Source organism: Neoarius graeffei, chromosome 17 (assembly GCF_027579695.1).
Source record: "Neoarius graeffei isolate fNeoGra1 chromosome 17, fNeoGra1.pri, whole genome shotgun sequence".
NCBI classification, from domain to species: domain Eukaryota; kingdom Metazoa; phylum Chordata; class Actinopteri; order Siluriformes; family Ariidae; genus Neoarius; species Neoarius graeffei.
Window position 1 is genome coordinate 1,453,022 of NC_083585.1, and position 142,958 is coordinate 1,595,979.

General features: G+C 43.6%; 4 protein-coding genes, 11 non-coding genes and 1 pseudogene across 15 annotated transcripts; 7 read left to right on the forward strand and 9 right to left on the reverse strand.

Moving 5' to 3' along the window:
- Positions 1-220: 220 nt before the first annotated feature.
- Positions 221-9,240, forward strand: LOC132864548 (uncharacterized). The gene is made up of 6 exons (XM_060897990.1): positions 221-373; positions 2,472-2,552; positions 7,030-7,257; positions 7,533-7,720; positions 7,827-7,871; positions 8,523-9,240. Exons 1-6 carry the CDS (start codon positions 221-223, stop codon positions 9,172-9,174), a joined length of 1,347 nt encoding a protein of 448 aa, XP_060753973.1. The 3' UTR covers positions 9,175-9,240.
- A 120-nt stretch (positions 9,241-9,360) lies between these two features.
- On the reverse strand, positions 9,361-12,534 carry LOC132864549 (peroxynitrite isomerase THAP4-like). The gene is made up of 3 exons (XM_060897991.1): positions 12,303-12,534; positions 11,225-11,496; positions 9,361-9,372 (listed from the first exon to the last, which is right to left on the reverse strand). The coding sequence occupies exons 1-3, from the start codon at positions 12,478-12,480 to the stop codon at positions 9,361-9,363; spliced, it is 462 nt and encodes a 153-aa protein (XP_060753974.1). The 5' UTR covers positions 12,481-12,534.
- A 4,057-nt stretch (positions 12,535-16,591) lies between these two features.
- On the reverse strand, positions 16,592-32,089 carry LOC132901301 (polyadenylate-binding protein 1-like 2). Its single transcript, XM_060943609.1, has 3 exons — positions 32,020-32,089; positions 21,778-21,966; positions 16,592-16,640 (listed from the first exon to the last, which is right to left on the reverse strand). The coding sequence occupies exons 1-3, from the start codon at positions 32,066-32,068 to the stop codon at positions 16,609-16,611; spliced, it is 270 nt and encodes an 89-aa protein (XP_060799592.1). The 5' UTR covers positions 32,069-32,089; the 3' UTR covers positions 16,592-16,608.
- Positions 32,090-41,063: 8,974 nt separating this feature from the next.
- LOC132864550 (zinc finger protein 850-like) lies at positions 41,064-55,288 on the reverse strand (annotated as a pseudogene).
- Positions 55,289-55,420: 132 nt separating this feature from the next.
- On the reverse strand, positions 55,421-56,288 carry LOC132901302 (zinc finger protein ZFP2-like; the record flags this gene model as incomplete). The annotated part of the gene is made up of 2 exons (XM_060943610.1): positions 55,421-56,077; positions 56,160-56,288. Coding segments are annotated over 2 exons (786 nt in total), but the record flags the coding sequence as incomplete, so codon positions are not given.
- An 11,377-nt stretch (positions 56,289-67,665) lies between these two features.
- Positions 67,666-67,753, forward strand: trnay-gua (transfer RNA tyrosine (anticodon GUA)). Its single transcript is given in 2 exon segments — positions 67,666-67,702; positions 67,718-67,753. It is a non-coding gene; the product is annotated as a tRNA-Tyr (tRNA).
- Positions 67,754-67,848: 95 nt separating this feature from the next.
- On the reverse strand, positions 67,849-67,920 carry trnae-cuc (transfer RNA glutamic acid (anticodon CUC)). Its single transcript has one exon. It is a non-coding gene; the product is annotated as a tRNA-Glu (tRNA).
- Positions 67,921-72,134: 4,214 nt separating this feature from the next.
- trnay-gua (transfer RNA tyrosine (anticodon GUA)) lies at positions 72,135-72,222 on the forward strand. The gene is given in 2 exon segments: positions 72,135-72,171; positions 72,187-72,222. It is a non-coding gene; the product is annotated as a tRNA-Tyr (tRNA).
- A 4,345-nt stretch (positions 72,223-76,567) lies between these two features.
- trnay-gua (transfer RNA tyrosine (anticodon GUA)) lies at positions 76,568-76,655 on the forward strand. Its single transcript is given in 2 exon segments — positions 76,568-76,604; positions 76,620-76,655. It is a non-coding gene; the product is annotated as a tRNA-Tyr (tRNA).
- A 96-nt stretch (positions 76,656-76,751) lies between these two features.
- Positions 76,752-76,823, reverse strand: trnae-cuc (transfer RNA glutamic acid (anticodon CUC)). Its single transcript has one exon. It is a non-coding gene; the product is annotated as a tRNA-Glu (tRNA).
- A 4,061-nt stretch (positions 76,824-80,884) lies between these two features.
- On the forward strand, positions 80,885-80,972 carry trnay-gua (transfer RNA tyrosine (anticodon GUA)). Its single transcript is given in 2 exon segments — positions 80,885-80,921; positions 80,937-80,972. It is a non-coding gene; the product is annotated as a tRNA-Tyr (tRNA).
- Positions 80,973-81,062: 90 nt separating this feature from the next.
- On the reverse strand, positions 81,063-81,134 carry trnae-cuc (transfer RNA glutamic acid (anticodon CUC)). The gene has a single exon. It is a non-coding gene; the product is annotated as a tRNA-Glu (tRNA).
- Positions 81,135-86,793: 5,659 nt separating this feature from the next.
- On the forward strand, positions 86,794-86,881 carry trnay-gua (transfer RNA tyrosine (anticodon GUA)). Its single transcript is given in 2 exon segments — positions 86,794-86,830; positions 86,846-86,881. It is a non-coding gene; the product is annotated as a tRNA-Tyr (tRNA).
- A 96-nt stretch (positions 86,882-86,977) lies between these two features.
- trnae-cuc (transfer RNA glutamic acid (anticodon CUC)) lies at positions 86,978-87,049 on the reverse strand. Its single transcript has one exon. It is a non-coding gene; the product is annotated as a tRNA-Glu (tRNA).
- Positions 87,050-92,260: 5,211 nt separating this feature from the next.
- trnay-gua (transfer RNA tyrosine (anticodon GUA)) lies at positions 92,261-92,348 on the forward strand. Its single transcript is given in 2 exon segments — positions 92,261-92,297; positions 92,313-92,348. It is a non-coding gene; the product is annotated as a tRNA-Tyr (tRNA).
- Positions 92,349-96,866: 4,518 nt separating this feature from the next.
- Positions 96,867-96,938, reverse strand: trnae-cuc (transfer RNA glutamic acid (anticodon CUC)). Its single transcript has one exon. It is a non-coding gene; the product is annotated as a tRNA-Glu (tRNA).
- Between the last annotated feature and the right edge of the window lie 46,020 nt (positions 96,939-142,958).

The window sequence follows — 142,958 nt, forward strand, 5'->3', positions numbered from 1 at the left end:
AGTAGAGATGCCTTTCTGGTAGCCTCCTCCTTTCGGTGGTAGCCTGTAGATCCAGTGCTCAGAAGGCAGTTTTAAGGGCATCAGAGTATATTCCTCGCACAACACATGTTGGGGTTGGGGTTGGTTTGCTGGCAGCTTTGTCCCCCCCAGTTCAAAAAACGTATCTGCGCCCCTGCATGTTAGCACCTAGCAGCTAGCACAAGGGCCTAAAATGAAAGAAATGTCGTGTTACCCATCAAGTGTCGGTGGAGTGGAAGAACATGTCTGCTTTGGCACAATCAGCTCATCAAAAGAAAAGGGCCCCACAGCCATATGGACCCATCTATCCCCAATACTTGACCTGGTCAAGGCTTCCTCTCCCAATGGGACTGTGGTACACAGTCAGTTTTTCACAGTTTACTTAGTTTCTTTGAACTGCTATTTATTTTTCTACACGAACTATGTTCAGAACACTCGTGTTTTTTTCTGCTTGTTTGGGGACTTCTGTTCGCACTCATATTGGGGCAGCTGGCGTATAGCCATGGGGCTATTGTTTACACCAGGGAACCGCTGCTAGCACTCAGTAACACCGGATGCTCTTACATGCACAAAAAAAACGCACACCAACATCTGGCTCATAGACACTCCTGCTCTGCAGCTCAGCATTTAATCCACTGTTTGTTTTGGTGTTTTTTTTGTGGCTACTGCCTCATAAAGGCGAAGCGAGGCAGTAGCCACTATGTCATCGTGCTGTAAGAATGAGTGTAACAATAGCAAAACTTCGTAACCAATCAGCACTTATCCTGATCAAGTTCGATTACCCGTTCTACTTCTTGATAAACTTAAGAACCAAACAGAACCAGAAACGGAATAAGAGAAACCTCGTTATAACTTCGTAGTGTCATAAGATAATCGGCAGATAAAAAGATAAACAAAATTCACCTCGTGGTTCACCAAGGCTACTGATTCAATATCGAGTAAGTGGTGTTCATTTTAAGAAAATTTACCTTTTTGATTAACACGGCTTTTGTTTGGTCCTTCTGAAAGGTCAAATGACAGGTTTTGTAAGTTTTTTTGAGCTTTTTGGCAGATAGCTTGAGAAGGCGATATCAAACTTCTGCTATTTGCTTTAATTTGTTAATTGTATTTTTTATTTCAGAGTCTTTACACTCCACTTGTGAAACAAAATGTGCTCAATAGTTCTAAATAATGCTTTGAAGACAATTCATGAACAAGTGCTTTCATACTATTTTGAAAATAGATCAAGTTCACAGCACTGTATTTAGAACAAAATACACTAAACAAAATTGGTAACCAAAACACTCCAAGCCCTGATGCTGCTCACAGCTTGGTGATGCTTTCAAGAGATGAGGCGAGTAGAATTGATAACATGTATTGAGGTTTTTCACCCACGTGACCAAGTCATGTGATGCAGCCATTTTGGACGGCACGCTTAAGTCCTTCAGTGCAAGGCGGTATGAGATGGTGGAGATCTTTGCACATTTTAACAAGAAAGTAAGCTGTGATTCGTGTTAAATTGGATCTGTCTTTTATCACAAACACTGTACCCCGCCTTGGTATGGAGCCAAGGTTGTTGACAGAAGTCAACAGTTTGATGAAGGATGACCCCAGCAGTTTGAAACGGTACAAGGTAGGCTATGTTCACAACACTGTCTTGTTACTCGGGGGATCCGAGATCCCCTGAAACAGACATGAGATCCCTTGAAAACATGATTTGGGAAATGTTGGGGGAGTCTCTAAAATATTGGCAAAATGATGTTTATTGACATAGCAATCGTGTGTAACGGGAAGCATTTGCATATCCGAAGTGTTGTGTTTACATGACAATGACTGCTGCTGCCAGGTTGGTTGTTGAGTAGCCTGACTGTTTTTTTTTTTTCTTGCGTGTGGTATCATTGTTGATGCGAGGTTGTTTTTTGAACATGCCAATGCGGACACGATTTCCCCTGATGAGTTATGACGTCAGACTCGATGCGTGTGTGGAGGTGTGGAGTCCGCGTGATATGTGCTTAAGATAGGCTTCTCATGAGTTTGGAGATCCGCGCTCTGAGACAAGCGCAAGCACCCCCCCCCCAAGGGAAAAAAAGGGACCCCCTGAAAATATTGGCATAGTTCGAACAGGGTAAACAGAGAAAACAGGAAAAATTAAATGATTTATTTTAGGGGGCTCATTTGTCATTAAAAAGATACAATATTTTGTTTTTCAATTTACTGGTGATTTCTGGTGCATTACTGAATTCATCTGCAGTATATTATTTACATTCTTAACAAGAAATTGTACTTGAAAAAAATTGGTACAACAGGGAGAATGCAGAGAATTTTTTTTAAAAAGTTGTTTGGACACCATGCAGTAGGTGGGTGTGGGGGTTGTTGGTTAGAGACATATAATTTCCAGTGTACTTTAATGTCTAATTAATCATAATATTTTAAGGGCACCATTTATTCTTCTGTAATGTTATTTTATGTTGTAGGAGAAGTTGAGAGAGTTGGGAATTGATGACCCCTACCTCTTTCCTCCTGGAATCTTCACTGATATGCTGAAGTGTAAACAGGTGCCTGACTTTCAGTACCATGATTTATACCACTATGTGGTTTTCAACCATATCTGTGAAGATACTCAGTCGTCCAGGTACATAGTAATCTGTGGTTGGTAGAAGAGAGCAACTGGACTTGCTTGAAAAGTCTTGAAGACGTTTCGCCTCTCGTCCGAAAGGCATCATCAGTTCTGTCTGTCTAATAGGGAGTATCAAGTATTTATCCTCTCATGGATCATAATAGAATCCAAATCAGAATGCTGATGGCTGCATTGAAGGTGGCTGATAGATGTCATAGACACACCCACCTCTGTTCAGTGATGGTCGTTCCAGGCTGACAAAATTGAACGATCCTCTCTGGCTAAGATGTCTGCCAGTTTTCTGGAAGTCCTCTCATACTCCCGCACTAGTCGAAGGGAACTCATCCCAAAGTGTGTAGAAACATATCTGTGAAGATACTCAGTCGTCCAGGTACATAGTAATCTGTGGTTGGTAGAAGAGAGCAACTGGACTTGCTTGAAAAGTCTTGAAGACGTTTCGCCTCTCGTCCGAAAGGCATCATCAGTTCTGTCTGTCTAATAGGGAGTATCAAGTATTTATCCTCTCATGGATCATAATAGAATCCAAATCAGAATGCTGATGGCTGCATTGAAGGTGGCTGATAGATGTCATAGACCCCACCTCTGTTCAGTGATGGTCGTTCCAGGCTGACAAAATTGAACGATCCTCTCTGGCTAAGATGTCTGCCAGTTTTCTGGAAGTCCTCTCATACTCCCGCACTAGTCGAAGGGAACTCATCCCAAAGTGTGTAGAAACATATCTGTGAAGATACTCAGTCGTCCAGGTACATAGTAATCTGTGGTTGGTAGAAGAGAGCAACTGGACTTGCTTGAAAAGTCTTGAAGACGTTTCGCCTCTCGTCCGAAAGGCATCATCAGTTCTGTCTGTCTAATAGGGAGTATCAAGTATTTATCCTCTCATGGATCATAATAGAATCCAAATCAGAATGCTGATGGCTGCATTGAAGGTGGCTGATAGATGTCATAGACCTCACCTCTGTTCAGTGATGGTCGTTCCAGGCTGACAAAATTGAACGATCCTCTCTGGCTAAGATGTCTGCCAGTTTTCTGGAAGTCCTCTCATACTCCCGCACTAGTCGAAGGGAACTCATCCCAAAGTGTGTAGAAACATATCTGTGAAGATACTCAGTCGTCCAGGTACATAGTAATCTGTGGTTGGTAGAAGAGAGCAACTGGACTTGCTTGAAAAGTCTTGAAGACGTTTCGCCTCTCGTCCGAAAGGCATCATCAGTTCTGTCTGTCTAATAGGGAGTATCAAGTATTTATCCTCTCATGGATCATAATAGAATCCAAATCAGAATGCTGATGGCTGCATTGAAGGTGGCTGATAGATGTCATAGACCCCACCTCTGTTCAGTGATGGTCGTTCCAGGCTGACAAAATTGAACGATCCTCTCTGGCTAAGATGTCTGCCAGTTTTCTGGAAGTCCTCTCATACTCCCGCACTAGTCGAAGGGAACTCATCCCAAAGTGTGTAGAAACATATCTGTGAAGATACTCAGTCAGAAGTGGTTTTCAACCCTTCACCATATTCAGGCCAGGCCATGAAAGCATACAGAAGCCTGGATGCCTACTTTTTGTAGCTGGCTGGGTTACAGGACTCCAGCAGTGGATTGTGCCTGGGAATGGAGTACACCTTCTTCATGCCAAAGTAATGCCGCTTTTCCACTACAAACGCGGCTGAGCCGTGCCGTGCCGAGTCGAGCTGAGTCGAGCTGAGTGGGGCTGTTGGAGTTGCATTTCGACTACAACCGCGCTGAACCGTGCTGGCTGGAAGTGGGTGGGCACATTGGGTGGAGTTAGCGAAAGTGGGTGGACGTCACGTGATGTCGTTAAGCAGCGCAAACAGTGACATCAGTGACAGTGGCGGAACAAGTCAGAGCCGGGCCGGGGGCGGGGCAAATGACCGGGCCCTTTATTAAAGCTTATCATAACATCATTTTAGGCTACAAAATGTCCGCAACTGCGGTGTTTACCAATTTCAACACTACCGGGTGCAACTATGTTATTTAGTACATCAAGTCCTTCAAACGAACATGTAACTCAGAAACAAAAAACATTAGGATACTGTATATGGCTCATAATAAAACATCAATAGCCTATACTGCGCACATTATTTGAAGGGCATACGAATGAGCGCTCAGAGGCTGCAACGGTGACAGGAAGAGTCAGAAATAAAAGGAGGGCGGTGCAAACCTCACTGAATGCACTGTGTTTACCAATTTCAACACTACGGGGTGCAACTATGTTATTTTGTACATTAAGTCCTTCAAACGAACATGTAACTCAGAAACAAAAAAACATTAGGTGACATACTGTACATGGGTCATAATCAGTGATGGGAATAACGGCGTTAGAATAAACGGCGTTACTAACGGCGTTACTTTTTTTAGTAACGAGTAATCTAACTAATTACTTTTTACATCGTTATAACGCCGTTCCCGTTACTTACAATAAAATACTATGCGTTACTTTATTAAAGCTGTTCTCATCTGGCACGCTGCTCGCTCAGCCTTTCTTTACTCTGCTTTAGTGTGGGGCGGGGAGACGCGAGACAACGGCACAGTCAGCCAATCAGAGTAGATTTGGACAACATATGTAGGTAGGCCACGCCTACTGCACTACTGCACACACTTTCAATCGGAAGAGCCAGCGATGGCGAGCGGTCAGCCCAGCACTGCGCTTTCACACTGGAAATACAGCCAGGACTTTTCATTACTTGAAATAAAAGGCAAGAGTGTTTACGTGCAATGCACATTATGTCGAGGAACAAAGCGTTTGTCCTCGTCAGTGGCCAGTAATTAGTAACATAATTTTAATAACTGCAAAAATATATTACATTTGATAGATGTCTTATCTCACATTGTCCCACAAAAATATTAATATAGTGTAGATAATGTTACTAACTGGTTCTGTTAAGTGTCCATTTCAGTCATTAAACACATTTAACATTCACTTTTATTATGATTACACTAATTGAATTTGATTTTTTTTTTTTTTTTGGGGGGGGGGACAAAATGTAACGGAATAATTACTTTCCCTGGCAATTAGTTACTTTTATGACAAAGTAACTCCGTTACTAACTCAGTTACTTTTTGGGAAAAGTAACTAGTAACTATAACTAATTACTTTTTGAAAGTAACGTGCCCAACACTGGTCATAATAAAACATCAATAGCCTACTGCGCGCATTATTTGAAGGGCATACGACGAGCCTTGCGCTCCGCGAACTCGTCCACGATGCTCTGTATGTCACTGATTCAGTGATCTTTTAAGCGGTAGTCTCACGACCCGAATAGTAAACAATAAACATGGAGGACATGGAGTCGTTAGTGTTGCTGGTCTTGGTGCTGTGGCTTGTTGTCACCGACAACGCCAACAGATACTGGCAAGAGCGTATAGATGAGGCGAGGCGCATAAGGCTTCAGAAATTCTCGTAATTCGTAATTCTTCTCCTTCGGGTTTACGGTGTTTACAGATCCCAGCGCGCTCGCGGGGCGTGTGTGGGCATGTGAGGACACTCCTCCTCACCAATCAGTGCACAGGGGAGTGTCTGCTCACGCCCCCAACCTCACTCGGCACGGCTTGGCTCGCTTCAGCCCCACTCCAAAACGGTGCGAGTTTTAGGGGCTAAGCAGGGCTGAAACGAGCTGAGTCGTGCTGGTTTTTGGTAGTCGAAACGCGAGCCGTGTCGGGCTGAAGTGAGCTGAAGTGAGCTGAAGTGAGCTGAAAAAGGGTAGTGGAAAAGGGCCATAAGTGACAAGTACTTGTATACTATATATCTCTTGTCTTGGGTTAAATGTGTAATGTTTTATTGTTTTTTATACTGTTTTAGTGGATGGATGATGGATGGATATTGAATGTGTTTGTTTTTTTCTGGAATTTTAAATTACAACACTTGCTGCTTTGCCTTATTATTCTAGATCAGGCCCTAGTTATCAATAATTGAAATATTTGAAAATAATTTCTAAAGTTTGCCATGATTCATGTGTGTCTATTTAATTAACTGATAAATTGCTATGAAATATTTTACATTTATAGGTGACTCATTCACAAAGACTATCAGAACCACCTCTTCTTCCATGGATTGCCATGCAGAATGATGGGCAGGTTATCTTTGGCTACTGCACATGTAAAGCAGGACTTGGAGAAGTTTGTTCTCATGTCGCAGCCACCCTGTTTGCATTGGAATCAGCTGTCAAACACCTGAAGAGCAGAACCTGCACTGATGGTCCCAGACAATGGGGACAATCTTCAGATGTCACAGGTGGGAGAGCGATATTCAGTTCAGGATGTAATATTGACTTCACCAGTCCTGAGAGGAAGCAGAAACAGGCCTGTATGGAGTTATGCAATTCCGGACCACCACCCCCTTCATAGTCTAAGAAGACATCTTCCATCCCACTCATGACACAGGATGAGAAGGAGATCTTTTTAAAGAGGTTGTCCAAGTCTGGTACCAAGAGTGCTAGACTGTCACTGGAGGCAGGCTTTAATGACAGTTTCATACCAAGGACACTACAGCTCAATCTTCCCAAACCCCTATCTGAGCTGTATGATCCAGTCTGTCTAGGCCTGTCATATCCTGATCTGTTGTTGGAATGTGAGGCAGCATTTCAAGTGCTGAACATAGATGAAAATCAGGTATGTTTAACATAAAATTTGTAAATATGTGTATCTGGAATTTAAAAGTCCAGTTATTATTTATAAGGTGGGAGGTATGAGATTTCCAAACTACATTGCATTGGTTAATACCTTCCCCCTCCCCTCCACATGCACACCAGCATCAAAATGGATGGATAATACCCCCACCCTTTTAAAGTTATGAATAATTATGTCCAAAATGATTTTGACAAGGGATAATAAAGTGTCAATGAATTCTATATCAAATAATATGTATAATATGATACTATTTTCAGGCATCTTCCGTTGAAGAAGAGACTAGAAAACAAGCCAAATCCAAGCTGTGGTTCCAAATGCGTGCTGGCCGAGTTACAGTTTCCAGGTTCAAGGCAGCTGCAAGAACAGATCCAGCCAACCCATCCAAGTCTCTCATCAAGCAAATCTGCTATCCACAGGCCTACAAGTTCACTTCTGCAGCAACTGAGTATGTTTCAGTATTTTCTATTTTATTTTTGTCTAATAACTTTTAATGTTTGAAATTGTTTGAAGATGCTAAATACAAGTGTATAGGGTTTTGTTCTGTTTTACAGAATAACAAATGATACTGTGATTATGAATGGGACACAGGAAAAAAGGTTGTATTGTATACTGTTTTGGTCATAGTGGATATTTCAGTTTTAAATGTTTGTATTCCCAGTATAAATATGGTTGGCGTGGGCACAGACCAGATGAATTTTTTTCCCCTCACAATCAGTATAAATGTATTTTGACCAAAATTTTTCAATATTTTGGACTCTCTTCCCTCCTGTAAAAATAGGAACTGGTTTGCACCCCCACACCATGCATATTTGTAGAAATACCTTTAGAGCTTGCAATTATTCTGTGTAGTGGCTAATTTTTGTTGTTAGTTATTCTACGGCCATGCTCAATTAATTGTATGTTTATATACAGGTATTTTTGTTCCATGTTTAATAGAGAGTAGCCTATATATCTTTTAACATTAGAATGTGCTTATGCTTTGCTTAAAAAGCCAGTCCTTTCTGTTTTCTGCTTTTGTCTATTGAATCTGAATATAGCTCATTAAACATGTAGCCTAAGAAATTGTATTAAACAAATTGTACATATAATGCAAATATATCTAAATTACTGATGTAATATGCATTCATTCATGCTCCTAGTTTTTGTGTGGAATGAATTAAACCATACCACTTTCATAACATGGCTCTTCATATTGACTGAGAGAATTATGGTGGGACTGAACTAAAATTTGATTCATATTGTTACAGATGGGGATGCCAGCATGAAAACGAGGCCAGGAATGTGTACAAAGCACATGTAGCCATGCAGCACAGAGACTTCATGGTGGAAGACTCAGGACTCATCATCAGTCCTGATTATCCTCACCTTGGTGCCTCTCCAGATGGGAAGATAAAGTGTTCCTGCTGTGGGATGGGGATTTTAGAAATAAAATGCCCTTATTGCAAATGTGGTGACACGCATGAACAAGCAGCAGAGGACAAGGATTTTTGCCTTCAAAATATGGGTGGACAGATATCTCTAAAGAGAAACCACACGTATTTTTACCAAGTTCAGGCTCAACTTAATATCAGTAGCAGTGAATATTGTGACTTTGTGGTTTTGACACAAGACAATACATTATTTATAGAAAGAATTGTGAAGGATGCTGATTTTTTCCAACAGGCTTTAGAGAATGTCACTTCTTTTTTCAAATTGGGAGTATTGCCAGAATTACTGGCAAAATGGTACACCAGGTCCACTGATCTCCCTGCCCCCACACCTGGTCCTAGCAATGCCACCAAGCATGTGTATTATTGCCAAGAACCTGAACAGGGTACAATGCTGAAGTGTCAGTCAGGATATTGTAATGTAGAAGTTTTCCACTTAAAGTGTTTGGGGTTAAAAGGCCTTCCCAAATGAAAATGGTTGTGTCCACACTGTAGAAAGGTAGCAAAAGTCAGTAAGCCCAAGGCACTGAGATAAATCAAATTCATAGGAAATGCAATGTCTGTATTATTTTCTAATTTAATATGAATAAATTGACTTGTTTATATAATATTCATGCCAATAAACATAATCTGCTATTAATCTAAACAAACATTGATTTTATTTCTGAGCCTGAAGAACATGAATTTGAGACTTGTAGTGCATACACTATTCACAGACCTTGAAACTGTCACAAGACAGCTGGTGTCTGTCTTGATCCTGTCAGCTGTGACATATGATAGCTACAACTGTGGTTTCTTATCTTTCTTGTATACATAAACTCTGACATGAAATACCAGTAGTTAAATGTGATAAGTTAACTAAGAACAGATTTATTTTAGGTCTATTAAAGCAAAGGTGTAGTATTATGATTCCTATGAACCACATTAATTATTAATATACTGTACAGTTATATACAAAACTAATGGTTATTTACATCTCAGGAATAAATTAACATTTCATTGCCAATGCAGGTTTATATACAAAACCAGTCTATTCACAACTGAAGTGTTTTACATGAATAATTATACATTTTTTTTTACAAATGCATTAAATTTTATATTAATATGTGTATATACAACAAATTTTCACTACATATAATTTAAACCATCTTTATTTGAACATTAGCCACACACCCTTATGACCAGTCTTAGTTTCTAGTGCAGGACATATATACAGTAGATATAAATTTCAGCAAACATTTGTATTTTTTACATAAGTGACCAATTACATACAGGATGTAGTCTTAAAATACTTGGTCTAGAATGTGTTCCAACCACTGACAGTGCTACATGTATCTGGAGATATAATTAATTTTCCTTTGTTGAAAGATACACATAATGGGTTGGGATATATTACACAACATTTAACATTAATTTTAAGAAATTTAATGAAATTTTTATAACAATTCTGAAAACATGGCGTGTACTGTCATAATACCACTGTAACTGTTCTTTAAATGGCACCATTACATTTTTCTGCCTAATCAAAGGGAACTACAGATTCACTGCCATTTACTATAGCACAGGCTACCCTAACTATTTTGTCCAATGTTGTTAGGTTTACCTCTGTGTCATTCTGAAGAAGTGTTATGGGAATAGTTCCCTGCAACATGGTATACTTTTATCGGGCAACACCAATAACTCTCTCTACATGAATACGAACTGCATCTAATCCCCTAGTTTTCTCAAGGTCCACAGATGCTAACTGTTTTTTACCACTGGTAAAAGCTGGAATCTCCAGTTTAGCACAATACAACCCCACCTGATCCTCAACATCAAACCCCCTGTCTGCTAGCACTAAATCTCCAGGTAACAAATTCTGTAGAAACTCACTATTGCCAGTAATATGTACATCTGATGTACGCCCACCCCAACCCTTTGATATAAATGTAATAACCCCTTATGGTGCAATAGCTATAAGATATTTCATTGTATTGTGTGACTTGTATGAGGAATATGTTTGTGCCCTTGCCTTTAAATCCCTTGGTTGTTCAATCAAAACAATCAATAATACATACACAGTGCTTCAAAGTTTGACGAAATGTCATTGGAAGGGTTTTGCGCAGTTGCTCACGTTCAGGCCATGATACCATTAATGGGACTAACCTCACATTCATAATATTAATAACATTCATGAACACACGAGATACAGTTGAGGTGCTGACACCAAACATGTAACCTAAAAACTGTACTGTTAAGTTTAACCTGAGCCACATGCATGCAAGAAGAAATTGTTGAAAACACATCATTGTAGGGATATCTTTTAAACAAACTTTGACAACATCATAAAATATCATTAGAACAGTGAAAGAAGGCAACCCTGTAAACACCCTGACTTTCTCATTATTGTTTTCAAAGGAAGACTTTTGTAGAAACTGTCTTGACTTGTCGGCCATTATGTCTCTAGTTTCATCCCTCAAGTTTTGGAGCTCAAGTTCCATAGCAGAAATATGGTCCATGGACAAGTCAGTCTGTGTGCATACACTGTTTGAGGTTTCAAATGTTCGTTCAACATCTGCCTCAGTAGTATTCTCTAATTCCAAGTCCTTTACTGGAATGTTCAGGCCTGAGGTTAGATCCAGGAGAGCTTGTGCAGCTGATCTATGGGATTCTTCCTCTCTCTTTCTGGACTTCATGGCCTGTCGATGCTGAAATGACTCCAGAGACTGCTGCCCTTTTCGCTTCACAGGTGATGAGGTGTGTTGGAAGACACTGGGAACAAAATCTGGGGAGAGGGGGTGGTTACTCCTTGCTCCTAAAATTAACAAAATAAATCTTAAACATAAGATTACCATAAAATAAAAACATATTTTTCATTCAAGATCAATGCTGGAATAATTCAAGTGAATTCCAAAATAATTATAATGTACTTAAAATGAGTAATTGTAATGATTGTTTTCTCTACAAATAATTTCTTTGCATGTAAGTAAATATACAAACAAGATAAAGCTGACATTTAAACAACATATTACTTTATATGTTTCTCCCTGAATACTTTTACTCTACTCTTGTTCAAAATTTGGAGAAATTTGCCTATTTTCATTTTTTGGGGGGAATGTTGATTTTCTTCCAGTTATGAATAAATTGACAAGTCTTACAGTTTTTTCCACCTGTGCATATTAATATTTCTTTCAACTTAATAACATGTATTTGCATTTATATGCATGCCTTATTATCAGTGAAATATATATATATTTTTAAATATAAAAAATTCAACTAAGATAAAATATTTCTTCCCTTCCTAATGATTTTATTCAACAGGTCATGTTATGAAAAACTTTTTGTAAGGCTGGCTTAATTAAAGGATTACAAGACAAACAAGTTGGGCTGCTTTTTGAATTTATCAAAACTTTCAAAAGTAAGTGATATAAGTAGTATTTATAAACTTTATTCATCAAAAGGAAAATAATACATGACAAACAGGAGAACAAAATGTCTGCTACATGCAACCCTAGACAAATTAACACTGCCTTGTTTCACTGCTCAGATGGGTTAACAAACACTGACCCATTTACTTTTTGCTATATATTTTATCAAAATTGCGTTGACTGATAAACTAACCTGAAATGAAATGATCACTGCAAAGTCTGGAGTACTCTGTTGGCTCCCAATCCTGTCTCTTCACAGCTGCAATCCATTTGGCCCTCTTGTCTGGGTCAGTAGGAAACCGGTAAAAGGAGCGTCCTGCACGCTGTCCCTGTCTGTTGTGGCAGCCCACAGCACAACAAGCAAACACCATGGTTATTTATAGAGTGCTTACTGACAAATTAATCTATTCTAGGTGTCTGTAACACATTTTTTTCCAAGCTGGTTCTCTCTCTCTGTCTGCAGCGTTAGTATGTAGCTTGACCTCCAAAATGGCGGACACCGGGGCGTCACGTGACCCTGTGACATCAGGTGAAAAACCTCAATATATGCTATATTTACTGTATGGACATTGGATCAGAAAACTATTTTATTTGTAAGCAGTAGCCACATGGACCTATAGGGTACCTATTTTTTTCTTCCCCATTACGGTTTGCAATGTGTTTCCTTGTCGAAACACATCACAATGAGTCATGTTATTGGTCGCATTTGAAGCAGGAAATTTTACATCCAATCACAATAACGATGTTAACACATAAATCAGACAGTGCACAGGAATTTTAGTGAAATCCCCAGAGTTGTGGTCTTGACCAGTCTTGAGATAACATCTCGAGTCCTCCGTGTCTGAGACCAAGACAAGATTGAGTAAAAATGTGGTCAATTCCGAGATGTGACCGAAACCTTCAAAAAGTGGTCTTGAGATCAGTCTCGAGTTCTACAACACTAGATTAAACCATAGGTTCATAAAATGTTTCTAAATCTTCGGTATTGCATTTATATTTTTGTTCACTGGAGAAACAGAAAGTTCTTTGAAACTGTTTCCATCTCTCCTGGTAATTGTAGAGCATTGTGTAACCAACAGATGGCAGCAGATGGAGTTGGGTAGAGAAAATAGATTGAATACAAGATCAAGTCCCTCTTTAAATGATTGAGAAGAGAAACATAACATGACTGCACTTTCAGTGGCCACTGGGATAGAAAACAACTGTGTGCTTGCATTAGTGCAACAACACGATTGGTTTACTATGATTCCCAGTTCGGTAAGACGATTGGTTTTTGGGGACAGGGGAAAAAATACCAGAAGATTTGTCAGGTTCTCGGTTGTTCCAAAAGTCACAGACAGAGCAGTGACAACAGCTCAATGTTTATTTACTTCTCAGTCCAAGAAATCAAGCACCGTTTCTGCCTGGTTTCAAACAGGACCCTTTCACGTGTGAGACAAATGTGATAACCACTGCACTACAGTAACTGCAGCAAGCATGCTGATTTGCTGTTGCCTGGGCCACAACACTAGAAGCAATCCCACTTAAGCACTTGTCCCCAGTGTAAGTGTTGGCTGGATTGTGATTAGTGTAGCCGCCTTCCAAGCGGGTAACCTGGGTTTGATTCCTGGCCAAAGCATGTCCTTTCATGCCAATATTTCATTGCTGCAATGAAAGGCACTGGGACAAAACACTGGGAAGGAATCAGTTGCCTGTCACTACCTTGTTTGGATGTGACTGAGGGCTGCTCCTTCTGCTTTCCACTAGCAGTGTCAGTAGCTGTTCACAGGGCTGAATGATGTCAGTTTTCACCTGGGCCAACTTGTCCTGTGAAAAAACATGAAGTCCACGAGCATGATTTTCTTTTGTTGGTGACATGCTACTTTTTCCACAAACAGGAAACTGTACAGTCACTGTTTTAGATTTAACAAGCAAAAGTGTCTACATGTTGGATGGTCTAAAGCAAAAAAAAAAGTCAGTGCCATTTTGCTGAGTTCTGATGCTGTGTGCAGCCCTGTTGACTTGACACCGCTCCATAAATGAGGAAGGACGTTGTATTTGAGAATACCACCTCCTTATGATGAATTGCAATTTCCATGCTTCCGCAGCCCGTGGAAATGTAGAGAATGCTTGTTTGTTTGTTTTTTTACAGCAGCTGTTATCTCCCTTGAAGGAAAACCAGAAAGGCAGGGAAATCATTCCAACCAGGTTTTGTCCTGATGACCGTTTGCACGGAGAACATGACAACTGCTAATCTACCAAAAGTTGTCCAGTCCTGACAAGGGTCGGTCTTTCTGGCTGTTTCGAGAGTACCCGATTTCAAGACACCTGGACATTTATGAAAGCAAAGCACGGACCTGCCAGGTTTCTCAGGCGCCTCCGTTCGCTTGTTAGGGGAAAGGGATAACCACAACAGAGCAGAAAATACCTGAAGGTTTTTCAGGTTGTTCTAAAAGTCACGGGCTGAGCGGAGATGACAGCTCGATGTTTATTCACTTCTCAGTCCAAGAAAACAAGCACTGGTTTTGCCCCAGGGACCTTTCGCATGTTCGCCAATAGTGATATCCACTACGCTACAGAAACCACAAAAGGAGTGTTTAGCTCCCGTTGCCTGGGCCTCGAGAAAAGCAAATCTCATGCTTAAACGTTTGGCACCAGGACGGGGGCATGGCCTCAGTGGTATGGCGGCAAACAGATAGTCGAGCGTAACAATGACGAGGTTCAGCATTGAAAAGCACTTGAGCAACCGTTGGAATGTCTTCACCATCTATCCTGAATCTGAAGCGGTCCTGAACTTTGTCTGTCTTTCTTTAAAACCAGGCCGCTAGACGGATGGCTTAAACTTCATCTTCAACCATGTCATCAGTCTGCCAATGTCCTCCAGCATCCATCTTCCTTCAGGAACAGACTTTGTTGTAATAGTCATGTCATCCATGAAGGCTCTGAAGTCATCCATGAAAAACATAATTCAAATTCAAGTCCTTGAATTACAAAATAATTCATTTCTTTGTGTTGAGATCAAAAAAGAAAAAAATCATTTAAATTCTAAACTGTTTATGAGGTTCAGTGTGGTGAATAGGCAGTTGTACACAAATAGGCCAGCAATGTCATGCTCAGGCCATGATTTACGACTACTGAAATAATTCCATTTACTATATTCTACAAAAATCAAACAGATGCTCAAAACATTCAGAAAAAATGGGGAAATAAAATACCCTCAAAAATAATTTTTGATGTGTCCAGCCTTATCCTTCCCGACCTGGCCACATACATTTGCATAAAGTTAGCATATTTGTACACTCCCACTTCCCAAAGTGTTTATCCAACAATACATCATTAAAATCATCTTTTCTCAGAACATATTCACTGGGATTAATTTGCACTGAATAATATGATGTGTAGTCATTTTTCATAGTCATTGAATTCTATTGCCCCTTTGTTTTATAAGTAGTGTTGAAAACAATGAAAAAGTGGTAGTAAGTTGCCTTTTATGAGTTATACAGAGACAACTGTTGGTTTGTATCCTTGAATTGTGCTGTTGAACAAAAAATAGGGGACAAATGCCCTATTGTTTATTTTGGAAGCAAAAAATATGAATAAGTTTTCAACGGCTGCAATTCCAAGACGAGATGTCTGATCCAATGCAGAGAACAAAATTTGTCATTTCAGCATTTCTTTAAACTGAATGAAATTTGATTGTTTTACTGAATTCTTCAGTCAAGAGCTTCGGTTACTTGGTGCTGATTAATTTTCTATAACAGTAGCTCTGACAACTGCAAGGCAACTCACAGGTTTCTGTACAACCCTGGTACCAAAAACTTGGAACGCTTTGTAAAATGTTCATAAAAACAGGATGCAAAATTTTGCAAATCACAGAAACAATATAATTCATTGAAAATAGTACAAAGACAACATGTCTCATCTCATTATCTCTAGCCGCTTTATCCTTCTACAGGGTCGCAGGCAAGCTGGAGCCTATCCCAGCTGACTACAGGCAAAAGGCGGGGTACACCCTGGACAAGTCGCCAGGTCATCGCAGGGCTGACACATAGACACAGACAACCATTCACACTCACATTCACACCTACGGTCAATTTAGAGTCACCAGTTAACCTAACCTGCATGTCTTTGGACTGTGGGGGAAACCGGAGCACCCGGAGGAAACCCACGCAGACAACATGCAAACTCCACACAGAAAGGCCCTCGCCGGCCACGGGGCTCGAACCCGGACCTTCTTGCTATGAGACGACAGCGCTAACCACTACACCACCGTGCCGCCCTCAAAGACAACATGTAAAATATTGAAATTGTATTATTGTATTTTTTTTTAAATCATGATCATTTTGAATGGAAAGTCAACAACGCAATTCAAAGAAAGTTGAGATTGTGTAAAAAAAGAATGGAAAAATTGTGTAATGCTGAAAAAAACTGCTGGCACATCTCACAACTAATTAGGTTAACTGGAAACAGGTGGGTATTAAAGTGGGTATTAAAAGAGCATACCAGAAAGGCCGAGTCTCTCAGAAGTAAAGATGGGGAGGGGTTCGCCAGTCTGTGAAAGACAAATAGTGCTACAATAACTTTCAATATAAAATTGCAAAGAATTTAGGGATCACATCATTTACTGGACATAATGTCATTAAAAGATTCAGAGAATCCAAAGTAATCTCTGTATGCACGGGACAAGGACAATAACTAATCATGGATGCTCCATGACCCTTGAGCCCTCAGGTGGCACTGCATTAAAAACAGACACGATTCTGTAGTGAAAATCACTACATGGGCTCAGGAACACTTCTGAAAACCACTGTCTGTGAACATAGTTCATCAATGCATCCATGAATGGAAGTTAAAACCATATACAGTGGGGCAAAAAAGTATTTAGTCAGTCACCAATTGTGCAAGTTCTCCCACTTAAAAAAAGATGAGAGAGGCCTGTAATTTTCATCATAGGTATACCTCAACTATGAGAGACAAAATGAAAAAAAAAATCCAGAAAATCACATTGTCTGATTTTTAAAGAATTTATTTGCAAATTATGGTGGAAAATAAGTATTTGGTCAATAACAAAAGTTCATCTCAATACTTTGTTATATACCCTTTGTTGGCAATGACAGAGGTCAAATGTTTTCTGTAAGTCTTCACAAGGTTTTCACACACTGTTGCTGGTATTTTGGCCCATTCCTCCATGCAGATCTCCTCTAGAGCAGTGATGTTTTGGGGCCATCACTAGGCAACACAGACTTTCAACTCCCTCCAAAGATTTTCTATGGGGTTGAGATCTGGAGACTGGCTAGGCCACTCCAGGACCTTGAAATGCTTCTTACGAAGCCACTTCTTCGTTGCCCGGGCAGTGTGTTTGGGATCATTGTCATGCTGAAAGACCCAGCCACGTTTCCTCTTCAATGCCCTTGCTGATGGAAGGAGGTTTTCACTCAAAATCTCACGATGCATGACCCCATTCATTCTTTCCTTTACACGGATCAGTCGTCCTGGTCCCTTTGCAGAAAAACAGCCCCAAAGCATGATGTTTCCACCCCCATGCTTCACAGTAGGTATGGTGTTCTTTGGATGCAACTCAGCATTCTTTCTCCTCCAAACACGACAAGTTGAGTTTTTACCAAAATGTTCTATTTTGGTTTCATCTGACCATATGACATTCTCCCAATCCTCTTCTGGATCATCCAAATGCTCTCTAGCAAACTTCAGACGGGCCTGGACATGTACTGGCTTAAGCAGGGGGACACGTCTGGCACTGCAGGATTTGAGTCCCTGGTGGCGTAGTGTGTCACTGATGGTAGCCTTTGTTACTTTGGTCCCAGCTCTCTGCAGGTCATTCACTAGGTCCCCCCGTGTGGTTCTGGGATTTTTGCTCACCGTTCTTGTGATCATTTTGACCCCACAGGGTGAGATCCTGCGTGGAGCCCCAGATCGAGGGAGATTATCAGTGGTCTTGTATGTCTTCCATTTTCTAATAATTGCTCCCACAGTTGATTTATTCACACCAAGCTGCTTACCTATTGCAGATTCAGTCTCCCCAGCCTGGTGCAGGTCTACAGTTTTGTTTCTGATGTCCTTTGACAGCTCTCTGGTCTTGGCCATAGTGGAGTTTGGAGTGTGACTGTTTGAGGTTGTGGACAGGTGTCTTTTATACTGATAACCAGTTCAAACAGGTGTCATTAATACAGGTAACGAGTGGAGGACAGAGGAGCCTCTTAAAGAAGTTGTTACAGGTCTGTGAGAGCCAGAAATCTTGCTTGTTTGACCAAATACTTATTTTACTGAGGAATTTACCAATTAATTCATTAAAAATCCTACAATGTGATTTCCTGGATTCTTTCCCCCATTCTGTCTCTCATAGTTGAAGTGTACCTATGATGAAAATTACAGACCTCTCTCATCTTTTTAAGTGGGAGAACTTGCACAATTGGTGGCTGACTAAATACTTTTTTGCCCCACTGTATAAACAATATTCAGACCCACCACCATCTTCTCTGTACCTGAGCTCATTTACAATGGACTGAGGCGAAGTGGAAAACTGTCCTGTGGTCTGATGAATCAAAATGCAAAATTATTTTTGCTGCATCCTCCAGGCTAAAGATGAGATGGACCATCTATCCAGTTTGTTAATAGCACAAAGTTCAATAGGCAGCATCTGTGATGGTGGGGGGGGGGGGGGGGCACATTCGTGCACATGGCATAGGTAGCTTGCACATCTGGGAAGGCAGCATTAACACTGAATGACATATACAGGTTTTAGGGCAACACACTACCAATGTCTTGTTCAGGGAAGGCCTTACTTATTTTAGCAAGACAATGTCAAACTGCATTCTGCACACATTACAACTATATGGCTCTGTAATAAAAGAGTCGTGGTGCTAAACTGGCCTGCCTGCAGTCCAGACCTGTCTCCCAATGAAAACAGTTGGTGCACTATGAAATGCAAAATACGATAAAGGAGACTCCAAACTCTTGAGCAACTGAAATCCTATAATCAGGCAAGAATGGGACAACATTTCTCTTTCAAAACTATAGCACTTGGTCTCCTCAGTTCTCAAACATTTACAGAGTGATTTTAAAAGTAGAGGTGATGCAGCACAGTGGTAAACATGCCCGTCCCAACTTTCTGAAATGTGTTCCTGGCATTGAATTTAAAATTAGCATATATTTTTCAAACAATAAAATTTCTCAGTTTCAACATTTGATATGTTGTCTTTGGACTGTTTTCAATGAAAGAGAGGATTTCCATGATTTAAAAACCAACACATTCTATTTTTATTTATATTTTACACAGTGTCCTCACCAGAATTATTATAGTTTTGAAATTTTCTTTTTTTTTTGTTTTTTAGTTGTTTAGTTTTTTTTTTTTAATTTCAGCTGAGTTTCTGATTCATTTTACAAGTGTATCAGTAGGTTTAGCTTCATTTTATGGAATTTTGGTTTAGTTTTTAATTAGCATTAGTTTTTCAGGTACAGTCACAGATATCCCATAATAACTAGATAAGCCACAAGCTATTTACTGTTTAGCTGCTACTTACATTGTGTTCTCGACTACATCAATGAAAATAGGAATGAAATGAAAGTAGGTGTTTTAACACTGAAATAATGCTTAGCAGTAATGAAAAATATGTGACAAAGAGAGTTTGTGATCACACTCAATATGTCAAACGGGAGTGTCGATGAGCATATATATCACTGGCGGCTCGTTAATAGGGGCGATTTGGGCGACGCACTCCCAAACAGGGAGGGAGGGTTTTTTTTTATCTACTCCTACTACCACGGCAACAGTAATGTCATTGTCCAATCAGGCTAAGGTCGCGCCTGGTGTAGCCACGCCCTTTTGGGGCGATTTCTGTCAGGTTCAGATTTGCCCCAAAATCTCCCATTGACACTAATGGTACGTACGTTTTTTTCAAAAGACATGCTCCCAATGCATTTTCTATTAGGTTTTATGTGCTCGCACAAGCAGTGTGCTTATGTCATACGCCTGTTGCGCCACGCAAATGTTGCCAGATTAGAGGCGAAGCGAGGCAGTATTGGAACAAGGAGACCAACTGACTAATAAACAAGTCTGTTCCTCTGACAAAGACAGAATTCATCATTGGACCATCAGATTAAAACACTGATGTGCTCCTGTCTGAGCTTTCCAGGCTCCACTCTTCTGTTTCTTTAAGAGTCAAAGCATGTCAGGACTTTGGACACACATTTTCAACAGGTTCCTTTGATTCAATTAATGCCCTGCTCATATCCATCCATCTTCTCCGTCGGTCAGCATCTGTCGGGATCCGATAAAATGATAAATCTTGCCTTGTGTGTTGATGGTTACTACATCCAGGTGCACAACAATATAATGGCATGATGGAAGTCTTGCTGAAAGTAAAAACTTTCTTTGATGGCTATATTCCTTTCGATGCTTCGCCGTCGTTCCTCGTTGTTGGCTGTGGTAGACTACTGGTAGTTCATGTCCAAAATGGTGGCTGCGTTTGTCGTGACGTCACGTGGGAAGGGTCTATATTCAACATCTTGAAAGAGGCTAAAAAGGAGCTCAAGAGGAGTTCATATGACTCTCTGAGCAGATCGGGTTTACTTTTCAGGTTTACTCTGGACTACATGTGCAGCAGTGCAGTTGTAGCCTGCCTTGTTTGCGATTTTAAAAATACAGTAAATCATTTGATAAGCCAAAGCAATAGAGTGGAAAGTTTCAACTTATGTTTGCCTTGGATAACTTTGCCTAAAACATGGTGGTGTATACTGATTTTTTTCCCAGAATGTTTTGTGTGTCGGTGTAACGGATGCCAGATTGTTAATGTATCTCAGTTCCATAGGCTACATGGTTAGGGGATCTTTTGTCCTCATTGCTTGGGCCAGATCAAACCATTAAACAAGCTTCAATTATTCTTACTCTTGCCACATACAGGATTTTTTTTTCAAAACTGATGATATTCAGTTCAAACACTTAAAAGTAATTTCAGGAATAGATCTCATGTGATGTGTAATTCACCCTCTCATTTAAATATGGCGGAAATGTTTAGGCGCGCGCTTTGCACATCACGGACCTCTGTGATTTTAAAATTCTGCTCCGGCCCTGATCATCTCTGCCCCTTTTTCCCTGAGCAGCAGGGTTTGAAACTCCAGCTATATGCCGCCACATAGTGCGCTTGTCAGTCGTCAGCAACTTTGTTGCTTCGTTCATTAACCGCAGGTTACCGCATCACTGATTTTACCTGAGACGTTAAAGTATGTTCTAAACAATTCTAACGTCAGAATGTTTATGCAGGTGCTCATGGGAGTTGTAGGCGCGTAATGTTACATTGCAATGCGTTTATTATATCAGATGCCTTCAGAGAAAACTACAATTAAAATATATTATCATACCACAGAATAAACCACCCGCCAAAGTGGCTAGTGAGACTAAAGTCATTACCCGCCAAAGCCCAATTTTACCCGCATTTGGCGGGTGCTAATGTAAAGCCCTGATTTTATATGTATTCTAAGAGAATTTAAAAAACTTCAAAAAAAAATTAAGCTTTTTAGAGGCACAGATTTTAACTTATCCATGTATGAAAGCAGTAACATCATGCATAAGTCACACATGGATCCTTGAGCAGGCTATAAACTGGTATTAAAAATGCAGAAATAGTGTTGGGAACAGCGTTCTCCTGTCTTTTGTATGGTTTGTACTGTCTTACCATCAGCTCGATGCAGAAAGTTGACGAAAGTGTAGCCGCGTGAGGAGAAGGTCTTCTTGTCCCTGCACATGTGGACAGAGTGAATAGGTCCTGCATGGCTCACCATCTCCACCAACATCATCTCGGTGACATCAGGGTGCAGATCACCCACATACAGTGAGGTCATTGTGGAGTTTGAGTTCATTTTACCTAGAGAGGGAGAAAAATCAGACTTTCAGTGGTGGAGAAAAGCAAGGAGACCAACTGAATGATGGACAGAACATTGTCAGCATCGACACGGTAACCACCTGTTTTAAACAGACAAAGCTGAGGATAAGTACACTAAAATGCATTTCTCGATGGAGACTGGAGGAATCGTAAAACGTAAGGACCTAAAGGCTGAAGGTGGGTTTCCCAAAAGCATCGCAGCAAAAAGATTATCGTTAAATGGTAGAGCAAGCAGCACAATGCACTCTCTCTCTCTCTCTCCTAGTGAAGAATGTCTTAGCGTTAAGAGGCTTTTGGGAAACCCAGCCCTGATCAGTATGAAGGTAAAGAAGAAGGAATGAGAATACACAGTTATGAGATTAGTGTGTGTCGTGTTAGTAAACTATTAAAACTTAAAAAATACAAATCACTCAGTTAGTACAAGGTGACTTACTACGAAGGAGAAGATTATACCGCTGATAGTTGCTGATAAATTGCTGATAATCGCTGTTACTCGCTGTGAAGGTTTGTGTCACTCTGAAGCTCTGTGTGGATGTGTGGCTCTTATATAGCTGCAGATTTTGAAACATAACTAATTAAACTGTTTTCATTTAAACTAATTAAACTGTCTGAATCATGTGAGCTGGGTTTTCTCCTAAACTTTAGGGGGAAACCCAGGTCATGTGACCAGGTGCCATCAGCTCCCTGAGAGAGAGAGAGAGAGAGAGAGAGAGAGAGAGAGAGAATCCTGATCACTCTGTGTTGTTCAGTAGCCCATTCAGTGTTCTGTGTGGGCGGCTTTGCATCTTCTCTCCCGGACCGAGAGCTCATAGGCTCGTCAGAGTGAAGCCATCTGGCCGCCATCTTACCCCTCACATCGCGTGGATTTGGTTTGTGTGTTAAACCGTCATATCCGATCAAACTGGCCCCAAGACAAGTTTCTCCTGACTTTTTTCCCACTGCTATAATTATTTTTACGGATATTATTTCAGTTTATCTTTCTCTTACAGTCAGGTCTGAACAGTATTCATTTGTCACATAATTCACTGTCACAATATTCATGCAGCTTGTGACCAATAAATGCTGTTAAGACCTGACTGTGAGAATGAAGTGAAAATGGCAAATAACATGAGAAATATTCCTGTTTCAACAACTGTCCTAAACAGAAAGGAAGGATAGCCTTTGTGTTGGTATTTAGATAGATAGATAGATAGATAGATAGATAGATAGATAGATAGATAGATAGATAGATAGACAAACTATACAAAACAGAAAAATAAGCTGAAATAATTGATTGAGTTTATTTGCAACAAAGAGATAGACAAACTAAAAATTTACAAGTGCATAAAGCATAAAAACAACAAAAATACAAATGAAACTTAATAGAATGTAATTGATATTTTAAAATATAGTTGCAGGATAAAAACGCAATTAAGAGAAAACAGTCTCTTATGGCATTTCCATTGCGGTCCTACAGTATATATTGTTAGTCACTAGATGTGATTTGTCGATGACAAAATTAAAATAATATTTAAAATCACAGAATCATCAAAATATTATAATAACTGATTAAACTGAGTATAATGAATATATAAAAGTTGCAAAAATTATAAAATGACATAACTCAATCAATATTATTTAAAAATACATTTAAGGTGTGTCAAACAGTAGAAAAAATATGAACAATCAGAATCAGAAGCACTTTATTGCCAGGTATGTTACACACACGAGGAATTTGACTCTGCTTCGACTTAGCTTTCATAGTACAGACAGAAAAAAGTACGAGAGAGCAAAGTCCCGTGGCAGCCATCTGCGGCACCATCTTGGATGGAAAACAGGAACAAACAGGAAAGTCAGAAATAAAACATTAAGAACATAAGCGTATCAACTGAATATAATTACAACTAAAAAGTAAAAAAAATGTGCATAAAAAAACAAATAAGCAAGTTAGCATAAGATTGCGCAACACAGATTAGAATATAATATCACATGTCTAGCATTGTTAAGTATAAATTAAATACAATGGACTAAAAGAGATATCACATATAAACTGACAAATATCACAAATAAAATTAAATACAAAAGTGAGTGTAAATAAACTCTTGTAAACTAGGATAAAATGAAAAAGGGTAGAAAATGAAAGGTACCAAATGCCAAGGGGAAGAGAAATTCGGGCAAGAAGACCTGGAAAAATGAAAAGATTAATAAAAAATGAAGACACTATTTTCACTATTTTCAATTTCCTGTAAAAAGTACTCCTTGACCTTAAATTTGAACAATTTTGAATCAATAATTTGGGTCAAGGAGGTAGAAAGTGCATTCCAAAGGGTTTTTGCAACATGACCAAAAGAAACTTTACCATTTGAATTTACTCTGTTTATAACAAAATTTGATGCACTTCTCCTTGTCTGGTAATGGTGATGCTGGTTTACCAGAGTAAAGCCCTTGTACATATAGCTAGCAGCATTGCCCAGAACAATTTTGTGAGTGTGTGAGAGTATAATTTGATCTACCCTTTTTTCAACTGGAAGCCAATTTATCTGTCTAAATTCTGAAGCAGCAATATGAGAACGAGGAGAGAGGCCAAGAACAAATCTTATAATTTTGCTTTGCAAAATTTGAATTTGTCTCTAGAAGTGAGACTTTTATACCACCAACAACAAGAGTAATCGAAGTGACACTGAATCAAAGCCAAGAGTTTTCTCATAGACCCAGTGAGAAATTTGCTTTGCCTGAACAAAATTTTAGTCTAGATGTACCTTTTTTGATCCAATTTGCAGCCATTAGATGACCAGTAAGACACTGGTCAATTTCAGCCCCTAGATATTTAACAGAAGATTTAGGTTGAATTTGGACCCCATTGCAAGTTACACAAAGTGCCGAATTTTGAGATTTTTTAAAATGTTTTTGTACTGTATGCCATATTGATTAAAATTAAAATAGAAAAATGCTTGAAACATTTTAGTTTATGTGTAATGAGTCTATAATATATAACATTTTCACTTTCTTACATAACTGATGGAAAATATTGAACTTTTTCACAATATTCTAATTTTTTGAGATGCACTAGTATATCCTGAGGAAACTTCGCCGGTTAAATTTTCGGCAGTCCTGAAATAAATCCACATATATAGTAGTCTGTACACAAAAAAACTGGTAATTTAAGTGTTGTTTAGTAAAAATAAATAAATAAATAAATAAATAAATAACACTTCAGGACGATTCTGAAGGAGAGTGGTTACCCACTCTCCAGAACAGGTTTATTTCTAAAACAAAGTTGTATTTCTCTGAGAAAGGTGAGTTTTGTGCGGGAAAAACTGGAGCTAGCTTGTTGGCTAATCCGTCAGAGGGTGCGCTTGCGCTTCAGCTGGGAAACAGAAACACGGCGCGTGAGGCAGAGCTTCTCTCAAAACTGCAACTTTTTTTTTCCCCTGAATAAGCGTCTATTATGTTTTCCTCAAGGAAAAAAAAAAGTTTTATACCGAAAATACTCCCATGTTCCCGCAGACGCTTCCTTCAAATGATAAACTTTCCCTCGTCCGGGTGATGATGAAAATTCGTCTTCAGATTAGCGTCTTCACCACTCATTTCCTCAGGCACTGCCACGGAACGGGACGGGACAGATCGCTCGGGCGACATGTCAGTAAAATTAATTATAGTTTTAAAAGAGCCATTCATGAGTTCAAAAAACGATCAGAGACTGAACTGGAAAAAACCCAATAACAGTGAAGAGGAGCGCTATAAAGATATGTAAGGAACAGGGTGGCTGGACAGTCCGGCTTTTGAATGCCCTGTCCGGCATCCGGCGCAGCATCAAGCTGGACGCATGTTGCCCTCCATTTTGAGGCACTCGGCTTGAAGAGCGGAGTTCTAAAATCTTTGCTGGGACACAATACAACGTAACGTATCTGGTCTAACAAATGATTGGCTAAGAGCGGTGTCAGATAAATATCTGCTATATCATTGGTTAAAAACAACAAGGCTCCATGTGCTGCTACGTCATATGTATGCCGGCTTCATTGACAGAAAGTTAGCATCATGCCAAAACGTTCAATTCATCTCATTATCTCTAGCCGCTTTATCCTGTTCTACAGGATCGCGAGCAAGCTGGAGCCTATCCCAGCTGACTACGGGCGAAAGGCGGGGTACACCCTGGACAAGTCGCCAGGTCATCGCAGGGCTGACACATAGACACAGACAACCATTCACACTCACATTCACACCTACGGTCAATTTAGAGTCACCAGTTAACCTAACCTGCATGTCTTTGGACTGTGGGGGAAACCGGAGCACCCGGAGGAAACCCACGCGGACACGGGGAGAACATGCAAACTCCGCACAGAAAGGCCCTCGCCGGCCATGGGGCTCGAACCCGTACCTTCTTGCTGTGAGGCGACAGCACTAACCACTACACCACCGTGCCGTCACATTCAATTCAGAATGGACGAAAGAGCATGAGTTTATGTCAAAAAGCAGTCAAGACTCATTCCATGGCTTCTGCAAACTTTGTCGATGTGATGATGTAAGCAGTAAGGGGAAAGCGGCCATTGAACGGCCTGCGGATACGCAGAAACATAAAAGCAATAAACGTGCAGCAGGTGCCCCCTCAATGAGGACATTTTTTCGTGAAGCTTCATCGCCCTTGGATAATAAAATAACTGCTGCTGAGCTGTGTAAGGTTTACCATGCTGTAAAGCATCACCAGTCGTACAGAAGTGTAGACTGAGGCGTGAAAGTGGACTGGGAGATTTTCAGTGACTCGCCCACAGCAAAAGGGATCACTTGTGGCCGATCAAAAGCCAAGGCATTGTGCGAGAACGTCCTCGAGCCCTATTCTGTACAGTTACATACCGACTACATAAAAGAAAACAACCTACCCTTCTCTGTGGCAACCGACCAAGGACGTGTTATCCTAATGGGCTTCCTGGGCAGCTGCCCAGGGCCTCGGAGGTAGCGAGATCGGAAAATATGAAACGATATTTTCAGAAGTTTTGATCATATTGATAACATGTTTGATGCATTTCGCCACCCGTAAGGAAGCCCACCTTGTCCCGTCGCATAAATTACCCGTCATTGTCAATATGATCACTGTCCACCATGTCTTCACATGCTACGCCAGCTTGAGTTCAATGATTTAATTAATGACTTCGCTTTCCAGAAAAGTAGGAAAGTGCCCTTGTAAGTTGACCCATGGCTGTCAAACTGAATGCGCAAAGCTGTGTGCCGCTGCTGTTTGGGACATTACGTGTGTGAAAGGATGAAATGTTTCACATAGCCTAAAATTTTGAGATTTATTTCTGAGAAGCAAGATAGTTTTCTTTGTCATCGCTCTTTGTTTTCACAAGTTAAATGTCACCTGGATTCCAAAATGAAAACAAACGGTTATATACCAAATGAATGTTCTTGTTCTGAATACTAAAGAAACTGTTGTAGGCCTAGGTTATGTTCTTGACATGTTGTTCATTGACTCACTCATTCAAAGGCTTCTTGAGGCTAAACTTTAGTTAACCAGACTTGTTAACCGTGATGTCTGATGGATTTTTTCACCATGCAATTGCCTATTTCACCATTGCTTTTTCTCGATTAAATACCGTATTTTCTGGACTATAGAGCGCACCTGTATATAAGCCGCATCCGCTCTATTTAAAAAAAAAAAAAAAAAAGATATACAAGCCGCACCGGGCTATAAGCCGCAGATATCTATGTCGATATTTACTGCATGTACAGAATGATTTTGTACTGTAAATGTACATGTATGTACCTGAACAGATTCTTTCCGAACAGTGCCTTTTAACACGGCAGCAACTTTGCTGATTAAAACGGAACAGAACCAAGAGAAAATAACCGGTATTTATTTACCTTCATTTCTCCTGTGTTTGAAACCACAAGTCACTTTAATCATCTTCGCTGGATTTGAAAATAATTACCAGTTAGTAATTTGTCGTGCGTGTTCTATCTGCTAAAGATCTGCTAATTCTTCTTTGCATTGATTTTTCGTCTATCTTATTTTTGATTCTACTTCCGGTTAGAGCGCCCCTAGCGGTGGAAGAAAAATCCACAGAATAGCCGCACCTTTGTATAAGCCGCATGGTTCAAAACCTAGGAAAAAAGTAGCGGCTTATAGTCCAGAAAATACGGTAGGTGTTGATGGATATAAAGTTTTATCATTCAATAGTATTTCTAATTGTGCCACTGTCATTATTTAAGTTTCTGTGTCTAGTTAAACAGGCACGTCTGAGGGGGTGAATTTGCTGAGCGCAGTTGACAACAGGCGGGGGTGGGGCCTCAGGGGGGTGTCTGCCCAGGGCCTCGGCAAGGGTCAACGCGGCCCTGCAACCGACGCCTCAAATAAAGGAATGACCAAGTGTTTTCCCATTGTGGTAAGGTATTTTCGCTTTGATGAAGGCATCCAACATGTCCTGTTGGATTTCTATAGTGACAGCAACGAAACGTCAGAGGCCATAACAAACCAGCTGCTGGCAAAGCTGAGATATCTGGCTTAGACGTGAAGAACATGTCTGCATATGCAGCAGACAATGCCAGTGTCAATTATGGCAAACATAACAGTGTGTATCAGAAGTTGAAACTGAGCCAAAAAGACCTGCAAACTGTTTGGCCCATATTCTGCATAACGCAACCAGATATGCAGCAACCAGATATGCAGCAAGCAGCCTTGATTTTGATGTGGAAAATGCTGTGCTGAAGGTTTACAGCCATTTCAGCATATCAGCAAGCAGAACAGCGCAATTGAAGGAATTCTGTGAGTTTGTGGAAGTGGAGGAATGCAACCTGCTGCAGCATGTTGTCACCAGGTGGTTGTCCCTGCTGCCATCCATTGACAGAATCCTGAAATATTGCAAGGCCCTGACCAGCTACTTCCAGAGTGTGGGTGAGAGGGAATGTGCCAGAATTGTGTCAAGATGTTTTGGAGAGGAAAGAAATGCATCAGAGACATATTTTCTGTTTCTCAGTCATGTTCTGAAGGTGTTCTCTGACACAATTGAAGCACTTGAGGCAAAATCCTTCAGCATTACATCTGTGTTTAAGGTAATGACTGAACTAAAACAAAAGCTAGAAATAAGGATGAAGGACAGGTTCTTTGGGTTTACTGTTAACAGCAAACTGAAGCAGCTGCCCCCTTGCCAGTCAAAAAAAATGTGAAGCACATTTTCTCTTTTTTTATGAAAGAGCAAAGAAATACATCACTGAAAGATATGACTTCTCTGACACAAGCTTTCATAGCAAAGTGGCCAAGCTTGGCCTCACAACTGCTGTGCCATTTGAAGACTACAGTGCTGCTGTCCAGGCCTGCAATCTGGACATTGATATGGATGGACTGTATGAGGAATATGCCATGGTGGAAGGTTCCTTCAGTTCACCAGAAATGGAAGGTTGCCACAGTGAGGAATGATATTTGAAACTGTTTTCCAAAGCAGATGTACCACTTGTGAATCTCAGGAAGGTCAGCGCCTATATTTTCTCCATCCCATGCAGCAATGCACACACAGAACGTGTATTTTCAATGATGACAACTGCATGGAGAAACGAGAGGAATCATCTGGATGTGGACAGTGTCAAGGCTGAGCTGCAAGTGTGTGTCAATTTCACTTATCCCTGCGCATAGGCCGTAAGGTGAACCTCGAAAAGTCCTTCCGAAAAGGGATCCCGCTCCGACCTCTCCGAACCGCACACGCTTCAGTTCATAAAAGAGTTGTGGTAAGATTACAACAAAACAGTTCGCGTCACAGAATCACGCTGATTTCTTAAAGCTCATTTAATGAAGAACTAGTATCTCCAAGGCGTATGTACATATTCGGCAGACGTAATAACACTTTGACTTGCAAGAGGTGCCACGGTTGAAACGTCATCAGACTGGACGAATCGGGTAGCTGGTAGCTACCAGCTGTGCTAGGTAAACAGAAGCAGCATGGCAGCCACCGGAGTAGCAGTGCTATCATCCAGCAGTACCAAAGAAGAAGAAAACTTGGCCGAAACTGTTGAAAAAAACTAAATCTTCGACACGTAAGACTTGTTATATGCACATATCTTCTGTGAAGCATGAAAAAAAACAGAATTTCACCAGCATACGGTGGAATACTTACCGAAACAGCCTTCGGCAGTGGCTGGAGTTGAGGATGAGTGCAGACACGTATCCAAACATTACAAACACTGTCTTGACTTGGATTTTGATAAAATTTCCGAAGACGCGGCTTTCCATCCCACATGTTACCAGAGGTTCATTGACAAGCGTGAAATTGAAAGAGCAAAAAGGCGTCTCATGCGAGAGAAAGAGCGGGGAGATGATAAACAAGACCCCCAGACCAGCAAGGCTATCCCTGCAACAGTGACTGGCACGACTCCGACAAGGAAACTTCGTTCCAGATCAAGCCTGCCCATCTCGAGCTCTGGCCCCGTCCTTCCTGCCATCTGTATAATATGCAAGAAAACCTGCAAATATGTCGTCAAGGCTGGCAGACGACAAAAAGAAGCTTTGTCAAAGACACAGACTTTAACCACAGGTAAGCTAAAAGGCATCTCACCCTCATCCCCCACTACACAGTAGGTAGTCTATGCAAATGCTTCCCATCCCCCAACGCGCGCACACACACACACACAGAGTAGTTGAATGACTATCTACACTGCTACTGACTGCACACAATCTCCTTGCATTTGTCTAATTTCTAATTTTTCACAGGGACGGGCAACAGGACATGCATCATTGACATTACCAAGGTGTCATCAGCTCTCGGAGCCAGTGTGTGTTCAGCCTTGATTGGGATACATACATTCACTGGTTGTGACTCCACAAGTGCCTTTTATGGCAAAGGCAAAAGGAAGACATTTGCTGTGGCATGTGAGAAAGATGTCTACCTGAAGGCTTTCAAAAATCTGGGGACTGACTTTAACTTGGACCACTCAACATTTGCATTACTTTGCAAATATGTATGCCATCTCTATGATCAGCCAGCTGCAGAAAATATCAATGAGGCTAGGTACAAGGCTTTCTGTATGGCATCGTCAGCCTTGCCAGAATTATCTATCCCCCCAACAAGTGATGCCCTCCACCAGCACTGCAAAAGGGCAAATTATCAGGCTGCAATCATGAGGTCATGTGTGAAACAAAACATTGGCGCTTCATCTCCCGCTGGATATGGTTGGCATCTGGAAAATGGAAATCTACAAGTGACATGGATGACAAGAAATCCAGCCCCTGACACTGTTCTGCATGTGATACACTGTGGTTGCAGAGGGAGTGCCTGTGAGACAAACAGATGCTCCTGTGTCTCTGCAGGACTCTGTTGTACAGACTTGTGCAGGTGTTCCAGCTGTTCGAACACAAAGGAAACAGAAGAGAAAGAAGACGATAACTGCCCTGACACTGACAGTGAGGAATAGCATGTCATGTGGTTTTTACCTCTATTCTATTCCATTGATATCATTATTCATTTTATTATGATGTTTATTTATATATATGTATACAAGTTTATGCCAGTCAATGTATACTTGTTATGATTGTTTTTATGTGTTGTATATAGTTGTGAGTGAATAAATGAACAAATGAATACCTGAATGTTCCTTATCATTGATAATTAGAATTATTTCCATTTATTGATCAAAATGACAAAATGAAAGGTCACTTGCATCATTGTTCTTTGTGCTATAAATAAAGCACTATTTAGAATCAATTTGGCCCACTTTAGAAGGATATTTTGGGAGATTCCTTTATGTTGGTTACATTTGACAACACCAGGTAGGCTGTCATTTTTCCAGTTTGTTGTCGTAAATCGACTACGCAATTGGTATAGCGCGGTCACGTGATAAAAACGGCAAGAAAACAAGAAAAGCATACATAAACTTCACATACTAAATCTTGCACTCAAACATAACAACACACTGCATCTTTTAGCTTCCACGGACGTTACAAGCCTTGTTCGACTAGCATCGAAATGCTAGGAAACAAACATCTTATTAATTGCCAGAAAACTGAACTAAACTATCAGATTTTGCCGTAATTTCAACTCATTATGTTCAAACACAAATACATAGGCTACTTACAGACATAAATCGTCCAGAGCTCAAGTGTGTAAAACAAACAACAATGCATGATAGCGTAGCGTTGTGAAGTCAGACTCAACAATTTAACAGGAAGTGGAACCCATACATCCGATAGTGCTGTTGCACATTAAGTCCACTAGGTGGCAGCATCCACCAGACCAACTGACCAAACTACATATAACCCAATACCCTTTACAGAAGGCAGAATACCATAGTAATTTATCGATATGCCGCATAATGTCCTCCTTTTTGGTGTTATGGAAATGGTCACCCTAGTAAGTAATGGGGGTAAAGTTGAGAAAATAAGGAGGTAATGGTGATGGGGGTCAGGAGAAACTTGTCTTGGGGCCAGTTTGATCGGATATGACGGTTTAACACACAAACCAAATCCACGCGATGTGAGGGGTAAGACGGCGGCCAGATGGCTTCACTCTGACGAGCCTATGAGCTCTCGGTCCGGGAGAGAAGATGCAAAGCCACCCACACAGAACACTGAATGGGCTACTGAACAACACAGAGTGATCAGGATGCTCTCTCTCTCTCTCTCTCTCTCAGGGAGCTGATGTCACCTGGTCACATGACCTGGGTTTTCCCCTAAAGTTTAGGAGAAAACCCAGCTCGCATGATTCAATTTAATTAGTTTAAATGAAAACAGTTTAATGAGTTATGTTTCAAAATCTGCAGCTATATAAGAGCCACACATCCACACAGACCTTCAGAGCGAGTAACAGCGAGTTTCCAGAGATTATCAGCAACTTGTCAGCAATTCATCAGCGAATCTCAGCAGTTTACTCTTCTCCTTCGTAGTAAGTCACCTTGTACTAACTGAGTGATTTGTATTTTTTAAAGTTTTAATAGTCTACTAACACAACACACACTAATCTCATAACTGTCTTTTGGGTCATTCCCTGCCAAATCAACAAGAGGTTATGCTCGACCATCTCAGATTTCAATGAAATTTGGAGGGCTCAGAGATACTATTAAAAGAAGTTAATCCACAAAACTTGAGCTTCCTATCAATAGTTTCAGAGATACAGGCATTTGAATTTTTCAATTTTTTTTGTTTTTTGCTCAAAACATACATAGTTCAAAGTGCAATATAATCTTTATTATGCAAGACAGAAACCTAAAATTTTGCACAGAGAGACTCAATGTCTTGTACTACAAGCGTCAACTTAGAATTTCAATGGTCATTGTATATTAGATGGTGATTTTAACAAGGAAATTAAAAAGACAAATTTGCATTTTTTGCATTTTTAACTCATTCTGGAAGCTTGCCTGTGGCAGTAATGCTTAAACTAAGAATGTTATTCAAATCTACACAGAAATATCTACCAATTTCAGTTTTACCAAGCCTCCAGTATTCCTAGTTTGTCTGTAATAGGGTTTTGAAATTCGCCGATTTCTAAAACATGCCATTTTCAGTAGCAAGAAATCCAATGTGGGATAGCAGTTAGGAACTTGTAAATTTTTTTCAGTAATCCCCAAGACCCATATTTTATATTTCCAAATTTTTGTTCTGTGTCTCTCGAGTATTTTTAAACTACAGGGGTTTAAAAAAATCCATTTTCACCAAATTCAAATTTTTGATATATTTTCATATAACTGACATTTGAGGGTTAATAAATGCTTCAATAAGGCTCAAGTAGGTTAGGAGACATGTTTCTTCCTCAATTTTAAATAAAATTTCAATTAATGCTTAGTATTAATTATTTGTAAATTGATTTTAATTTAAGACTGTGTAACATTAGCAATCAATGACCAGCTATTGTGTACCAGTCAACAGCCAGCCTTATCAATATCAACACAGCACAATAGGTGACCTTTGATACCAGAACAGGTGACTCGTATCTTATAGTTTTAGAGTCTGTAAACTGCATACTTGTTCAGATAACATTATATTGTTTGGATTATATTAAATACATTGTAATACAGAGCACTGAGAAAATTTACCAGTGTTATTAACTGAATGTGTTTCTTTGCAAGGATTGGATATTTTGAATAGTTGACTAGGGAATTTAATTGTAGTTGCTTTCAATTTGAGATCAGTATAAATGAGTTTGTTCTTAGACATCTAGAAATGGCTGAAATTCCTCCCTGTTCTATAGGAATTGGACTAAAGAAAGATTCTGACTGCCATAAACTAACATACAACAGAAATTGTAAGTTAAATACACTCTCAGTATAGTTTGGAGCAAATTTCATTAATTAATAAAATTTCATTTTAGAATGTAAAGTTTCTTCTACTCGTTGCAGCTTTGCTTTGCCATATGCAGCTTTCTGTTTGTGTCTATACTTGGCAATTTTCAGTGGAGAGCAACCAATTGACACAAGGCTTTTGTCAAGTGATTCAGCTACCTCACCAGTGTATGTTGGATCTACATCTACACACATGCTCTCTTGTTCTGATTCTGTAGAACCTGCTGAATCTGCTTGGCTTAAATGTTCTTTCACTCTCTGTGAACATTTAGAACACAATTTTTGTCCAGGTTTAATATTTTTATTTATCAGTTTTGAAAGTGAATCTGCTGTTTCAGGAAGAATTGAACGTAATTCTGTTTTAACTTTTTTCTTGTGCCTTTCATATGGATCACAACAACTTTTCTGTAGCGCTTCATATTTCATCAGAAACAGTTTCTCATGATGCAGACATACTGTGTCTGTGCTTGAAATGTTCAGTTCTCTGTTTAATTAATGAAATTTGCTCCAAACTATACTGAGAGAGTGTATTTAACTTACAGTTTCTGTTGTATGTTAGTTTATGGCAGTCAGAATCTTTCTTTAGTCCAATTCCTATAGAACTGGGAGGAAGTTCAGCCATTTCTAGATGTCTAAGAACAAACTAATTTATACTGATTTCAAATTGAAAGCAACTACAATTAAATTCCCTAATCAACTATTCAAAATATCCAATCCTTGCAAAGAAACACATTCAGTTAATAACATTGGTAAATTTTCCCAGTACTCTGTATTACAATGTATTTAATATAATCCAAGCAATATAATGTTATCTGAACAAGTATGCAGTTTACAGACTCTAAAACTATAAGATATGAGCCACCTGTTCTGGTATCGAAGGTCACCCATTGTGCTGTGTTGATATTGATAAGGCTGGCTGTTGACTGGTACACAATAGCTGGTCATTGATTGCTAATGTTACACAGTCTTAGATTAAAATCAATTTACAAATAGTTAATACTGAGCATTAATTGAAATTTTATTTAAAATTGAGGAAGAAGGGGCGGCATGGTGGTGTAGTGGTTAGCGCTGTCACCTAACAGCAAGAAGGTCCGGGTTCGAGCCCCGTGGCCGGCGAGGGCCTTTCTGTGTGGAGTTTGCATGTTCTGTCCGTGTGGGTTTCCTCCGGGTGCTCCGGTTTCCACCAAAGACATACAGGTTAGGTTAACTGGTGACTCTAAATTGACCGTAGGTGTGAGTGTGAATGGTTGTCTGTGTCTATGTGTTTGGTTATCCCACCGAAAAGGGGCATCAAGACGCAGTAGATCGTAATAACTCTTTGTGGTTCTTTATTCCTTTTCAATTCAAGTTTAGTTCCACGTTTTCTTTAGTGGTTTTCTCACTTTCATTAGCTGAATTCAAGTTCATTTCCACATTTCTTTAGTTGAATTCAAGGTTTAGTTCCACAATCTTTAGGTTATTAATCTATAAACACAAGAGGCCATGATGTAAGTGAAAGCCAAGTCCACGAAACATCAGAGTACACAAACATATATATAGCAATAGGCTAAAGATGAAAATATGTACCCAGAATTATAAATATTAGTTAAATGTAAATCACATTATACTACATGTCTATAATGTCAACATATTAATCAGTAAATGTACGTTTAACTGAATAAGGAAAAGGCCACAATACAACAGCCTTGCTCTTTAACTCTAGCCACACAAGTTTAGCATTGCAAATAAACCACATAGCATAGCAGAGTTAGCACAGCATAGCAGTTAGCAATGTAAATAAACAGCATAGCACAGTTAGCACAACATAGCAGTTAGCAATATAACACATAGCCATAACATTCAACATTGCATTAAACCATTTGTGTTACTAAACATCATAGCCATTAGCAGTAAGTTTAACACTATATTTACACACTACATTTACACAAGACAAGCCCACAAATACAGTAATACTTATCCGCACAACCAAGAGCACAAAGCCATAAATGCAATTATCAGTAAACTAATTCATTGTCAATGCAAACGTCGGATCAAATCAGATACCACGACTAGTGCCAAGCTTACAAACAGTGGATTTCACCCAGTGGACTAAAACAGTGGATTAAGGCCAAAAGTACAATTTAAACCGCAGCTTGAATGAATGAAGGAGAGATGACTTACCAGTGGTGTACTGCTGTCTCGATGGAACGCTATACTAAAACTTTGGATCTCGCGCTGGTTTAAAGCGCATGTGCAGCTCCAATTGGATGCCAAATCGGCAGCTTCAGATCTCATTGGCTCGCGTCACAACAGTTAAATTTGCCCTGCATACCAACCAGGGAAGACATCTCTCTCGCTCAGTTTCTTGCGTTGCGTTGTTTTCAATTTCATTTGCCGCGTGCAACCTAGTGAACGCCACCCACTATCTCGGCCACGCACCGTGAGCAAAACAAAACACTTCTCACTTGACCGAGTGATCACAGATCCAATGAGGTCACACACAAATATTACATTATACCACATATACAATTATTATTATTTTTTTTTTTGCGTTGCACCAAGTGCCCATGCACAGTTCAGTGTCCATAGTTACGTACATTCCATGGCAGGTGTGTGATTTCCCGCTTGGGTACGTGGAATGCAGCGAGTGCGTATGTTTATGTTAGTCTCTGTTCTTCGTGTTGTGCAATATAAGGGCATGGTGGCAGCATTCAGCGTACACCACCAGCCTGGCGCATGTGCAATGTACTGGGCATGGTGGCAGCATTCGGCGTACACCACCAGCCAGTTTTGACAATAACGACTTGACCCAAGGAAAGTGGATCAAGTGGTCACCAGAGGAGGATTTTTGTCTTCCGCTGGAAGAAGGACCACCAGCCTTCTTACATCCCTCCTGATGACTGCCGTGGGCAATGGAGAACTGCCCTTCTTGCGGCCACCTGCCTGGGAGGCTGGAATGCCAGCACAGGTTACAATCTCTGCATCCCGGACAATCCCTTTGTTGTCAGGGTAGACAGTCAGAATTTGGCCCAGATGAAACTGACCTCTTAAAGCATTTGGATCAGCTACCCAGACGAGGTCACCAACTTGAACATTCCTCTCCGACCGGTGCCACTTCTGTCGAATGAAGAGATTGCCTCCCACTTTGCCTCTTGCCTCCCACTTTGAGCGGCCTGGGGCTTGCGTGTAACTACCCAGCCAGGTGTCCACTGCTCTCTTCAGCCAGCCCACAGCCCCACGCAGACAAGTCAGGGAGCTGAATCTTTTGGGTTTTACCAGCTGCACGAGTGCCATGATTGTCAGGCCTGGCCACTTCTGGGACTGATCTCCAGTTGCTGTGACTGCTGAGAATGCCTTTCTTTGGAGTCCTCCGATCTCCTCGGTGACAGAGGAGATTATTTCCCTGGCAGTTTTAACAGGCCAATCTTCAAAGGGGAGTTTGAGAAATCTGGGGCCTTCCTGCCAGGCTGATCCTTCAGCAAGGTCCTCAGGGGGTGCTCCCCTTGTGATGAGGTCAGCAATGTTTTCTTTTCCTTCGACCCATCTCCAGCTGTCAACAGGTCCAGCCTTCTGTATTTCTCCTATCCGATTTGCAAGAAATGTCTGATAGCCATAGCTATCCTTCTGGATGGCCCCCAGTATTGTCTGGCTATTGACAAAATGGATCCACTTATTGACCTTGATGTGACAGTGCTTTTCAAAATAGGTCTTCAGACGGGTTGCAAACACAGCCCCACACAGCTCTGCCTTAATGACATCACCCTTTTGATCTAGTGGGGTGAGTTTGGCCTTTGATTCGACTAGCTTTACAATGACACCATCTTGCGCTGTCTTCCAGCGAAGGTAGAGAATGGCTCCGTAGGAAGTTTCGCTGCCATCGGAGAACGTTACTCCCATTGGATGGCCTATGGCTCCTTGGGGTGTAAGGCTCCTGTCAAATCTCACCTGGCCAAGTCTTACACACTGCTCAGAGTGTTATCTCAGCCTCCCGGAGATGCAGAGAGAGAGGCTCATCCCAGGTGTCTTTGGCAGGATGGTCTTTTCCAGCCTCCTGAAAGGACTCCTTCACAAGCATCACTCCTCTTTGCTTGACTGGTGAGGCCAGGCCAATAGGGTCGTAGAAGCCCGCAATCTGGCTCAGCAGCATTTGTCGGGTGAGAGGGTCAGGGATGTTTGCTCTGACCTCATTCTCTCATAGGTCCAGACCCGTCCTCATTTTCCCTCGCCGCTTTGAAAAATTCACCAATGTCAACAGGCGGAGTTTATCAGATTCTGGCTCATATCCTAGCCCAAGAGCCTTATTTTCTTTGTCCTGCATCTGATTTGGGAGTATCAGGGTCTTGGGCTCTGTTGACCTGTCATTACTGGTGCAGTCAAATTCCTCACTCCTCCCACTTTGACCGGTCAGGACCCAGGGTTTGAGCGAGAAACCTCCTGCCTTTAAGATAGTTTTGACTCCTCTGGTCATCCTAATTAAAGCGTGGAGGTCATCATGGGAGGTTAATATGTCATCAGCATAGCAGTCCTCTGTCAGAATGTGGCGTTCTGCGATCATGGATGCGAATTGGGGCAGGTTAGCAGTCTCCCTCATGGCGACCTGAGCAATGCACCTGGCAGGTTTGTCGCCAATGTTGACCCTAACAACAGCAAACTCACTGATTTCCTCCTTGGGGTCATCCCTCCAGAGGAATCGGTGGAGGTATACTTCCTTGTCCTTAAGCCACACCGAATTATACATTTTCTTGACATCGCCGAGGGCTGCATACAACCTGCTCCTGAATCTCAGGAGGACTCCTTGGATAGGGTTGAGAACATCAGGGCCTTTATAGAGCAGGTTGTTCAGACTAATCCCTTTGAACTCCTGGCTGCTGTTCCAGACTATTCTTACTGGCATGGAGCTGGAGTGAGGATTGGGTGCGACCAGGTGGCTGATATACCACACAGGCCCATTCCAATCTTCCATCTGCTTCCTGGTGAGCTTAATGGCTGCTCCTCTTGCCACCATGTCATGAATCTGCTCTCCATAAGCTGCTTTCCACAAAGTTTTTTTTGCCAGCCGCGCCTCAGTGTTCCAGAAGGTTGCTTCAACTGCTTGGCGGTTGTTTAGCAGAATTGCTGGGCTGGCCTTCCATGGATAAGCAGCATCCCAGTGTGGAGAATCACTGTGTTTGTCTGCCAGGACATATGAGAGACAGGCTTTTATTTTTTCCAAGTCCCTTTCTTCTCCAAGGGTCATCTCTTGGCCACCCGGGGGACATTTGCCACACTTGCAGCCCCCACATTTTGGGTTGCATGCTGCCCCAATACTGTCCCACTTGAACCATTCAAAAATTTCTTTATTTGTGGCACTGGTGTTACTGAGAGTTACGGTCCGTGTTGAGTCCTCATCCAGGCTTTTTATGCTTACACAGACCTCTCTGTAAAGCCTTGAGGAGGTCCTCATGGTTCGAGCAAAGTGGGTTTCAGACTGGTGTAGCGTCAGGTCAACAGACTCGAAGAGGTCAGGGTGGGTACCGCCAACCGTTTTGCCTAGCGGGCCATCCCAGAGGACGAGATCACCCTCCCTCTTGAATGGTTGTGGAACCAGATGGCCTTCTCTATGACTTATGAGGAGGTCGATGGTCTCAGGGCGGGCCAGCTCTGCCATAGCAACATCAGGAAATATTTTCTGGAGTTGTTGAGGGGTGACTGGGTGGCTGACCTCAGCGACGCTTTCCAGCCCGTAGCAAAGCAGCTTGTGTTCCACCACCGTTCCCTTGGTGGTCCTCACTCTCAGGCGGAAGGTATACCTCTTTGTTCTGACCTTCTTGGTCATTCCTCTGACACCATGAACTATCAGTCGAATGCTCTCACCATTCAGTCCGAGCCGCTGAGCGGCGCCATGGGTGATGTAATTTGTGTTGGAGGCGAGCTCTATCAAGGTGCCTATGAGCTGGCCTGAGTTGGTTGTGACCTCCAGCAGCATCATCACTACCGGATACTCCACTGGTCCATTTCCAGCAGCACAGGTTATGGCATAGGTCATATTTGAAAAGGCGTTTCTGAATTCCTGCCTCAATTCAGGAGCGACCTTTGCCAGGAGTTCTTCTTGCTGACTAGCGAGACCGAGGCCTTTGCTATTTGTCCTCCTCTTGGCACTTTCCAGAGGCATGACTCGGGGACAGAGTAGGTAGTGGTGAGGCTCATCAGATCGGCAGTCTGCTTTGGTGCAGATGAACTTTTTGTTGTTGCAAGCACTTTGCATGTGAGAGCCAAGACACTGACAGCACAGCCCGTGCGAGTTGAGATGACTTTTCTTTGTATGAAGATCCATCCCTCTAAACGAGGCACATGCAAAAAGTCTACCGGCATGGGTCTTTTCAGAGCAAGCTGTGCATGAGCCTGCCTGTAACTTTGACCCCCTTTGGCCTGAGGTGGCTTTGGAGAATGCCTTTTTGGCTGACTTGTCCACCGGTGATTTTGCTGAGGAGTTGCCTTCTCTGAGGCTGTCATCTAACTGGTCCAACTCCTCCAGCATAGCCTCCTGTTTCTGGAGGAACTTCAGTAGACAGTCAAAGTGGTTTTGCGGGCTGAATTCATTCAGTGGCTCTGCCTTATGCTCAATCCATTTTCCTTTTAACGAGCTGGGCAACTTTCTCTCCAATGACTGTGCAACGAGGCGGTTTTTTAATACGTCCTCTTCCCCCAAGATCACCAGATTGCTCAGGACCTGCTCCACGGCCTGGATTAACTCGATCGCTTTCCGGGGGTCATTTCCCTTCACAGGGGGTAGGCCTTCGATTTCCTCAGCAATCTTCAGGACGATCCTCGCTTTATTCCCAAAGCGGTTATCGAGGCGTCTGAACATCTCATCAGCCGTGGCACAACTAGACAAGACAAGGTCTCTTTTCACTCAGGCTTGCCAACAGGTGGAATCGAGTGACTGCAGCAGTCCTTAGTGGGTTGCCCAATAGCTCCAATTCTGCCCACTCAGCCTTCCACCGATAGTAATCGGTCATGTCTCCTGAGAAGACAGGTAGCCGTGTTCTCTCCAGATTGATTTGTGGTTTTAAGATGGTAGGCGGGCTAGGTGATGGTAAGGCTGCTGGGGTGGTGGGTTGGCTGAGTGTTTTCTGCACACCAGATCCGCTTGGTTCTCGCTTGGGTGTGCGGCTTGATATCTTCCAGCCAAGCTCCCAGTCCCGTGCTCTGTTCCTGAGCTTGAAGAGACGCTGCTTATGGTGGGTGACCTTGTCCGAGACGATGCGCTCCCATGCAAGCACCTTCTGCTCTAGCTCATGTATCATTTCAAGTAGGCCGTCACATAGGGCTTCATAATCATGCTCCAGCAGGTCTTGGATATTTGTGGCTTCCACCACTTTACATCTCTCTTCTGTGGCTTCAGCATAGAGCTCGATTTCTGGCTGAGCAAACTTGGTCCACAGGGTTTCTCTGGCCAGCTGGATGGTTTCAGTGTAGGCAGAAAGGTATTGCTCTGTTTTTGCTTTGACCCTCGCTGCCTCTCCTTCAGCACCATTCACCTCTGCTAAGGCCTCCAGGAGCTCTAGGCTGATGTCATGCACCTTGCCGAAGTCACCACTAAGTGCACGGATTTCTTCAATGAGTGCTCCTTTTTCTATAATGTCAATAGTGAGAGAGAGCTTGTTACTCCTTTTTGTCAATGCTGCGTGTGCAGAGGCCCACTTTCCCTTTAGGGCCACAATTTCGGTCGACTCCATTTTGCTATATGAAGAAGTGGAGCTTAACAGAGGGCTTTTCCTCTTCCTCTTCTTTTTAACAGGTCGACTAGATGGCTTGGTGGTTTACTTGGTGGTGCACCTTGGTTAATAACTGTTTGGTTATCCCACCGAAAGGGGGCATCAAGATGCAGTAGATCATAATAACTCTTTGTGGTTCTTTATTCCTTTTCAATTCAAGTTTAGTTCCATGTTTTCTTTAGTGGTTTCACACTTTCATTAGCTGAATTCAAGTTCATTTCCACATTTCTTTAGTTGAATTCAAGGTTTCGTTCCACAATCTTTAGGTTATTAACCTATAAACACAAGAGGCCATAAGGCCATGATGTAAGTGAAAGCCAAGTCCACTAAACAACAACATCAGAGTACACAAACATGTATAGCAATAGGCTAAAGATGAAAATATGTACCCAGAATTATAAATATTACAGTTAAATGTAAATCGCATTATACTACATGTCTGTAATGTCAACATATTAATCAGTAAATGCACATTTAACTGAATAAGGAACAACAACAACAGCCTCGCTCTTTAACTCTAGCCACACAAGTTTAGCATTGCAAATAAACCACATAGCATAGCAGAGTTAGCACAGCATAGCAGTTAGCAATGTAAATAAACAGCATAGCACAGTTAGCACAACATAGCAGTTAGCAACATAACACATAGCCATAACATTCAACATTGCATTAAACCATTTGTGTTACTAAACATCATAGCCATTAGCAGTAAGTTTAACACTATATTTACACACTACATTTACACAAGACAAGCCCACAAATAATACTTATCCACGCAACCAAGAGCACAAAGCCATAAATGCAATTATCAGTAAACTAATTCATTGTCAATGCAAACATCAGATCAAATCAGATACCGCGACCAGCGCCAAGCTTACAAACAGTGGATTTCACCCAGTGGACTAAAACAGTGGATTAAGGCCAAAAGTACAATTTAAAACTGCAGCTTGAATGAATGAAGGAGAGATGACTTACCAGTGGTGTACTGCTGTCTCGATGAAACGCAATACTAAAACTTTGGATCTCGCGCTGGTTTAAAGCGCATGAGCAGCTCCAATTGGATGCCAAATCGGCAGCTTCAGATCTCATTGGCTCACGTCACAACAGTTAAATTTGCCCTGCATACCAACCAGGTAAGACCTCTCTCTCGCTCATTTTCTTGCGTTGCGTTGTTTTCAATTTCATTTGCCGCTTGCAACCTAGTGAACTCCACCCACTATCTCGGCCACGCACCGTGAGCAAAACAAAACACTGTGTCAGCCCTGTGATGACCTGGCGACTTGTCCAGGGTGTACCCCGCCTTTCGCCCGTAGTCAGCTGGGATAGGCTCCAGCTTGCCTGTGACCCTGTAGGACAGGACAAAGCGGCTTAGACTGGTACGAAAATCCAGAATTGTGACACCCAAAGGCATTTTTGAGACAAATTCGGCAAACAGTCTTATTTTGTCAATTTGGGTGTGCCGAATTCAAATCTGCAATATGCCGAGCTCTATCTGACCTCTGTTGACCTCTAGAGGTCATTGAACTTTGGGCCTGTAAACGGCTCAGCTGAACCCAGTTTCTCAGCTTTCAAAGGAATGAAATGTACTAAAATGATGAATGAAGTTAGCAAATGGCCAGCAGCAATACGGCTTCTCTCCTGTGTGAATGCGCTGGTGTATTTGGAGAGCACTCTGATGAGTAAAACTCTTTCCACACTGTGAGCAGTGATACAGCTTCTCTCCTGTGTGAATGCGCTGGTGTTGTTGGAGATGACTCTGATGAGTAAAACTCTTTCCACACTGTGAGCAGTGATACGGCTTTTCTCCTGTGTGAATGTGCTGGTGTGTTTGGAGAGCACTCTGCTGAGTAAAACTCTTCCCACACTGTGAGCAGCGATATGGTTTCTCTCCTGAGTGAATGCGCTGGTGAGTTTGGAGATCACTCTGATGAGTAAAACACTTCCCACACTGTGAGCAGCGATATGGTTTCTCTCCTGAGTGAATGCACTGGTGTTGTTGGAGAGCACTCTGCTGAGTAAAACTCTTTCCACACTGTGAGCAGTGATACGGCTTCTCTCCTGTGTGAATGCGTTGGTGTAGTTGGAGAGCACTCTGCTGAGTAAAACTCATTCCACACAGTGAGCAGTGAAACGGCTTCTCTCCTGTGTGAATGCGCTGGTGTTGTTGGAGATGACTCTGACGAGTAAAACTCTTTCCACACTGTGAGCAGAGATATGGTTTCTCTCCTGTGTGAATGCGCTGGTGATGTTGGAGATGACTCTGACGAGTAAAACTATTTCCACACTGTGAGCAGTGATACAGCCTCTCTCCTCTGTGAATGCTCTGGTGTGTTTGGAGAGCACTCTGCTGAGTAAAACTCTTTCTACACTGTGAGCAGCGATATGGTTTCTCTGCTGTGTGAATGCACTGGTGTTTTTGGAGAGCACTCTGCTGAGTAAAACTCATTCCACACTGTGAGCAGTGATACGGCTTCTCTCCTGGGTGAATGCGCTGGTGTTGTTGGAGATGACTCTGAAGAGTAAAACTATTTCCACAGTATGAGCAGTGATACGGCTTCTCTCCTGTGTGAATGCGCTGGTGTGTTTGGAGAGCACTCTGGTGAGTAAAACTCTTCCCACACTCTGAGCAGCTATATGGTTTCTCTGCTGAGTGAATGAGCTGGTTTTGGTGGAGAGCACTCTGCTGAGTAAAACTCTTCCCACACTGTGAGCAGAGATATGGTTTCTCTCCTGAGTGAATGCGCTGGTGTTGTTGGAGAGCACTCTGGTGAGTAAAACTCCTTCCACACTGTGAGCAGTGAAACAGCTTCTCTCCTGTGTGAATGCGCTGGTGTTGTTGGAGATGACTCTGATGAGTAAAACTCTTTCCACACTGTGAGCAGTGATACGGCTTCTCTCCTGTGTGAATGCCCTGGTGTTGTTGGAGATGACTCTGATGAGTAAAACTCTTTCCACACTGTGAGCAGTGATACGGCTTCTCTCCTGTGTGAATGCGCTGGTGTTGTTGGAGATGACTCTGACGAGTAAAACTCTTTCCACCCTGAGCAGTGATACGGCTTTTCTCCTGTGTGAATGCACTGGTGAGTTTGGAGAGCACTCTGCTGAGTAAAACTCTTTCCACACTGTGAGCAGTGATACAGCTTCTCTCCTGTGTGAATGTGCTGGTGTTGTTGGAGATGACTCTGACAAGTAAAACTCTTCCCACACTGTGAGCAGCGATATGGTTTCTCTCCTGAGTGAATGCGCTGGTGAGTTTGGAGAGCACTCTGCTGAGTAAAACTCTTTCCACACTGTGAGCAGTGATACAGCTTCTCTCCTGTGTGAATGTGCTGGTGTTGTTGGAGATGACTCTGACAAGTAAAACTCTTCCCACACTGTGAGCAGCGATATGGTTTCTCTCCTGAGTGAATGCGCTGGTGTGTTTGGAGAGCACTCTGGTGAGTAAAACTCCTTCCACACTGTGAGCTGTGAAACGGCTTCTCTCCTGTGTGAATGCGCTGGTGTTGTTGGAGATGACTCTGATGAGTAAAACTCTTTCCACACTGTGAGCAGTGATACGGCTTCTCTCCTGTGTGAATGCCCTGGTGTTGTTGGAGATGACTCTGATGAGTAAAACTCTTTCCACACTGTGAGCAGTGATACGGCTTCTCTCCTGTGTGAATGCGCTGGTGTTGTTGGAGATGACTCTGACGAGTAAAACTCTTTCCACACTGAGCAGTGATACGGCTTTTCTCCTGTGTGAATGCGCTGGTGTGTTTGGAGAGCACTCTGCTGAGTAAAACAGTTTCCACACTGTGAGCAGCAATATGCTTTCTCTACTGTGTGAATGCACTGGTGAGTTTGGAGAGCACTCTGCTGAGTAAAACTCTTTCCACACTGTGAGCAGTGATACAGCTTCTCTCCTGTGTGAATGTGCTGGTGTTGTTGGAGATGACTCTGACAAGTAAAACTCTTCCCACACTGTGAGCAGCGATATGGTTTCTCTCCTGAGTGAATGCGCTGGTGAGTTTGGAGATCACTCTGGTGAGTAAAACACTTCGCACACTGTGAGCAGCGATATGGTTTCTCTCCTGTATGAATGGACCTGGTGTAGTTGCAGAGCACTCTGGTGAGTAAAACGCTTCCCACACTGTGAGCAGTGAAACGGCTTCTCTCCTGTATGACTGCTCTGCTGAGTAAAACTTCTTCCACACTATGAGCAGTGAAACGGCTTCGCTCCTGTATGAATGCCCTGGTGTAGTTGCACAGCACTCTGGTGAGTAAAACGCTTCCCACACTGTGAGCAGCGATACGGCTTCTCTCCTTTGTGAATGCGCTGGTGTGTTTGGAGAAGACTCTGCTGAGTAAAACTCTTTCCACACTGTGAGCACTGATATGGCTTCTCTCCTGAGTGAATGCGCTGGTTTTGTTGGAGAGCACTCTCCAGAGTAAAACTCTTCCCACACTGTGAGCAGTGATACGGCTTCTCTCCAGTGTGAATGCCCTGGTGTAGTTGGAGAGCACTCTGGTGAGTAAAACTCTTCCCACACTGTGAGCAGCGATACGGCTTCTCTCCTGTGTAAATGCGCTGGTGTGTTTGGAGATCACTCTGGTGAGTAAAACACTTCCCACACTGTGAGCAGCGATATGGTTTCTCTCATGTGTGAATGCGCTGGTGTGTTTGGAGATCACTCTGGTGAGTAAAACTGTTCCCACACTGTGGGCAGTGAAACGGCTTCACTCCTGAGTGAATGCGCTGGTATTGTTGGAGAGCACTCTGGTGAGTAAAACTCTTTCCACACTGTGAGCAGTGATACGGCTTCTCTCCTGTGTGAATGCCCTGGTGTAGTTGGAGAGCACTCTGGTGAGTAAAACTCTTCCCACACTGTGAGCAGCGATACGGCTTCTCTCCTGTGTAAATGCGCTGGTGTGTTTGGAGATCACTCTGGTGAGTAAAACACTTCCCACACTGTGAGCAGCGATATGGTTTCTCTGCTGTGTGAATGCTTTGGTGTTTTTGGAGAGCACTCTGGCAAGTAAAACTCCTTCCACACTGTGAGCAGTGAAACGGCTTCTCTCCTGTGTGAATGCACTGGTGTTGTTGGAGAGCACTCTGGTGAGTAAAACTCTTCCCACACTGTGAGCAGCGATACTGCTTCTCTCCTGTGTAAATGCGCTGGTGTTTTTGGAGATCACTCTGGTGAGTAAAACACTTCCCACACTGTGAGCAGCGATGTGGTTTCTCTCCTGTGTGAATGCGCTGGTGTGTTTGGAGAAGACTCTGCTGAGTAAAACTCTTTCCAAACTGTGAGCAGTGATATGTCTTCTCTCCTGAGTGAATGCGCTGGTGTTGTTGGAGAGCACTCCGGTGAGTAAAACTCTTTCCACACTGTGAGCAGTGATATGGTTTCTCTCCTGTGTGAATGCGCTGGTGCGTTTGGAGAGCACTCTGGTGAGTAAAACTTTTTCCACACTGTGAGCAGCGATATGGTTTCTCTCATGTGTGAATGCGCTGGTGTGTTTGGAGAGCACTCTGGTGAGTAAAACACTTCCCACATTGTGAGCAGTGATATGGTTTCTCTCCTGTGTGAATGCGCTGGTGCGTTTGGACAGCACTCTGGTGAGTAAAACTCTTTCCACACTGTGAGCAGTGACATGGTTTCTCTCCTGGGTGAATGCGCTGGTGTGTTTGGAGAGCACTCTGCTGAGTAAAACTCTTTCCACACTGTGAGCAGTGATACAGCTTCTCTCCTGTATGACTGCTCTGCTGAGTAAAACTTCTTCCACACTGTGAGCAGTGATACGGCTTCTCTCCTTTGTGAATGCGCTGGTGTGTTTGGAGACCACTCTGGTGAGTAAAACTCTTCCCACACTGTGAGCAGCGATATGGTTTCTCTGCTGTGTGAATGCTATGGTGTGTTTGGAGATCACTCTTGTGAGTAAAAGTCATTCCACACTGTGGGCAGTGAAACGGCTTCTCTCCTGTATGACTGCTCTGCTGAGTAAAACTCCTTCCACACTATGAGCAGTGAAACGGCTTCTCTCATATATGAATGCCCTGGTGTAGTTGGAGAGCACTCTGGTGAGTAAAACTCTTCCCACACTGTGAGCAGAGGTACGGCTTCTCTCCTGTGTGAATACCCTTGTGTAGTTGGAGAGCACTCTCCAGAGTAAAACTCTTCCCACACTGTGATCAGTGATATGGCTTCTCTCCTGTGTGAATGCTCTGGTCTGTTTGGAGAGCACTCTGCTGAGTAAAACTCTTTCCACACTGTGAGCAGTGATACGGCTTCTCTCCTGTGTGAATGCGCTGGTGTTGATGGAGAGGACTCTGACGAGTAAAACTCTTCCCACACTGTGAGCAGTGATACGGCTTCTCTCCTGTGTGAATGCGCTGGTGAGTTAGAAGATCATTCTGCTGAGTAAAACACTTCCCACACTGTGAGCAGCGATACGGCTTCTCTCCTGTGTGAATGCGCTGGTGTGTTTGGAGATCACTCTGGTGAGTAAAACACTTTCCACAGTGTGAGCAGTGATATGGTTTCTTTCTTGTGTGAATGCGCTGGTGTGTTTGGAGATCACTCTCAGGAGTAAAACACTTCCCACACTGTGAGCAGTGATACGGCTTCTGTCCTGTGTGAATGCGCTGGTGTTGTTGGAGATGACTCTGACGAGTAAAACTCTTCCCACACTGTGAGCAGTGATATGGCTTCTCTCCTGAGTGAATCTGCTGATGTTGTTGGAGAGCACTCTGGCGAGGAAAACTCCTTCCACACTGTGAGCAGTGATATGGCTTCTCTCCTGTGTGAATGCACTGGTGTTGTTGGAGAGCACTCTGACGAGTTAAAGTCTTTCCACACTGTGAGCAGTGATATGGCTTCTCTCCTGTCTGAATGCGTTAGTGTTGTTGGAGAGCACTCTGATGAGTAAAACTCTTCCCACACTGTGAGCAGTGATATGGCTTCTCTCCTGTGTGAATGTGCTGGTGTTGTTGGAGAGCACTCTGGCGAGTAAAACTCCTTCCACACTGTGAGAAGTGATACGGCTTCTCTCCTGTTTGAATGCTCTGGTGTTTTTGGAAAGCACTCTGACGAATAAAACTTTTTCCTCACTGTGGGCAGTGAAACGGCTTCTTACCTGTATGACTGCGTTGGTGTTTTTGGAGATGACTCTGCTGAGTAAAACTCTTCCCACACTGTGAGAAGTGAAACGGCTTCTCTCCTGTGTGAATGCGCTGGTGTGTTTGGAGAGCACTCTGGCGAGTAAAACTCCTTCCACACTGTGAGCAGCGATACGGCTTCTCTCCTGTGTGAATGCGCTGGTGTTGTTGGAGAGCAGTCTGACGAGTAAAACTCTTTCCACACAGTGAGCAGTGATACGGTTTCTCTCTTGTGTGAATGCGCTGGTGAGTTTGGAGATCACTCTGCTGAGTAAAACTCTTTCCACACTGTGAGCAGTGATATGGCATCTCTCCTGTGTGAATGCGCTGGTGTTGTAGGAGATGACTCTGACCAGTAAAACTCTTTCCACACTGTGAGCAGTGAAACGGCTTCTCTCCTGTATGAATGGATCTGATGTAGTTGCAGAGCACTCTGGTGAGTAAAACGCTTCCCACACTGTGAGCAGCGATACGGCTTCTCTCCTGTGTGAATGCGCTGGTGTTGTTGGAGATGACTCTGACTAGTAAAACTCTTCCCACACTGTGAGCAGTGATATGGCTTCTGTCCTGTGTGAATGTGCTGGTGTTGTTGTAGAGCACTCTGGCGAGTAAAACTCCTTCCACACTGTGAGCAGTGATATGGCTTCTCTCCTGTGTGAATGCACTGGTGTTGTTGGAGAGCACTCTGACGAGTAAAACTCTTTCCACACTGTGAGTAGTGATACAGCTTCTGTCCACTGTGAATGCTCTGGTGTGTTTGGAGGGCACTCTGCAGAGTAAAACTCTTTCCACACTGAGAGCAGTGATACGGATTCTCTCCTGTGTGAATGCGCTGGTGTTGTTGGAGAGGACTCTGACGAGTAAAACTCTTTCCACACTGTGAGCAGTGATATGGCTTCTCTCCTGTGTGAATGCGCTGGTGTGTTTGGAGATCACTCTCATGAGTAAAACACTTCCCACACTGTGAGCAGTGATACGGCTTCTCTCCTGTGTGAATGCGCTGGTGTTGTTGGAGATGACTCTGACTAGTAAAACTCTTCCCACACTGTGAGCAGTGATATGGCTTCTCTCCTGTGTGAATGTGCTGGTGTTGTTGTAGAGCACTCTGGCGAGTAAAACTCCTTCCACACTGTGAGCAGTGATATGGCTTCTCTCCTGTGTGAATGCACTGGTGTTGTTGGAGAGCACTCTGACGAGTAAAACTCTTTCCACACTGTGAGTAGTGATACAGCTTCTGTCCACTGTGAATGCTCTGGTGTGTTTGGAGGGCACTCTGCAGAGTAAAACTCTTTCCACACTGAGAGCAGTGATACGGATTCTCTCCTGTGTGAATGCGCTGGTGTTGTTGGAGAGGACTCTGACGAGTAAAACTCTTCCCACACTGTGAGCAGTGATACGGCTTCTCTCCTGTGTGAATGCGCTGGTGTTGTTTGAGAGCACTCTGGCGAGTAAAACTCCTTCCACACTGTGAGCAGTGATACGGCTTCTCTCCTGTGTGAATGCGCTGGTGTTGTTGGAGAGCAGTCTGACGAGTAAAACTCTTTCCACACAGTGAGCAGTGATACGGCTTCTCTCCTGTGTGAATGCGCTGGTGAGTTAGGAGATCACTCTGCTGAGTAAAACACTTCCCACACTGTGATCAGCGATATGGTTTCTCTGCTGAGTGAATAAGCTGGTGTTGTTGGAGAGGACTCTGACGAGTAAAACTCTTCCCACACTGTGAGCAGTGATGCGGCTTCTCTCCTGTGTGAATGCGCTGGTGTTGTTTCAGAGCACTCTGGCGAGTAAAACTCCTTCCACACTGTGAGCAGTGATACGGCTTCTCTCCTGTGTGAATGCGCTGGTGTTGTTGGAGAGCAGTCTGACGAGTAAAACTCTTTCCACACAGTGAGCAGTGATATGGCTTCTCTCCTGTGTGAATGCTCTGGTGTTGTTGGAGAGCACTCTGGTGAGTAAAACTCTTCCCACACTGTGATCAGCGATATGGTTTCTCTGCTGAGTGAATAAGCTGGTGTTGTTGGAGAGCACTCTGACGAGTAAAACTCTTTCCACACTGTGAGCAGTGATATGGCTTCTCTCCTGTGTGAATGCGTTAGTGTTGCTGGAGAGCACTCTGATGAGTAAAACACTTCCCACACTGTGAGCAGTGATACGGCTTCTCTCCTGTGTGAATGCGCTGGTGTTGTTGGAGATGACTCTGACTAGTAAAACTCTTCCCACACTGTGAGCAGTGATATGGCTTCTCGCCTGTGTGAATGTGCTGGTGTTGTTGGAGAGCACTCTGGCGAGTAAAACTCCTTCCACACTGTGAGCAGTGATATGGCTTCTCTCCTGTGTGAATGCACTGGTGTTGTTGGAGAGCACTCTGACGAGTAAAACTCTTTCCACACTGTGAGCAGTGATATGGCTTCTCTCCTGTGTGAATGCACTGGTGTTGTTGGAGGGCACTCTGCAGAGTAAAACTCTTTCCACACTGAGAGCAGTGATACGGATTCTCTCCTGTGTGAATGCGCTGGTGTTGTTGGAGAGGACTCTGACGAGTAAAACTCTTCCCACACTGTGAGCAGTGATACGGCTTCTCTCCTGTGTGAATGCGCTGGTGTTGTTTGAGAGCACTCTGGCGAGTAAAACTCTTTCCACACTGTGAGTAGTGATACAGCTTCTGTCCACTGTGAATGCTCTGGTGTGTTTGGAGGGCACTCTGCAGAGTAAAACTCTTTCCACACTGAGAGCAGTGATACGGATTCTCTCCTGTGTGAATGCGCTGGTGTTGTTGGAGAGGACTCTGACGAGTAAAACTCTTTCCACACTGTGAGCAGTGATATGGCTTCTCTCCTGTGTGAATGCGCTGGTGTGTTTGGAGATCACTCTCATGAGTAAAACACTTCCCACACTGTGAGCAGTGATACGGCTTCTCTCCTGTGTGAATGCGCTGGTGTTGTTGGAGATGACTCTGACTAGTAAAACTCTTCCCACACTGTGAGCAGTGATATGGCTTCTCTCCTGTGTGAATGTGCTGGTGTTGTTGTAGAGCACTCTGGCGAGTAAAACTCCTTCCACACTGTGAGCAGTGATATGGCTTCTCTCCTGTGTGAATGCACTGGTGTTGTTGGAGAGCACTCTGACGAGTAAAACTCTTTCCACACTGTGAGTAGTGATACAGCTTCTGTCCACTGTGAATGCTCTGGTGTGTTTGGAGGGCACTCTGCAGAGTAAAACTCTTTCCACACTGAGAGCAGTGATACGGATTCTCTCCTGTGTGAATGCGCTGGTGTTGTTGGAGAGGACTCTGACGAGTAAAACTCTTCCCACACTGTGAGCAGTGATACGGCTTCTCTCCTGTGTGAATGCGCTGGTGTTGTTTGAGAGCACTCTGGCGAGTAAAACTCCTTCCACACTGTGAGCAGTGATACGGCTTCTCTCCTGTGTGAATGCGCTGGTGTTGTTGGAGAGCAGTCTGACGAGTAAAACTCTTTCCACACAGTGAGCAGTGATACGGCTTCTCTCCTGTGTGAATGCGCTGGTGAGTTAGGAGATCACTCTGCTGAGTAAAACACTTCCCACACTGTGATCAGCGATATGGTTTCTCTGCTGAGTGAATAAGCTGGTGTTGTTGGAGAGGACTCTGACGAGTAAAACTCTTCCCACACTGTGAGCAGTGATGCGGCTTCTCTCCTGTGTGAATGCGCTGGTGTTGTTTCAGAGCACTCTGGCGAGTAAAACTCCTTCCACACTGTGAGCAGTGATACGGCTTCTCTCCTGTGTGAATGCGCTGGTGTTGTTGGAGAGCAGTCTGACGAGTAAAACTCTTTCCACACAGTGAGCAGTGATATGGCTTCTCTCCTGTGTGAATGCTCTGGTGTTGTTGGAGAGCACTCTGGTGAGTAAAACTCTTCCCACACTGTGATCAGCGATATGGTTTCTCTGCTGAGTGAATAAGCTGGTGTTGTTGGAGAGCACTCTGACGAGTAAAACTCTTTCCACACTGTGAGCAGTGATATGGCTTCTCTCCTGTGTGAATGCGTTAGTGTTGCTGGAGAGCACTCTGATGAGTAAAACACTTCCCACACTGTGAGCAGTGATACGGCTTCTCTCCTGTGTGAATGCGCTGGTGTTGTTGGAGATGACTCTGACTAGTAAAACTCTTCCCACACTGTGAGCAGTGATATGGCTTCTCTCCTGTGTGAATGTGCTGGTGTTGTTGGAGAGCACTCTGGCGAGTAAAACTCCTTCCACACTGTGAGCAGTGATATGGCTTCTCTCCTGTGTGAATGCACTGGTGTTGTTGGAGAGCACTCTGACGAGTAAAACTCTTTCCACACTGTGAGCAGTGATATGGCTTCTCTCCTGTGTGAATGCACTGGTGTTGTTGGAGGGCACTCTGCAGAGTAAAACTCTTTCCACACTGAGAGCAGTGATACGGATTCTCTCCTGTGTGAATGCGCTGGTGTTGTTGGAGAGGACTCTGACGAGTAAAACTCTTCCCACACTGTGAGCAGTGATACGGCTTCTCTCCTGTGTGAATGCGCTGGTGTTGTTTGAGAGCACTCTGGCGAGTAAAACTCCTTCCACACTGTGAGCAGTGATACGGCTTCTCTCCTGTGTGAATGCGCTGGTGTTGTTGGAGAGCAGTCTGACGAGTAAAACTCTTTCCACACAGTGAGCAGTGATACGGCTTCTCTCCTGTGTGAATGCGCTGGTGAGTTAGGAGATCACTCTGCTGAGTAAAACACTTCCCACACTGTGATCAGCGATATGGTTTCTCTGCTGAGTGAATAAGCTGGTGTTGTTGGAGAGGACTCTGACGAGTAAAACTCTTCCCACACTGTGAGCAGTGATACGGCTTCTCTCCTGTGTGAATGCGCTGGTGTTGTTTGAGAGCACTCTGGCGAGTAAAACTCCTTCCACACTGTGAGCAGTGATACGGCTTCTCTCCTGTGTGAATGCGCTGGGGTTGTTGGAGAGCAGCCTGACGAGTAAAACTCTTTCCACACAGGGAGCAGTGATATGGCTTCTCTCCTGTGTGAATGCTCTGGTGTTGTTGGAGAGCACTCTGGTGAGTAAAACTCTTCCCACACTGTGATCAGCGATATGGTTTCTCTGCTGAGTGAATAAGCTGGTGTTGTTGGAGAGCACTCTGACGAGTAAAACTCTTTCCACACTGTGAGCAGTGATATGGCTTCTCTCCTGTGTGAATGCGCTGGTGTGTTTGGAGATCACTCTCATGAGTAAAACACTTCCCACACTGTGAGCAGTGATACGGCTTCTCTCCTGTGTGAATGCGCTGGTTCTGTTGGAGATGACTCTGACTAGTAAAACTCTTCCCACACTGTGAGCAGTGATATGGCTTCTCTCCTGTGTGAATGTGCTGGTGTTGTTGGAGAGCACTCTGGCGAGTAAAACTCCTTCCACACTGTGAGCAGTGATATGGCTTCTCTCCTGTGTGAATGCACTGGTGTTGTTGGAGAGCACTCTGACGAGTAAAACTCTTCCCACACTGTGAGCAGTGATATGGCTTCTCTCCTGTGTGAATGTGCTGGTGTTGTTGGAGAGCACTCTGGCGAGTAAAACTCCTTCCACACTGTGAGCAGTGATACGGCTTCTCTCCTGTTTGAATGCTCTGGTGTTTTTGGAAAGCACACTGGCGAATAAAACTTTTTCCACACTGTGAGCAGTAAAACGGCTTCTCACCTGTATGACTGCGTTGGTGTTTTTGGAGATGACTCTGCTGAGTAAAACTCTTCCCACACTGTGAGAAGTGAAACGGCTTCTCTCCTGTGTGAATGCGCTGGTGTGTTTGGAGAGCACTCTGGCGAGTAAAACTCCTTCCACACTGTGAGCAGCGATATGGTTTCTCTCCTGTGTGAATGCGCTGGTGTTGTTGGAGATGACTCTGACGAGTAAAACTCTTTCCACACTGTGAGGAGTGATACAGCTTCTGTCCACTGTGAATGCTCTGGTGTGTTTGGAGAGCACTCTGGCGAGTAAAACTCCTTCCACACTGTGAGCAGCGATATGGTTTCTCTCCTGTGTGAATGCGCTGGTGTTGTTGGAGATGACTCTGCAGAGTAAAACTCTATCCACACTGTGAGCAGTGAAATGGCTTCTCTCCTGTGTGGATGCGCTGGTGTGTTTGGAGAGCACTCTGGTGTGTAAAACACTTTCCACAGTGTGAGCAGTGATACGGTTTCTCTCCTGTGTGAATGCGCTGGTGTTGTTGGAGATGACTCTGACGAGTAAAACTCTTTCCACACTGTGGGCAGTGAAACGGCTTCTCTCCTGTGTGAATGCGCAGGTGTTGTTGGAGATGACTCTGACGAGTAAAACTCTTTCCACACTGTGAGCAGAGATATGGTTTCTCTCCTGTGTGAATGCGCGGCTGATGTTGGAGATGACTCTGACGAGTAAATCTCTTTCCACACTGTGAGCAGTGATATGGCTTCTCTCCTGTGTGAATGCTCTGGTGTGTTTGGAGAGCACTCTGCTGAGTAAAACTCTTTCCACACTGTGAGCAGTGATACGGCTTCTCTCCTGTGTGAATGCGCTGGTGTTGTTGGAGAGCAGTCTGACGAGTAAAACTCTTTCCACACAGTGAGCAGTGATACGGTTTCTCTCTTGTGTGAATGCGCTGGTGAGTTTGGAGAGCACTCTGCTGAGTAAATCTCTTTCCACACTGTGAGCAGTGATATGGCTTCTCTCCTGTGTGAATGCGCTGGTGTTGTTTGAGAGCACTCTGGCGAGTAAAACTCCTTCCACACTGTGAGCAGTGATACGGCTTCTCTCCTGTGTGAATGCGCTGGTGTTGTTGGAGAGCAGTCTGACGAGTAAAACTCTTTCCACACAGTGAGCAGTGATACGGTTTCTCTATTGTGTGAATGCGCTGGTGAGTTTGGAGATCACTCTGCTGAGTAAAACTCTTTCCACACTGTGAGCAGTGATATGGCATCTCTCCTGTGTGAATGCGCTGGTGTTGTAGGAGATGACTCTGACCAGTAAATCTCTTTCCACACTGTGAGCAGTGAAACGGCTTCTCTCCTGTATGAATGGATCTGGTGTAGTTGCAGAGCACTCTGGTGAGTAAAACACTTCCCACACTGTGAGCAGCGATACGGCTTCTCTCCTGTGTGAATGCGCTGGTGTGTTTGGAGATCACTCTGGTGAGTAAAACACTTTCCACAGTGTGAGCAGTGATACGGTTTCTTTCTTGTGTGAATGCGCTGGTGTGTTTGGAGATCACTCTCATGAGTAAAACACTTCCCACACTGTGAGCAGTGATACGGCTTCTCTCCTGTGTGAATGCGCTGGTGTTGTTGGAGATGACTCTGACGAGTAAAACTCTTCCCACACTGTGAGCAGTGATATAGCTTCTCTCCTGTGTGAATGCTCTGGTGTTGTTGGAGAGCACTCTGGTGAGAAAACTCTTCCCACACTGTGATCAGCGATATGGTTTCTCTGCTGAGTGAATAAGCTGGTGTTGTTGGAGAGCACTCTGACGAGTAAAACTCTCTCCACACTGTGAGCAGTGATATGGCTTCTCTCCTGTGTGAATGCACTGGTGTTGTTGGAGAGCACTCTGACGAGTAAAACTCTTTCCACACTGTGAGCAGTGATATAGCTTCTCTCCTGTGTGAATGCTCTGGTGTTGTTGGAGAGCACTCTGGTGAGAAAACTCTTCCCACACTGTGATCAGCGATATGGTTTCTCTGCTGAGTGAATAAGCTGGTGTTGTTGGAGAGCACTCTGACGAGTAAAACTCTCTCCACACTGTGAGCAGTGATATGGCTTCTCTCCTGTGTGAATGCGCTGGTGTTGTTGGAGAGCACTCTGACGAGTAAAACTCTCTCCACACTGTGAGCAGTGATATGGCTTCTCTCCTGTGTGAATGTGCTGGTGTTGTTGGAGAGCACTCTGGCGAGTAAAACTCCTTCCACACTGTGAGCAGTGATACGGCTTCTCTCCTGTTTGAATGCTCTGGTGTTTTTGGAAAGCACTCTGGCGAATAAAACTTTTTCCACACTGTGAGCAGTGAAACGGCTTCTCACCTGTATGACTGCGTTGGTGTTTTTGGAGATGACTCTGCTGAGTAAAACTCTTCCCACACTGTGAGAAGTGAAACGGCTTCTCTCCTGTGTGAATGCGCTGGTGTGTTTGGAGAGCACTCTGGCGAGTAAAACTCCTTCCACACTGTGAGCAGCGATATGGTTTCTCTCCTGTGTGAATGCGCTGGTGTTGTTGGAGATGACTCTGACGAGTAAAACTCTTTCCACACTGTGAGTAGTGATACAGCTTCTGTCCACTGTGAATGCTCTGGTGTGTTTGGAGAGCACTCTGCAGAGTAAAACTCTTTCCACACTGTGGGCAGTGATGCGCCTTCTCTCCTGTGTGAATGCACTGGTGTGTTTGGAGAGCACTCTGGTGTGTAAAACACTTCCCACACTGAGCAGCGATATGGTTTCTCTCCTGTGTGAATGCTCTGGTGTTGATGGAGATGACTCTGACTAGTAAAACTCTTCGCACACTGTGAGCAGTGATACGGCTTCTCTCCTGTGTGAATGCGCTGATGATGTTGGAGATCACTCTCACGAGTAAAAGTCTTCCCACACTGTGAGCAGTGATGCGGCTTCTCTCCTGTGTGAATGCGCTGGTGTTGTTGGAGATGTCTCTGACGAGTAAAACTCTACCCACATTGTGAGCCGCGATATGGTTTCTCTACTGAGTCAATGCGCTGGTGTGTTTGGAGAGCACTCTGGTGAGTAAAACACTTCCCACGCTGTGAGCTGCGATATGGTTTCTCTCCTGTGTGAATGCTCTGGTGTGTTTGGAGAGGACTCTGCTGAGTAAAACTCTTTCCACACTGTGATCAGTGATACGGCTTCTCTCATGTGTGAATGGGCTGGTGTTGTTGGAGAGCACTCTGGCGTGTAAAACTCTTCCCACACTGTGAGCAGTGATACGGCTTCTCTCCTGTGTGAATGCACTGGTGTTGTTGGAGATGACTCTGACGAGTAAAACTCTTTCCACACTGTGAGCAGTGATACGGCTTCTCTCCTGTGTGAATGCGCTGGGGTTGTTGGAGAGCAGTCTGACGAGTAAAACTCTTTCCACACAGTGAGCAGTGATATGGCTTCTCTCCTGTGTGAATGCTCTGGTGTTGTTGGAGAGCACTCTGGTGAGTAAAACTCTTCCCACACTGTGATCAGCGATATGGTTTCTCTGCTGAGTGAATAAGCTGGTGTTGTTGGAGAGCACTCTGACGAGTAAAACTCTTTCCACACTGTGAGCAGTGATATGGCTTCTCTCCTGTGTGAATGCGCTGGTGTGTTTGGAGATCACTCTCATGAGTAAAACACTTCCCACACTGTGAGCAGTGATACGGCTTCTCTCCTGTGTGAATGCGCTGGTTCTGTTGGAGATGACTCTGACTAGTAAAATTCTTCCCACACTGTGAGCAGTGATATGGCTTCTCTCCTGTGTGAATGTGCTGGTGTTGTTGGAGAGCACTCTGGCGAGTAAAACTCCTTCCACACTGTGAGCAGTGATATGGCTTCTCTCCTGTGTGAATGCACTGGTGTTGTTGGAGAGCACTCTGACGAGTAAAACTCTTTCCACACTGTGAGCAGTGATATGGCTTCTCTCCTGTGTGAATGCGTTAGTGTTGCTGGAGAGCACTCTGATGAGTAAAACTCTTCCCACACTGTGAGCAGTGATATGGCTTCTCTCCTGTGTGAATGTGCTGGTGTTGTTGGAGAGCACTCTGGCGAGTAAAACTCCTTCCACACTGTGAGCAGTGATACGGCTTCTCTCCTGTTTGAATGCTCTGGTGTTTTTGGAAAGCACACTGGCGAATAAAACTTTTTCCACACTGTGAGCAGTAAAACGGCTTCTCACCTGTATGACTGCGTTGGTGTTTTTGGAGATGACTCTGCTGAGTAAAACTCTTCCCACACTGTGAGAAGTGAAACGGCTTCTCTCCTGTGTGAATGCGCTGGTGTGTTTGGAGAGCACTCTGGCGAGTAAAACTCCTTCCACACTGTGAGCAGCGATATGGTTTCTCTCCTGTGTGAATGCGCTGGTGTTGTTGGAGATGACTCTGACGAGTAAAACTCTTTCCACACTGTGAGGAGTGATACAGCTTCTGTCCACTGTGAATGCTCTGGTGTGTTTGGAGAGCACTCTGGCGAGTAAAACTCCTTCCACACTGTGAGCAGCGATATGGTTTCTCTCCTGTGTGAATGCGCTGGTGTTGTTGGAGATGACTCTGCAGAGTAAAACTCTATCCACACTGTGAGCAGTGAAATGGCTTCTCTCCTGTGTGGATGCGCTGGTGTGTTTGGAGAGCACTCTGGTGTGTAAAACACTTTCCACAGTGTGAGCAGTGATACGGTTTCTCTCCTGTGTGAATGCGCTGGTGTTGTTGGAGATGACTCTGACGAGTAAAACTCTTTCCACACTGTGGGCAGTGAAACGGCTTCTCTCCTGTGTGAATGCGCAGGTGTTGTTGGAGATGACTCTGACGAGTAAAACTCTTTCCACACTGTGAGCAGAGATATGGTTTCTCTCCTGTGTGAATGCGCGGCTGATGTTGGAGATGACTCTGACGAGTAAATCTCTTTCCACACTGTGAGCAGTGATACGGCTTCTCTCCTGTGTGAATGCGCTGGTGTTGTTGGAGAGCAGTCTGACGAGTAAAACTCTTTCCACACAGTGAGCAGTGATACGGTTTCTCTCTTGTGTGAATGCGCTGGTGAGTTTGGAGAGCACTCTGCTGAGTAAATCTCTTTCCACACTGTGAGCAGTGATATGGCTTCTCTCCTGTGTGAATGCGCTGGTGTTGTTTGAGAGCACTCTGGCGAGTAAAACTCCTTCCACACTGTGAGCAGTGATACGGCTTCTCTCCTGTGTGAATGCGCTGGTGTTGTTGGAGAGCAGTCTGACGAGTAAAACTCTTTCCACACAGTTAGCAGTGATACGGTTTCTCTATTGTGTGAATGCGCTGGTGAGTTTGGAGATCACTCTGCTGAGTAAAACTCTTTCCACACTGTGAGCAGTGATATGGCATCTCTCCTGTGTGAATGCGCTGGTGTTGTAGGAGATGACTCTGACCAGTAAATCTCTTTCCACACTGTGAGCAGTGAAACGGCTTCTCTCCTGTATGAATGGATCTGGTGTAGTTGCAGAGCACTCTGGTGAGTAAAACACTTCCCACACTGTGAGCAGCGATACGGCTTCTCTCCTGTGTGAATGCGCTGGTGTGTTTGGAGATCACTCTGGTGAGTAAAACACTTTCCACAGTGTGAGCAGTGATACGGTTTCTTTCTTGTGTGAATGCGCTGGTGTGTTTGGAGATCACTCTCATGAGTAAAACACTTCCCACACTGTGAGCAGTGATACGGCTTCTCTCCTGTGTGAATGCGCTGGTGTTGTTGGAGATGACTCTGACGAGTAAAACTCTTCCCACACTGTGAGCAGTGATATAGCTTCTCTCCTGTGTGAATGCTCTGGTGTTGTTGGAGAGCACTCTGGTGAGAAAACTCTTCCCACACTGTGATCAGCGATATGGTTTCTCTGCTGAGTGAATAAGCTGGTGTTGTTGGAGAGCACTCTGACGAGTAAAACTCTCTCCACACTGTGAGCAGTGATATGGCTTCTCTCCTGTGTGAATGCACTGGTGTTGTTGGAGAGCACTCTGACGAGTAAAACTCTTTCCACACTGTGAGCAGTGATATAGCTTCTCTCCTGTGTGAATGCTCTGGTGTTGTTGGAGAGCACTCTGGTGAGAAAACTCTTCCCACACTGTGATCAGCGATATGGTTTCTCTGCTGAGTGAATAAGCTGGTGTTGTTGGAGAGCACTCTGACGAGTAAAACTCTCTCCACACTGTGAGCAGTGATATGGCTTCTCTCCTGTGTGAATGCGCTGGTGTTGTTGGAGAGCACTCTGACGAGTAAAACTCTCTCCACACTGTGAGCAGTGATATGGCTTCTCTCCTGTGTGAATGTGCTGGTGTTGTTGGAGAGCACTCTGGCGAATAAAACTCCTTCCACACTGTGAGCAGTGATACGGCTTCTCTCCTGTTTGAATGCTCTGGTGTTTTTGGAAAGCACTCTGGCGAATAAAACTTTTTCCACACTGTGAGCAGTGAAACGGCTTCTCACCTGTATGACTGCGTTGGTGTTTTTGGAGATGACTCTGCTGAGTAAAACTCTTCCCACACTGTGAGAAGTGAAACGGCTTCTCTCCTGTGTGAATGCGCTGGTGTGTTTGGAGAGCACTCTGGCGAGTAAAACTCCTTCCACACTGTGAGCAGCGATATGGTTTCTCTCCTGTGTGAATGCGCTGGTGTTGTTGGAGATGACTCTGACGAGTAAAACTCTTTCCACACTGTGAGTAGTGATACAGCTTCTGTCCACTGTGAATGCTCTGGTGTGTTTGGAGAGCACTCTGCAGAGTAAAACTCTTTCCACACTGTGGGCAGTGATGCGCCTTCTCTCCTGTGTGAATGCACTGGTGTGTTTGGAGAGCACTCTGGTGTGTAAAACACTTCCCACACTGAGCAGCGATATGGTTTCTCTCCTGTGTGAATGCTCTGGTGTTGATGGAGATGACTCTGACTAGTAAAACTCTTCGCACACTGTGAGCAGTGATACGGCTTCTCTCCTGTGTGAATGCGCTGATGATGTTGGAGATCACTCTCACGAGTAAAAGTCTTCCCACACTGTGAGCAGTGATGCGGCTTCTCTCCTGTGTGAATGCGCTGGTGTTGTTGGAGATGTCTCTGACGAGTAAAACTCTACCCACATTGTGAGCCGCGATATGGTTTCTCTACTGAGTCAATGCGCTGGTGTGTTTGGAGAGCACTCTGGTGAGTAAAACACTTCCCACGCTGTGAGCTGCGATATGGTTTCTCTCCTGTGTGAATGCTCTGGTGTGTTTGGAGAGGACTCTGCTGAGTAAAACTCTTTCCACACTGTGATCAGTGATACGGCTTCTCTCATGTGTGAATGGGCTGGTGTTGTTGGAGAGCACTCTGGCGTGTAAAACTCTTCCCACACTGTGAGCAGTGATACGGCTTCTCTCCTGTGTGAATGCACTGGTGTTGTTGGAGATGACTCTGACGAGTAAAACTCTTTCCACACTGTGAGCAGTGATACGGCTTCTCTCCTGTGTGAATGCCCTGGTGTTGTTGGAGATGTCTCTGATGAGTAAAACTCTTCCCACATTGTGAGCAGTGATACGGATTCTCTCCTGTGTGACTGTGCTGGTGTTGTTGGAGATGACTCTGATGAGTAAACTTCTTCCCACACTGTGAGCAGTGTTACGGCTTCTTTCCTGTGTGATTGCTGTGGTGTGTTTGGAGAGCACTCTGCAGAGTAAAACTCTTCCCACTCTGTGAGCAGCGATATGGTTTCTCTCCTGTGTGAATGCTCTGATGTTGTTGGAGATGAATCTGACGAGTAAAACTCTTTCCGCACCGTGAGCAGTGACACGGCTTCTCTCCTGTATGCCTGCGTTGGTGTTTTTGGAGATGACTCTGCTGAGTAAAACTCTTTCCACACTGTGAGCAGTGAAACGGCTTCTCTCCTGTGTGAATGCGCTGGTGTTGTTGGAGATGACTCTGACGAGTTAAACTCTTTCCACACTGTGAGCAGTGATACGGCTTCTCTCCTGTCTGAATGCGCTCATGTGTTTGGAGAGCACTCTGGCGAGTAAAACTCTTCCCACACTGTGAGCAGCGATATGGTTTCTCTCCTGAGTGAATGCGCTGGTGTTGCTGGAGAACACTCTGGTGAGTAAAACTCCTTCCACACTGTGAGCAGTGAAACGGCTTCTCTCCTGTGCAAATACGCTGGTGTGTTTGGAGAGGACTCTGGCGAGTGAAACTCTTCCCTCACTGTGAGCAGCGATATGGTTTCTCTCCTGAGTGAATGCTCTGGTGTTGTTTGAGAGCACTCAGGCGAATAAAACTCCTTCCACACTGTGAGCAGTGAAACGGTTTCTCTCCTGTGTGAATGCGCTGGTGTTGTTGGAGATGACTCTAACAATTCAAACTCTTTCCGCACTGTGAGCAGTTATGCCGCTTCTCTCCTGTGTGAATGCGCTGGTGTTGTTGGAGATGACTCTGACGAGTAAAACTCTGCCCACTCTGTGAGCAGCGACATGGTTTCTCTACTGAGTGATTGCGCTGGTGTGTTTGGAGAGCACTCTGGTGAGTAAAACACTTCCCACACTGTGAGCAGCGAAATGGCTTCTCTCCTGTGTGAACGCGCTGGTGTTGTTGGAGATGACTCTGACGAGTAAAAATCTTTCCACACTGTGAGCAGTGATACGGCTTCTCTCCTGTGTGAATGCGCTCGTGTGTTTGGAGAGCACTCTGGTGAGTAAAACTCTTCCCACACTATGATCAACGATATGGTTTCTCTGCTGAGTGAATGAGCTGGTGTTGTTGGAGAGCACTCTGACGAGTAAAACTCCTTCCACACTGTGAGCAGTGATACAGCTTCTCTCCTGTGTGAATGCGCTGGTGTGTTTGGAGAGCACTCTCGTGAGTAAAACTCTTTCCACACTGTGAGCAGCGATATGGTTTCTCTCCTGTGTGAATGCGCTGGTGTGTTTGGAGAAGACTTTGGTGAGTAAAACACTTCCCACACTGTGAGCAGCGAAATGGCTTCTCTCCTGTGTGAATGCGTTGGTGTTGTTGGAGATGACTCTGACGAGTAAAACTCTTCCTACACTGTGAGCAGTGACACAGCTTCTCTCCTGTGTGAATGCGCTGATGATGTTGGAGATCACTCTGCTGAGTAAAACTCTTCCCACTCTGTGAGCAGTGATATGGTTTCTCTCTTGTGTGAATGCGCTGGTGTTGTTGCAGATGACTCCGACGAGTAAAACTCTTCCCACGTTCTGAGCAGTGACACGGCTTCTCTCCTGTATGCCTGCGTTGGTGTTTTTGGAGATGACTCTGCTGAGTAAAACTATTCCCACACTGTGAGCAGTGAAACGGCTTCTCTCTGGTGTGAATGCGCTGGTGTTGTTGGAGATGACTCTTATGAGTAAAACTCCTTCCACACTGTGAGCAGTGATACGGCTTCTCTCCTGTGTGAATGCGCTGGTGTTGTTGGAGAGCACTCTGACGAGTAAAACTCTTTCCGAACTGTGAGCAGTGATACAGCTTCTCTCCCGTATGCCTGCGTTGGTGTTTTTGGATATGACTCTGCTGAGTAAAACTCTTTCCACACTGTGAGCAGTGAAATGGCTTCTTTCCTGTGTGAATGCGCTGGTGTTGTTGGAGATGACTCTGACGAGTAAAACCGTTATACATGCATATAGAAATAATTAAGGTGGGTGGAGCACAGAAGCACGGCAGGTCAGAACTGAGCTCGCAAAATCCCTTTTATTTTAGCTTTTAAGCTTTACATTTATTCTCCCCCCACGCATGCACACAAAGACACACACACACAAGTGTTCAGGTTGGGGGAGAGGCCCCTTCCTCTGCTCTCCCTCTCCTCTAATGGGGTGCAGTCACTGGGGAAGACACACAAACACAGGTTAATTCCCGTAAGGTGCAGTGATTCTGCCACTTACCTTCCCTGACGCCGCCCTCCATTCACAGACCAACGCTTGACCACGTGCCTGCTGCCACATACCCCCACCGCCCGAATCAGCCGGGGGAGCCGTCCATCCTGCAGCTGACTCCCCACCCCCTTGACGGGAGAGGAAATCCGCCACGACCATCTGCGCCCCCGGTCTGTGGACCACCTCGAACTTAAATGGCTGGAGTGCCAGATGCCAACGGGTGATCCGCGCATTGGCATCCTTCAGGAGTTGGAGCCACTGCATGGGGCGCATGGTCTGGCCAGAGGGTGAAAGGACACGCCAGCAGGTAGTAGCGGGGGACGAGGACCACCCACTTGATGGTGGGGCATTTCTTTTCTATGGTGCTGTACCTGCCCTCGCGCACTGACAGCTTCCGGCTGATGTACAGCACTGGACAGTCTTCCCCCTCCACCTCCTGGGACAGAACAGCCCCCAGCCCTCTGTCCGACGCATCTGTCTGCAAAACAAAGGGGAGAGAAAAGTCAGGGGAGTGTAACAGTGGCCCCCCACACAATGCAGCCTTTACCTTAGAGAAAGCCTGCTGGCATTGCTCCGTCCACTGGACCAGATCTGGTGCCCCCTTTTTAGTTAGATCAGTCAGTGTGCTGGTGTATGCTGACTCACCAAGCCCATGAGATTTTACACTTGCATATGTGATTTTCATGTATAAAAGCACCATAAAAACATCAGGGGTCATCGGGCTTGGGTTCCACACACCCCTCTAGAGTCTTAAATTTCAGATTTTTTTTTTTTTTGAAATGATTTTTTTCTCCACGGCGCATGTGCTGTCAAGGCTTGGGCTTTCGAGGCCAGGGCTCTCGAGGCGAGAGCTGACAAGGCCTTTGAAATAGTGGTGCAAGTGGACAGAGAACCTACAAAAACCATCAGAAAGGGTTCTACACACCCCTGCACAGTGTTAGCCAACAAAGAATATGAATATGATTTATGAATATGATTTTTTTTTCAGATAATCAAAATTTTTTCCCCAGCGCATGCTACCGATGCAAGTACCAATACTGAGAAGTCCAAGTGTCCAATTGGTCAAAGTGGCCAGAAAAAAGTGGTTCATGTTGACAGAAAACTCACAAAAAACATCATTGTCATTAAATAAATCCCAGCTCACACAAGTCGGGACGTTCAGCATACTTGCTGACCAAGTATGTACAGTGTCAGCCCAAAAATAATAAGATTTTTTTTTTTTTTACATTGTCATTTAATAAATCTAAGATCACTCAAGTTGGGAAGGTCAGCATACTTGCTGACCATACCAGGGAGAAGCTGAAGTGGCCCTGCATTACCTGCTGTGACCATCAGATGGCAATAAATCTAAGTTCACTTAAGTCGGGAAGGTCAGCACCATTGCTGACCATTCCAGGGACGAAGCTGAGGTGGGCCTGCATTACCTGCTCTGACCACCAGATGGCAATAATGGGATATATTGGCCTCCAGTGAGGTTTTGCAGGCAGACTCGTGTACCAGAGAGCCCAAAACAAAGGAAGGGCCATTAAGAAGGACAAAGAGCTGTGGGGGGTTGGGTTGCAGCCTGGGTTAGGAAGTTGGGTTGCAGTTCCATGGCCTGATTAGATAAAAAATGTTGAAAAATGGAATTAAAAGATAAATCTATCCCAAAGCATCCAAACTTGGTATATGAATATTGGCCAGTATACAGGTGCTACTCAGTGGGTCCAAGTTTGGGATGCTTTCAGCAAAGTTTTGGCCACAACTGTGACTGTCTCTCTTGGCAGAGAACAGCAAACTTATGGTTAGTTCCGTGTAATCTAATGTCTTTTTATTTTCTGTATTTCCTGGTAGTCCTCTCTCTCTCAATCCTCTCTCTCTCTCTCTCTTTCTCTTTGATGATGATTTATCCTGACTTTTTTTACCATGGGCAGAAAAATGTCAAAGTCCCACAGTTCAGAAAAATGGCAAAGTCCCACAGTTCAGAAAAATGACAATGTCCCACTGCTCAGTTTTACCATGGGCATCAGGCGGAAAAATGACAAAATCCCACAGCTCAGAAAAATGGCAGAGTCCCACAGTTCAGAAAAATGACAAATTCCCACAGTTCAGAAAAATGACAATGTCCCACTGCTCAGTTTTACCATGGGCATCAGGCGGAAAAATGACAAAATCCCACAGTTCAGAAAAATGGCAAAGTCCCACTGCTCAATCAAACAAACCTTCTTTACTGAGCTAGGACAATAATTGTAGATCTGACCGTGGAAACAACAGTGGCGATGATAGTGATACGCGGTCACGTGGTTCCTCAGCCGCAAAAAGAAAAACAAAACAAAAACACGAGTCAGCATTTCAAATTTAAGTAACTTCATTACCAGCATGAGCAGAGATCAATTTTCAGATCTTTTTTTTGAGAATATCTAGAAGCAATTACACTGTACGGCCACACGATGTCATTAAAGTACCAACAAGCTTTTCCTGCCCTTGCACTTTGCCCTGACTGAGCAATTCTCTTCATGCTCTCGTCTCTGTGAAGGCCACTGGTAAATTGGTGAGGACAAGCCTACAACGTTTGAATAAATCCATTTGATTAAATCAGAATAGGAAATAAAGCCTCAAGGTCCGGAATACTAAAAATGAATACTGTTTCAATAGAACCTGGAGTTCGACTGGAGTTTTGTGTACAGAGTATCACAGTCATCGTCAACACAACTTCTCTGGAGTTTGCTTTCACATTTGCCAAAATGCCCGAAGCAAACAAGATCCATTCATTTGTTTCTGTTCTTTTGAAACTGAGCTTTTCATCAGCCTTAAAAGACTGAAGAGAAATCACTATTTATAATAGATTTTCTAAATTATTTCATTGCGTTGCGTATTGCGGGTGCACATAATTTGGTAGGTTAAGCCAGCTTGTGCAAAACGAGTTTTGGCACAAAACAATATATATGCAGTATATAAAAAGCAAGCGCTGTTGGAGATGTTGCTTGACGGCTCACTCAGCAGAAAAGCACTTCAGGGTACCCTTCGATAGCTCAGTTGGAAGAGCGGAGGACTGTAGTTGCTTGCGATGGCCATCCTTAGGTTGCTGGTTCGAATCCGGCTCGAAGGAAGAGTTTGTTCTGCCAGAGAGTCTGATGCTATTTTAGTAATAATGATGGGGAGGTTGGGGTTAAAAAAAACCCCACACACCCCAAGCCAAGACTTTTCCCTGACCGGGAATCTAACCCAGGCCGCGGCGGTGAGAGCGCCGAATCCTAGCCACTAGACCACCAGGGAGTGAACAGAGGCAAACGGGAATGCCCACTAGACCTCTGAGGACCAGCTCTGGCTGGGTGTAATACCTTTGAGGCGCCATGTACTGTCTGGGCAAAGTACCTCTGCGGTCCTCGAGTGGCTTGGGGCGGTACCTTTGTGAGCCTGTCATCACGTCTGTGTCCGGTACCTTACAAGCTTCTCGTGGCCGGGGGCAGTTCCTCCGAGGCCCTCCGGTGGATGTCCCTCTGGTGCTTCTCAAGGCTGAGTGCAGTACTTTTGGCTGGGCACAGTACCTTTGGGGCATCTGCAAAAATAAGGCAAATTTTAACTTACATCTTCACAAATTATTCTCTGGGATAGGATTCTGTCGTTTTTACAAGTTTGACTGACCTTGACATCTCGCCCAATGTTATTGCAGTTTTTCTGGCAGGTTGCTCCTTTTGATGCCAGCTTATTGTGCTGATACTACAAGGAGCAAACAAATGTGAATTTAGTGATATTCATTCACCAAGGCACGTAACTCTTGCTAAGTTGCATAACAGTTTACTACTGACTGTATGTCCTCATCTCACCCTCAAATTTGACCTTCATTTACTCAAATTCACTCTTGACTGTATGTCTGTAGCTAACGCTCAAAGAACCCAACTGGAACATTGTCATCAGGTTTTCCAAAGTTTTCTTGCATTGCAGTAGTAAGGGGTACTTTAATACAACCAAAAGGGAACGTTCTCCAAAAGCTCTCCCGAGGTTCCCACTTTACAAACGTTAGGAGAAAGTTAGGAGAAAGATCCATCAACCAAAACATGCAAACAAAAACTGCCGTTATACATGCATCTAGAAATAGTTAAGGTGGGTGGAGCACAGAAGCACGGCAGGCCAGAAATGAGCTCGGAAAAAAACCTTTTATTTTAGCTTTTAAGCTTTACATTTATTCTCCCACACACGCACGCACACACACACAGACACACACACAAGTGTTCAGGTTGGGGGAGAGCCCCCTTCCTCTGCTCTCCCTCTCCTCTTATGGGGCGCGGTCACTGGGGAAGACACACAAACACAGGTTAATTCCCGTCAGGTGCAGTGATTCTGCCACTTACCTTCCCTGACTCCGACCTCCATTCACAGACCGACGCTTGACCACGCCCCTGCTGCCACATACCCCCACCGCCCGACTCAGGCCAGGGAGCCATCCGTCCTGCAGCTGACTCCCCACCCCCTTGACGGGAGAGGAAATCCGCCACGACCATCTGCGCCCCCCCGGCCTGTGGACCACCTCGAACTTAAATGGCTGGAGTGCCAGATGCCAACGGGTGATCCGCGCATTGGCATCCTTCATGAGTTGGAGCCACTGCATGGGGCGCATGGTCTGGCCAGAGGGTGAAAGGGCACCCCAGCAGGTAGTTGCGGGGGGCGAGGACCACCCACTTGATGGCGGGGCATTCCTTTTCTATGGTGCTGTACCTGCCCTCGCGCACCGACAGCTTCCGGCTGATGTACAGCACTGGACAGTCCTCCCCCTCCACCTCCTGGGACAGAACAGCCCCCAGCCCTCTGTCCGACGCATCCGTCTGCAAAACAAAGGGGAGAGAAAAGTCAGGGGAGTGTTACAGTGGCCCCCCACACAATGCAGCCTTTACCTTAGAGAAAGCCTGCTGGCATTGCTCCGTCCACTGTACCGGATCTGGTGCCCCCTTTTTAGTTAGATCAGTCACTGTGCTGGTGTATGCTGACTCACCAAGCCCATGAGATTTTACACTTGCATATGTGATTTTCATGTATAAAAGCACCATAAAAACATCAGGGGTCGTCGGGCTTGGGTTCCACACACCCCTCTAGAGTCTTAAATTTCAGATTTTTTTTTTCGGAAATTTTTTTTTCTCCGCGGCGCATGTGCTGTCAAGGCTCGGGCTCTCGAGGCCAGGGCTCTCGAGGCCAGAGCTGACAAGGCCTTTGAAATAGTGGTGCAAGTGGACAGAGAACCAACAAAAACCATCAGAAAGGGTTCTACACACCCCTGCACAGTGTTAGCCAACAAAGAATATGAATATGATTTATGAATATGATTTTTTTTTTCAGATCATCAAAATTTTTTCCCCAGCGCATGCTACCGATGCAAGTACCAATACTGAGAAGTCCAAGTGTCCAATTGGTCAAAGTGGCCAGAAAAAAAAGTGGTTCATGTTGACAGAAAACTCACAAAAAACATCATTGTCATTAAATAAATCCCAGCTCACACAAGTCGGGACGTTCAGCATACTTGCTGACCAAGTATGTACAGTGTCAGCCCAAAAATAATAAGATTTTTTTTTTTTTTACATTGTCATTTAATAAATCTAAGATCACTCAAGTTGGGAAGGTCAGCATACTTGCTGACCATACCAGGGAGAAGCTGAAGTGGCGCTGCATTACCTGCTGTGACCATGAGATGGCAATAAATCTAAGTTCACTTAAGTCGGGAAGGTCAGCACCATTGCTGACCATTCCAGGGACGAAGCTGAGGTGGGCCTGCATTACCTGCTCTAGCCACCAGATGGCAATAATGGGACATATTGGCCTCCAGTGAGGTTTTGCAGGCAGACTCGTGTACCAGAGAGCCCAAAACAAAGGAAGGGCCATTAAGAAGGACAAAGAGCTGTGGGGGGTTGGGTTGCAGCCTGTGTTAGGAAGTTGGGTTGCAGTTCCATGGCCTGATTAGATAAAAAATGTTGAAAAATGGAATTAAAAGATAAATCTATCCCAAAGCATCCAAACTTGGTATATGAATATTGGCCAGTATACAGGTGCTACTCAGTGGGTCCAAGTTTGGGATGCTTTCAGCAAAGTTTTGGCCACAACTGTGACTGTCTCTCTTGGCAGAGAACAGCAAACTTATGGTTAGTTCTGTGAAATCTAATGTCTTTTTATTTTCTGTATTTCCTGGTAGTCCTCTCTCTCTCAATCCTCTCTCTCTCTCTCTCTCTCTCTCTCTCTCTCTCTCTCTCTTTGATGATGATTTAGTCCTGACTTTTTTTACCATGGGCAGAAAAATGGCAAAGTCCCACAGTTCAGAAAAATGGCAAAGTCCCACAGTTCAGAAAAATGACAATGTCCCACTGCTCAGTTTTACCATGGGCATCAGGCGGAAAAATGACAAAATCCCACAGTTCAGAAAAATGGCAAAGTCCCACAGTTCAGAAAAATGGCAAAGTCCCACAGTTCAGAAAAATGACAATGTCCCACTGCTCAGTTTTACCATGGGCATCAGGCGGAAAAATGACAAAATCCCACAGCTCAGAAAAATGGCAGAGTCCCACAGTTCAGAAAAATGACAAATTCCCACAGTTCAGAAAAATGACAATGTCCCACTGCTCAGTTTTACCATGGGCATCAGGCGGAAAAATGACAAAATCCCACAGTTCAGAAAAATGGCAAAGTCCCACTGCTCAATCAAACAAACCTTCTTTACTGAGCTAGGACAATAATTGTAGATCTGACTGTGGAAACAACAGTGGCAATGATAGTGATACGCGGTCACGTGGTTCCTCAGCCGCAAAAAGAAAAACAAAACAAAAACACGAGTCAGCATTTCAAATTTAAGTAACTTCATTACCAGCATGAGCAGAGATCAATTTTCAGATCTTTTTTTTGAGAATATCTAGAAGCAATTAGACTGTACGGCCACACGATGTCATTAAAGTACCAACAAGCTTTTCCTGCCCTTGCACTTTGCCCTGACTGAGCAATTCTCTTCATGCTCTCGTCTCTGTGAAGGCCACTGGTAAATTGGTGAGGACAAGCCTACAACGTTTGAATAAATCCATTTGATTAAATCAGAATAGGAAATAAAGCCTCAAGGTCCGGAATACTAAAAATGAATACTGTTTCAATAGAACCTGGAGTTCGACTGGAGTTTTGTGTACAGAGTATCACAGTCATCGTCAACACAACTTCTCTGGAGTTTGCTTTCACATTTGCCAAAATGCCCGAAACAAACAAGATCCATTCATTTGTTTCTGTTCTTTTGAAACTGAGCTTTTCATCAGCCTTAAAAGACTGAAGAGAAATCACTATTTATAATAGATTTTCTAAATTATTTCATTGCGTTGCGTATTGCGGGTGCACATAATTTGGTAGGTTAAGCCAGCTTGTGCAAAACGAGTTTTGGCACAAAACAATATATATGCAGTATATTAAAAGCAAGCGCTGTTGGAGATGTTGCTTGAAGGCTCACTCAGCCGAAAAGCCCTTCAGGGTCCCCTTCGATAGCTCAGTTGGAAGAGCGGAGGACTGTAGTTGCTTCCGATGGCCATCCTTAGGTCGCTGGTTAGAATCCGGCTCGAAGGAAGAGTTTGTTCTGCCAGAGAGTCTGATGCTATTTTAGTAATAATGATGGGGAGGTGGGGGTTAAAAAAAACCCACACACCCCAAGCCAAGACTTTTCCCTGACCAGGAATCAAACCCAGGCCGCGGCGGTGAGAGCACCGAATCCTAGCCACTAGACCACCAGGGAGTGAACAGAGGCAAACGGGAATGCCCACAAGACCTCTGAGGACCAGCTCTGGCTGGGTGTAATACCTTTGAGGCGCCATGTACTGTCTGGGCAAAGTACCTCTGCGGTCCTCAAGTGGCTTGGGGCGGTACCTTTGTGAGCCTGTTGTCACGTCTGTGTCCGGTACCTTACAAGCTTCTCGTGGCCGGGGGCAGTTCCTCCGAGGCCCTCCGGTGGATGTCCCTCTGGTGCTTCTCAAGGCTGAGTGCAGTACTTTTGGCTGGGCACAGTACCTTTGGGGCATCTGCAAAAATAAGGCAAATTTTAACTTACATCTTCACAAATTATTCTCTGGGATAGGATTCTGTCGTTTTTACAAGTTTGACTGACCTTGACATCTCGCCCAATGTTATTGCAGTTTTTCTGGCAGGTTGCTCCTTTTGATGCCAGCTTATTGTGCTGATACTACAAGGAGCAAACAAATGTGAATTTAGTGATATTCATTCACCAAGGCACGTAACTCTTGCTAAGTTGCATAACAGTTTACTACTGACTGTATGTCCTCATCTCACCCTCAAATTTGACCTTCATTTACTCAAATTCACTCTTGACTGTATGTCTGTAGCTAACGCTCAAAGAACCCAACTGGAACATTGTCATCAGGTTTTCCAAAGTTTTCTTGCATTGCAGTAGTAAGGGGTACTTTAATACAACCAAAAGGGAACGTTCTCCAAAAGCTCTCCCGAGGTTCCCACTTTACAAACGTTAGGAGAAAGTTAGGAGAAAGATCCATCAACCAAAACATGCAAACAAAAACTGCCGTTATACATGCATCTAGAAATAGTTAAGGTGGGTGGAGCACAGAAGCACGGCAGGCCAGAACTGAGCTCGGAAAAAAACCTTTTATTTTAGCTTTTAAGCTTTACATTTATTCTCCCACACACGCACGCACGCACACACACACAGACACACACACAAGTGTTCAGGTTGGGGGAGAGCCCCCTTCCTCTGCTCTCCCTCTCCTCTTATGGGGCGCGGTCACTGGGGAAGACACACAAACACAGGTTAATTCCCGTCAGGTGCAGTGATTCTGCCACTTACCTTCCCTGACTCCGACCTCCATTCACAGACCGACGCTTGACCACGCCCCTGCTGCCACATACCCCCACCGCCCGACTCAGGCCGGGGAGCCGTCCGTCCTGCAGCTGACTCCCCACCCCCTTGACGGGAGAGGAAATCCGCCACGACCATCTGCGCCCCCCGGCCTGTGGACCACCTCGAACTTAAATGGCTGGAGTGCCAGATGCCAACGGGTGATCCGCGCATTGGCATCCTTCATGAGTTGGAGCCACTGCATGGGGCGCATGGTCTGGCCAGAGGGTGAAAGGGCACCCCAGCAGGTAGTTGCGGGGGGCGAGGACCACCCACTTGATGGCGGGGCATTCCTTTTCTATGGTGCTGTACCTGCTCTCGTGCACCGACAGCTTCCGGCTGATGTACAGCACTGGACAGTCCTCCCCCTCCAACTCCTGGGACAGAACAGCCCCCAGCCCTCTGTCCGATGCATCCGTCTGCAAAACAAAGGGGAGAGAAAAGTCAGGGGAGTGTAACAGTGGCCCCCCACACAATGCAGCCTTTACCTTAGAGAAAGCCTGCTGGCATTGCTCCGTCCACTGGACCGGATCTGGTGCCCCCTTTTTAGTTAGATCAGTCAGTGTGCTGGTGTATGCTGACTCACCAAGCCCATGAGATTTTACACTTGCATATGTGATTTTCATGTATAAAAGCACCATAAAAACATCAGGGGTCGTCGGGCTTGGGTTCCACACACCCCTCTAGAGTCTTAAATTTCAGATTTTTTTTTTTTCGGAAATGTTTTTTTTCTCCGCGGCGCATGTGCTGTCAAGGCTCGGGCTGTCGAGGCCAGGGCTCTCGAGGCCAGAGCTGACAAGGCCTTTGAAATAGTGGTGCAAGTGGACAGAGAACCTACAAAAACCATCAGAAAGGGTTCTACACACCCCTGCACAGTGTTAGCCAACAGAGAATATGAATATGATTTATGAATATGATTTTTTTTTTCAGATAATCAAAATTTTTTCCCCAGCGCATGCTACCGATGCAAGTACCAATACTGAGACGTCCAAGTGTCCAATTGGTCAAAGTGGCCAGAAAAAAAAAGTGGTTCATGTTGACAGAAAACTCACAAAAAACATCATTGTCATTAAATAAATCCCAGCTCACACAAGTCGGGACGTTCAGCATACTTGCTGACCAAGTATGTACAGTGTCAGCCCAAAAATAATATTTTTTTTTTTTTACATTGTCATTTAATAAATCTAAGATCACTCAAGTTGCGAAGGTCAGCATACTTGCTGACCATACCAGGGAGAAGCTGAAGTGGCCCTGCATTACCTGCTGTGACCATCAGATGGCAATAAATCTAAGTTCACTTAAGTCGGGAAGGTCAGCACCATTGCTGACCATTCCAGGGACGAAGCTGACGTGGGCCTGCATTACCTGCTCTGACCACCAGATGGCAATAATGGGATATATTGGCCTCCAGTGAGGTTTTGCAGGCAGACTCGTGTACCAGAGAGCCCAAAACAAAGGAAGGGCCATTAAGAAGGACAAAGAGCTGTGGGGGGTTGGGTTGCAGCCTGGGTTAGGAAGTTGGGTTGCAGTTCCATGGCCTGATTAGATAAAAAATGTTGAAAAATGGAATTAAAAGATGAATCTATCCCAAAGCATCCAAACTTGGTATATGAATATTGGCCAGTATACAGGTGCTACTCAGTGGGTCCAAGTTTGGGATGCTTTCAGCAAAGTTTTGGCCACAACTGTGACTGTCTCTCTTGGCAGAGAACAGCAAACTTATGGTTAGTTCCGTGTAATCTAATGTCTTTTTATTTTCTGTATTTCCTGGTAGTCCTCTCTCTCTCAATCCTCTCTCTCTCTCTCTCTCTCTCTTTCTCTTTGATGATGATTTAGTCCTGACTTTTTTTACCATGGGCAGAAAAATGTCAAAGTCCCACAGTTCAGAAAAATGGCAAAGTCCCACAGTTCAGAAAAATGACAATGTCCCACTGCTCAGTTTTACCATGGGCATCAGGCGGAAAAATGACAAAATCCCACAGTTCAGAAAAATGGCAAAGTCCCACAGTTCAGAAAAATGACAATGTCCCACTGCTCAGTTTTACCATGGGCATCAGGCGGAAAAATGACAAAATCCCACAGCTCAGAAAAATGGCAGAGTCCCACAGTTCAGAAAAATGACAAATTCCCACAGTTCAGAAAAATGACAATGTCCCACTGCTCAGTTTTACCATGGGCATCAGGTGGAAAAATGACAAAATCCCACAGTTCAGAAAAATGGCAAAGTCCCACTGCTCAATCACACAAACCTTCTTTACTGAGCTAGGACAATAATTGTAGATCTGACTGTGGAAACAACAGTGGCGATGATAGTGATACGCGGTCACGTGGTTCCTCAGCCGCAAAAAGAAAAACAAAACAAAAACACGAGTCAGCATTTCAAATTTAAGTAACTTCATTACCAGCATGAGCAGAGATCAATTTTCAGATCTTTTTTTTGAGAATATCTAGAAGCAATTACACTGTACGGCCACACGATGTCATTAAAGTACCAACAAGCTTTTCCTGCCCTTGCACTTTGCCCTGACTGAGCAATTCTCTTCATGCTCTCGTCTCTGTGAAGGCCACTGGTAAATTGGTGAGGACAAGCCTACAACGTTTGAATAAATCCATTTGATTAAATCAGAATAGGAAATAAAGCCTCAAGGTCCGGAATACTAAAAATGAATACTGTTTCAACAGAACCTGGAGTTCGACTGGAGTTTTGTGTACAGAGTATCACAGTCATCGTCAACACAACTTCTCTGGAGTTTGCTTTCACATTTGCCAAAATGCCCGAAACAAACAAGATCCATTCATTTGTTTCTGTTCTTTTGAAACTGAGCTTTTCATCAGCCTTAAAAGACTGAAGAGAAATCACTATTTATAATAGATTTTCTAAATTATTTCATTGCGTTGCGTATTGCGGGTGCACATAATTTGGTAGGTTAAGCCAGCTTGTGCAAAACGAGTTTTGGCACAAAACAATATATATGCAGTATATTAAAAGCAAGCGCTGTTGGAGATGTTGCTTGACGGCTCACTCAGCTGAAAAGCACTTCAGGGTACCCTTCGATAGCTCAGTTGGAAGAGTGGAGGACTGTAGTTGCTTGCGATGGCCATCCTTAGTTCGCTGGTTCAAATCCGGCTCGAAGGAAGAGTTTGTTCTGCCAGAGAGTCTGATGCTATTTTAGTAATAATGATGGGGAGGTGGGGGTTAAAAAAAAAACCCACACACCCCAAGCCAAGACTTTTCCCTGACCGGGAATCTAACCCAGGCCGCGGCGGTGAGAGCGCCGAATCCTAGCCACTAGACCACCAGGGAGTGAACAGAGGCAAACGGGAATGCCCACTAGACCTCTGAGGACCAGCTCTGGCTGGGTGTAATACCTTTGAAGCGCCATGTACTGTCTGGGCAAAGTACCTCTGCGGTCCTCGAGTGGCTTGGGGCGGTACCTTTGTGAGCCTGTCGTCACGTCTGTGTCCGGTACCTTACAAGCTTCTCGTGGCCGGGGGCAGTTCCTCCGAGGCCCTCCGGTGGATGTCCCTCTGGTGCTTCTCAAGGCTGAGTGCAGTACTTTTGGCTGGGCACAGTACCTTTGGGGCATCTGCAAAAATAAGGCAAATTTTAACTTACATCTTCACAAATTATTCTCTGGGATAGGATTCTGTCGTTTTTACAAGTTTGACTGACCTTGACATCTCGCCCAATGTTATTGCAGTTTTTCTGGCAGGTTGCTCCTTTTGATGCCAGCTTATTGTGCTGATACTACAAGGAGCAAACAAATGTGAATTTAGTGATATTCATTCACCAAGGCAGGTAAATCTTGCTAAGTTGCATAACAGTTTACTACTGACTGTATGTCCTCATCTCACCCTCAAATTTGACCTTCATTTACTCAAATTCACTCTTGACTGTATGTCTGTAGCTAACGCTCAAAGAACCCAACTGGAACATTGTCATCAGGTTTTCCAAAGTTTTCTTGCATTGCAGTAGTAAGGGGTACTTTAATACAACCAAAAGGGAACGTTCTCCAAAAGCTCTCCCGAGGTTCCCACTTTACAAACGTTAGGAGAAAGTTATGAGAAAGATCCATCAACCAAAACATGCAAACAAAAACTGCCGTTATACATGCATCTAGAAATAGTTAAGGTGGGTGGAGCACAGAAGCACGGCAGGCCAGAACTGAGCTCGGAAAAAAACCTTTTATTTTAGCTTTTAAGCTTTACATTTATTCTCCCACACACGCACGCACACACAGACACACACACAAGTGTTCAGGTTGGGGGAGAGCCCCCTTCCTCTGCTCTCCCTCTCCTCTTATGGGGCGCGGTCACTGGGGAAGACACACAAACACAGGTTAATTCCCGTCAGGTGCAGTGATTCTGCCACTTACCTTCCCTGACTCCGACCTCCATTCACAGACCGACGCTTGACCACGCCCCTGCTGCCACATACCCCCACCGCCCGACTCAGGCCGGGGAGCCGTCCGTCCTGCAGCTGACTCCCCACCCCCTTGACGGGAGAGGAAATCCGCCACGACCATCTTCGCCCCCCGGCCTGTGGACCACCTCGAACTTAAATGGCTGGAGTGCCAGATGCCAACGGGTGATCCGCGCATTGGCATCCTTCATGAGTTGGAGCCACTGCATGGGGCGCATGGTCTGGCCAGAGGGTGAAAGGGCACCCCAGCAGGTAGTAGCGGGGGGCGAGGACCACCCACTTGATGGCGGGGCATTCCTTTTCTATGGTGCTGTACCTGCCCTCGCGCACCGACAGCTTCCGGCTGATGTACAGCACTGGACAGTCCTCCCCCTCCACCTCCTCGGACAGAACAGCCCCCAGCCCTCTGTCCGACGCATCCGTCTGCAAAACAAAGGGGAGAGAAAAGTCAGGGGAGTGTAACAGTGGCCCCCCACACAATGCAGCCTTTACCTTAGAGAAAGCCTGCTGGCATTGCTCCGTCCACTGGACCGGATCTGTTGCCCCCTTTTTAGTTAGATCAGTCAGTGTGCTGGTGTATGCTGACTCACCAAGCCCATGAGATTTTACACTTGCATATGTGATTTTCATGTATAAAAGCACCATAAAAACATCAGGGGTCGTCGGGCTTGGGTTCCACACACCCCTCTAGAGTCTTAAATTTCAGATTTTTTTTTTTTCGGAAATGTTTTTTTTCTCCGCGGCGCATGTGCTGTCAAGGCTCGGGCTCTCGAGGCCAGGGCTCTCGAGGCCAGAGCTGACAAGGCCTTTGAAATAGTGGTGCAAGTGGACAGAGAACCTACAAAAACCATCAGAAAGGGTTCTACACACCCCTGCACAGTGTTAGCCAACAAAGAATATGAATATGATTTATGAATATGATTTTTTTTTCAGATAATCAAAATTTTTTCCCCAGCGCATGCTACCGATGCAAGTACCAATACTGAGAAGTCCAAGTGTCCAATTGGTCAAAGTGGCCAGAAAAAAAAGTGGTTCATGTTGACAGAAAACTCACAAAAAACATCATTGTCATTAAATAAATCCCAGCACACACAAGTCGGGACGTTCAGCATACTTGCTGACCAAGTATGTACAGTGTCAGCCCAAAAATAATATTTTTTTTTTTTTACATTGTCATTTAATAAATCTAAGATCACTCAAGTTGGGAAGGTCAGCATACTTGCTGACCATACCAGGGAGAAGCTGAAGTGGCCCTGCATTACCTGCTGTGACCATCAGATGGCAATAAATCTAAGTTCACTTAAGTCGGGAAGGTCAGCACCATTGCTGACCATTCCAGGGACGAAGCTGAGGTGGGCCTGCATTACCTGCTCTGACCACCAGATGGCAATAATGGGATATATTGGCCTCCAGTGAGGTTTTGCAGGCAGACTCGTGTACCAGAGAGCCCAAAACAAAGGAAGGGCCATTAAGAAGGACAAAGAGCTGTGGGGGGTTGGGTTGCAGCCTGGGTTAGGAAGTTGGGTTGCAGTTCCATGGCCTGATTAGATAAAAAATGTTGAAAAATGGAATTAAAAGATAAATCTATCCCAAAGCATCCAAACTTGGTATATGAATATTGGCCAGTATACAGGTGCTACTCAGTGGGTCCAAGTTTGGGATGCTTTCAGCAAAGTTTTGGCCACAACTGTGACTGTCTCTCTTGGCAGAGAACAGCAAACTTATGGTTAGTTCCGTGTAATCTAATGTCTTTTTATTTTCTGTATTTCCTGGTAGTCCTCTCTCTCTCAATCCTCTCTCTCTCTCTCTCTCTCTTTGATGATGATTTAGTCCTGACTTTTTTTACCATGGGCAGAAAAATGGCAAAGTCCCACAGTTCAGAATAATGGCAAAGTCCCACAGTTCAGAAAAATGACAATGTCCCACTGCTCAGTTTTACCATGGGCATCAGGCGGAAAAATGACAAAATCCCACAGCTCAGAAAAATGGCAGAGTCCCACAGTTCAGAAAAATGACAAATTCCCACAGTTCAGAAAAATGACAATGTCCCACTGCTCAGTTTTACCATGGGCATCAGGCGGAAAAATGACAAAATCCCACAGTTCAGAAAAATGGCAAAGTCCCACTGCTCAATCAAACAAACCTTCTTTACTGAGCTAGGACAATAATTGTAGATCTGACTGTGGAAACAACAGTGGCGATGATAGTGATACGCGGTCATGTGGTTCCTCAGCCGCAAAAAGAAAAACAAAACAAAAACACGAGTCAGCATTTCAAATTTAAGTAACTTCATTACCAGCATGAGCAGAGATCAATTTTCAGATCTTTTTTTTGAGAATATCTAGAAGCAATTACACTGTACGGCCACACGATGTCATTAAAGTACCAACAAGCTTTTCCTGCCCTTGCACTTTGCCCTGACTGAGCAATTCTCTTCATGCTCTCGTCTCTGTGAAGGCCACTGGTAAATTGGTGAGGACAAGCCTACAACGTTTGAATAAATCCATTTGATTAAATCAGAATAGGAAATAAAGCCTCAAGGTCCGGAATACTAAAAATGAATACTGTTTCAACAGAACCTGGAGTTCGACTGGAGTTTTGTGTACAGAGTATCACAGTCATCGTCAACACAACTTCTCTGGAGTTTGCTTTCACATTTGCCAAAATGCCCGAAACAAACAAGATCCATTCATTTGTTTCTGTTCTTTTGAAACTGAGCTTTTCATCAGCCTTAAAAGACTGAAGAGAAATCACTATTTATAATAGATTTTCTAAATTATTTCATTGCGTTGCGTATTGCGGGTGCACATAATTTGGTAGGTTAAGCCAGCTTGTGCAAAACGAGTTTTGGCACAAAACAATATATATGCAGTATATTAAAAGCAAGCGCTGTTGGAGATGTTGCTTGACGGCTCACTCAGCCGAAAAGCACTTCAGGGTACCCTTCGATAGCTCAGTTGGAAGAGCGGAGGACTGTAGTTGCTTGCGATGGCCATCCTTAGGTCGCTGGTTCAAATCCGGCTCGAAGGAAGAGTTTGTTCTGCCAGAGAGTCTGATGCTATTTTAGTAATAATGATGGGGAGGTGGGGGTTAAAAAAAAAAACCCCCAAGCCAAGACTTTTCCCTGACCGGGAATCTAACCCAGGCCGCGGCGGTGAGAGCGCCGAATCCTAGCCACTAGACCACCAGGGAGTGAACAGAGGCAAACGGGAATGCCCACTAGACCTCTGAGGACTAGCTCTGGCTGGGTGTAATACCTTTGAGGCGCCATGTACTGTCTGGGCAAAGTACCTCTGCGGTCCTCGAGTGGCTTGGGGCGGTACCTTTGTGAGCCTGTCGTCACGTCTGTGTCCGGTACCTTACAAGCTTCTCGTGGCCGGGGGCAGTTCCTCCGAGGCCCTCCGGTGGATGTCCCTCTGGTGCTTCTCAAGGCTGAGTGCAGTACTTTTGGCTGGGCACAGTACCTTTGGGGCATCTGCAAAAATAAGGCAAATTTTAACTTACAGTGGTGCTTGAAAGTTTGTGAACCCTTTAGAATTTTCTATATTTCTGCATAAATATGACCTAAAACAACATCAGATTTTCACACAAGTCCTAAAAGTAGATAAAGAGAACCCAGTTAAACAAATGAGACAAAAATATTATACTTGGTCATTTATTTATTGAGAAAAATTATCCAATATTACATATCTGTGAGTGGCAAAAGTATGGGAACCTCTAGGATTAGCAGTTAATTTGAAGGTGAAATTAGAGTCAGGTGTTTTCAATCAATGGGATGATAATCAGGTGTGAGTGGGCACCCTGTTTTATTTAAAGAACAGGGATCTATCAAAGGCTGATCTTCACAACACACATTTGTGGAAGTGTATCATGGCACGAACAAAGGAGATTTCTGAGGACCTCAGAAAAAGCGTTTTTGATGCTCATCAGGCTGGAAAAGGTTACAAAACCATCTCTAAAGAGTTTGGACTCCACCAATCCACAGTCAGACAGATTGTGTACAAATGGAGGAAATTCAAGACCGTTGTTACCCTCCCCAGGAGTGGTCGACCAACAAAGATCACTCCAAGAGCAAGGCGTGTAATAGTCGGCGAGGTCACAAAGGACCCCAGGGTAACTTCTAAGCAACTGAAGGCCTCTCTCACATTGGCTAATGTTAATGTTCATGAGTCTACCATCAGGAGAACACTGAACAACAATGGTGTGCATGGCAGGGTTGCAAGGAGAAAGCCACTGCTCTCCAAAAAGAACATTGCTGCTCGTCTGCAGTTTGCTAAGGAGCACGTGGACAAGCCAGAAGGCTATTTGAAAAATGTTTTGTGGACGGATGAGACCAAAATAGAACTTTTTGGTTTAAATGAGAAGCGTTATGTTTGGAGAAAGGAAAACACTACATTCCAGCATAAGAACCTTATCCCATCTGTGAAACATGGTGGTGGTAGTATCATGGTTTGGGCCTGTTTTGCTGCATCTGGGCCAGGACGGCTTGCCATCATTGATGGAACAATGAATTCTGAATTATACCAGCGAATTCTAAAGGAAAATGTCAGGACACCTGTCCATGAACTGAATCTCAAGAGAAGGTGGGTCATGCAGCAAGACAACGACCCTAAGCACACAAGTCGTTCTACCAAAGAATGGTTAAAGAAGAATAAAGTTAATGTTTTGGAATGGCCAAGTCAAAGTCCTGACCTTGACCCAATTGAAGTGTTGTGGAAGGACCTGAACCGAGCAGTTCATGTGAGGAAACCCACCAACATCCCAGAGTTGAAGCTGTTCTGTATGGAGGAATGAGCTAAAATTCCTCCAAGCTGGTGTGCAGGACTGATCAACAGTTACCGCAAACGTTGAGTTGCAGTTATTGCTGCACAAGGGGGTCACACCAGATACTGAAAGCAAAGGTTCACATACTTTTGCCACTCACAGATATGTAATATTAGATCATTTTCCTCAATAAATAAATGACCAAGTAGAATATTTTTGCCTCATTTGTTTAACTGGGTTCTCTTTATCTACTTTTACGACTCGTGGGAAAATCTGATGATGTTTTAGGTCATATTTATGCAGAAATATAGAAAATTCTAACAGGTTCACAAACTTTCAAGCACCACTGTACATCTTCACAAATTATTCTCTGGGATAGGAATCTGTCGTTTTTACAAGTTTGACTGACCTTGACATCTCGCCCAATGTTATTGCAGTTTTTCTGGCAGGTTGCTCCTTTTGATGCCAGCTTATTGTGCTGATACTACAAGGAGCAAACAAATGTGAATTTAGTGATATTCATTCACCAAGGCAGGAAACTCTTGCTAAGTTGCATAACAGTTTACTACTGACTGTATGTCCTCATCTCACCCTCAAATTTGACCTTCATTTACTCAAATTCACTCTTGACTGTATGTCTGTAGCTAACGCTCAAAGAACCCAACTGGAACATTGTCATCAGGTTTTCCAAAGTTTTCTTGCATTGCAGTAGTAAGGGGTACTTTAATACAACCAAAAGGGAACGTTCTCCAAAAGCTCTCCCGAGGTTCCCACTTTACAAACGTTAGGAGAAAGTTATGAGAAAGATCCATCAACCAAAACATGCAAACAAAAACTGCCGTTATACATGCATCTAGAAATAGTTAAGGTGGGTGGAGCACAGAAGCACGGCAGGCCAGAACTGAGCTCGGAAAAAAACCTTTTATTTTAGTTTTTAAGCTTTACATTTATTCTCCCACACACGCACGCACGCACACACACACAGACACACACACAAGTGTTCAGGTTGGGGGAGAGCCCCCTTCCTCTGCTCTCCCTCTCCTCTTATGGGGCGCGGTCACTGGGGAAGACACACAAACACAGGTTAATTCCCGTCAGGTGAAGTGATTCTGCCACTTACCTTCCCTGACTCCGACCTCCATTCACAGACCGACGCTTGACCACGCCCCTGCTGCCACATACCCCCACCGCCCGACTCAGGCCGGGGAGCCGTCCGTCCTGCAGCTGACTCCCCACCCCCTTGACAGGAGAGGAAATCCGCCACGACCATCTGCGCCCCCCGGCCTGTGGACCACCTCGAACTTAAATGGCTGGAGTGCCAGATGCCAACGGGTGATCCGCGCATTGGCATCCTTCATGAGTTGGAGCCACTGCATGGGGCGCATGGTCTGGCCAGAGGGTGAAATGGCACCGCAGCAGGTAGTAGCGGGGGGCGAGGACCACCCACTTGATGGCGGGGCATTCCTATTCTATGGTGCTGTACCTGCCCTCGCGCACCGACAGCTTCTGGCTGATGTACAGCACTGGACAGTCCTCCCCCTCCACCTCCTGGGACAGAACAGCCCCCAGCCCTCTGTCCGACGCATCCGTCTGCAAAACAAAGGGGAGAGAAAAGTCAGGGGAGTGTAACAGTGGCCCCCCACACAATGCAGCCTTTACCTTAGAGAAAGCCTGCTGGCATTGCTCCGTCCACTGGACCGGATCTGGTGCCCCCTTTTTAGTTACATCAGTCAGTGTGCTGGTGTATGCTGACTCACCAAGCCCATGAGATTTTACACATGCATATGTGATTTTCATGTATAAAAGCACCATAAAAACATCAGGGGTCGTCGGGCTTGGGTTCCACACACCCCTCTAGAGTCTTAAATTTCAGATTTTTTTTTTCGGAAATGTTTTTTTTCTCCGCGGCGCATGTGCTGTCAAGGCTCGGGCTCTCGAGGCCAGGGCTCTCGAGGCCAGAGCTGACAAGGCCTTTGAAATAGTGGTGCAAGTGGACAGAGAACCTACAAAAACCATCAGAAAGGGTTCTACACACCCCTGCACAGTGTTAGCCAACAAAGAATATGAATATGATTTATGAATATGATTTTTTTTTCAGATAATCAAAATTTTTTCCCCAGCGCATGCTACCGATGCAAGTACCAATACTGAGAAGTCCAAGTGTCCAATTGGTCAAAGTGGCCAGAAAAAAAAGTGGTTCATGTTGACAGAAAACTCACAAAAAACATCATTGTCATTAAATAAATCCCAGCTCACACAAGTCGGGACGTTCAGCATACTTGCTGACCAAGTATGTACAGTGTCAGCCCAAAAATAATAAGATTTTTTTTTTTTTTACATTGTCATTTAATAAATCTAAGATCACTCAAGTTGGGAAGGTCAGCATACTTGCTGACCATACCAGGGAGAAGCTGAAGTGGCCCTGCATTACCTGCTGTGACCATCAGATGGCAATAAATCTAAGTTCACTTAAGTCGGGAAGGTCAGCACCATTGCTGACCATTCCAGGGACGAAGCTGAGGTGGGCCTGCATTACCTGCTCTGACCACCAGATGGCAATAATGGGATATATTGGCCTCCAGTGAGGTTTTGCAGGCAGCCTCGTGTACCAGAGAGCCCAAAACAAAGGAAGGGCCATTAAGAAGGACAAAGAGCTGTGGGGGGTTGGGTTGCAGCCTGGGTTAGGAAGTTGGGTTGCAGTTCCATGGCCTGATTAGATAAAAAATGTTGAAAAATGGAATTAAAAGATAAATCTATCCCAAAGCATCCAAACTTGGTATATGAATATTGGCCAGTATACAGGTGCTACTCAGTGGGTCCAAGTTTGGGATGCTTTCAGCAAAGTTTTGGCCACAACTGTGACTGTCTCTCTTGGCAGAGAACAGCAAACTTATGGTTAGTTCCGTGTAATCTAATGTCTTTTTATTTTCTGTATTTCCTGGTAGTCCTCTCTCTCTCAATCCTCTCTCTCTCTCTCTCTCTCTCTTTGATGATGATTTTGTCCTGACTTTTTTTACCATGGGCAGAAAAATGGCAAAGTCCCACAGTTCAGAAAAATGACAATGTCCCACTGCTCAGTTTTACCATGGGCATCAGGCGGAAAAATGACAAAATCCCACAGCTCAGAAAAATGGCAGAGTCCCACAGTTCAGAAAAATGACAAATTCCCACAGTTCAGAAAAATGACAATGTCCCACTGCTCAGTTTTACCATGGGCATCAGGCGGAAAAATGACAAAATCCCACAGTTCAGAAAAATGGCAAAGTCCCACTGCTCAATCAAACAAACCTTCTTTACTGAGCTAGGACAATAATTGTAGATCTGACTGTGGAAACAACAGTGGCGATGATAGTGATACGCGGTCACGTGGTTCCTCAGCCACAAAAAGAAAAACAAAACAAAAACACGAGTCAGCATTTCAAATTTAAGTAACTTCATTACCAGCATGAGCAGAGATCAATTTTCAGATCTTTTTTTTGAGAATATCTAGAAGCAATTACACTGTACGGCCAAACGATGTCATTAAAGTACCAACAAGCTTTTCCTGCCCTTGCACTTTGCCCTGACTGAGCAATTCTCTTCATGCTCTCGTCTCTGTGAAGGCCACTGGTAAATTGGTGAGGACAAGCCTACAACATTTGAATAAATCCATTTGATTAAATCAGAATAGGAAATAAAGCCTCAAGGTCCGGAATACTAAAAATGAATACTGTTTCAATAGAACCTGGAGTTTGACTGGAGTTTTGTGTACAGAGTATCACAGTCATCGTCAACACAACTTCTCTGGAGTTTGCTTTCACATTTGCCAAAATGCCCGAAACAAACAAGATCCATTCATTTGTTTCTGTTCTTTTGAAACTGAGCTTTTCATCAGCCTTAAAAGACTGAAGAGAAATCACTATTTATAATAGATTTTCTAAATTATTTCATTGCGTTGCGTATTGCGGGTGCACATAATTTGGTAGGTTAAGCCAGCTTGTGCAAAACGAGTTTTGGCACAAAACAATATATATGCAGTATATTAAAAGCAAGCGCTGTTGGAGATGTTGCTTGACGGCTCACTCAGCCGAAAAGCACTTCAGGGTACCCTTCGATAGCTCAGTTGGAAGAGCGGAGGACTGTAGTTGCTTGCGATGGCCATCCTTAGGTCGCTGGTTAGAATCCGGCTCGAAGGAAGAGTTTGTTCTGCCAGTGAGTCTGATGCTATTTTAGTAATAATGATGGGGAGGTGGGGGTTAAAAAAAAAAACCACACACCCCAAGCCAAGACTTTTCCCTGACCGGGAATCTAACCCAGGCCGCGGCGGTGAGAGCGCCGAATCCTAGCCACTAGACCACCAGGGAGTGCACAGAGGCAAACGGGAATGCCCACTAGACCTCTGAGGACCAGCTCTGGCTGGGTGTAATACCTTTGAGGCACCATGTACTGTCTGGGCAAAGTACCTCTGCGGTCCTCGAGTGGCTTGGGGCGGTACCTTTGTGAGCCTGTCATCACGTCTGTGTCCGGTACCTTACAAGCTTCTCGTGGCCGGGGGCAGTTCCTCCGAGGCCCTCCGGTGGATGTCCCTCTGGTGCTTCTCAAGGCTGAGTGCAGTACTTTTGGCTGGGCACAGTACCTTTGGGGCATCTGCAAAAATAAGGCAAATTTTAACTTACATCTTCACAAATTATTCTCTGGGATAGGATTCTGTCGTTTTTACAAGTTTGACTGACCTTGACATCTCACCCAATGTTATTGCAGTTTTTCTGGCAGGTTGCTCCTTTTGATGCCAGCTTATTGTGCTGATACTACAAGGCGCAAACAAATGTGAATTTAGTGATATTCATTCACCAAGGCAGGTAACTCTTGCTAAGTTGCATAACAGTTTACTACTGACTGTATGTCCTCATCTCACCCTGAAATTTGACCTTCATTTACTCAAATTCACTCTTGACTGTATGTCTGTAGCTAACGCTCAAAGAACCCAACTGGAACATTGTCATCAGGTTTTCCAAAGTTTTCTTGCATTGCAGTAGTAAGGGGTACTTTAATACAACCAAAAGGGAACGTTCTCCAAAAGCTCTCCCGAGGTTCCCACTTTACAAACGTTAGGAGAAAGTTAGGAGAAAGATCCATCAACCAAAACATGCAAACAAAAACTGCCGTTATACATGCATCTAGAAATAGTTAAGGTGGGTGGAGCACAGAAGCACGGCAGGCCAGAACTGAGCTCGGAAAAAAACCTTTTATTTTAGCTTTTAAGCTTTACATTTATTCTCCCACACACGCACGCACACACACACAGACACACACACAAGTGTTCAGGTAGGGGGAGAGCCCCCTTCCTCTGCTCTCCCTCTCCTCTTATGGGGCGCGGTCACTGGGGAAGACACACAAACACAGGTTAATTCCCGTCAGGTGCAGTGATTCTGCCACTTACCTTCCCTGTCTCCGACCTCCATTCACAGACCGACGCTTGACCACGCCCCTGCTGCCACATACCCCCACCGCCCGACTCAGGCCGGGGAGCCGTCCGTCCTGCAGCTGACTTCCCACCCCCTTGACGGGAGAGGAAATCCGCCACGACCATCTGCGCCCCCCGGCCTGTGGACCACCTCGAACTTAAATGGCTGGAGTGCCAGATGCCAACGGGTGATCCGCGCATTGGCATCCTTCATGAGTTGGAGCCACTGCATGGGGCGCATGGTCTGGCCAGAGGGTGAAAGGGCACCGCAGCAGGTAGTAGCGGGGGGCGAGGACCACCCACTTGATGGCGGGGCATTCCTTTTCTATGGTGCTGTACCTGCCCTCGCGCACCGACAGCTTCCGGCTGATGTACAGCACTGGACAGTCCTCCCCCTCCACCTCCTGGGACAGAACAGCCCCCAGCCCTCTGTCCGACGCATCCGTCTGCAAAACAAAGGGGAGAGAAAAGTCAGGGGAGTGTAACAGTGGCCCCCCACACAATGCAGCCTTTACCTTAGAGAAAGCCTGCTGGCATTGCTCCGTCCACTGGACCGGATCTGGTGCCCCCTTTTTAGTTAGATCAGTCAGGGTGCTGGTGTATGCTGACTCACCAAGCCCATGAGATTTTACACTTGCATATGTGATTTTCATGTATAAAAGCACCATAAAAACATCAGGGGTCGTCGGGCTTGGGTTCCACACACCCCTCTAGAGTCTTAAATTTCAGATTTTTTTTTTCGGAAATGTTTTTTTTCCGAAAAGTTGGTGGAGAAGTTCTGCCTCAAGTGGAGGAGTTTAAGTATCTCGGGATCTTGTTCACGAGTGAGGGAAGGATGGAGCGTGAGATCGACAGGCGGATCGGTGCAGCCTCCGCAGTGATGCGGTCGCTTTACCGGTCCGTTGTGGTGAAGAAGGAGCTGAGCCAAAAGGCAAAGCTCTCAATTTACCGGTCGATCTACTTTCCGACTCTCACCTATGGTCATGAGCTTTGGGTAATGACCGAAAGGACAAGATCGCGGATACAAGCGGCCGAAATGAGTTTCCTTCGCAGGGTGGCTGGGCGCTCCCTTAGAGATAGGGTGAGAAGCACAGTCACTCGGGAGGAGCTCGGAGTAGAGCCGCTGCTGCTCCACATCGAGAGGAATCAGCTGAGGTGGCTCGGGCATCTTTTTCGGATGCCTCCTTGACGCCTCCCTGGGGAGGTTTTCCAGGCATGTCCCCCCGGGAGGAGGCCCCGGGGAAGACCCAGGACACGCTGGAGGGACTATGTCTCTCGGCTGGCCTGGGAACGCCTCGGTGTTCTTCCCGAGGAGCTGGCCGAGGTGTCTGGGGAAAGGGAAGTTTGGGCTTCCCTGCTTAGACTGCTGCCTCCGCAACCCGGTCCCGGATAAAGCGGAAGAAGACGAGACGAGATGTTTTTTTTCTCCGTGGCGCATGTGCTGTCAAGGCTCGGGCTCTCGAGGCCAGGGCTCTCGAGGACAGAGCTGACAAGGCCTTTGAAATAGTGGTGCAAGTGGACAGAGAACCTACAAAAACCATCAGAAAGGGTTCTACACACCCCTGCACAGTGTTAGCCAACAAAGAATATGAATATGATTTATGAATATTTTTTTTTTTTTCAGATAATCAAAATTTTTTCCCAGCGCATGCTACCGATGCAAGTACCAATACTGAGAAGTCCAAGTGTCCAATTGGTCAAAGTGGCCAGAAAAAAAAAGTGGTTCATGTTGACAGAAAACTCACAAAAAACATCATTGTCATTAAATAAATCCCAGCTCACACAAGTCAGGACGTTCAGCATACTTGCTGACCAAGTATGTACAGTGTCAGCCCAAAAATAATAAGATTTTTTTTTTTTTTACATTGTCATTTAATAAATCTAAGATCACTCAAGTTGGGAAGGTCAGCATACTTGCTGACCATACCAGGGAGAAGCTGAAGTGGCCCTGCATTACCTGCTGTGACCATCAGATGGCAATAAATCTAAGTTCACTTAAGTCGGGAAGGTCAGCACCATTACTGACCATTCCTGGGACGAAGCTGAGGTGGGCCTGCATTACCTGCTCTAACCACCAGATGGCAATAATGGGATATATTGGCCTCCAGTGAGGTTTTGCAGGCAGACTCGTGTACCAGAGAGCCCAAAACAAAGGAAGGGCCATTAAGAAGGACAAAGAGCTGTGGGGGGTTGGGTTGCAGCCTGGGTTAGGAAGTTGGGTTGCAGTTCCATGGCCTGATTAGATAAAAAATGTTGAAAAATGGAATTAAAAGATAAATCTATCCCAAAGCATCCAAACTTGGTATATGAATATTGGCCAGTATACAGGTGCTACTCAGTGGGTCCAAGTTTGGGATGCTTTCAGCAAAGTTTTGGCCACAACTGTGACTGTCTCTCTTGGCAGAGAACAGCAAACTTATGGTTAGTTCCATGTAATCTAATGTCTTTTTATTTTCTGTATTTCCTGGTAGTCCTCTCTCTCTCAATCCTCTCTCTCTCTCTCTCTCTCTCTCTTTGATGATGATTTAGTCCTGAATTTTTTTACCATGGGCAGAAAAATGGCAAAGTCCCACTGCTCAGTTTTACCATGGGCATCAGTTGGAAAAATGACAAAATCCCACAGTTCAGAAAAATGGCAAAGTCCCACAGTTCAGAAAAATGACAATGTCCCAATGCTCAGTTTTACCATGGTCATCAGGCGGAAAAATGACAAAATCCCACAGTTCAGAAAAATGACAATGTCCCACTGCTCAGTTTTACCATGGGCATCAGTTGGAAAAATGACAAAATCCCACAGTTCAGAAAAATGGCAAAGTCCCACAGTTCAGAAAAATGACAATGTCCCAATGCTCAGTTTTACCATGGTCATCAGGCGGAAAAATGACAAAATCCCACAGTTCAGAAAAATGACAATGTCCCACTGCTCAGTTTTACCATGGGCATCAGGTGGAAAAATGGCAAAGTCCCACAGTTCAGAAAAATGACAATGTCCCACTGCTCAGTTTTACCATGGGCATCAGGTGGAAAAATGACAAAGTCCCACAGTTCAGAAAAATGGCAAAGTCCCACAGTTCAGAAAAATGACAAATTCCCACTGCTCAGTTTTACCATGGGCATCAGGCGGAAAAATGACAAAATCCCACAGTTCAGAAAAATGGCAGAGTCCCACTGTTCAGAAAAATGACAAATTCCCACAGTTCAGAAAAATGACAATGTCCCAATGCTCAGTTTTACCATGGGCATCAGGCGGAAAAATGACAAAATCCCACAGTTCAGAAAAATGACAAAGTCCCACTGCTCAATCACACAAACCTTCTTTACTGAGCTAGGACAATAATTGTAGATCTGACTGTGGAAACAACAGTGGCGATGATAGTGATATGTGGTCACGTGGTTCCTCAGCCGCAAAAAGAAAAACAAAACAAAAACACGAGTCAGCATTTCAAATTTAAGTAACTTCATTACCAGCATGAGCAGAGATCAATTTTCAGATCTTTTTTTTGAGAATATCTAGAAGCAATTACACTGTACGGCCACACGATGTCATTAAAGTACCAACAAGCTTTTCCTGCCCTTGCACTTTGCCCTGACTGAGCAATTCTCTTCATGCTCTCGTCTCTGTGAAGGCCACTGGTAAATTGGTGAGGACAAGCCTACAACGTTTGAATAAATCCATTTGATTAAATCAGAATAGGAAATAAAGCCTCAAGGTCCGGAATACTAAAAATGAATACTGTTTCAATAGAACCTGGAGTTCGACTGGAGTTTTGTGTACAGAGTATCACAGTCATCGTCAACACAACTTCTCTGGAGTTTGCTTTCACATTTGCCAAAATGCCCGAAACAAACAAGATCCATTCATTTGTTTCTGTTCTTTTGAAACTGAGCTTTTCATCAGCCTTAAAAGACTGAAGAGAAATCACTATTTATAATAGATTTTCTAAATTATTTCATTGCGTTGCGTATTGCGGGTGCAAATAATTTGGTAGGTTAAGCCAGCTTGTGCAAAACGAGTTTTGGCACAAAACAATATATATGCAGTATATTAAAAGCAAGCGCTGTTGGAGATGTTGCTTGACGGCTCACTCAGCAGAAAAGCACTTCAGGGTACCCTTCGATAGCTCAGTTGGAAGAGCGGAGGACTGTAGTTGCTTGCGATGGCCATCCTTAGGTCGCTGGTTAGAATCCGGCTCGAAGGAAGAGTTTGTTCTGCCAGAGAGTCTGATGCTATTTTAGTAATAATGATGGGGAGGTGGGGGTTAAAAAAAAAACCACACACCCCAAGCCAAGACTTCTCCCTGACCGGGAATCGAACCCAGGCCGCGGCGGTGAGAGCGCCGAATCCTAGGCACTAGACCACCAGGGAGTGAACAGAAGCAAACGGGAATGCCCACAAGACCTCTGAGGACCAGCTCTGGCTGGGTGTAATACCTTTGAGGCGCCATGTACTGTCTGGGCAAAGTACCTCTGCGGTCCTCGAGTGGCTTGGGGTGGTACCTTTGTGAGCCTGTCGTCACGTCTGTGTCCGGTACCTTACAAGCTTCTCGTGGCCGGGGGCAGTTCGTCCGAGGCCCTCCGGTGGATGTCCCTCTGGTGCTTCTCAAGGCTGAGTGCAGTACTTTTGGCTGGGCACAGTACCTTTGGGGCATCTGCAAAAATAAGGCAAATTTTAACTTACATCTTCACAAATTATTCTCTGGGATAGGATTCTGTCGTTTTCACAAGTTTGACTGACCTTGACATCTCGCCCAATGTTATTGCAGTTTTTCTGGCAGGTTGCTCCTTTTGATGCCAGCTTATTGTGCTGATACTACAAGGAGCAAACAAATGTGAATTTAGTGATATTCATTCACCAAGGCAGGTAACTCTTGCTAAGTTGCATAACAGTTTACTACTGACTGTATGTCCTCATCTCACCCTCAAATTTGACCTTCATTTACTCAAATTCACTCTTGACTGTATGTCTGTAGCTAACGCTCAAAGAACCCAACTGGAACATTGTCATCAGGTTTTCCAAAGTTTTCTTGCATTGCAGTAGTAAGGGGTACTTTAATACAACCAAAAGGGAACGTTCTCCAAAAGCTCTCCCGAGGTTCCCACTTTACAAACGTTAGGAGAAAGTTAGGAGAAAGATCCATCAACCAAAACATGCAAACAAAAACTGCCGTTAGACATGCATCTAGAAATAGTTAAGGTGGGTGGAGCACAGAAGCACGGCAGGCCAGAACTGAGCTCGGAAAAAAACCTTTTATTTTAGCTTTTAAGCTTTACATTTATTCTCCCACACACGCACGCACGCACAAACAGACACACACACAAGTGTTCAGGTTGGGGGAGAGCCCCCTTCCTCTGCTCTCCCTCTCCTCTTATGGGGCGCGGTCACTGGGGAAGACACACAAACACAGGTTAATTCCCGTCAGGTGCAGTGATTCTGCCACTTACCTTCCCTGACTCCGACCTCCATTCACAGACCGACGCTTGACCACGCCCCTGCTGCCACATACCCCCACCGCCCGACTCAGGCCGGGGAGCCGTCCGTCCTGCAGCTGACTCCCCACCCCCTTGATGGGAGAGGAAATCCGCCACGACCATCTGCGCCCCCCGGCCTGTGGACCACCTCGAACTTAAATGGCTGGAGTGCCAGATGCCAACGGGTGATCCGCGCATTGGCATCCTTCATGAGTTGGAGCCACTGCATGGGGCGCATGGTCTGGCCAGAGGGTGAAAGGGCACCCCAGCAGGTAGTAGCGGGGGGCGAGGACCACCCACTTGATGGCGGGGCATTCCTTTTCTATGGTGCTGTACCTGCCCTCGCGCACCGACAGCTTCCGGCTGATGTACAGCACTGGACAGTCCTCCCCCTCCACCTCCTGGGACAGAACAGCCCCCAGCCCTCTGTCCGACGCATCCGTCTGCAAAACAAAGGGGAGAGAAAAGTCAGGGGAGTGTAACAGTGGCCCCCCACACAATGCAGCCTTTACCTTAGAGAAAGCCTGCTGGCATTGCTCCGTCCACTGGACCGGATCTGGTGCCCCCTTTTTAGTTAGATCAGTCAGTGTGCTGGTGTATGCTGACTCACCAAGCCCATGAGATTTTACACTTGCATATGTGATTTTCATGTATAAAAGCACCATAAAAACATCAGGGGTCGTCGGGCTTGGGTTCCACACACCCCTCTAGAGTCTTAAATTTCAGATTTTTTTTTTCGGAAATGTTTTTTTTCTCCGCGGCGCATGTGCTGTCAAGGCTCGGGCTCTCGAGGCCAGGGCTCTCGAGGCCAGAGCTGACAAGGCCTTTGAAATAGTGGTGCAAGTGGACAGAGAACCTACAAAAACCATCAGAAAGGGTTCTACACACCCCTGCACAGTGTTAGCCAACAAAGAATATGAATATGATTTATGAATATGATTTTTTTTTTCAGATAATCAAAATTTTTTCCCAGCGCATGCTACCGATGCAAGTACCAATACTGAGAAGTTCAAGTGTCCAATTGGTCAAAGTGGCCAGAAAAAAAAGTGGTTCATGTTGACAGAAAACATCATTGTCATTAAATAAATCCCAGCTCACACAAGTCGGGACGTTCAGCATACTTGCTGACCAAGTATGTACAGTGTCAGCCCAAAAATAATAAGATTTTTTTTTTTTTTACATTGTCATTTAATAAATCTAAGATCACTCAAGTTGGGAAGGTCAGCATACTTGCTGACCATACCAGGGAGAAGCTGAAGTGGCGCTGCATTACCTGCTGTGACCATCAGATGGCAATAAATCTAAGTTCACTTAAGTCGGGAAGGTCAGCACCATTGCTGACCATTCCAGGGACGAAGCTGAGGTGGGCCTGCATTACCTGCTCTGACCACCAGATGGCAATAATGGGATATATTGGCCTCCAGTGAGGTTTTGCAGGCAGACTCGTGTACCAGAGAGCCCAAAACAAAGGAGGGCCATTAAGAAGGACAAAGAGCTGTGGGGGGTTGGGTTGCAGCCTGAGTTAGGAAGTTGGGTTGCAGTTCCATGGCCTGATTAGATAAAAAATGTTGAAAAATGGAATTAAAAGATAAATCTATCCCAAAGCATCCAAACTTGGTATATGAATATTGGCCAGTATACAGGTGCTACTCAGTGGGTCCAAGTTTGGGAAGCTTTCAGCAAAGTTTTGGCCACAACTGTGACTGTCTCTCTTGGCAGAGAACAGCAAACTTATGGTTAGTTCCGTGTAATCTAATGTCTTTTTATTTTCTGTATTTCCTGGTAGTCCTCTCTCTCTCAATCCTCTCTCTCTCTCTCTCTCTCTCTCTCTCTCTCTCTTTGATGATGATTTAGTCCAGACTTTTTTACCATGGGCAGAAAAATGGCAAAGTCCCACAGTTCAGAAAAATGACAATGTCCCACTGCTCAGTTTTACCATGGGCATCAGGTGGAAAAATGACAAAATCCCACAGTTCAGAAAAATGGCAAAGTCCCACAGTTCAGAAAAATGGCAAAGTTCCACAGTTCAGAAAAATGAGAATGTCCCACTGCTCAGTTTTACCATGGGCATCAGGCGGAAAAATGACAAAATCCCACAGTTCAGAAAAATGGCAGAGTCCCACAGTTCAGAAAAATGACAAATTCCCACAGTTCAGAAAAATAACAATGTCCCACTGCTCAGTTTTACAATGGGCATCAGGCGGAAAAATGACAAAATCCCACAGTTCAGAAAAATGGCAAAGTCCCACTGCTCAATCACACAAACCTTCTTTACTGAGCTAGGACAATAATTGTAGATCTGACTGTGGAAACAACAGTGGCCATGATAGTGATACGCGGTCACGTGGTTCCTCAGCCCCAAAAAGAAAAACAAAACAAAAACACGAGTCAGCATTTCAAATTTAAGTAACTTCATTACCAGCATGAGCAGAGATCAATTTTCAGATCTTTTTTTTGAGAATATCTAGAAGCAATTACACTGTACGGCCACATGATGTCATTAAAGTACCAACAAGCTTTTCCTGCCCTTGCACTTTGCCCTGACTGAGCAATTCTCTTCATGCTCTCGTCTCTGTGAAGGCCACTGGTAAATTGGTGAGGACAAGCCTACAACGTTTGAATAAATCCATTTGATTAAATCAGAATAGGAAATAAAGCCTCAAGGTCCGGAATACTAAAAATGAATACTGTTTCAATAGAACCTGGAGTTCGACTGGAGTTTTGTGTACAGAGTATCACAGTCATCATCAACACAACTTCTCTGGAGTTTGCTTTCACATTTGCCAAAATGCCCGAAACAAACAAGATCCATTCATTTGTTTCTGTTCTTTTGAAACTGAGCTTTTCATCAGCCTTAAAAGACTGAAGAGAAATCACTATTTATAATAGATTTTCTAAATTATTTCATTGCTTTGCGTATTGCGGGTGCACATAATTTGGTAGGTTAAGCCAGCTTGTGCAAAACGAGTTTTGGCACAAAACAATATATATGCAGTATATTAAAAGCAAGCGCTGTTGGAGATGTTGCTTGACGGCTCACTCAGCAGAAAAGCACTTCAGGGTACCCTTCGATAGCTCATTTGGAAGAGCGGAGGACTGTAGTTGCTTGCGATGGCCATCCTTAGGTCGCTGGTTAGAATCTGGCTCGAAGGAAGAGTTTGTTCTGCCAGAGAGTCTGATGCTATTTTAGTAATAATGATGGGGAGGTGGGGGTTAAAAAAAAAACCACACACCCCAAGCCAAGACTTTTCCCTGACCGGGAATCGAACCCAGGCCACGGCGGTGAGAGTGCCGAATCCTAGCCACTAGACCACCAGGGAGTGAACAGAGGCAAACGGGAATGCCCACTAGACCTCTGAGGACCAGCTCTGGCTGGGTGTAATACCTTTGAGGCGCCATGTACTGTCTGGGCAAAGTACCTCTGCGGTCCTCGAGTGGCTTGGGGCGGTACCTTTGTGAGCCTGTCGTCACGTCTGTGTCCGGTACCTTACAAGCTTCTCGTGGCCGGGGGCAGTTCCTCCGAGGCCCTCCGGTGGATGTCCCTCTGGTGCTTCTCAAGGCTGAGTGCAGTACTTTTGGCTGGGCACAGTACCTTTGGGGCATCTGCAAAAATAAGGCAAATTTTAACTTACATCTTCACAAATTATTCTCTGGGATAGGATTCTGTCGTTTTTACAAGTTTGACTGACCTTGACATCTCGCCCAATGTTATTGCAGTTTTTCTGGCAGGTTGCTCCTTTTAATGCCAGCTTATTGTGCTGATACTACAAGGAGCAAACAAATGTGAATTTAGTGATATTCATTCACCAAGGCAGGTAACTCTTGCTAAGTTGCATAACAGTTTACTACTGACTGTATGTCCTCATCTCACCCTGAAATTTGACCTTCATTTACTCAAATTCACTCTTGACTGTATGTCTGTAGCTAACGCTCAAAGAACCCAACTGGAACATTGTCATCAGGTTTTCCAAAGTTTTCTTGCATTGCAGTAGTAAGGGGTACTTTAATACAACCAAAAGGGAACGTTCTCCAAAAGCTCTCCCGAGGTTCCCACTTTACAAACGTTAGGAGAAAGTTAGGAGAAAGATCCATCAACCAAAACATGCAAACAAAAACTGCCGTTATACATGCATCTAGAAATAGTTAAGGTGGGTGGAGCACAGAAGCACGGCAGGCCAGAACTGAGCTCGGAAAAAAACCTTTTATTTTAGCTTTTAAGCTTTACATTTATTCTCCCACACACGCACGCACGCACGCACACACAGACACACACACAATTGTTCAGGTTGGGGGAGAGCCCCCTTCCTCTGCTCTCCCTCTCCTCTTATGGGGCGCGGTCACTGGGGAAGACACACAAACACAGGTTAATTCCCGTCAGGTGCAGTGATTCTGCCACTTACCTTCCCTGACTCCGACCTCCATTCACAGACCGACGCTTGACCACGCCCCTGCTGCCACATACCCCCACCGCCCGACTCAGGCCGGGGAGCCGTCCGTCCTGCAGCTGACTCCCCACCCCCTTGATGGGAGAGGAAATCCGCCACGACCATCTGCGCCCCCCGGCCTGTGGACCACCTCGAACTTAAATGGCTGGAGTGCCAGATACCAACGGGTGATCCGCGCATTGGCATCCTTCATGAGTTGGAGCCACTGCATGGGGCGCATGGTCTGGCCAGAGGGTGAAAGGGCACCCCAGCAGGTAGTAGCGGGGGGCGAGGACCACCCACTTGATGGCGGGGCATTCCTTTTCTATGGTGCTGTACCTGCCCTCGCACACCGACAGCTTCCGGCTGATGTACAGCACTGGACAGTCCTCCCCCTCCACCTCCTGGGACAGAACAGCCCCCAGCCCTCTGTCCGACGCATCCATCTGCAAAACAAAGGGGAGAGAAATGTCAGGGGAGTGTAACAGTGGCCCCCCACACAATGCAGCCTTTACCTTAGAGAAAGCCTGCTGGCATTGCTCCGTCCACTGGACCGGATCTGGTGCCCCCTTTTTAGTTAGATCAGTCAGTGTGCTGGTGTATGCTGACTCACCAAGCCCATGAGATTTTACACTTGCATATGTGATTTTCATGTATAAAAGCACTATAAAAACATCAGGGGTCATCGGGCTTGGGTTGTACACACCCCTCTAGAGTCTTAAATTTCAGATTTTTTTTTTCAGAAATGTTTTTTTTTCCCGGGCGCATGTGCTGTCAAGGCTCGGGCTCTCGAGGCCAGGGCTCTCGAGGCCAGGGCTGACAAGGCCTTTGAAAAAATGGTGCAAGTGGACAGAGAACCTACAAAAAACATCAGAAAGGGTTCTACACACCCCTACACAGTGTTAGCCCACAAAGAATATGAATATGATTTATGAATATGATTTTTTTTTCAGATAATCAAAATTTTTCCCCAGCGCATGCTACCCATGCAAGTACCAATACTGAGAAGTCCATGTGTCCAATTGGTCAAAGTGGTCAGAAAAAAAGTGGTTCATGCTGACAGAAAACTCACAAAAAACATCGTCATTAAATAAATCCCAGCTCATATAAGTCGAGAAGTTCAGCATACTTGCTGACCAAGTATGTACAGTGTTAGCCCGAAAATAATAAGATTTTTTTTTACATTGTCATTTAATAAATCTAAGATCACTCAAGTTGGGAAGGTCAGCATACTTGCTGACCATACCAAGGAGAAGCTGAAGTGGCCCTGCATTACCTGCTCTGACCACCAGATGGCAATAATGGGATATATTGGCCTCCAGTGAGGTTTTGCAGGCAGACTTGTGTTCCAGAGAGCCCAAAACAAAGGAAGGGCCATTAAGAAGGACAAAGAGCTGTGGGGGGTTGGGTTGCAGCCTGGGTTAGGAAGTTGGGTTGCAGTTCCATGGCCTGATTAGATAAAAAATGTTGAAAAATGGAATTAAAATTTAAATCTATCCCAAAGCATCCAAACTTGGTATATGAATATTGGCCAGTATACAGGTGCTACTCAGTGGGTCCAAGGTTGGGATGCTTTCAGCAAAGTTTTGGCCACAACTGTGACTGTCTCTCTTGGCAGAGAACAGCAAACTTATGGTTAGTTCCCTGTAATCTAATGTCTTTTTATTTTTCTGTATTTCCTGGTACTCCTCTCTCTCTCTCTCTCTCTCTCTCTCTCTCTCTCTGTCTCTCTTTGATGATGATTTAGTCCTGACTTTTTTTTACCATGGGCATCAGGCAGAAACATGACAAAGTCCCACAGTTCAGAAAAATGACAAATTCCCACAGTTCAGAAAAATGACAAATTCCCACAGTTCAGAAAAATGGCAATGTCCCACTGCTCAGTTTTACCATGGGCATCAAGTCAAAAAAAATGACAAAGTCCCACTGCTCAGTTTTACCATGGGCATCAGGCGGAAAAATGACAAAATCCCACAGTTCAGAAAAATGGCAAAGTCCCACTGCTCAGTTTTACTATGGGCATCAGGCTGAAAAAAAATGACAAAGTCCCACAGTTTATGGTTAGCATGTATGCTGACTCACCAAACACATGAGCTTTTCACACCTGCATATGTGCTTTTCATGTATAAAAGCACCCTAAAAACATCAGGGGTTTTCAGGCTTGGGTTCAACACACCCCTCTAGAGTCTTAAATTTCAGAACTTTTTTTTTTCAGAATTTTTTTTTCCTTCCCCGCTCATGTGCTGTCAAGGCTGAGGCACCATGTAAAAAAGTATCCAAGTGGGCAGAAATTCCTCAAAAAAAAACATCAGAAGGGACTCTATACCACCTGTGAATACAAGGCACCCACTCATCTGATTGTTTTTTTTTTTTGCTTTTCAATTTTTTTAAATATTATGCAGCACGGTGGTTAGCGCTGTCGCCTCACAGCAAGAAGGTCCGGGTTTGAGCCCTTTGGCCAGCGATTGCCTTTCTGTGTGGAGTTTGCATGTTCTCCCCGCATCCTCATGGGTTTCCTCCAGGTGCTCCGGTTTCCCACACAGTCCAAAGATATGCAGGTTAGGTTAACTGGAGACTCTAAATTGACCGTAGGTGTGAGTGTGAATGGTTGTCTGTGTCTATGTGTCAGCCCTGTGATGACCTGGCGACTTGTCCAGGGTGTACCCAGCCTTTCGCCTGTAGTCAGCTGGGATAGGCTCCAGCTTGCCTGCGACCCTGTAGAACAGGATAAAGCGGCTACAGATAATGAGATGAGATTATGCAGCACATGAGCTGTCAAGGCTCAGGCTCTCAAGGCCAGGGCTCTTGAGGCCAAGGCTCCCAAGGCATTAGAAAAAGTGGTGTAAGTGGACAGAGAACCTACAAAAACCATCAGAAAGGGTTCTACACACCCCTGCCCAGTTTTAGCCCACTATGAATATGATTTTTTTTTCAGAAAATCAATTTTTTTCCCCAGCACATGCTACTGATGCAAGTACCAATACTGAGAAGTCCATTTGGCCAAAGTGGCCAGAAAAAAAGTGGTTCATGTTGACAGAAAACTCACAAAAAACATCATCGTCATTAAATAAATCCCAGCTCACATAAGTCGGGAAGTTCAGCATACTTGCTGACCAAGTATGTACAGTACTTACGTACTTACTTACTTGGGCCCTTTGCCCCGATCGGAGCGTAGGCCATTGATGATGTTCCTCCATTGCACTCGTCTTTTCGCCTTCTTCCTTAGGTCGTGCCAGCTGTTGTCTATACTCCTCATCTCCTCCTCTGTGTCCCTCTCCAACTGTTTTTTGGCCTTCCTCTCTTTCTTCTGCCCTGTGGATTCCAGGTGCAATGCTGGATCTTGGCTTCCTGAGTGTGTGCCCTATCCAGGACCATTTCCTCTTGAGGATCTGGCTTTTATCCTGCTCTATCCCACAGCTCCAGTTTGCTGATCTTGTCTGACCACTTGATTTTCAAGATTCTTCTCAGACAAGTGTTTATGAAGGTTTGTATCCTGTGCTGTGTTGCTTTTGTTGTTCTCCATGTCTCAGATCCATAGAGCAGTACTGACTTGACATTAGAGTTGAAGATCCGGAGTTTGGTGGCTACTCATATCATGCTAGTGGCCCAGACATTCTTCAGCATTATGAAGGTTGCTCTTGCTTTCCCTATCCTGGCTGTTACATCTCTATCCATGCCCCCCTGATGGTCTACTACGCTTCCGAAGTACACAAAGGACTCAGCCTCCTTCAAGTCTTCTCCTCCGATTGTGACTGGTGTGCTGTTTGTAGTGTTAATCTTCATGAGTTCAGTCTTCTTTTTGCTGATTTTGAGTCCTGTACTTACTGATGTTGTGTCCAGATGAGTTGTTTTATCTTGCATCTGTTTGTGGTTGTGTGAGAGGAGTACCACTCACCCGGAAACTGAATTTTTTTAAAAATGTTTTTAGAACGTTCGCATAGAATTGTTCGTGAACATGAAATGAATATTGCATGAGCATTACATGAACAAAGAATGAGGACAGGTAATGTTCATATGCGAACATTATATGAACATTATACAAATGTTCACAAATGTTCACAAACATCATATGAACAGGTGAAGCAGAACATTCTATTATGAACATTTGTAGCAGGTGTCCATCCAGCCACACCAGGGAGCTGCTATTCACAGGGGATCTGGATATTTACATACAGGCAGTGGGCCTACAATTTTTATGATTGTATTAGAGGCTTACTCTCCAATATTGAGAACTAAAAATGATGTAAAACAAACTTTATGAATGTTTTAAAATTCAATGTTTTATTCCAATAATGACTTGCAAACAATACGCCGGATAAACATAAACATTACTAAATCTCCGCTTGAAACAAAACAAACTCTACACCAATCTTTTCAAGTAGACATCTACATACAATTAATAATACATCATATTTAAGAGCAAAACTGAACAGTTTTAACACAAACACATTACAATCAATACATTTCCTGAGAAAATTCATATGAAAAAATACTGTAAGTTTTTATGACAAAGAGTTGAAGACTCAGGCGGCACGGTGGTGTAGTGGTTAGCGCTGTCGCCTCACAGCAAGAAGGTCCTGGGTTCGAGCCCCGTGGCCGGCGGGGGCCTTTCTGTGTGGAGTTTGCATGTTCTCCCCGTGTCCGCGTGGGTTTCCTCCGGGTGCTCCGGTTTCCCCCACAGTCCAAAGACATGCAGGTTAGGTTAACTGGTGACTCTAAATTGACCGTAGGTGTGAGTGTGAATGGTTGTCTGTGTCTATGTGTCAGCCCTGTGATGACCTGGCGACTTGTCCAGGGTGTACCCCGCCTTTCGCCCGTAGTCAGCTGGGATAGGCTCCAGCTTGCCTGCGACCCTGTAGAAGGATAAAGCGGCTAGAGATAATGAGATGAGATGAGTTGAAGACTCAGTATGGCATTAGGCAGATTCAACACAATGCAACTGAACACGCGCGTCATTTTTAAGAGCAAAACTGTGAACAGTTTTAACACAAACACATTACAATCAATAAATTTCCTGAGAAAATTCATATGATGAAAAATTACATCATACAAAAAAACAAAATTAATAATTAAAATTAATGTTTAATCTCCAGAGAAAAAGTTTCTCCAGAAGTCAAATTCAATTTTATCAAAAATATTGTATAATGCAAATCAAATGCATGCTGCTAATCTGCCCGAAAGCTTTGATATTATAAAAAAAAGTCGTTCTACAGATAATATGACAAAACAGGCATGTATCACAAAAATAAACTTTACAAGATTGCCACTAAAGTGACCAATATCCCCGCCGCAAGTCATCAGAAACTCTTAAGTCAAGGTTGAGATTTTTTCAAAGTTAAATTTTACCAAGTTTTTCTCAAAAAAGCTTGAAGTTACAAAGAAACAACTAAAGCAATATTATTACCTTTTTTGCAAAATTATAAATTGTTTAAAACCAATAAATATTTCAAGCATAAGCACATTCTGAAAAACTTTAACCAGACGGACGGCTGGCCCCTATTTCTATATATGTCCCCCCGCTCCTTTTCAGAGAAAAGGTGGTGGGACAAAAAAATTTAGATACAATATCTAAAAATAAAGAGGCCTCTGAATAAATTTAATAATGTGTGTAAAAAAAAACAAAGTACAAGTTAATAATATATAAAGGAACACACATCCTATTAGAAAAAATGTTACGGTTTCTCAAACCTGTAATCTGGGTCATCATCAGAGTCATCTGAGTAACCCACTTCCAGTTCTACCTCTTCAGATTCAGAAGAATTCTGACTAGAAAGTAGTACGTGACACACTGATGTCTGAACTTAAAACGAGAAAAATGTAGCCCACACTACACACTACTTAGAGATTTAACCTGAAAGATAGCAGATGGACAAACAACCCAAAAACATGTCTTTGCTAGTGCAACATGGGGGCATAAAACACTGCATAAATATCTATATTCCTGACATTTGATCATGCAAATAAAAATATATCCTCAGTACTATTCGTTACCTCCAGGTTGGATTATTGTAATGCCTTACTGTCTGGATGTTCCAATAAGTGCATAAACAAGCTCCAGTTAGTTCAAAATGCCGCAGCAAGAGTCCTTACTAGAACTAGAAAATATGACCACATCACGCCTGTCTTATCCACACTGCATTGGCTCCCAATCAAATTTCGTATTGATTATAAAATACTACTATTGACCTTTAAAGCACTAAATGGTCTCGCACCACAGTACCTGAGTGAACTTCTGCTCCTCTATGACCCACCACGCCTACTTAGATCAAAAGGTGCAGGCTATCTGCTGGTACCTCGTATAGTGAAGGCTACATCAGGGGGCAGAGCCTTTTCTTACAAAGCCCCACAGTTATGGAACAGCCTTCCAAGTAATGTTCGGGAATCAGACACAGTCTCAGCATTTAAGTCTAGGCTGAAAACATATCTGTTTAGTCAAGCCTTTTGTTAATGGTGTTTATGAGGTAAAGGAGTAGATCTGGAGGGTCCTCAGACAGAGTGTTTTGGTAAACTGGGATGTATGGATGCTGTCAGTCCCCACTCGCTTGCTCACTCGAGTTTGTTGACGGTGTAGTGGCTGCTGCTTTATGTCCCGGGGCTCCCTCATGCCTGTGTTACCTTCTGGCTCTCTCCTTTTAGTTATGCTGTCATAGTTAGTTGCCGGAGTCCCTGCTTGTACTCGGTGCAATATGTATACTGTTCCTACTTATTCAGGTGACATTGGGCATACCTAACCACCTGTGTTTTCTTTCTCTCCCCCCCACCCCAAATCTGTCCCTCTGAGTTACATGGAGTCAACAGGAAATCTTTTGGTGGAGATGGTGGGGACCTCGACTGGCTATCGTAGCCTGCAGGGAATCGGCTGTCAGACATTCTGTCGCATGTCCCAGACCCGGTGAAATGTAACTGAATTGTCTTGGCCAGGCCTAAGGGTTAGGGTTAGGGTTAGGGTTAGGTTATAGGGTAAATAAGGTAAATGTCTGCCCAGACGATATCAGACCATTTGGTTTTTTGGCTCTAGCGTCCGTCCGGAAGGTCCTAGAGTGATGTGCGACCCCTCCCTGGATTCAGTTGGCCCAGGGCTATCCGCTGATACCAAACCCGTTACGCTGCGACATCGGGGGCGGAGCCAGAGCCGAAAAAATGGGTTATTTTATTTTATTTTGACGATATCTCCGGAACGGAAGGTCGTAGAGACACGGGACCACTTCTGGCGTGTTCAGAGACCTCGAGTTATGTGGGACGCCACCCACTCCCGAGTCTCTACGACCTTCCATTCCGGAGTTATTCGCGACAAACCGTTTTGCCATAGGAATGAATGGGACGAAAATTTCACTAAGTCCCACAGCCAAAAAACTTCCTGGTGGACATTGTTAGGAGCACGTGTCAGGTTATTTGGAGTCTATTGGTACCTATATTACAGACATGTTTTTTTTGAATTTTTAAATCTGAACATATATTTCATGCCTAGCCTAGCTTAGCCTAGCCTAGTTTAGCATAGCCTAGCCTATCCTAGCCTAGCCTGGCTTAGTTTAGCCTAGCCTAGCTTAGCCTAGCCTAGCTCAGCCTAGCCTAGCCTAACATCCTTAACACATTATCCAAAAAAGTATGAGTTAACTTACCATTTTGATGTCAAAACGTCGAATAGGGTTAGGATTTGGGGTTGGGATTAGGGTTAAGGTTAGGGTCATGATTGACATTTCGGTACAGTATGTACCTTCTTCAGGCGTTGGCTTGCTAGAGACAAAAATAGAAATAAATAAATAAATAAATAAACAAACAGTATGTTTTAAATGTATTTGGGTGGCCAATATTCCGTTTTTAAAGAAAGGGTCTGTAAATTATTACCAGCAAAAACTTACATCAATTTACAGATCTTCATGATAATATTTCGATGCAATTATACGGTTTGGCCACAAGATGTCAGTGAAAGACCACAAAAAACTTTTGAATAGGTAGTGTTCTGTTTAGTCTAGAAATAGACTTTTGGAAGATAAATGCTGGATTTTGTTTAATCAAAAAAAAAAAACAAAACCATAGCTTCCTTCAGTCTAGAAATAGACTTTTGGAAGATAAATGCTGGATTTGTGTTGAAAACAAAAAATCAGAGCCTTCTTCAGTCTAGAAATAGACTTTTGGAAGATAAATGCTGGATTTTGCTTAAAACAAAACCAAAAAAAATTACAGCTTCCTTCAGTCTAGAAATAGACTTTTGGGAGATAAACGCTGGACAGAGCTTTCTTCAGTCTAGAAATAGACTTTTGGGAGATAAACGCTGGATAGCAGGAGAATCGATGCATGTGTGCCTGTGTTTGAGCCTGTGTTCTATTTATACTCTGAGGAAGGCCCCTCCCCTTCCTTGTTAGAGGATGACTAAGTAAATTCCATTTTCCATTGAGTTTGAATGGGCTAAAATTGGTTAGGGTTAAGGTTAGGGTTAGGGTTAGGGTTAGGGTTAGGGTTAGGTTATAGGGTAAATAAGGTAAATGTCTGCCCAGACGATATCAGACCATTTGGTTTTTTGGCTCTAGCGTCCGTCCGGAAGGTCCTAGAGTGATGTGCGACCCCTCCCTGGATTCAGTTGGCCCAGGGCTATCCGCTGATACCAAACCCGTTACGCTGCGACATCGGGGGCGGAGCCAGAGCCGAAAAAATGGGTTATTTTATTTTATTTTGACGATATCTCCGGAACGGAAGGTCGTAGAGACACGGGACCACTTCTGGCGTGTTCAGAGACCTCGAGTTATGTGGGACGCCACCCACTCCCGAGTCTCTACGACCTTCCATTCCGGAGTTATTCGCGACAAACCGTTTTGCCATAGGAATGAATGGGACGAAAATTTCACTAAGTCCCACAGCCAAAAAACTTCCTGGTGGACATTGTTAGGAGCACGTGTCAGGTTATTTGGAGTCTATTGGTACCTATATTACAGACATGTTTTTTTTGAATTTTTAAATCTGAACATATATTTCATGCCTAGCCTAGCTTAGCCTAGCCTAGTTTAGCATAGCCTAGCCTATCCTAGCCTAGCCTGGCTTAGTTTAGCCTAGCCTAGCTTAGCCTAGCCTAGCTCAGCCTAGCCTAGCCTAACATCCTTAACACATTATCCAAAAAAGTATGAGTTAACTTACCATTTTGATGTCAAAACGTCGAATAGGGTTAGGATTTGGGGTTGGGATTAGGGTTAAGGTTAGGGTCATGATTGACATTTCGGTACAGTATGTACCTTCTTCAGGCGTTGGCTTGCTAGAGACAAAAATAGAAATAAATAAATAAATAAACAAACAGTATGTTTTAAATGTATTTGGGTGGCCAATATTCCGTTTTTAAAGAAAGGGTCTGTAAATTATTACCAGCAAAAACTTACATCAATTTACAGATCTTCATGATAATATTTCGATGCAATTATACGGTTTGGCCACAAGATGTCAGTGAAAGACCACAAAAAACTTTTGAATAGGTAGTGTTCTGTTTAGTCTAGAAATAGACTTTTGGAAGATAAATGCTGGATTTTGTTTAATCAAAAAAAAAAAAACAAAACCATAGCTTCCTTCAGTCTAGAAATAGACTTTTGGAAGATAAATGCTGGATTTGTGTTGAAAACAAAAAATCAGAGCCTTCTTCAGTCTAGAAATAGACTTTTGGAAGATAAATGCTGGATTTTGCTTAAAACAAAACCAAAAAAAATTACAGCTTCCTTCAGTCTAGAAATAGACTTTTGGGAGATAAACGCTGGACAGAGCTTTCTTCAGTCTAGAAATAGACTTTTGGGAGATAAACGCTGGATAGCAGGAGAATCGATGCATGTGTGCCTGTGTTTGAGCCTGTGTTCTATTTATACTCTGAGGAAGGCCCCTCCCCTTCCTTGTTAGAGGATGACTAAGTAAATTCCATTTTCCATTGAGTTTGAATGGGCTAAAATTGGTTATAAAAACTAACTAAAATTATTAAATTTAAACATTTGAATACTTTTACATGTTTCTTAAATGCCATTAGGAATTTTCTATCGAATCTATTTTCAATTTTCCATATGTACCCTTACAGTTTTTTCCTTTTTCTTTTTGTATTGGAGTGAATGGGTTGCAGTTAATCTTTAGAATTGTACCAAATATTTAAATAATTCCACTGGACATTTATGGTTTTTAACCCCAATCAGAACTTTCTTATGCATAGGTAATAACCATTTTCCCTTTATTTTCCTTTTTTGAGTGTTTATTGTTTTCCTTTTAAATTTTCTTTCACCTTTTAGGCATACCAGTGATTTTCTCGGCCAATTTCACATGCCCATCAGGAGAAACATGGACAGGGGATACGTGCTGGCACCGCTTAACATCCAGACAGGACCCGGGAGGCACTGGCTGGTTAGGATTTTCACAAAGATCCACGTCCTAGCCTAGGCCAAGGCCATGTTGTGCACTGTCCTTCCCGAGTCCCATCCCCGATGCCTCACAGATGCCAGGTAAGTACCCCCATGTGTATTTGGGTTATTATCCCGAGCCCCAGTTGGGGTTTATTGGGGTTAGGGTTAGGGTTAGGATTTCCACAAAGATCCACGTCCTAGCCTAGGCCAGGGACGTGTTGTGCACTGTCCTTCCCGAGTCCCATCCCCGATGTCCCACAGATGCCAGGTAAGTACCACCATGTGTATTTGAATTATTATTGCGAGACCCCGTTGGGGTTCCTTGTGGTTGGGGTTAGGGTTAAGGTTAGGGTTATGGTTGGGGTTAGGATTTGGGGTTAGGGTTAGGATATGGGGTTGGGATTAAGGTTAGGGTTATGATTAGGGTTAGGGTTAGGGTTGGGTTAGGGTTAGGGTTAGGGTAAATAAGGTAAATGTCTGCCCAGACGATATCAGACCATTTGGTTTTTTGGCTCTAGCGTCCGTCCGGAAGGTCCTAGAGTGATCTGCGACCCCTCCCTGGATTCAGTTGGCCCAGGGCTATCCGCTGATACCAAACCCGTTACGCTGCGACATCGGGGGCGGAGCCAGAGCCGAAAAAATGGGTTATTTTATTTTATTTTGACGATATCTCCGGAACGGAAGGTCGTAGAGACACGGGACCACTTCTGGCGTGTTCAGAGACCTCGAGTTATGTGGGACGCCACCCACTCCCGAGTCTCTACGACCTTCCATTCCGGAGTTATTCGCGACAAACCGTTTTGCCATAGGAATGAATGGGACGAAAATTTCACTAAGTCCCACAGCCAAAAAACTTCCTGGTGGACATTGTTAGGAGCACGTGTCAGGTTATTTGGAGTCTATTGGTACCTATATTACAGACATGTTTTTTTTGAATTTTTAAATCTGAACATATATTTCATGCCTAGCCTAGCTTAGCCTAGCCTAGTTTAGCATAGCCTAGCCTATCCTAGCCTAGCCTGGCTTAGTTTAGCCTAGCCTAGCTTAGCCTAGCCTAGCTCAGCCTAGCCTAGCCTAACATCCTTAACACATTATCCAAAAAAGTATGAGTTAACTTACCATTTTGATGTCAAAACGTCGAATAGGGTTAGGATTTGGGGTTGGGATTAGGGTTAAGGTTAGGGTCATGATTGACATTTCGGTACAGTATGTACCTTCTTCAGGCGTTGGCTTGCTAGAGACAAAAATAGAAATAAATAAATAAATAAACAAACAGTATGTTTTAAATGTATTTGGGTGGCCAATATTCCGTTTTTAAAGAAAGGGTCTGTAAATTATTACCAGCAAAAACTTACATCAATTTACAGATCTTCATGATAATATTTCGATGCAATTATACGGTTTGGCCACAAGATGTCAGTGAAAGACCACAAAAAACTTTTGAATAGGTAGTGTTCTGTTTAGTCTAGAAATAGACTTTTGGAAGATAAATGCTGGATTTTGTTTAATCAAAAAAAAAAAAACAAAACCATAGCTTCCTTCAGTCTAGAATTAGGGTTAGGGTTAGGGTTAGGGTTAGGGGTTAGGGTTAGGGTTAGGGTTAGGGTTAGGTTATAGGGTAAATAAGGTAAATGTCTGCCCAGACGATATCAGACCATTTGGTTTTTTGGCTCTAGCGTCCGTCCGGAAGGTCCTAGAGTGATGTGCGACCCCTCCCTGGATTCAGTTGGCCCAGGGCTATCCGCTGATACCAAACCCGTTACGCTGCGACATCGGGGGCGGAGCCAGAGCCGAAAAAATGGGTTATTTTATTTTATTTTGACGATATCTCCGGAACGGAAGGTCGTAGAGACACGGGACCACTTCTGGCGTGTTCAGAGACCTCGAGTTATGTGGGACGCCACCCACTCCCGAGTCTCTACGACCTTCCATTCCGGAGTTATTCGCGACAAACCGTTTTGCCATAGGAATGAATGGGACGAAAATTTCACTAAGTCCCACAGCCAAAAAACTTCCTGGTGGACATTGTTAGGAGCACGTGTCAGGTTATTTGGAGTCTATTGGTACCTATATTACAGACATGTTTTTTTTGAATTTTTAAATCTGAACATATATTTCATGCCTAGCCTAGCTTAGCCTAGCCTAGTTTAGCATAGCCTAGCCTATCCTAGCCTAGCCTGGCTTAGTTTAGCCTAGCCTAGCTTAGCCTAGCCTAGCTCAGCCTAGCCTAGCCTAACATCCTTAACACATTATCCAAAAAAGTATGAGTTAACTTACCATTTTGATGTCAAAACGTCGAATAGGGTTAGGATTTGGGGTTGGGATTAGGGTTAAGGTTAGGGTCATGATTGACATTTCGGTACAGTATGTACCTTCTTCAGGCGTTGGCTTGCTAGAGACAAAAATAGAAATAAATAAATAAATAAACAAACAGTATGTTTTAAATGTATTTGGGTGGCCAATATTCCGTTTTTAAAGAAAGGGTCTGTAAATTATTACCAGCAAAAACTTACATCAATTTACAGATCTTCATGATAATATTTCGATGCAATTATACGGTTTGGCCACAAGATGTCAGTGAAAGACCACAAAAAACTTTTGAATAGGTAGTGTTCTGTTTAGTCTAGAAATAGACTTTTGGAAGATAAATGCTGGATTTTGTTTAATCAAAAAAAACAAAACAAAACCATAGCTTCCTTCAGTCTAGAAATAGACTTTTGGAAGATAAATGCTGGATTTGTGTTGAAAACAAAAAATCAGAGCCTTCTTCAGTCTAGAAATAGACTTTTGGAAGATAAATGCTGGATTTTGCTTAAAACAAAACCAAAAAAAATTACAGCTTCCTTCAGTCTAGAAATAGACTTTTGGGAGATAAACGCTGGACAGAGCTTTCTTCAGTCTAGAAATAGACTTTTGGGAGATAAACGCTGGATAGCAGGAGAATCGATGCATGTGTGCCTGTGTTTGAGCCTGTGTTCTATTTATACTCTGAGGAAGGCCCCTCCCCTTCCTTGTTAGAGGATGACTAAGTAAATTCCATTTTCCATTGAGTTTGAATGGGCTAAAATTGGTTATAAAAACTAACTAAAATTATTAAATTTAAACATTTGAATACTTTTACATGTTTCTTAAATGCCATTAGGAATTTTCTATCGAATCTATTTTCAATTTTCCATATGTACCCTTACAGTTTTTTCCTTTTTCTTTTTGTATTGGAGTGAATGGGTTGCAGTTAATCTTTAGAATTGTACCAAATATTTAAATAATTCCACTGGACATTTATGGTTTTTAACCCCAATCAGAACTTTCTTAATCATAGGTAATAACCATTTTCCCTTTATTTTCCTTTTTTGAGTGTTTATTGTTTTCCTTTTAAATTTTCTTTCACCTTTTAGGCATACCAGTGATTTTCTCGGCCAATTTCACATGCCCATCAGGAGAAACATGGACAGGGGATACGTGCTGGCACCGCTTAACATCCAGACAGGACCCGGGAGGCACTGGCTGGTTAGGATTTTCACAAAGATCCACGTCCTAGCCTAGGCCAAGGCCATGTTGTGCACTGTCCTTCCCGAGTCCCATCCCCGATGCCTCACAGATGCCAGGTAAGTACCCCCATGTGTATTTGGGTTATTATCCCGAGCCCCAGTTGGGGTTTATTGGGGTTAGGGTTAGGGTTAGGATTTCCACAAAGATCCACGTCCTAGCCTAGGCCAGGGACGTGTTGTGCACTGTCCTTCCCGAGTCCCATCCCCGATGTCCCACAGATGCCAGGTAAGTACCACCATGTGTATTTGAATTATTATTGTGAGACCCCGTTGGGGTTCCTTGTGGTTGGGGTTAGGGTTAAGGTTAGGGTTATGGTTGGGGTTAGGATTTGGGGTTAGGGTTAGGATATGGGGTTGGGATTAAGGTTAGGGTTATGATTAGGGTTAGGGTTAGGGTTGGGTTAGGGTTAGGGTTAGGGTAAATAAGGTAAATGTCTGCCCAGACGATATCAGACCATTTGGTTTTTTGGCTCTAGCGTCCGTCCGGAAGGTCCTAGAGTGATCTGCGACCCCTCCCTGGATTCAGTTGGCCCAGGGCTATCCGCTGATACCAAACCCGTTACGCTGCGACATCGGGGGCGGAGCCAGAGCCGAAAAAATGGGTTATTTTATTTTATTTTGACGATATCTCCGGAACGGAAGGTCGTAGAGACACGGGACCACTTCTGGCGTGTTCAGAGACCTCGAGTTATGTGGGACGCCACCCACTCCCGAGTCTCTACGACCTTCCATTCCGGAGTTATTCGCGACAAACCGTTTTGCCATAGGAATGAATGGGACGAAAATTTCACTAAGTCCCACAGCCAAAAAACTTCCTGGTGGACATTGTTAGGAGCACGTGTCAGGTTATTTGGAGTCTATTGGTACCTATATTACAGACATGTTTTTTTTGAATTTTTAAATCTGAACATATATTTCATGCCTAGCCTAGCTTAGCCTAGCCTAGTTTAGCATAGCCTAGCCTATCCTAGCCTAGCCTGGCTTAGTTTAGCCTAGCCTAGCTTAGCCTAGCCTAGCTCAGCCTAGCCTAGCCTAACATCCTTAACACATTATCCAAAAAAGTATGAGTTAACTTACCATTTTGATGTCAAAACGTCGAATAGGGTTAGGATTTGGGGTTGGGATTAGGGTTAAGGTTAGGGTCATGATTGACATTTCGGTACAGTATGTACCTTCTTCAGGCGTTGGCTTGCTAGAGACAAAAATAGAAATAAATAAATAAATAAACAAACAGTATGTTTTAAATGTATTTGGGTGGCCAATATTCCGTTTTTAAAGAAAGGGTCTGTAAATTATTACCAGCAAAAACTTACATCAATTTACAGATCTTCATGATAATATTTCGATGCAATTATACGGTTTGGCCACAAGATGTCAGTGAAAGACCACAAAAAACTTTTGAATAGGTAGTGTTCTGTTTAGTCTAGAAATAGACTTTTGGAAGATAAATGCTGGATTTTGTTTAATCAAAAAAAAAAAAACAAAACCATAGCTTCCTTCAGTCTAGAAATAGGGTTAGGGTTAGGGTTAGGGTTAGGGTTAGGTTATAGGGTAAATAAGGTAAATGTCTGCCCAGACGATATCAGACCATTTGGTTTTTTGGCTCTAGCGTCCGTCCGGAAGGTCCTAGAGTGATGTGCGACCCCTCCCTGGATTCAGTTGGCCCAGGGCTATCCGCTGATACCAAACCCGTTACGCTGCGACATCGGGGGCGGAGCCAGAGCCGAAAAAATGGGTTATTTTATTTTATTTTGACGATATCTCCGGAACGGAAGGTCGTAGAGACACGGGACCACTTCTGGCGTGTTCAGAGACCTCGAGTTATGTGGGACGCCACCCACTCCCGAGTCTCTACGACCTTCCATTCCGGAGTTATTCGCGACAAACCGTTTTGCCATAGGAATGAATGGGACGAAAATTTCACTAAGTCCCACAGCCAAAAAACTTCCTGGTGGACATTGTTAGGAGCACGTGTCAGGTTATTTGGAGTCTATTGGTACCTATATTACAGACATGTTTTTTTTGAATTTTTAAATCTGAACATATATTTCATGCCTAGCCTAGCTTAGCCTAGCCTAGTTTAGCATAGCCTAGCCTATCCTAGCCTAGCCTGGCTTAGTTTAGCCTAGCCTAGCTTAGCCTAGCCTAGCTCAGCCTAGCCTAGCCTAACATCCTTAACACATTATCCAAAAAAGTATGAGTTAACTTACCATTTTGATGTCAAAACGTCGAATAGGGTTAGGATTTGGGGTTGGGATTAGGGTTAAGGTTAGGGTCATGATTGACATTTCGGTACAGTATGTACCTTCTTCAGGCGTTGGCTTGCTAGAGACAAAAATAGAAATAAATAAATAAATAAACAAACAGTATGTTTTAAATGTATTTGGGTGGCCAATATTCCGTTTTTAAAGAAAGGGTCTGTAAATTATTACCAGCAAAAACTTACATCAATTTACAGATCTTCATGATAATATTTCGATGCAATTATACGGTTTGGCCACAAGATGTCAGTGAAAGACCACAAAAAACTTTTGAATAGGTAGTGTTCTGTTTAGTCTAGAAATAGACTTTTGGAAGATAAATGCTGGATTTTGTTTAATCAAAAAAAAAAAAACAAAACCATAGCTTCCTTCAGTCTAGAAATAGACTTTTGGAAGATAAATGCTGGATTTGTGTTGAAAACAAAAAATCAGAGCCTTCTTCAGTCTAGAAATAGACTTTTGGAAGATAAATGCTGGATTTTGCTTAAAACAAAACCAAAAAAAATTACAGCTTCCTTCAGTCTAGAAATAGACTTTTGGGAGATAAACGCTGGACAGAGCTTTCTTCAGTCTAGAAATAGACTTTTGGGAGATAAACGCTGGATAGCAGGAGAATCGATGCATGTGTGCCTGTGTTTGAGCCTGTGTTCTATTTATACTCTGAGGAAGGCCCCTCCCCTTCCTTGTTAGAGGATGACTAAGTAAATTCCATTTTCCATTGAGTTTGAATGGGCTAAAATTGGTTATAAAAACTAACTAAAATTATTAAATTTAAACATTTGAATACTTTTACATGTTTCTTAAATGCCATTAGGAATTTTCTATCGAATCTATTTTCAATTTTCCATATGTACCCTTACAGTTTTTTCCTTTTTCTTTTTGTATTGGAGTGAATGGGTTGCAGTTAATCTTTAGAATTGTACCAAATATTTAAATAATTCCACTGGACATTTATGGTTTTTAACCCCAATCAGAACTTTCTTATGCATAGGTAATAACCATTTTCCCTTTATTTTCCTTTTTTGAGTGTTTATTGTTTTCCTTTTAAATTTTCTTTCACCTTTTAGGCATACCAGTGATTTTCTCGGCCAATTTCACATGCCCATCAGGAGAAACATGGACAGGGGATACGTGCTGGCACCGCTTAACATCCAGACAGGACCCGGGAGGCACTGGCTGGTTAGGATTTTCACAAAGATCCACGTCCTAGCCTAGGCCAAGGCCATGTTGTGCACTGTCCTTCCCGAGTCCCATCCCCGATGCCTCACAGATGCCAGGTAAGTACCCCCATGTGTATTTGGGTTATTATCCCGAGCCCCAGTTGGGGTTTATTGGGGTTAGGGTTAGGGTTAGGATTTCCACAAAGATCCACGTCCTAGCCTAGGCCAGGGACGTGTTGTGCACTGTCCTTCCCGAGTCCCATCCCCGATGTCCCACAGATGCCAGGTAAGTACCACCATGTGTATTTGAATTATTATTGCGAGACCCCGTTGGGGTTCCTTGTGGTTGGGGTTAGGGTTAAGGTTAGGGTTATGGTTGGGGTTAGGATTTGGGGTTAGGGTTAGGATATGGGGTTGGGATTAAGGTTAGGGTTATGATTAGGGTTAGGGTTAGGGTTGGGTTAGGGTTAGGGTTAGGGTAAATAAGGTAAATGTCTGCCCAGACGATATCAGACCATTTGGTTTTTTGGCTCTAGCGTCCGTCCGGAAGGTCCTAGAGTGATCTGCGACCCCTCCCTGGATTCAGTTGGCCCAGGGCTATCCGCTGATACCAAACCCGTTACGCTGCGACATCGGGGGCGGAGCCAGAGCCGAAAAAATGGGTTATTTTATTTTATTTTGACGATATCTCCGGAACGGAAGGTCGTAGAGACACGGGACCACTTCTGGCGTGTTCAGAGACCTCGAGTTATGTGGGACGCCACCCACTCCCGAGTCTCTACGACCTTCCATTCCGGAGTTATTCGCGACAAACCGTTTTGCCATAGGAATGAATGGGACGAAAATTTCACTAAGTCCCACAGCCAAAAAACTTCCTGGTGGACATTGTTAGGAGCACGTGTCAGGTTATTTGGAGTCTATTGGTACCTATATTACAGACATGTTTTTTTTGAATTTTTAAATCTGAACATATATTTCATGCCTAGCCTAGCTTAGCCTAGCCTAGTTTAGCATAGCCTAGCCTATCCTAGCCTAGCCTGGCTTAGTTTAGCCTAGCCTAGCTTAGCCTAGCCTAGCTCAGCCTAGCCTAGCCTAACATCCTTAACACATTATCCAAAAAAGTATGAGTTAACTTACCATTTTGATGTCAAAACGTCGAATAGGGTTAGGATTTGGGGTTGGGATTAGGGTTAAGGTTAGGGTCATGATTGACATTTCGGTACAGTATGTACCTTCTTCAGGCGTTGGCTTGCTAGAGACAAAAATAGAAATAAATAAATAAATAAACAAACAGTATGTTTTAAATGTATTTGGGTGGCCAATATTCCGTTTTTAAAGAAAGGGTCTGTAAATTATTACCAGCAAAAACTTACATCAATTTACAGATCTTCATGATAATATTTCGATGCAATTATACGGTTTGGCCACAAGATGTCAGTGAAAGACCACAAAAAACTTTTGAATAGGTAGTGTTCTGTTTAGTCTAGAAATAGACTTTTGGAAGATAAATGCTGGATTTTGTTTAATCAAAAAAAAAAAAACAAAACCATAGCTTCCTTCAGTCTAGAATTAGGGTTAGGGTTAGGGTTAGGGTTAGGGTTAGGTTATAGGGTAAATAAGGTAAATGTCTGCCCAGACGATATCAGACCATTTGGTTTTTTGGCTCTAGCGTCCGTCCGGAAGGTCCTAGAGTGATGTGCGACCCCTCCCTGGATTCAGTTGGCCCAGGGCTATCCGCTGATACCAAACCCGTTACGCTGCGACATCGGGGGCGGAGCCAGAGCCGAAAAAATGGGTTATTTTATTTTATTTTGACGATATCTCCGGAACGGAAGGTCGTAGAGACACGGGACCACTTCTGGCGTGTTCAGAGACCTCGAGTTATGTGGGACGCCACCCACTCCCGAGTCTCTACGACCTTCCATTCCGGAGTTATTCGCGACAAACCGTTTTGCCATAGGAATGAATGGGACGAAAATTTCACTAAGTCCCACAGCCAAAAAACTTCCTGGTGGACATTGTTAGGAGCACGTGTCAGGTTATTTGGAGTCTATTGGTACCTATATTACAGACATGTTTTTTTTGAATTTTTAAATCTGAACATATATTTCATGCCTAGCCTAGCTTAGCCTAGCCTAGTTTAGCATAGCCTAGCCTATCCTAGCCTAGCCTGGCTTAGTTTAGCCTAGCCTAGCTTAGCCTAGCCTAGCTCAGCCTAGCCTAGCCTAACATCCTTAACACATTATCCAAAAAAGTATGAGTTAACTTACCATTTTGATGTCAAAACGTCGAATAGGGTTAGGATTTGGGGTTGGGATTAGGGTTAAGGTTAGGGTCATGATTGACATTTCGGTACAGTATGTACCTTCTTCAGGCGTTGGCTTGCTAGAGACAAAAATAGAAATAAATAAATAAATAAACAAACAGTATGTTTTAAATGTATTTGGGTGGCCAATATTCCGTTTTTAAAGAAAGGGTCTGTAAATTATTACCAGCAAAAACTTACATCAATTTACAGATCTTCATGATAATATTTCGATGCAATTATACGGTTTGGCCACAAGATGTCAGTGAAAGACCACAAAAAACTTTTGAATAGGTAGTGTTCTGTTTAGTCTAGAAATAGACTTTTGGAAGATAAATGCTGGATTTTGTTTAATCAAAAAAAAAAAAACAAAACCATAGCTTCCTTCAGTCTAGAAATAGACTTTTGGAAGATAAATGCTGGATTTGTGTTGAAAACAAAAAATCAGAGCCTTCTTCAGTCTAGAAATAGACTTTTGGAAGATAAATGCTGGATTTTGCTTAAAACAAAACCAAAAAAAATTACAGCTTCCTTCAGTCTAGAAATAGACTTTTGGGAGATAAACGCTGGACAGAGCTTTCTTCAGTCTAGAAATAGACTTTTGGGAGATAAACGCTGGATAGCAGGAGAATCGATGCATGTGTGCCTGTGTTTGAGCCTGTGTTCTATTTATACTCTGAGGAAGGCCCCTCCCCTTCCTTGTTAGAGGATGACTAAGTAAATTCCATTTTCCATTGAGTTTGAATGGGCTAAAATTGGTTATAAAAACTAACTAAAATTATTAAATTTAAACATTTGAATACTTTTACATGTTTCTTAAATGCCATTAGGAATTTTCTATCGAATCTATTTTCAATTTTCCATATGTACCCTTACAGTTTTTTCCTTTTTCTTTTTGTATTGGAGTGAATGGGTTGCAGTTAATCTTTAGAATTGTACCAAATATTTAAATAATTCCACTGGACATTTATGGTTTTTAACCCCAATCAGAACTTTCTTATGCATAGGTAATAACCATTTTCCCTTTATTTTCCTTTTTTGAGTGTTTATTGTTTTCCTTTTAAATTTTCTTTCACCTTTTAGGCATACCAGTGATTTTCTCGGCCAATTTCACATGCCCATCAGGAGAAACATGGACAGGGGATACGTGCTGGCACCGCTTAACATCCAGACAGGACCCGGGAGGCACTGGCTGGTTAGGATTTTCACAAAGATCCACGTCCTAGCCTAGGCCAAGGCCATGTTGTGCACTGTCCTTCCCGAGTCCCATCCCCGATGCCTCACAGATGCCAGGTAAGTACCCCCATGTGTATTTGGGTTATTATCCCGAGCCCCAGTTGGGGTTTATTGGGGTTAGGGTTAGGGTTAGGATTTCCACAAAGATCCACGTCCTAGCCTAGGCCAGGGACGTGTTGTGCACTGTCCTTCCCGAGTCCCATCCCCGATGTCCCACAGATGCCAGGTAAGTACCACCATGTGTATTTGAATTATTATTGCGAGACCCCGTTGGGGTTCCTTGTGGTTGGGGTTAGGGTTAAGGTTAGGGTTATGGTTGGGGTTAGGATTTGGGGTTAGGGTTAGGATATGGGGTTGGGATTAAGGTTAGGGTTATGATTAGGGTTAGGGTTAGGGTTGGGTTAGGGTTAGGGTTAGGGTAAATAAGGTAAATGTCTGCCCAGACGATATCAGACCATTTGGTTTTTTGGCTCTAGCGTCCGTCCGGAAGGTCCTAGAGTGATGTGCGACCCCTCCCTGGATTCAGTTGGCCCAGGGCTATCCGCTGATACCAAACCCGTTACGCTGCGACATCGGGGGCGGAGCCAGAGCCGAAAAAATGGGTTATTTTATTTTATTTTGACGATATCTCCGGAACGGAAGGTCGTAGAGACACGGGACCACTTCTGGCGTGTTCAGAGACCTCGAGTTATGTGGGACGCCACCCACTCCCGAGTCTCTACGACCTTCCATTCCGGAGTTATTCGCGACAAACCGTTTTGCCATAGGAATGAATGGGACGAAAATTTCACTAAGTCCCACAGCCAAAAAACTTCCTGGTGGACATTGTTAGGAGCACGTGTCAGGTTATTTGGAGTCTATTGGTACCTATATTACAGACATGTTTTTTTTGAATTTTTAAATCTGAACATATATTTCATGCCTAGCCTAGCTTAGCCTAGCCTAGTTTAGCATAGCCTAGCCTATCCTAGCCTAGCCTGGCTTAGTTTAGCCTAGCCTAGCTTAGCCTAGCCTAGCTCAGCCTAGCCTAGCCTAACATCCTTAACACATTATCCAAAAAAGTATGAGTTAACTTACCATTTTGATGTCAAAACGTCGAATAGGGTTAGGATTTGGGGTTGGGATTAGGGTTAAGGTTAGGGTCATGATTGACATTTCGGTACAGTATGTACCTTCTTCAGGCGTTGGCTTGCTAGAGACAAAAATAGAAATAAATAAATAAATAAACAAACAGTATGTTTTAAATGTATTTGGGTGGCCAATATTCCGTTTTTAAAGAAAGGGTCTGTAAATTATTACCAGCAAAAACTTACATCAATTTACAGATCTTCATGATAATATTTCGATGCAATTATACGGTTTGGCCACAAGATGTCAGTGAAAGACCACAAAAAACTTTTGAATAGGTAGTGTTCTGTTTAGTCTAGAAATAGACTTTTGGAAGATAAATGCTGGATTTTGTTTAATCAAAAAAAAAAAAACAAAACCATAGCTTCCTTCAGTCTAGAAATAGACTTTTGGAAGATAAATGCTGGATTTGTGTTGAAAACAAAAAATCAGAGCCTTCTTCAGTCTAGAAATAGACTTTTGGAAGATAAATGCTGGATTTTGCTTAAAACAAAACCAAAAAAAATTACAGCTTCCTTCAGTCTAGAAATAGACTTTTGGGAGATAAACGCTGGACAGAGCTTTCTTCAGTCTAGAAATAGACTTTTGGGAGATAAACGCTGGATAGCAGGAGAATCGATGCATGTGTGCCTGTGTTTGAGCCTGTGTTCTATTTATACTCTGAGGAAGGCCCCTCCCCTTCCTTGTTAGAGGATGACTAAGTAAATTCCATTTTCCATTGAGTTTGAATGGGCTAAAATTGGTTATAAAAACTAACTAAAATTATTAAATTTAAACATTTGAATACTTTTACATGTTTCTTAAATGCCATTAGGAATTTTCTATCGAATCTATTTTCAATTTTCCATATGTACCCTTACAGTTTTTTCCTTTTTCTTTTTGTATTGGAGTGAATGGGTTGCAGTTAATCTTTAGAATTGTACCAAATATTTAAATAATTCCACTGGACATTTATGGTTTTTAACCCCAATCAGAACTTTCTTATGCATAGGTAATAACCATTTTCCCTTTATTTTCCTTTTTTGAGTGTTTATTGTTTTCCTTTTAAATTTTCTTTCACCTTTTAGGCATACCAGTGATTTTCTCGGCCAATTTCACATGCCCATCAGGAGAAACATGGACAGGGGATACGTGCTGGCACCGCTTAACATCCAGACAGGACCCGGGAGGCACTGGCTGGTTAGGATTTTCACAAAGATCCACGTCCTAGCCTAGGCCAAGGCCATGTTGTGCACTGTCCTTCCCGAGTCCCATCCCCGATGCCTCACAGATGCCAGGTAAGTACCCCCATGTGTATTTGGGTTATTATCCCGAGCCCCAGTTGGGGTTTATTGGGGTTAGGGTTAGGGTTAGGATTTCCACAAAGATCCACGTCCTAGCCTAGGCCAGGGACGTGTTGTGCACTGTCCTTCCCGAGTCCCATCCCCGATGTCCCACAGATGCCAGGTAAGTACCACCATGTGTATTTGAATTATTATTGCGAGACCCCGTTGGGGTTCCTTGTGGTTGGGGTTAGGGTTAAGGTTAGGGTTATGGTTGGGGTTAGGATTTGGGGTTAGGGTTAGGATATGGGGTTGGGATTAAGGTTAGGGTTATGATTAGGGTTAGGGTTAGGGTTGGGTTAGGGTTAGGGTTAGGGTAAATAAGGTAAATGTCTGCCCAGACGATATCAGACCATTTGGTTTTTTGGCTCTAGCGTCCGTCCGGAAGGTCCTAGAGTGATCTGCGACCCCTCCCTGGATTCAGTTGGCCCAGGGCTATCCGCTGATACCAAACCCGTTACGCTGCGACATCGGGGGCGGAGCCAGAGCCGAAAAAATGGGTTATTTTATTTTATTTTGACGATATCTCCGGAACGGAAGGTCGTAGAGACACGGGACCACTTCTGGCGTGTTCAGAGACCTCGAGTTATGTGGGACGCCACCCACTCCCGAGTCTCTACGACCTTCCATTCCGGAGTTATTCGCGACAAACCGTTTTGCCATAGGAATGAATGGGACGAAAATTTCACTAAGTCCCACAGCCAAAAAACTTCCTGGTGGACATTGTTAGGAGCACGTGTCAGGTTATTTGGAGTCTATTGGTACCTATATTACAGACATGTTTTTTTTGAATTTTTAAATCTGAACATATATTTCATGCCTAGCCTAGCTTAGCCTAGCCTAGTTTAGCATAGCCTAGCCTATCCTAGCCTAGCCTGGCTTAGTTTAGCCTAGCCTAGCTTAGCCTAGCCTAGCTCAGCCTAGCCTAGCCTAACATCCTTAACACATTATCCAAAAAAGTATGAGTTAACTTACCATTTTGATGTCAAAACGTCGAATAGGGTTAGGATTTGGGGTTGGGATTAGGGTTAAGGTTAGGGTCATGATTGACATTTCGGTACAGTATGTACCTTCTTCAGGCGTTGGCTTGCTAGAGACAAAAATAGAAATAAATAAATAAATAAACAAACAGTATGTTTTAAATGTATTTGGGTGGCCAATATTCCGTTTTTAAAGAAAGGGTCTGTAAATTATTACCAGCAAAAACTTACATCAATTTACAGATCTTCATGATAATATTTCGATGCAATTATACGGTTTGGCCACAAGATGTCAGTGAAAGACCACAAAAAACTTTTGAATAGGTAGTGTTCTGTTTAGTCTAGAAATAGACTTTTGGAAGATAAATGCTGGATTTTGTTTAATCAAAAAAAACAAAACAAAACCATAGCTTCCTTCAGTCTAGAAATAGACTTTTGGAAGATAAATGCTGGATTTGTGTTGAAAACAAAAAATCAGAGCCTTCTTCAGTCTAGAAATAGACTTTTGGAAGATAAATGCTGGATTTTGCTTAAAACAAAACCAAAAAAAATTACAGCTTCCTTCAGTCTAGAAATAGACTTTTGGGAGATAAACGCTGGACAGAGCTTTCTTCAGTCTAGAAATAGACTTTTGGGAGATAAACGCTGGATAGCAGGAGAATCGATGCATGTGTGCCTGTGTTTGAGCCTGTGTTCTATTTATACTCTGAGGAAGGCCCCTCCCCTTCCTTGTTAGAGGATGACTAAGTAAATTCCATTTTCCATTGAGTTTGAATGGGCTAAAATTGGTTATAAAAACTAACTAAAATTATTAAATTTAAACATTTGAATACTTTTACATGTTTCTTAAATGCCATTAGGAATTTTCTATCGAATCTATTTTCAATTTTCCATATGTACCCTTACAGTTTTTTCCTTTTTCTTTTTGTATTGGAGTGAATGGGTTGCAGTTAATCTTTAGAATTGTACCAAATATTTAAATAATTCCACTGGACATTTATGGTTTTTAACCCCAATCAGAACTTTCTTATGCATAGGTAATAACCATTTTCCCTTTATTTTCCTTTTTTGAGTGTTTATTGTTTTCCTTTTAAATTTTCTTTCACCTTTTAGGCATACCAGTGATTTTCTCGGCCAATTTCACATGCCCATCAGGAGAAACATGGACAGGGGATACGTGCTGGCACCGCTTAACATCCAGACAGGACCCGGGAGGCACTGGCTGGTTAGGATTTTCACAAAGATCCACGTCCTAGCCTAGGCCAAGGCCATGTTGTGCACTGTCCTTCCCGAGTCCCATCCCCGATGCCTCACAGATGCCAGGTAAGTACCCCCATGTGTATTTGGGTTATTATCCCGAGCCCCAGTTGGGGTTTATTGGGGTTAGGGTTAGGGTTAGGATTTCCACAAAGATCCACGTCCTAGCCTAGGCCAGGGACGTGTTGTGCACTGTCCTTCCCGAGTCCCATCCCCGATGTCCCACAGATGCCAGGTAAGTACCACCATGTGTATTTGAATTATTATTGCGAGACCCCGTTGGGGTTCCTTGTGGTTGGGGTTAGGGTTAGGGTTAGGTTATAGGGTAAATAAGGTAAATGTCTGCCCAGACGATATCAGACCATTTGGTTTTTTGGCTCTAGCGTCCGTCCGGAAGGTCCTAGAGTGATGTGCGACCCCTCCCTGGATTCAGTTGGCCCAGGGCTATCCGCTGATACCAAACCCGTTACGCTGCGACATCGGGGGCGGAGCCAGAGCCGAAAAAATGGGTTATTTTATTTTATTTTGACGATATCTCCGGAACGGAAGGTCGTAGAGACACGGGACCACTTCTGGCGTGTTCAGAGACCTCGAGTTATGTGGGACGCCACCCACTCCCGAGTCTCTACGACCTTCCATTCCGGAGTTATTCGCGACAAACCGTTTTGCCATAGGAATGAATGGGACGAAAATTTCACTAAGTCCCACAGCCAAAAAACTTCCTGGTGGACATTGTTAGGAGCACGTGTCAGGTTATTTGGAGTCTATTGGTACCTATATTACAGACATGTTTTTTTTGAATTTTTAAATCTGAACATATATTTCATGCCTAGCCTAGCTTAGCCTAGCCTAGTTTAGCATAGCCTAGCCTATCCTAGCCTAGCCTGGCTTAGTTTAGCCTAGCCTAGCTTAGCCTAGCCTAGCTCAGCCTAGCCTAGCCTAACATCCTTAACACATTATCCAAAAAAGTATGAGTTAACTTACCATTTTGATGTCAAAACGTCGAATAGGGTTAGGATTTGGGGTTGGGATTAGGGTTAAGGTTAGGGTCATGATTGACATTTCGGTACAGTATGTACCTTCTTCAGGCGTTGGCTTGCTAGAGACAAAAATAGAAATAAATAAATAAATAAACAAACAGTATGTTTTAAATGTATTTGGGTGGCCAATATTCCGTTTTTAAAGAAAGGGTCTGTAAATTATTACCAGCAAAAACTTACATCAATTTACAGATCTTCATGATAATATTTCGATGCAATTATACGGTTTGGCCACAAGATGTCAGTGAAAGACCACAAAAAACTTTTGAATAGGTAGTGTTCTGTTTAGTCTAGAAATAGACTTTTGGAAGATAAATGCTGGATTTTGTTTAATCAAAAAAAAAAAAACAAAACCATAGCTTCCTTCAGTCTAGAAATAGACTTTTGGAAGATAAATGCTGGATTTGTGTTGAAAACAAAAAATCAGAGCCTTCTTCAGTCTAGAAATAGACTTTTGGAAGATAAATGCTGGATTTTGCTTAAAACAAAACCAAAAAAAATTACAGCTTCCTTCAGTCTAGAAATAGACTTTTGGGAGATAAACGCTGGACAGAGCTTTCTTCAGTCTAGAAATAGACTTTTGGGAGATAAACGCTGGATAGCAGGAGAATCGATGCATGTGTGCCTGTGTTTGAGCCTGTGTTCTATTTATACTCTGAGGAAGGCCCCTCCCCTTCCTTGTTAGAGGATGACTAAGTAAATTCCATTTTCCATTGAGTTTGAATGGGCTAAAATTGGTTATAAAAACTAACTAAAATTATTAAATTTAAACATTTGAATACTTTTACATGTTTCTTAAATGCCATTAGGAATTTTCTATCGAATCTATTTTCAATTTTCCATATGTACCCTTACAGTTTTTTCCTTTTTCTTTTTGTATTGGAGTGAATGGGTTGCAGTTAATCTTTAGAATTGTACCAAATATTTAAATAATTCCACTGGACATTTATGGTTTTTAACCCCAATCAGAACTTTCTTATGCATAGGTAATAACCATTTTCCCTTTATTTTCCTTTTTTGAGTGTTTATTGTTTTCCTTTTAAATTTTCTTTCACCTTTTAGGCATACCAGTGATTTTCTCGGCCAATTTCACATGCCCATCAGGAGAAACATGGACAGGGGATACGTGCTGGCACCGCTTAACATCCAGACAGGACCCGGGAGGCACTGGCTGGTTAGGATTTTCACAAAGATCCACGTCCTAGCCTAGGCCAAGGCCATGTTGTGCACTGTCCTTCCCGAGTCCCATCCCCGATGCCTCACAGATGCCAGGTAAGTACCCCCATGTGTATTTGGGTTATTATCCCGAGCCCCAGTTGGGGTTTATTGGGGTTAGGGTTAGGGTTAGGATTTCCACAAAGATCCACGTCCTAGCCTAGGCCAGGGACGTGTTGTGCACTGTCCTTCCCGAGTCCCATCCCCGATGTCCCACAGATGCCAGGTAAGTACCACCATGTGTATTTGAATTATTATTGCGAGACCCCGTTGGGGTTCCTTGTGGTTGGGGTTAGGGTTAAGGTTAGGGTTATGGTTGGGGTTAGGATTTGGGGTTAGGGTTAGGATATGGGGTTGGGATTAAGGTTAGGGTTATGATTAGGGTTAGGGTTAGGGTTGGGTTAGGGTTAGGGTTAGGGTAAATAAGGTAAATGTCTGCCCAGACGATATCAGACCATTTGGTTTTTTGGCTCTAGCGTCCGTCCGGAAGGTCCTAGAGTGATCTGCGACCCCTCCCTGGATTCAGTTGGCCCAGGGCTATCCGCTGATACCAAACCCGTTACGCTGCGACATCGGGGGCGGAGCCAGAGCCGAAAAAATGGGTTATTTTATTTTATTTTGACGATATCTCCGGAACGGAAGGTCGTAGAGACACGGGACCACTTCTGGCGTGTTCAGAGACCTCGAGTTATGTGGGACGCCACCCACTCCCGAGTCTCTACGACCTTCCATTCCGGAGTTATTCGCGACAAACCGTTTTGCCATAGGAATGAATGGGACGAAAATTTCACTAAGTCCCACAGCCAAAAAACTTCCTGGTGGACATTGTTAGGAGCACGTGTCAGGTTATTTGGAGTCTATTGGTACCTATATTACAGACATGTTTTTTTTGAATTTTTAAATCTGAACATATATTTCATGCCTAGCCTAGCTTAGCCTAGCCTAGTTTAGCATAGCCTAGCCTATCCTAGCCTAGCCTGGCTTAGTTTAGCCTAGCCTAGCTTAGCCTAGCCTAGCTCAGCCTAGCCTAGCCTAACATCCTTAACACATTATCCAAAAAAGTATGAGTTAACTTACCATTTTGATGTCAAAACGTCGAATAGGGTTAGGATTTGGGGTTGGGATTAGGGTTAAGGTTAGGGTCATGATTGACATTTCGGTACAGTATGTACCTTCTTCAGGCGTTGGCTTGCTAGAGACAAAAATAGAAATAAATAAATAAATAAACAAACAGTATGTTTTAAATGTATTTGGGTGGCCAATATTCCGTTTTTAAAGAAAGGGTCTGTAAATTATTACCAGCAAAAACTTACATCAATTTACAGATCTTCATGATAATATTTCGATGCAATTATACGGTTTGGCCACAAGATGTCAGTGAAAGACCACAAAAAACTTTTGAATAGGTAGTGTTCTGTTTAGTCTAGAAATAGACTTTTGGAAGATAAATGCTGGATTTTGTTTAATCAAAAAAAAAAAAACAAAACCATAGCTTCCTTCAGTCTAGAATTAGGGTTAGGGTTAGGGTTAGGGTCAGGGTCAGGGTCAGGGTTAGGGTTAGGGTTAGGTTATAGGGTAAATAAGGTAAATGTCTGCCCAGACGATATCAGACCATTTGGTTTTTTGGCTCTAGCGTCCGTCCGGAAGGTCCTAGAGTGATGTGCGACCCCTCCCTGGATTCAGTTGGCCCAGGGCTATCCGCTGATACCAAACCCGTTACGCTGCGACATCGGGGGCGGAGCCAGAGCCGAAAAAATGGGTTATTTTATTTTATTTTGACGATATCTCCGGAACGGAAGGTCGTAGAGACACGGGACCACTTCTGGCGTGTTCAGAGACCTCGAGTTATGTGGGACGCCACCCACTCCCGAGTCTCTACGACCTTCCATTCCGGAGTTATTCGCGACAAACCGTTTTGCCATAGGAATGAATGGGACGAAAATTTCACTAAGTCCCACAGCCAAAAAACTTCCTGGTGGACATTGTTAGGAGCACGTGTCAGGTTATTTGGAGTCTATTGGTACCTATATTACAGACATGTTTTTTTTTGAATTTTTAAATCTGAACATATATTTCATGCCTAGCCTAGCTTAGCCTAGCCTAGTTTAGCATAGCCTAGCCTATCCTAGCCTAGCCTGGCTTAGTTTAGCCTAGCCTAGCTTAGCCTAGCCTAGCTCAGCCTAGCCTAGCCTAACATCCTTAACACATTATCCAAAAAAGTATGAGTTAACTTACCATTTTGATGTCAAAACGTCGAATAGGGTTAGGATTTGGGGTTGGGATTAGGGTTAAGGTTAGGGTCATGATTGACATTTCGGTACAGTATGTACCTTCTTCAGGCGTTGGCTTGCTAGAGACAAAAATAGAAATAAATAAATAAATAAACAAACAGTATGTTTTAAATGTATTTGGGTGGCCAATATTCCGTTTTTAAAGAAAGGGTCTGTAAATTATTACCAGCAAAAACTTACATCAATTTACAGATCTTCATGATAATATTTCGATGCAATTATACGGTTTGGCCACAAGATGTCAGTGAAAGACCACAAAAAACTTTTGAATAGGTAGTGTTCTGTTTAGTCTAGAAATAGACTTTTGGAAGATAAATGCTGGATTTTGTTTAATCAAAAAAAAAAAAACAAAACCATAGCTTCCTTCAGTCTAGAAATAGACTTTTGGAAGATAAATGCTGGATTTGTGTTGAAAACAAAAAATCAGAGCCTTCTTCAGTCTAGAAATAGACTTTTGGAAGATAAATGCTGGATTTTGCTTAAAACAAAACCAAAAAAAATTACAGCTTCCTTCAGTCTAGAAATAGACTTTTGGGAGATAAACGCTGGACAGAGCTTTCTTCAGTCTAGAAATAGACTTTTGGGAGATAAACGCTGGATAGCAGGAGAATCGATGCATGTGTGCCTGTGTTTGAGCCTGTGTTCTATTTATACTCTGAGGAAGGCCCCTCCCCTTCCTTGTTAGAGGATGACTAAGTAAATTCCATTTTCCATTGAGTTTGAATGGGCTAAAATTGGTTATAAAAACTAACTAAAATTATTAAATTTAAACATTTGAATACTTTTACATGTTTCTTAAATGCCATTAGGAATTTTCTATCGAATCTATTTTCAATTTTCCATATGTACCCTTACAGTTTTTTCCTTTTTCTTTTTGTATTGGAGTGAATGGGTTGCAGTTAATCTTTAGAATTGTACCAAATATTTAAATAATTCCACTGGACATTTATGGTTTTTAACCCCAATCAGAACTTTCTTATGCATAGGTAATAACCATTTTCCCTTTATTTTCCTTTTTTGAGTGTTTATTGTTTTCCTTTTAAATTTTCTTTCACCTTTTAGGCATACCAGTGATTTTCTCGGCCAATTTCACATGCCCATCAGGAGAAACATGGACAGGGGATACGTGCTGGCACCGCTTAACATCCAGACAGGACCCGGGAGGCACTGGCTGGTTAGGATTTTCACAAAGATCCACGTCCTAGCCTAGGCCAAGGCCATGTTGTGCACTGTCCTTCCCGAGTCCCATCCCCGATGCCTCACAGATGCCAGGTAAGTACCCCCATGTGTATTTGGGTTATTATCCCGAGCCCCAGTTGGGGTTTATTGGGGTTAGGGTTAGGGTTAGGATTTCCACAAAGATCCACGTCCTAGCCTAGGCCAGGGACGTGTTGTGCACTGTCCTTCCCGAGTCCCATCCCCGATGTCCCACAGATGCCAGGTAAGTACCACCATGTGTATTTGAATTATTATTGCGAGACCCCGTTGGGGTTCCTTGTGGTTGGGGTTAGGGTTAAGGTTAGGGTTATGGTTGGGGTTAGGATTTGGGGTTAGGGTTAGGATATGGGGTTGGGATTAAGGTTAGGGTTATGATTATGGTTAGGGTTAGGGTTAGGGTTAGGGTTAGGGGTTAGGGTTAGGGTTAGGTTATAGGGTAAATAAGGTAAATGTCTGCCCAGACGATATCAGACCATTTGGTTTTTTGGCTCTAGCGTCCGTCCGGAAGGTCCTAGAGTGATGTGCGACCCCTCCCTGGATTCAGTTGGCCCAGGGCTATCCGCTGATACCAAACCCGTTACGCTGCGACATCGGGGGCGGAGCCAGAGCCGAAAAAATGGGTTATTTTATTTTATTTTGACGATATCTCCGGAACGGAAGGTCGTAGAGACACGGGACCACTTCTGGCGTGTTCAGAGACCTCGAGTTATGTGGGACGCCACCCACTCCCGAGTCTCTACGACCTTCCATTCCGGAGTTATTCGCGACAAACCGTTTTGCCATAGGAATGAATGGGACGAAAATTTCACTAAGTCCCACAGCCAAAAAACTTCCTGGTGGACATTGTTAGGAGCACGTGTCAGGTTATTTGGAGTCTATTGGTACCTATATTACAGACATGTTTTTTTTGAATTTTTAAATCTGAACATATATTTCATGCCTAGCCTAGCTTAGCCTAGCCTAGTTTAGCATAGCCTAGCCTATCCTAGCCTAGCCTGGCTTAGTTTAGCCTAGCCTAGCTTAGCCTAGCCTAGCTCAGCCTAGCCTAGCCTAACATCCTTAACACATTATCCAAAAAAGTATGAGTTAACTTACCATTTTGATGTCAAAACGTCGAATAGGGTTAGGATTTGGGGTTGGGATTAGGGTTAAGGTTAGGGTCATGATTGACATTTCGGTACAGTATGTACCTTCTTCAGGCGTTGGCTTGCTAGAGACAAAAATAGAAATAAATAAATAAATAAACAAACAGTATGTTTTAAATGTATTTGGGTGGCCAATATTCCGTTTTTAAAGAAAGGGTCTGTAAATTATTACCAGCAAAAACTTACATCAATTTACAGATCTTCATGATAATATTTCGATGCAATTATACGGTTTGGCCACAAGATGTCAGTGAAAGACCACAAAAAACTTTTGAATAGGTAGTGTTCTGTTTAGTCTAGAAATAGACTTTTGGAAGATAAATGCTGGATTTTGTTTAATCAAAAAAAAAAAAACAAAACCATAGCTTCCTTCAGTCTAGAAATAGACTTTTGGAAGATAAATGCTGGATTTGTGTTGAAAACAAAAAATCAGAGCCTTCTTCAGTCTAGAAATAGACTTTTGGAAGATAAATGCTGGATTTTGCTTAAAACAAAACCAAAAAAAATTACAGCTTCCTTCAGTCTAGAAATAGACTTTTGGGAGATAAACGCTGGACAGAGCTTTCTTCAGTCTAGAAATAGACTTTTGGGAGATAAACGCTGGATAGCAGGAGAATCGATGCATGTGTGCCTGTGTTTGAGCCTGTGTTCTATTTATACTCTGAGGAAGGCCCCTCCCCTTCCTTGTTAGAGGATGACTAAGTAAATTCCATTTTCCATTGAGTTTGAATGGGCTAAAATTGGTTATAAAAACTAACTAAAATTATTAAATTTAAACATTTGAATACTTTTACATGTTTCTTAAATGCCATTAGGAATTTTCTATCGAATCTATTTTCAATTTTCCATATGTACCCTTACAGTTTTTTCCTTTTTCTTTTTGTATTGGAGTGAATGGGTTGCAGTTAATCTTTAGAATTGTACCAAATATTTAAATAATTCCACTGGACATTTATGGTTTTTAACCCCAATCAGAACTTTCTTATGCATAGGTAATAACCATTTTCCCTTTATTTTCCTTTTTTGAGTGTTTATTGTTTTCCTTTTAAATTTTCTTTCACCTTTTAGGCATACCAGTGATTTTCTCGGCCAATTTCACATGCCCATCAGGAGAAACATGGACAGGGGATACGTGCTGGCACCGCTTAACATCCAGACAGGACCCGGGAGGCACTGGCTGGTTAGGATTTTCACAAAGATCCACGTCCTAGCCTAGGCCAAGGCCATGTTGTGCACTGTCCTTCCCGAGTCCCATCCCCGATGCCTCACAGATGCCAGGTAAGTACCCCCATGTGTATTTGGGTTATTATCCCGAGCCCCAGTTGGGGTTTATTGGGGTTAGGGTTAGGGTTAGGATTTCCACAAAGATCCACGTCCTAGCCTAGGCCAGGGACGTGTTGTGCACTGTCCTTCCCGAGTCCCATCCCCGATGTCCCACAGATGCCAGGTAAGTACCACCATGTGTATTTGAATTATTATTGCGAGACCCCGTTGGGGTTCCTTGTGGTTGGGGTTAGGGTTAAGGTTAGGGTTATGGTTGGGGTTAGGATTTGGGGTTAGGGTTAGGATATGGGGTTGGGATTAAGGTTAGGGTTATGATTAGGGTTAGGGTTAGGGTTGGGTTAGGGTTAGGGTTAGGGTAAATAAGGTAAATGTCTGCCCAGACGATATCAGACCATTTGGTTTTTTGGCTCTAGCGTCCGTCCGGAAGGTCCTAGAGTGATCTGCGACCCCTCCCTGGATTCAGTTGGCCCAGGGCTATCCGCTGATACCAAACCCGTTACGCTGCGACATCGGGGGCGGAGCCAGAGCCGAAAAAATGGGTTATTTTATTTTATTTTGACGATATCTCCGGAACGGAAGGTCGTAGAGACACGGGACCACTTCTGGCGTGTTCAGAGACCTCGAGTTATGTGGGACGACACCCACTCCCGAGTCTCTACGACCTTCCATTCCGGAGTTATTCGCGACAAACCGTTTTGCCATAGGAATGAATGGGACGAAAATTTCACTAAGTCCCACAGCCAAAAAACTTCCTGGTGGACATTGTTAGGAGCACGTGTCAGGTTATTTGGAGTCTATTGGTACCTATATTACAGACATGTTTTTTTTGAATTTTTAAATCTGAACATATATTTCATGCCTAGCCTAGCTTAGCCTAGCCTAGTTTAGCATAGCCTAGCCTATCCTAGCCTAGCCTGGCTTAGTTTAGCCTAGCCTAGCTTAGCCTAGCCTAGCTCAGCCTAGCCTAGCCTAACATCCTTAACACATTATCCAAAAAAGTATGAGTTAACTTACCATTTTGATGTCAAAACGTCGAATAGGGTTAGGATTTGGGGTTGGGATTAGGGTTAAGGTTAGGGTCATGATTGACATTTCGGTACAGTATGTACCTTCTTCAGGCGTTGGCTTGCTAGAGACAAAAATAGAAATAAATAAATAAATAAACAAACAGTATGTTTTAAATGTATTTGGGTGGCCAATATTCCGTTTTTAAAGAAAGGGTCTGTAAATTATTACCAGCAAAAACTTACATCAATTTACAGATCTTCATGATAATATTTCGATGCAATTATACGGTTTGGCCACAAGATGTCAGTGAAAGACCACAAAAAACTTTTGAATAGGTAGTGTTCTGTTTAGTCTAGAAATAGACTTTTGGAAGATAAATGCTGGATTTTGTTTAATCAAAAAAAACAAAACAAAACCATAGCTTCCTTCAGTCTAGAAATAGACTTTTGGAAGATAAATGCTGGATTTGTGTTGAAAACAAAAAATCAGAGCCTTCTTCAGTCTAGAAATAGACTTTTGGAAGATAAATGCTGGATTTTGCTTAAAACAAAACCAAAAAAAATTACAGCTTCCTTCAGTCTAGAAATAGACTTTTGGGAGATAAACGCTGGACAGAGCTTTCTTCAGTCTAGAAATAGACTTTTGGGAGATAAACGCTGGATAGCAGGAGAATCGATGCATGTGTGCCTGTGTTTGAGCCTGTGTTCTATTTATACTCTGAGGAAGGCCCCTCCCCTTCCTTGTTAGAGGATGACTAAGTAAATTCCATTTTCCATTGAGTTTGAATGGGCTAAAATTGGTTATAAAAACTAACTAAAATTATTAAATTTAAACATTTGAATACTTTTACATGTTTCTTAAATGCCATTAGGAATTTTCTATCGAATCTATTTTCAATTTTCCATATGTACCCTTACAGTTTTTTCCTTTTTCTTTTTGTATTGGAGTGAATGGGTTGCAGTTAATCTTTAGAATTGTACCAAATATTTAAATAATTCCACTGGACATTTATGGTTTTTAACCCCAATCAGAACTTTCTTATGCATAGGTAATAACCATTTTCCCTTTATTTTCCTTTTTTGAGTGTTTATTGTTTTCCTTTTAAATTTTCTTTCACCTTTTAGGCATACCAGTGATTTTCTCGGCCAATTTCACATGCCCATCAGGAGAAACATGGACAGGGGATACGTGCTGGCACCGCTTAACATCCAGACAGGACCCGGGAGGCACTGGCTGGTTAGGATTTTCACAAAGATCCACGTCCTAGCCTAGGCCAAGGCCATGTTGTGCACTGTCCTTCCCGAGTCCCATCCCCGATGCCTCACAGATGCCAGGTAAGTACCCCCATGTGTATTTGGGTTATTATCCCGAGCCCCAGTTGGGGTTTATTGGGGTTAGGGTTAGGGTTAGGATTTCCACAAAGATCCACGTCCTAGCCTAGGCCAGGGACGTGTTGTGCACTGTCCTTCCCGAGTCCCATCCCCGATGTCCCACAGATGCCAGGTAAGTACCACCATGTGTATTTGAATTATTATTGTGAGACCCCGTTGGGGTTCCTTGTGGTTGGGGTTAGGGTTAAGGTTAGGGTTATGGTTGGGGTTAGGATTTGGGGTTAGGGTTAGGATATGGGGTTGGGATTAAGGTTAGGGTTATGATTAGGGTTAGGGTTAGGGTTGGGTTAGGGTTAGGGTTAGGGTAAATAAGGTAAATGTCTGCCCAGACGATATCAGACCATTTGGTTTTTTGGCTCTAGCGTCCGTCCGGAAGGTCCTAGAGTGATCTGCGACCCCTCCCTGGATTCAGTTGGCCCAGGGCTATCCGCTGATACCAAACCCGTTACGCTGCGACATCGGGGGCGGAGCCAGAGCCGAAAAAATGGGTTATTTTATTTTATTTTGACGATATCTCCGGAACGGAAGGTCGTAGAGACACGGGACCACTTCTGGCGTGTTCAGAGACCTCGAGTTATGTGGGACGCCACCCACTCCCGAGTCTCTACGACCTTCCATTCCGGAGTTATTCGCGACAAACCGTTTTGCCATAGGAATGAATGGGACGAAAATTTCACTAAGTCCCACAGCCAAAAAACTTCCTGGTGGACATTGTTAGGAGCACGTGTCAGGTTATTTGGAGTCTATTGGTACCTATATTACAGACATGTTTTTTTTGAATTTTTAAATCTGAACATATATTTCATGCCTAGCCTAGCTTAGCCTAGCCTAGTTTAGCATAGCCTAGCCTATCCTAGCCTAGCCTGGCTTAGTTTAGCCTAGCCTAGCTTAGCCTAGCCTAGCTCAGCCTAGCCTAGCCTAACATCCTTAACACATTATCCAAAAAAGTATGAGTTAACTTACCATTTTGATGTCAAAACGTCGAATAGGGTTAGGATTTGGGGTTGGGATTAGGGTTAAGGTTAGGGTCATGATTGACATTTCGGTACAGTATGTACCTTCTTCAGGCGTTGGCTTGCTAGAGACAAAAATAGAAATAAATAAATAAATAAACAAACAGTATGTTTTAAATGTATTTGGGTGGCCAATATTCCGTTTTTAAAGAAAGGGTCTGTAAATTATTACCAGCAAAAACTTACATCAATTTACAGATCTTCATGATAATATTTCGATGCAATTATACGGTTTGGCCACAAGATGTCAGTGAAAGACCACAAAAAACTTTTGAATAGGTAGTGTTCTGTTTAGTCTAGAAATAGACTTTTGGAAGATAAATGCTGGATTTTGTTTAATCAAAAAAAACAAAACAAAACCATAGCTTCCTTCAGTCTAGAAATAGACTTTTGGAAGATAAATGCTGGATTTGTGTTGAAAACAAAAAATCAGAGCCTTCTTCAGTCTAGAAATAGACTTTTGGAAGATAAATGCTGGATTTTGCTTAAAACAAAACCAAAAAAAATTACAGCTTCCTTCAGTCTAGAAATAGACTTTTGGGAGATAAACGCTGGACAGAGCTTTCTTCAGTCTAGAAATAGACTTTTGGGAGATAAACGCTGGATAGCAGGAGAATCGATGCATGTGTGCCTGTGTTTGAGCCTGTGTTCTATTTATACTCTGAGGAAGGCCCCTCCCCTTCCTTGTTAGAGGATGACTAAGTAAATTCCATTTTCCATTGAGTTTGAATGGGCTAAAATTGGTTATAAAAACTAACTAAAATTATTAAATTTAAACATTTGAATACTTTTACATGTTTCTTAAATGCCATTAGGAATTTTCTATCGAATCTATTTTCAATTTTCCATATGTACCCTTACAGTTTTTTCCTTTTTCTTTTTGTATTGGAGTGAATGGGTTGCAGTTAATCTTTAGAATTGTACCAAATATTTAAATAATTCCACTGGACATTTATGGTTTTTAACCCCAATCAGAACTTTCTTATGCATAGGTAATAACCATTTTCCCTTTATTTTCCTTTTTTGAGTGTTTATTGTTTTCCTTTTAAATTTTCTTTCACCTTTTAGGCATACCAGTGATTTTCTCGGCCAATTTCACATGCCCATCAGGAGAAACATGGACAGGGGATACGTGCTGGCACCGCTTAACATCCAGACAGGACCCGGGAGGCACTGGCTGGTTAGGATTTTCACAAAGATCCACGTCCTAGCCTAGGCCAAGGCCATGTTGTGCACTGTCCTTCCCGAGTCCCATCCCCGATGCCTCACAGATGCCAGGTAAGTACCCCCATGTGTATTTGGGTTATTATCCCGAGCCCCAGTTGGGGTTTATTGGGGTTAGGGTTAGGGTTAGGATTTCCACAAAGATCCACGTCCTAGCCTAGGCCAGGGACGTGTTGTGCACTGTCCTTCCCGAGTCCCATCCCCGATGTCCCACAGATGCCAGGTAAGTACCACCATGTGTATTTGAATTATTATTGCGAGACCCCGTTGGGGTTCCTTGTGGTTGGGGTTAGGGTTAGGGTTAGGTTATAGGGTAAATAAGGTAAATGTCTGCCCAGACGATATCAGACCATTTGGTTTTTTGGCTCTAGCGTCCGTCCGGAAGGTCCTAGAGTGATGTGCGACCCCTCCCTGGATTCAGTTGGCCCAGGGCTATCCGCTGATACCAAACCCGTTACGCTGCGACATCGGGGGCGGAGCCAGAGCCGAAAAAATGGGTTATTTTATTTTATTTTGACGATATCTCCGGAACGGAAGGTCGTAGAGACACGGGACCACTTCTGGCGTGTTCAGAGACCTCGAGTTATGTGGGACGCCACCCACTCCCGAGTCTCTACGACCTTCCATTCCGGAGTTATTCGCGACAAACCGTTTTGCCATAGGAATGAATGGGACGAAAATTTCACTAAGTCCCACAGCCAAAAAACTTCCTGGTGGACATTGTTAGGAGCACGTGTCAGGTTATTTGGAGTCTATTGGTACCTATATTACAGACATGTTTTTTTTGAATTTTTAAATCTGAACATATATTTCATGCCTAGCCTAGCTTAGCCTAGCCTAGTTTAGCATAGCCTAGCCTATCCTAGCCTAGCCTGGCTTAGTTTAGCCTAGCCTAGCTTAGCCTAGCCTAGCTCAGCCTAGCCTAGCCTAACATCCTTAACACATTATCCAAAAAAGTATGAGTTAACTTACCATTTTGATGTCAAAACGTCGAATAGGGTTAGGATTTGGGGTTGGGATTAGGGTTAAGGTTAGGGTCATGATTGACATTTCGGTACAGTATGTACCTTCTTCAGGCGTTGGCTTGCTAGAGACAAAAATAGAAATAAATAAATAAATAAACAAACAGTATGTTTTAAATGTATTTGGGTGGCCAATATTCCGTTTTTAAAGAAAGGGTCTGTAAATTATTACCAGCAAAAACTTACATCAATTTACAGATCTTCATGATAATATTTCGATGCAATTATACGGTTTGGCCACAAGATGTCAGTGAAAGACCACAAAAAACTTTTGAATAGGTAGTGTTCTGTTTAGTCTAGAAATAGACTTTTGGAAGATAAATGCTGGATTTTGTTTAATCAAAAAAAAAAAAACAAAACCATAGCTTCCTTCAGTCTAGAAATAGACTTTTGGAAGATAAATGCTGGATTTGTGTTGAAAACAAAAAATCAGAGCCTTCTTCAGTCTAGAAATAGACTTTTGGAAGATAAATGCTGGATTTTGCTTAAAACAAAACCAAAAAAAATTACAGCTTCCTTCAGTCTAGAAATAGACTTTTGGGAGATAAACGCTGGACAGAGCTTTCTTCAGTCTAGAAATAGACTTTTGGGAGATAAACGCTGGATAGCAGGAGAATCGATGCATGTGTGCCTGTGTTTGAGCCTGTGTTCTATTTATACTCTGAGGAAGGCCCCTCCCCTTCCTTGTTAGAGGATGACTAAGTAAATTCCATTTTCCATTGAGTTTGAATGGGCTAAAATTGGTTATAAAAACTAACTAAAATTATTAAATTTAAACATTTGAATACTTTTACATGTTTCTTAAATGCCATTAGGAATTTTCTATCGAATCTATTTTCAATTTTCCATATGTACCCTTACAGTTTTTTCCTTTTTCTTTTTGTATTGGAGTGAATGGGTTGCAGTTAATCTTTAGAATTGTACCAAATATTTAAATAATTCCACTGGACATTTATGGTTTTTAACCCCAATCAGAACTTTCTTATGCATAGGTAATAACCATTTTCCCTTTATTTTCCTTTTTTGAGTGTTTATTGTTTTCCTTTTAAATTTTCTTTCACCTTTTAGGCATACCAGTGATTTTCTCGGCCAATTTCACATGCCCATCAGGAGAAACATGGACAGGGGATACGTGCTGGCACCGCTTAACATCCAGACAGGACCCGGGAGGCACTGGCTGGTTAGGATTTTCACAAAGATCCACGTCCTAGCCTAGGCCAAGGCCATGTTGTGCACTGTCCTTCCCGAGTCCCATCCCCGATGCCTCACAGATGCCAGGTAAGTACCCCCATGTGTATTTGGGTTATTATCCCGAGCCCCAGTTGGGGTTTATTGGGGTTAGGGTTAGGGTTAGGATTTCCACAAAGATCCACGTCCTAGCCTAGGCCAGGGACGTGTTGTGCACTGTCCTTCCCGAGTCCCATCCCCGATGTCCCACAGATGCCAGGTAAGTACCACCATGTGTATTTGAATTATTATTGCGAGACCCCGTTGGGGTTCCTTGTGGTTGGGGTTAGGGTTAAGGTTAGGGTTATGGTTGGGGTTAGGATTTGGGGTTAGGGTTAGGATATGGGGTTGGGATTAAGGTTAGGGTTATGATTAGGGTTAGGGTTAGGGTTGGGTTAGGGTTAGGGTTAGGGTAAATAAGGTAAATGTCTGCCCAGACGATATCAGACCATTTGGTTTTTTGGCTCTAGCGTCCGTCCGGAAGGTCCTAGAGTGATCTGCGACCCCTCCCTGGATTCAGTTGGCCCAGGGCTATCCGCTGATACCAAACCCGTTACGCTGCGACATCGGGGGCGGAGCCAGAGCCGAAAAAATGGGTTATTTTATTTTATTTTGACGATATCTCCGGAACGGAAGGTCGTAGAGACACGGGACCACTTCTGGCGTGTTCAGAGACCTCGAGTTATGTGGGACGCCACCCACTCCCGAGTCTCTACGACCTTCCATTCCGGAGTTATTCGCGACAAACCGTTTTGCCATAGGAATGAATGGGACGAAAATTTCACTAAGTCCCACAGCCAAAAAACTTCCTGGTGGACATTGTTAGGAGCACGTGTCAGGTTATTTGGAGTCTATTGGTACCTATATTACAGACATGTTTTTTTTGAATTTTTAAATCTGAACATATATTTCATGCCTAGCCTAGCTTAGCCTAGCCTAGTTTAGCATAGCCTAGCCTATCCTAGCCTAGCCTGGCTTAGTTTAGCCTAGCCTAGCTTAGCCTAGCCTAGCTCAGCCTAGCCTAGCCTAACATCCTTAACACATTATCCAAAAAAGTATGAGTTAACTTACCATTTTGATGTCAAAACGTCGAATAGGGTTAGGATTTGGGGTTGGGATTAGGGTTAAGGTTAGGGTCATGATTGACATTTCGGTACAGTATGTACCTTCTTCAGGCGTTGGCTTGCTAGAGACAAAAATAGAAATAAATAAATAAATAAACAAACAGTATGTTTTAAATGTATTTGGGTGGCCAATATTCCGTTTTTAAAGAAAGGGTCTGTAAATTATTACCAGCAAAAACTTACATCAATTTACAGATCTTCATGATAATATTTCGATGCAATTATACGGTTTGGCCACAAGATGTCAGTGAAAGACCACAAAAAACTTTTGAATAGGTAGTGTTCTGTTTAGTCTAGAAATAGACTTTTGGAAGATAAATGCTGGATTTTGTTTAATCAAAAAAAAAAAAACAAAACCATAGCTTCCTTCAGTCTAGAATTAGGGTTAGGGTTAGGGTTAGGGTCAGGGTCAGGGTCAGGGTTAGGGTTAGGGTTAGGTTATAGGGTAAATAAGGTAAATGTCTGCCCAGACGATATCAGACCATTTGGTTTTTTGGCTCTAGCGTCCGTCCGGAAGGTCCTAGAGTGATGTGCGACCCCTCCCTGGATTCAGTTGGCCCAGGGCTATCCGCTGATACCAAACCCGTTACGCTGCGACATCGGGGGCGGAGCCAGAGCCGAAAAAATGGGTTATTTTATTTTATTTTGACGATATCTCCGGAACGGAAGGTCGTAGAGACACGGGACCACTTCTGGCGTGTTCAGAGACCTCGAGTTATGTGGGACGCCACCCACTCCCGAGTCTCTACGACCTTCCATTCCGGAGTTATTCGCGACAAACCGTTTTGCCATAGGAATGAATGGGACGAAAATTTCACTAAGTCCCACAGCCAAAAAACTTCCTGGTGGACATTGTTAGGAGCACGTGTCAGGTTATTTGGAGTCTATTGGTACCTATATTACAGACATGTTTTTTTTTGAATTTTTAAATCTGAACATATATTTCATGCCTAGCCTAGCTTAGCCTAGCCTAGTTTAGCATAGCCTAGCCTATCCTAGCCTAGCCTGGCTTAGTTTAGCCTAGCCTAGCTTAGCCTAGCCTAGCTCAGCCTAGCCTAGCCTAACATCCTTAACACATTATCCAAAAAAGTATGAGTTAACTTACCATTTTGATGTCAAAACGTCGAATAGGGTTAGGATTTGGGGTTGGGATTAGGGTTAAGGTTAGGGTCATGATTGACATTTCGGTACAGTATGTACCTTCTTCAGGCGTTGGCTTGCTAGAGACAAAAATAGAAATAAATAAATAAATAAACAAACAGTATGTTTTAAATGTATTTGGGTGGCCAATATTCCGTTTTTAAAGAAAGGGTCTGTAAATTATTACCAGCAAAAACTTACATCAATTTACAGATCTTCATGATAATATTTCGATGCAATTATACGGTTTGGCCACAAGATGTCAGTGAAAGACCACAAAAAACTTTTGAATAGGTAGTGTTCTGTTTAGTCTAGAAATAGACTTTTGGAAGATAAATGCTGGATTTTGTTTAATCAAAAAAAAAAAAACAAAACCATAGCTTCCTTCAGTCTAGAAATAGACTTTTGGAAGATAAATGCTGGATTTGTGTTGAAAACAAAAAATCAGAGCCTTCTTCAGTCTAGAAATAGACTTTTGGAAGATAAATGCTGGATTTTGCTTAAAACAAAACCAAAAAAAATTACAGCTTCCTTCAGTCTAGAAATAGACTTTTGGGAGATAAACGCTGGACAGAGCTTTCTTCAGTCTAGAAATAGACTTTTGGGAGATAAACGCTGGATAGCAGGAGAATCGATGCATGTGTGCCTGTGTTTGAGCCTGTGTTCTATTTATACTCTGAGGAAGGCCCCTCCCCTTCCTTGTTAGAGGATGACTAAGTAAATTCCATTTTCCATTGAGTTTGAATGGGCTAAAATTGGTTATAAAAACTAACTAAAATTATTAAATTTAAACATTTGAATACTTTTACATGTTTCTTAAATGCCATTAGGAATTTTCTATCGAATCTATTTTCAATTTTCCATATGTACCCTTACAGTTTTTTCCTTTTTCTTTTTGTATTGGAGTGAATGGGTTGCAGTTAATCTTTAGAATTGTACCAAATATTTAAATAATTCCACTGGACATTTATGGTTTTTAACCCCAATCAGAACTTTCTTATGCATAGGTAATAACCATTTTCCCTTTATTTTCCTTTTTTGAGTGTTTATTGTTTTCCTTTTAAATTTTCTTTCACCTTTTAGGCATACCAGTGATTTTCTCGGCCAATTTCACATGCCCATCAGGAGAAACATGGACAGGGGATACGTGCTGGCACCGCTTAACATCCAGACAGGACCCGGGAGGCACTGGCTGGTTAGGATTTTCACAAAGATCCACGTCCTAGCCTAGGCCAAGGCCATGTTGTGCACTGTCCTTCCCGAGTCCCATCCCCGATGCCTCACAGATGCCAGGTAAGTACCCCCATGTGTATTTGGGTTATTATCCCGAGCCCCAGTTGGGGTTTATTGGGGTTAGGGTTAGGGTTAGGATTTCCACAAAGATCCACGTCCTAGCCTAGGCCAGGGACGTGTTGTGCACTGTCCTTCCCGAGTCCCATCCCCGATGTCCCACAGATGCCAGGTAAGTACCACCATGTGTATTTGAATTATTATTGCGAGACCCCGTTGGGGTTCCTTGTGGTTGGGGTTAGGGTTAAGGTTAGGGTTATGGTTGGGGTTAGGATTTGGGGTTAGGGTTAGGATATGGGGTTGGGATTAAGGTTAGGGTTATGATTATGGTTAGGGTTAGGGTTAGGGTTAGGGTTAGGGGTTAGGGTTAGGTTATAGGGTAAATAAGGTAAATGTCTGCCCAGACGATATCAGACCATTTGGTTTTTTGGCTCTAGCGTCCGTCCGGAAGGTCCTAGAGTGATGTGCGACCCCTCCCTGGATTCAGTTGGCCCAGGGCTATCCGCTGATACCAAACCCGTTACGCTGCGACATCGGGGGCGGAGCCAGAGCCGAAAAAATGGGTTATTTTATTTTATTTTGACGATATCTCCGGAACGGAAGGTCGTAGAGACACGGGACCACTTCTGGCGTGTTCAGAGACCTCGAGTTATGTGGGACGCCACCCACTCCCGAGTCTCTACGACCTTCCATTCCGGAGTTATTCGCGACAAACCGTTTTGCCATAGG

What these genes read in the sequence shown, in the direction of transcription:
- LOC132864548 (XM_060897990.1), top strand. Translation starts at nt 221, where the DNA reads ATGTCGTGTTACCCATCAAGTGTCGGTGGAGTGGAAGAACATGTCTGC. An exon ending in TGAACATAGATGAAAATCAG is followed by an intron (nt 7,258 to 7,532) that starts GTATGTTTAACA and finishes TACTATTTTCAG; the next exon opens with GCATCTTCCGTTGAAGAAGA. An exon ending in TTCACTTCTGCAGCAACTGA is followed by an intron (nt 7,721 to 7,826) that starts GTATGTTTCAGT and finishes TCTGTTTTACAG; the next exon opens with AATAACAAATGATACTGTGA.
- LOC132864549 (XM_060897991.1), bottom strand. Translation starts at nt 12,480, where the DNA reads ATGGTGTTTGCTTGTTGTGCTGTGGGCTGCCACAACAGACAGGGACAG. An exon ending in CAGTGATCATTTCATTTCAG is followed by an intron (nt 11,497 to 12,302) that starts GTTAGTTTATCA and finishes TGTTAATTTTAG; the next exon opens with GAGCAAGGAGTAACCACCCC.
- LOC132901301 (XM_060943609.1), bottom strand. Translation starts at nt 32,068, where the DNA reads ATGCATTGTTGTTTGTTTTACACACTTGAGCTCTGGACGATTTATGTC. An exon ending in GCTCTGGACGATTTATGTCT is followed by an intron (nt 21,967 to 32,019) that starts GTAAGTAGCCTA and finishes CTCCCTCTCTAG; the next exon opens with GTAAAATGAACTCAAACTCC. An exon ending in CTTTCTGCATCGAGCTGATG is followed by an intron (nt 16,641 to 21,777) that starts GTAAGACAGTAC and finishes TGTCTTTCACAG; the next exon opens with ACTGGCGAACCCCTCCCCAT.